The sequence below is a fragment of the Labrus bergylta genome, chromosome 8, assembly GCF_963930695.1.
Source record: "Labrus bergylta chromosome 8, fLabBer1.1, whole genome shotgun sequence".
NCBI classification, from domain to species: domain Eukaryota; kingdom Metazoa; phylum Chordata; class Actinopteri; order Labriformes; family Labridae; genus Labrus; species Labrus bergylta.
In genome coordinates this window covers 4,330,342-4,461,130 of record NC_089202.1, presented here as the reverse complement: position 1 = coordinate 4,461,130, position 130,789 = coordinate 4,330,342, and the positions used below count along the sequence as shown (strand labels likewise).

Below are 130,789 nucleotides of genomic sequence, written 5' to 3'. Positions count from 1 at the left end.
TCCTGTAATGTGAAAGAAAAGCTAGATGCAGAAAATTGACCGGTGAAAAATGAATTGGATGATTTTTGATGCCCCCTTGTGGTGAACCTCTGACACAACAGCTTGTGTGAGGAACTAGATTTCCAAAGTGTTTAGCGGCTACTAAGTTGTCTTATTTCGAATAAATGGCACAATGTGGCAGAGGCAGAAGTTGTTGTAAAATGCAGATACCTCAATATGCATTTATAATCGAAGGAAACTACCTATTTACTAATTTACCATGGCCTTAAAGTAATCGGAATATCTACACACACAAGTTAAATTTGAATCTGAAACCTGCTAATTTGTCCATGCTGCACTGTACTGAGCAACCTGTGGTCCCTTTAATACATTTGATTTAAAGTATATATTATCAGACTACCCTTAACCAAATGCTTAAAACCAGATCATTCCAATCACTTCTGTATTGAAATGCAAGGTTTAAAAAAATGAAAAGGAAGTGTCAAGAGGCCAGACACTGACATTTCATATTCTTGACCTGCATGGCTAAAATCTAAATTATATAAAACATGCTCTATTTGTATAAAAAGAGAGAAGTAGCTTTTAGCTTTTTAGATTCAGTGTGACTTCATCTCATTAGCTTTATTAGCATTGGTACTAAAATGTTGAAATAAATATATTAATTTCCTGGAAATCCAACAAAACAAATAACCAACTGATAAATTATCATCTAAAAATGAACCTACATGTTCTGAGGGTGTGAGCAGTAATACATCTCCTGTGATACGTAATTCATTTTTTTTATACTTTTGAAAATGAAAAATAAAATAAAACAATTCAATTAAAAAATGAACCACTAAACAATGACAACTTTTATTCAACTTTTTTGACTGCGGTCTGCATTCCCCAGACTGTGTGTGGTGACCTGATGAAGCAGCACGGAGGGCCAGAAGAAAGAAAGACACACACACACACACACACACACACACACACACACACACACACACACACACACACACACACACACACACACACACACACACACACACACACACACTGCAATCAGCAGGAGGAAATTCTGCCTCATCTTTATTTGATACAACAGAGATTGTACAAAGCAATGTGTTGATTCAGCTGCTCCGCTACACCCCGCTTCGCTCCATGATAGCTTTCTGACATATTCTCTTTCCCAATTTCTTTGTTTCTGAAAGTGTTACAGACATAATCGGAGACTTTGATTGGCTACATTTGGTGTTTGCATGAAAAAATAAGGAATCGAGACAGTTTGAGTTTTATTTACAGAATAATTCAATTCGTCAGCTCTTGGCTCACTTGTCATCTCTTTCTCCAAATACACAAAGTTGTTGTCATGTGGGGACCCTACACTTACAGTAAAGGATCCATTTTTTTAGTGTTCTCAGATAATTTCTTGAAAATCTTACGTAAGAATATTGTAAGAATCATTATCTTTTACCTGGAAGTTTCCATCAGGTCTGAATGAAGCTCTCTTGTGTGCTGACTGACTGAATCTCACTCATTGCTACAGACACTAACAACCTGCTGTTAGACCTTCAGTCTGACTGTTTATGGACAAACAGCACAAATACCATCATAACAGAGACTGTGTGTGTGTGTGTGTGTGTGTGTGTGTGTGTGTGTGTGTGTGTGTGTGTGTGTGTGTGTGTGTGCGTGTGTGTGTGCATCAGCTAACCTACATTGTTCAGTGTGTTCTTTAAGATGACCTTTAGTAGATAATGAATTACTTATGATGAATTCACTGATCACTATCTCATGACACTTTAGTTAAAGTATTACAATAGAAGTTAATTAGTCACAAGTTAATCATGTGACTTTAGACTTTACAACTTTTGAACCATTACAAGCGACCTACAACTAACCCCTAGTTTTTTCCACGGCGAGGGGGGTCAGTGCTGCATCGAGCATCAGTTGTTTGTTCTTAACAGACAAAGCCAGAGTCTACCTGCCACATTAAAAATAAGAAAAATAAAGTTTGCACTGGAGTGAAAACACAATTAACGATTACTCCTAACATCCACGAAGATATATGATATTATTTATAACACGTCCTGCTGAAAAATGTGCTATGTCACTACAGGAGGTATGTCTGAGTGACACAATTCACAAAGCTGCATTTTAACTAGAGAAAAAAATGTCACATTTAGCAAAAGATTATTTTGCATAATAAAAATAATATCGTTGTAATATCTTGAAAATCCCTCAGCACTGGGGGTGATGTATGGTGTGTTGTCAAGATATATAATATTTGAACAGATATATCCTTTCTCCTTCATACACTGGATGAAATACCACCCTCAGCATCCTCTCGCTATGTTCTCTGGCGCCTGTAATTGTATCAGTGACGAGCTATTGACATGGAACAAAGTGACCTTTATTTAACCTCTTATTAACAAACTGACGCAGCGACAGCGCACAGACACGGTGAGGACAAAGAGCGTGTGTGTTATTGACTCTAAACAAGAAAACGTCATCTTAAGGGACCTATTCTATTATTTCAAAGTTGTGTGGAGACGAAGATTTGCTATCCATGGAAGTAAGTCAATTCACATGAATGTGAGAAATGTGTTGGGGATAAGTGAGAGACTGTATGTTTTATCTCTTGTCTGTCTCTCTTATGTCATGACTATTTGCCACTCTATCGGCTGTCAAATTATTGTGTTATCATTTACACATACACACACATAGAACTACAGAGTCTGTGTCTCCTCTCCTGCACACAGGTTATATGAATCATATAAGTCTTCACAAAGACCCTCCGACATACATTGTAGGGAATATGAATCAGTCAGTTCCTTTTCATGATGTTAAAAAAGTGTATTTATTGTGTAAGTCCGCCTAAAACTGGACCTTTAAAATGCATGTAAGCACATTAGTCCAACTGAAATCATATTAAGTCGAATTTCCAAAATGATGCCATTGGGGCTCGATTTGCTTTTGCATACGCTTTAATCGGACTCAAACAGATATGAGCGTTCACATGTTCACATGCACATGTGTCTTCTGCCTTCGTATTTCATACTTTCACCACTTGACATACAACCAGTTTGCCTCTTGCAAACTTAGAAAGGTCAACCTGATGAAGGTCTAATGGTAGTTTAAAGGAGGCAGACCGCAACCTATCACAGCAGAGCGGACATACTTCTCTCAATAAATCAATTCTGCCTCAGAGCTTTGATAATGGATCAAGAATAGTGGTCCATTTGAATGACCTAATCGAGCTATAACAATAGCGAGACTTAACTGTGCATGTGAACATACTGATTGATGTTGAATGATGTACCACACATTTATCGTTTCGTTTCATTGCCATCTTGTTTTGGTGCCAGAATGACCATATAAGATTGGGGGTATATAACTATATAAAGATGTAGTTATTAAGTTCATGCCATAAGCTGACTAATAAGCTAGTGAGGTGCAGTGTTTCTCACGGAATGATATTTTATTCATGGTTGGTTGTTGCTGATTTAACTTTTAAATTTATTAGGCTTTTAAGAGAACTTGCTTCTTACTCCATAACTCATCTAGGAGCGGTATAGAGAGGGAAGAACACAAATCTGGTAACGTAAAACCAACAGGATCTCATTATGGCCTGCTGTCATCTCTAGTTGAGCCAGTAACATCCCTGACTCCCATGAAAGAAAAACAATACACAAGCTAATAGAGAGGTACAGTAAACCAATTAGAGCTGAATAATGAAAACTAGAATTGACTCAGTGAGTAAATTGATGTAAAGCCTTTTTGGATACCGGTAATCTTTTAATACAATTAGGAAAATGGCATATTGTCTGCATTATGCAAAACCTCAAAGCTTAAATCTTAAACCTCGATATGCTTTAAACTGCTGAGTGAAAAAAAGATGTATCCACTACCATGAATGGAAAAAAAAAGTTTTACAAACAAAAATCTGATTTTTCTACCCGGTATTAAACCTTATTACTTTATTAAAACATTGACCTCTATGGCAACTGGCTCACTTTAGGAGCCAGCCTCAAGTGGCCAATCTTGGAACTGCAGTTTTTGGTACATTGGCTTCATTTTTCAGCACCAGTTAATGCAGCTTGATGTGAATCAATCCAGGTAGTTTAATTAACCCCCTCCCTCCTGACCATGGTTCATTAACAAATAGAACTGCCTGTCAACCATGAGACCAACACAGTTCAGTCTTAAGCTCAGAGAGAGTAGCACTGTGGAGATACTTGACATGGCCTCAAAGATCAGGGAGACAAACTAAGTGTATCGTGTGTATATAAAAACGGCTTCTCCGTTCTTCACAGGCACACTCCCTCATGTTTATGGAACAACATGGTTTCCTATATAGGCTACAACATTCACATGCCCATTCTTAAGTTTATACCCCAAACAAAGAGGAGGAGCAGGAGTTTCTTATTCAGGTGAAATATAAAAATGCTCACTTTTGACCAGGCATTGTCTTGGGACATTCACACACACTCCTCAACTCGTCAAACGTCTGCTCAGGTAAGCACAGGTGAGGTGGAGAGAAGGAGGATGGCAGTCTGGGTTAAGGGTCAAGGTCATCTTTCTTTTAAATCTTTTTACAATTATCGTGTAAACTGGAGGTTTTAGTGAGGATAGAGCTGTCAACAGGAAGAGGCATGTTGAGGAATTTATAATAAAAAATGATCTTTTGAATTACTCTGGGAAATTTCTAGGAACAGGCTTTGTAAATTTGCTGATAGGCTATAAATGATGTAGTGTGTGGTAACAGTTTACATGCTCCATACATGTCCCTTTACAAATGAGCATGAAACGAATTTGAGTATGGAACAGCAAATAGTTCCTCCATTTATATCGTGAATGTGATGCTTCTTTTTTTATAATATATTACCTTTAAAAGGGCAGATTTCTTGTCCATGTGGATTTGACAAATGAAGCATTTTGCTATCTTTTAGTTTCACATTTCTTTGATATTGGGTATTTTCCATACTGGATAAGAATGTAGTTCTCTTTCTACCCGTTTGACAGACAAATGACTATGTACATTTTGACCTTGGTAAATGTCATGCTAACTGATAGCTGTGGAGATTGAGTCTGTTGTGACAGAGGACAAAGGCCACAAGGAGGAAGTGACACAAACTGCACGATAAAGAGTCTCTGTATTATCTTGGTTTTCATTTGACGTCCATGTCTTGAAAATGTGGTGCAAAGTGTGAATCTTTGCAAGAAGTTATAAAGATAGATGCTTCACCTTTGATCTTCTGAACATGCGTTAAAACAGTATATGTGTGTGTTTTATACTGTCAAGTTCCCTATGCAGCTGCTGTGCAAAACTTCAGAGACAGATGGGGACGGGTTTTTTTTTAAGGAATAGAAACTAGCATTAAGACAGAGAGAAACACAGTTAAAGACAGTGAGGGACTCAGAATTCAAACATGCTGTGAATCTCCCCTCCACAGAGGCCCAAGGGTGTCCAAGGTCACTTAGAGGTTACAATGATGACACTGAAAAGTCATTTTGCTTGTCACTTTGTTTCCTAAACTTTTGGACATTTGCTAGGAAATATAATTTATATTAAATAGAAACATAAGGAAAGTTCAGTCAGTGAAATGTATATGTATATAACTTTATGCTTTGTAAAAAAATGATTTCAGGACTGAACATTTTCTTTTGTCAATGTGTTAAGTACATTACAATTGCAGAAAAACACTAAAAAACGTTGATGTGACGATGTTAATATTTTGAAATTCATATCAAAAACATCTCATCTGAAGTAGAAATCCAGAGAAATACCCTGAGGCGATTCTGAAAAGCACATGACTCGATGTGAGTGGTGTTTGAAGGACAGTTTTCCGGTGACCTGCTGCGTTTTGCCCCAAGACAAAAATGATCAGCTGTTTACTCTCCAAACACCCAGAATGCATCCCTGCTGACGAGACATTGACCTCTCACACAACAAGGACACTCCTCCTGGGGAGAGAGAGATGTGTGTATGTTGTGTAGTGTTTTCATGTGTGTATGTGTGAGAGAAAGAAGGGAAAGCTATGGGGGGAAATCAACACTGTCTTTGTGTTGTACTCTCACACAATCATGTTCTCAACTTTCTTTCTTTATCAGTTGTTTTTTCTCTCTCTGACTCTTAGTTGTGATGAAGATGGGACAACTCAATGTTTTGGCTGTTATGGCAGGTAAATAAAGTCAATTTTAGAAACGTTTGGCCATCAGTGTGCAACAAATATACAATTTTTACCAGGAAATGAGAAAATCTGTGAATATACAACATGTAAGATTTTCCCATACAAAAGTGGATAGTTCCATAAACTCAAGTGACTTTATACAGTGTTGTAATGAACATATAAGGGAGAACATTTATAACCAGACATAAGATTTTATTTATCAACTTAATATATAATTTGTCTTGAACTGAATTTTTCAACACAGAATCTAACTGATCCGAGAATTTTTTTAACACTGGAATCCTTTTTTTTTTTTGTCTAATTAAAATCTGACAAAGCACCATTATTTTTATAAAGCGAGATACACACTTTAACAGACTACAGCTAAACAAAATTAAAATGTGTTTTTTTTTTCTTTATTGTCTTGCAGTACTCTTCTCTCTTTTCATGGAAACTGAAGCAAGTAAGGCCAAAACTCAATTTTCCCCTAATTCTGTTCTTAGAATGGTTGGTCAAGAAACTGGTTTGGGAAGAATTTACATTAATTAGCTTCTTTTGTCCAAGTAACAATGACCTCTTCTCTAGAATTAAACTGTCTTTTGCATTGCTTGGCCTGCAAACCTCTGAATACCTTTGTAGGATGAAAATGTTTTGAGATGGCCTCCTGAGTAAAGAAATACTTTGTAATAAATGTTTAAAAGCACATAAAGGTATTTCAGGAAAATAATCCAATGTGCAGTAAGGGCTACATTATATATTTTAAACTCAGTATTTTCTCGGGGTTAAAATCTTTATATCAGTAGGAAGTCCTTTATCCCTTACTTATTTGACCTCATCTTGTGTTTCCTTTGCAGATCCGTTTATTTACAGTAAGTACAGACCATTATATCTCCTAATTCTTAAAATCAAATGCAGTACATCATGTCACGTATTGTGTTTAAGCCAACATGTGTGTAACAAAATCAGCCACAGCAAATGTGATTGTTCAAAAATAGTGTAGAAAAACATATGCCTATAAACAACAGATTCAAATGTTTATGATAACTTTCATAAATAATTTTAGCATGTGTTTGAATTAAGTACTTTTTATCTGCTTGTCAAATGCATCATCTAAACATCTGCCATTATCACCTTACAGACTATGAAAGGCTACGAATCGGAGGCCTGATCTGTTCCTGCCTGTTGTTTGGTGCAGGACTCCTAGCTATCCTTTGTAAGTCCTTAAACCACTCAGATAGAACATAGATAAATCAGTGGTGGAAAAAGCTATTAGTTGTAATTGAGTCAGGGTTGAAGTAAAATGCATTAGTTGATTACAATAGTCTTGTTGTTCAGAATAATGATTTTAAAAATATCAAATAACAGTGTATTAATGTGTGTAAAACCATTTCACATTGTCTCCACAGACACGAGGTGCAACAGGAAGCAAAAGTAGGTTTTTCTCTCAAACACGTTTTAAATGTTTTGTATTTTGTCTATGTCTTAACCTTGACATGAGACTTTCTCCCCTCTTTGTTGCTCTCTTTTCCCTCTTGTCTCTTTGGCTTTTATTCCCCCACAAACCGCCTTGCTTACTCCCTCCGTGCCCTTTTCTCTCACCTTGTAGGAAAGCAGAAGATGACAACAGTGAAATCTGATATGGTGCCTGTCAAACTGGTTTCGGGCCCAGAAGAAGAGCTGACATGCAAGGGGTGGAGAGAGAGTTGGTGGTTTGGTGGGGGGTTTGGAGGAGACACACCCTTTCAGGTGATTTAACCTGAGCGGACCTGTGCAAAGAGTAACAGTTTTTTTTGTGTGTGTGAAAAGAAAAGCAGATAAAGAAAATCAAGCCCTCTTAAGTCTTCAAAATGTATTCCTGTTGGTCAGATCTGTACTGATATGCAAATGATGTTCATTTTTATTCATGTAGATGCTTATCCCTGTAAACACACAAGTACTGGTACACTATTTTACATATCCATATATTCTGCTTTGTGTAGGCATCACCATAATATTGCATAAAGCCAATGAAAGATGAGATCATTAGGAGCATGTGGTGTTAATTGCATAATGAACTGTAGTAAGATTATCCATGTGGTCAACCATTTCAATATTTACATTTCTACACCAACAATTTGTTACAAACCTTAGGTGTGCACGTGTACAATTAAAATAAATGTCACTATGTCAAAACCAAACTGCAGCCTAATATTCACGTGTTTTATCATTTCTGTGAATAATGTTAATTAAATGGTAGTAGCCTACTCGATGGCCTTTAATGACCTTCACTTGGGCCTATAACTGATAGTGGCAGGCTATTGGTAGTACTGATAGTAAACTATCAGTGTGGCTGCAGTAAATATAATTAAACATGATTAAGCCAAGGAATGCTGGCCTATAGGCCTGTTGCTGTACTAAAATAACTATAGTCCTATGTAATTGTCAGTGTCTCTGTTATTCTGCCTTTAATGTTACCAGCTCCTAACTCATGTCCATCAACTCGTCAAATTTCGACATCTTCGTTCTCGACAAGCAAACATTAATGCTCCGCTCCTCCTCCTCCCGGCTCTCACTGCTGACTCTGGATCAGCATCCGTCTCCTCTTTTCAACTCCACCTCAGCTGCCAGCATAATGGCAGAAACCGACCCTGGATCAGCATCCGTCTTACGACGCTTTAGCATTTTAAACTCGGCCCCCTTTTCAAAAACCAAGCCAACCTGTTGAGTGTCTCAGTGGATAAGTCTGGGTGTTGGCGCACAGAGCGGAGAGAAGTCGATGCCTCTGAGTCAGATATCCGCCTGCTTTTGAGAAATCTCCCGTTTCCCCCCTCTGACACACACAGCGTTTGTTTTAGGTAAGTGCTGAACAAAGCAATTCGCTCACACATGTTAGAACTTTGTCTCTTAAAGCGTTTTTTCTGTAGTTTATTTAAGGAAATTGTACAGAAAGTTCAAGTTTTGCAAATCTGCCCGTGAGCATCTTAGGGAAGTGAAGAAGGGTTTCTGCTCACGTTAAACGGACACATTCAGGCCAGCTTACACGCAGTTTCGTTACCGATGCAAAAACTGAACTTAAAATCTCTGTTAATGAAACTGATTTGCTTGTTCAGCTATATTTAAGTTTTAAAAAGGTTATTCTTTTTTTTTCCTGGAGAAAGTTGAAACTTTAAAAGCGAAAGAACAATACACCATATGTCACAATAAACTAATAATGTAATTTCTCCTGGTGATACCACCGTGCGTAATGGCTGGATAGTCCTCATTCACGCGCTCTGATCAGCATGTTCATGTCAACGTTTTTCCAGCCTTAAATCTCAAAAAGTTTCATTAGTTCTAGCCCTACCTTAAAACTAGCAAATAAGAGAGAGAGAGAAAAAAAAGTAGGCTGAATGTGGCTCTTTAACAGCATATTTAGTAGGCACAGAAGCAGAGGACATGTGGTCTATAGTGTGAGGGGCCAAACTTCAAGACCAGTGTTATCTCTCACACACACAGGAGGCTTTCAGAGAACACAGGGTGTAGTGGAATGTGTCCATTATTGTCATACACTCCTATGCTTTATTGAGCACATGTGTGGTGAGCATACCCTGTGTCTGTGTGTGTGTGTGTGTGTGTGTGTGTGTGTCTGTGTGTGTGTGTGTGTGTGTGAGTGAGTGAGAAAAGGCCAGTTGATAAGAGCAGGGGAGATAAGAGTTTGCTACCATGTGGCACAAGGACAGATTGGGACAAGGGCAGATACAGTATGATGTGGTGCACAGTGGAACTGTAAGGGACAAAGGCCTTAAAATATTGATTATTTGGGGAATTCGTATTTAAAACAACTGGTTAACCTATCAGCACTTTTTCGATAATCTGATTTAAACTTTCCAAATACTCACAAATGATCAAGGTTGGGGAGCAGTAATCTGAAAGATTTCTCTTCCAGGTGAAAGGGAAGTTAATCGTTTTTACACCGTTTGTTGAACCGACTTTTGAAACAACTGATTGTTATTAGTTTGTCCTTAAGCCATATTCAGACTGTGAGTACTTACACTACAAGTAATATCAGAATATAATCTCCTTTCCTCGTAGAGTCAATTAGCAAATGTGTATCTCATATATATACTGGAGGCCCAGGTTGAATAGGCAAGAACACACAAGTTGTAAAATATTGATTATTTTGAGCATTGGTGTTGCAACTGTTTGCAGCTCTCTACATTCTGCTTATCTTGCAATGAATATAGCAGCTGCTTCAGATAGCAGCTGCTGGAGTATGTATTAGCATCATTAGCGTTTTAAGGCAGAATGGGAGGATTACAGCTACCTAAATTAGAGGGACAGAAGTCCTTTTTAGAATTAGTTTTGAATATTACTGTAGGTTATATCATAGAGCAAAGTCATTTAGCATAAGATACATTTTCTCTTCTTTGCATACAGGAGTTACATAATGATCTTGACAATCTGCCAAACAAATAAACATTTACATTTTAACTCTTGCAACATACTTATAGTTTTAAATGTATCTTTAAGATTTAAATACTAAATACCCAAATGGGTGTTTTACCCCTACATACTGGAAGAATTGTTTCAGTTACTAATGATGTATGAATGTTATCTGTACTTTATGACAGAAAATAACAGCTCATAAAATAATCAACTGAACATTTAAGACGAAAGCACACTGAACGATACCTCACACATTAAACCACCACTGGAGAGAATAGAGAGGCAGAGAGGTTACAGGGTGAGAGACAGAGGTGGTGACAGACAGACACAGAGTTGTCTTTCCTTTGTCAGTCGAAACAGCTCGTCCTCATCTCTCCTCACATGACAACAGTTCTTAAAAAAGAAAACAAACAAGAGAGGGAAACAGTTGAGAGAGAAGGACTATAAGCGTCCTTAGGAGAGGCACACTTTCTCCTCAGCTTTCCACACATCATGAAACACAGACTTTTAGAAACCTTGAGTAGACATCGATTTTGTTCCAGACGTGACGGTGACCTTCAGTGCAGTCACTATGAAACCACAAAGGTTAGCAGAGACAAGAATGGGAAGATTTGACTTTAAGTTTAAGTCCTATTGATGTCCTTTTTAATAAGGGCAGCCAAGAACTTTATTAGTGTTTCATTTGATGTTACACTGTAACTATGAGCATTATTGAAAGGGTTAATAGTAGTTCATCTTACAGTCCCAAAGTAGCACTGGGAAGCAATGCAGAGAAACTGTTCAGTGTTTTTACCAGGCTTAATCAGAGGTGTCAAAAGTATTGACATTCATTACTCAGGTAGAAGTATAGATACTATAGGGTTTAAAAAGACTTCTGTAGAAGTTGAAGTATCAACTCAAGCTTTTTACTCAAGTGTAAAAGCACTGGTTTCAAAACTACTGAAAGTATAAAAGTAAAAGTAATGTAAGGGGGAAAAAAATGCCATTAAGGACAAAAGCTTAGGCCGCGCCACAGTGTGTAGGAATGGTATATGTTTATACCTGTCATCCAACCACAATCAAATTCACTCTATCCGGATGGCGCGATTTATCTGGATAGGTTTTTTTTTGTGTGTGTGTGTTTTTGAATGAAAACAAGCCGAAATGAAATAGGAGTAACGAGGTTATTTTTAAAATGTAAGTAGTAGAAAGTACAGATAATTGCATGAAAATGTAAGAAGTAGAAGTAAAAAGTCAGCTGAAAAATAATTACTCCAGTAAGTAAGGTAAGGTAACAAAGTATTTGTACTTAGTTACTTGACACCTCTGGGCTTAATCATCATAAAGTTTGGACCGTCTTGTTCATAGTACAGAGCTCCCTGTTAATGTTTTCTTAAGATTTAGACAGTTTAGGGACAACTAACCCTCAGTTACATTACCATCACTTTTTATTTTATTTAGAACTATGATTTAAGTGATGAGCAGCCCACCACAGAAAACAAGTGGGCCACTGGCAGCTCCATGCCTGCCTTTTGTTTTTAACAATAGGCTATATAATTAGCGAGTACTTCTTGGTAATAACTGGAGTACTCAAATTACTTTAACTCTTCTACACAGGTGATTATTCTGAATTTTTACCAGCTCATTGCTTCTTTGTTTTATACAAAACTGTTATCCCAGAGGAACAGTTTTATTATTATGTCAATATCTTGGAAGATTATTTTACGTTTATTAGACAAATGAATAGTTTTATGTTCATGAGGTGAGGTGAAATAAGGGAAATGTAGTCCATCCTTAAATCCACTGTTGATGACTGGGGAGTGAGTAGCATGCAGCCTGTTGCTAGCTGCTAGCTGCTCACTGCTAAACTTGTGGTTTCCAGGTGTGACTCATGGCTCTAGTATGCTCCACTCCCTTTTACCCTTCGTCTGTCTCTTTGTGTCCTTTCTCATTCCCTCTCTTCCCCAACCACACTCTCCCTGCCGCCTCCTCCTCTCATCCCCCCTAGGCTTGAATATCTCTTTTCTCTCCCTCCCTCTTGAACTCGTTCTTATTTCCAATCTTGATGTTTTGTTTTTACTTCCCTTTTCTTCCTCTTTTTCCGCTCCTCTTTCAGTGAGCTGCTTTCACCAATTCGTCCTTCCCCTGCTCTTTTCTGTTCTATATCTATTTATTTTTTTCCTTTTTACACATTGATGTTGTCAGCTCTTTTGCTGGACCAAGACATCATGTTCTGTAGTCATAAAAGACTAATTTCTCAGTGCATGGGTGAAGTAAGCCGGAACAAGATTGACTCAGTCTCAGCTGACCAAACCTCTGGTGTTAAAAAAACTGCAGTTCCTAGAATCTGACTCCAAAAGCCCCGGAAGTCTCAAAATCCACATTTAGACGGCAGAAATAAACATATTTACAGCCTGATACAAAAAAATGTTTTTGTTGTGAATAGTTTATGTCTATATCAACACACACTTTGTTGTGGGGGGGGGGGGGGGTTACCTGAAATGCAGGCGCACTGTTCAGTAGCTGTTTGCCACAAGGCTAAAGGCCCCGCCTCAGCTCCAGCACTTTTAATGTTACTAGACTGACCCAAAGTAAAGTTGAGACAGCATTCATTTTCAGTATGGTGACCGTTAGGCCTGGGCAATAAATAGAGTTTTTAGATATATTGATATTTTTTCAAATGAGATGTAGTCTATCAATATAGTTCATGTTGCATTAAAATGACATTATATCTTTCTTCCATAGAGCCACCAGTTCACCTAATTCATCTCCTCTCCTTGTCTGCTCCTCTTCTTCCTGCTCCCTCCTCCCTCTCTGAGCAAAACGCTAAATACTTCCTGCAATAACAAGGTCCACAACATTCAGCGTTTTGTTATACAGGAAAGGATATTTGTGTTGATGTGTTTTTTTATTTAAAGGTACAGTCAGTAGCTTTTACCTAAAAAGTAATGCGTCTTATTCATCACTTCTGGGCCTCCATACATGACTGTGTCTGCAGGACCCTGTCCTCTGTCTGTGTTTCAATGTTTTGTTTTTGTTGACTTGGGAGGTTTCTGACCCAGAAACCTCCCGAGTCAACAAAAACAAAAGCTTGGGAGCAGCGCCCAGGTTCAATGATTGGATTCAAACAGCCAAATATGACGGACGCGGAAGTAGCAGCAAGCATGTTGTGTGTTGAGTGTGTTTTTTTCCAGGACACAGGAGGCTTTCCTCCTGCTGTGTTTGTCTGTGTGACATAAAGCATGTGTTGCACACTGGAATCCAGTAGAGCTAATTTTGGAATAAAAAATGCCGCTGAGAATAGGCAGCTGTCTTTGTAGTGTTAAAAGGAACATTCAAACACACACACACACACACACACACACACACACCGGTGTCCAGCAATCAAACAGGAAGGTGGGGCCAGTGTTGGAAAAATAGAAATAGTGCCTAAGTCACACAGACATGTTGTGCACATCACATACCATAACAGTCACCATATTTAATCTCTCATTGTTGGGAATCCAGACACAGCAATATTCAGATGGCTTCTTGGTGCTTATTGGTCCCAGTCTGGTTGAGCAGTTTTCAGAAAGTATTTAACTGTGAGGTGAAGAAGAGTTGTTCAAAGGACTTGACTGTGTGTGTGTTTCTGTGTGTATTTGAATGTGTGCTGTCCCTTTATTTAACAACAAGGCAGTAAACACATATCTTACATTCAAAGCCAGCTTGTGTGTGTGTATGTGTGTATGATTGTGTGTATGTGTGTATGATGTGTGTGTGTGTGTGTGTGTGTGTGTGTGTGTGTGTGTGTGTGTGTGTGTGTGTGTGTGTGTGTATGTCTGCTTGTGTCTGTGTGTATATATCCAAGTATGGAGCCATGCTGATCTTTTGGCCTGATTCAAAACAAGTACTTCTGATATTTCTATTCCAATTTCTATTTGATGTTTGCAGCATTAATATTTAAACATCTTAAAAGTACCATCTTATACCTGATAATCTGTTTAATATATCGCTATATTATGGCAACTAGATTTACAATGGACAACTGTTTACAGCTAAATGTGAATATTTAAAGGTGTCTTTACTAGGAGGTATTCGTGACACATGGCTGTATTTAAGAGTCATGGCTCCTCTGGAAGCCTCGCAGCTTTTTGTTTCACACTACTGTTTAATAAAGAGTTAGAAGAAGAGTGGGATGGAGCAGAGATGATGACGTCGTATGAGCGTGAGACGAAGAAGAAGAAAGCCCGAGCTCTGGAGAGTTTGGCAGGGAAGGGATAAGTTGATGGAAAAGACTTCACAAAAGGAAAGGAGACGGGTTAGGGAGCAAGGACGTGCAGAAGTGTGTCAGTAAAGGGAAGCAGTGGAGGAAAGGTTTTAGAGGCTGAAGAGGATTTAAGGACTTTAACATTAGCAGTATGAAACAGTGGCTTCTAACAGACAACCGATTTGTAAAGCTTGTTTAAAAGAAGTAGAAAAAAGGACATAGGAAAGAATGAAAGAAGCAGAGGGAGTGAAGAGATATCAAGAGACAAAACGTAGGAAAACACTCCTACAGACAGGAAGAAAGAGAGATGCAGTAAGAGCTGAAAACAAAAAAGCGAGGGATAGTCGGAGACAGGCAGAGGAGCGTGACAGAGCCAGAACAGAAACAGGTCTTTATCCCAGGAGCAGGCGGAGCTGGAGAAGAGAATCCACAGGAAGTTTGAACTCAGGGAATGATTTTGACTGGGTATGAGCCTTCAGGAATGCATCAGCTATATTTGTAATTATGCTTTCTTTGGTATCAGACTGAACCAAACTTTTCCCCGCAACTAAGTCGGATTCTTTCTTGTTAGAAGAAGCAGTGTGTGGGGTTAAACTTCAGCTGAATTAGATCTGAAACAATTAGTTTGATCAATGAATTAAGGAAATGATTGAGATATTTCTCAATGAGAAGTGTTTCTCTGCGGCTCCGCGACCACCCTTTAATGTTGTTGCTTTAGCTTGGCTTGTTTGTTTCCCTACTAACTTTAGAACCAGACATCGGATGTGCATAGTCCTTAATATAGTCAAATCATCTCCATAACAATAGTGACAACTTTAAAATTTTAGACAGAAATCTAGTTGGAAACAGTTAAGTATCCAGCTGACCTGACAGCCTTTGCTGATAGTAAATTGATAAATGTGAGTTATACATGAAAGAAATGCACACATGTAGGCTGATGCACAAGTTTGGTGCTCATGATGGATAGGCCGGGTCTTTGTAACATAACAATGAGTAAGGTCTTTTTACCTGCTCTTTTGTAATGTTAACAGACAAAGAGTAAGGTATTTTACCTGCTTTTTGTAAAGTGTCTTGAGATAACACTTGTTATGAGTTGACGCTATTCAAAATAAATTGAATTGAATTGAATTGGTGTAGGGCTGAAGTAAAAAGCAAATAGTTAAACCTTCATTTTTTTCTTGTTTGAACTGACACAACTGTGAGTCAGGTTCAGCCCTTCTGGTTGGTGATAAAAATCATTATTTAACAGCAATGACAAGTTGTTCTATGACACTATTGTCAATTAATGTATCTGCAGCTATCAAGGTTTCTCACACGTTAAAGGCAAACTGATTCCGCAGTTACAGTTTACAATGACAAAATAATCTTGTGTTTTAGAAGCACATAGCTTTAGAAGTATTCTTTAACACAATACTTGACCAGCCAGCATGGTGCTGTGCTTTTGTCCTCTCAACTCTCCATAAACACAAGATTTGAATACAGCCCTCCAGGACTCTACTCCTGACCCCACCTTAAACTAACATTTGTTTTACAATATGATCTTCAGATAGGAGGAGGGAGGCACCACCTCTATTATACTCCCCTGCTGTCTGTTCCTCTCCATGTCATATTTACTCTTCTCCACTGTTCTCACTATACTCTTCCTCTCCACTCACTAATAGACTCCTCCTCTGTCCCTGTCCTTTTCTCTCCTGTTTCACTCCTCCATCTCCTCTCCTGAGGTAAACTTCCTCTAGTGGCTATTGGCCTGTTTCCCATCCTCTACATTCCCCCTGTCTCGGCACATGTTGCTGTGGAGAGGCACCAGGAGAGAAATACTTATCCTGCTCTTCTTCTTTTCTTCTTTTTTTTTTCAAGCTCTAAATACCAACAGCAGAGGAGGGGGCCACATTGTTTTACTTCCATTCTCTTTGATTTGAATCACTGCGACTCAAAGGTCACTTTTGAATGTGTGTCCTCACACAGAAAAGAAACTAACAGAAACTATATATTTGCAAGAGCTGAATTTTTAACATTCTTTATTGTCAGTCTGATCTTCAGAGCTTAAAGTTGAGGTGCAGCATTTTTTACCTTTAGTCTTTCTTTTCCAAAGGCACTTTCTGTGTTTCCTTGAGGTTGAACATGCTGTACATGGTTATTCATTTTCTCTGCACATTAGAAGACATATTTTCTGAACAGTTCATTGTTAGATCTATGGGAGCATGTTAGTTACGTCTTTTCACTTAATGCATTTTAGCTGCTGTGTTTATTTTGAGCCTATCAGTATACAAAAGATGAAAGAAGGAAATACTCCTGTATCATAGTGCTACAGCACATGATTATCTCTCTTATAGCTCCCAAAGGAGAAAGACATTGGACAAAGACACTAAGATGTTTCCAATTTCTAAAAAACATTTTCATAGAGCTAAAATATGAGCGAGCCAAACACCTTAGTTTCAGCAGGAGATCAGTTCTACTGACTCATCCTTTGGTACGTTATAATGCATGTTTGTATTTGTGTGAGTTTTTAACTCACACATGCCTCTGTGTGTGTGTGTGTGTGTGTGTGTGTGTGTGTGTGTGTGTGTGTGTGTGTGTGTGTGTGTGTGTGTGTGTGTGTGTGTGTGTGTGTGTGTGTGTGTATGCCAGTTTGAAATGTGCTCTGGTGTGTTTGCTCTTCACTATGGAGCAGTCTAAGTGGAAAAGTGCAGTAAGTGGAAAATCACTGCTGTTGTTACTCAAGGTGTGTCTCCTCCATGTGGGCGTGTCCTCTCCTCCCGCTGCTGCTGCTTTTTAACATGGCAACGAACACAGCACGCACACACAGCAGCTTTACTGGGAGTGTGTGGATATTGGGAGTTAGACAGTGAGTGGGATGTTATCTGCAGCTGACACGAGATGATAGAAATAATATGGTTATTGTAAATGTATGTGTCAGTGTTGAGAACTGTCTCTGATGATAAGAGCTTTTTGTCCTTTTTAGCCATTAGCAATGATTGGGAAATAAAAATATCTTCATTGCCTGTTTGCAGCTCAAAATGCCAACCATGTACACACCAGTGTTCAATAGAAATAAGATTAAAATCCCATTCTAGACAGGAATAACTTTTAATGGGGGAGTTCTATTTGTTCATAATCACATTGGTTTTTTGTTGATGCTGTCATACAAACTGGTGGAAAATAGTACAAAGTAACCCTGAAAGCAGAAACAGGATGGTTGCAACACTTAGGTTTGAAGATGGCAACAGTGTAATGCTCAACCCGGAGAGCTTCAGTCTGCTGTTGAGGCTCCATTAGAGCACTTTGTTCCCATCAACATCAGATCAAGTTTCAGATTGAGTGTGTATGTGTGTGTGAGAGAGAGAGAGAGAGAGAGAGAGAGAGAGAGACCACCGTGTGCCAATTAGTTCATTTTTTAACTCAGTGCTGTGCTTCCAAAAATGAATGAACTGTAAAAGTGATGTGTGTGTGTGTGTGTGTGTGTGTGTGTGTGTGTGTGTGTGTGTGTTCAGTCATTTTAGTGCCCCTCATAAAACACAGGAAGGCCAACTATTGCAGCAGCTCTCTGTTGATTCTGGAGCCAGTTACGACTATAGTAATCAGCTTTCCAACATTCACATCAAAATATGATTATTTTGCCATCGGGACTTGAGATAATGTTATTTAGTCCATGTTAATCTCCGTTCCACTAGCCTGCGAGTGCATCACAGTTTGCAGTAAAACTCAGTCAACAGTTCAAGCATGAGTGAAAAACAAAGGCACGGTTTTGTTAATACAAGTGTCAATATTTTAATCACTGATTTTTCTGTTGTAGGTAACTATTACTGTATAGATGAATAATACTGTTCATCTAATCAGTGTCTATTTATCCCCTCAGGCACAAAAAGCATCACAGGTGAAGATGGCAAAGATCCATGCGTTGGTGTTTATGACCCGTGAGTAAAACCTTTTAAAGACTTCATTTAATCACAGTTTTCAGCAAGAATTATTTCATTACATTATTCATGTATTTATATAGTTCAGTATAAGTCAACTATAAGCAACCTTATACTAAACTCTGTCCATTTTATGTCTCTCAGTTTGTGGGACCTATGTGTTCTCAGACGACACAGTTGTAGCGGTCCTTATTAAAGGCTTGGACCAAAATACCTGAAGGCATTGAAATCTGACTTATAAATGATGAAGAACTTTAAAATTAATTCTGTAAAAGTGCACAAAACAGATTTTAAGAGAGTATATTTTTCATGTGATCGCATGAATCCATTACCTCCAAATAATCAAACAGCTTTGAAATATTTGTCCCTTTAAATAAAACGAGATGCCTCCCGCCGTGTTTCACTTTTGTCATGTGTCTGTCTCTCCTGCAGTCATGTCGCTGGTGTTGGCAGAAGCACAGGACGGTGAGTACACTTACAGGCTATTCTTGACCAGATCAATACATAACATTTGAAAATAATAAGAATCACGAGTCTCTAGTAGCCTTTTGCTAAACTTATGATGACAATAAAGTGTTACATAACTTTTCAGTTGAAATGTATTGATCTGATGGTCAGGTGTGTCAATCATTTGCAAGAGAATCAAACCAGGCCATTGTGTGTGGTCATCTCACTTTGTGCTGTTGACCTTACTGTGTCACAGTTTGATTTGTTGGAGTTTCTTTCACGTCCTCATTTATCTGCTGCTGTCAACTGACCCTCGCTTTTTGTCTTCCTTCAGCCGAGGATGACCCATTTACCTTTGGTAAGTCATTGCTTTACTATTTTCACTGTCATTTATCGGTTGTTGGAACTTGAAACTGCGATCTGAAACTGACTTTACACGTCTTTTTTTTTAATGCAGTTTTTATTATTTCATTACCTTTACACAACGATAAGTTATAAAATGTTTCACATATTTTTGCCCTGCAGACTACCACAGGCTGCGTGTTGGAGGCCTGATTCTAGCTGCTGTCCTCTGCCTTATTGGCATCACCATCCTGTTCAGTAAGATGCAAATTAAACAAATACAAACCCTTATCTACACATACTGTACTGAGACATAAACACACACATTCAAAAATACGCCCTGATCATATCATAAAGAAGGCTAAATGTGTCCTTTGTCTTGTTCCAGGCGGCCACTGCAGGTGCAAGTTCAACCAGGACAAGAGGTGATGCTTCATTCAGTCAAACACGATAAACTTTTGTGGAATGGAAACTCCAAATATTTGTATTTTATTGTAGATATGTAGATGTAGATATGGTTCATTTACTAAGGTCACCAAATTCCTGAGTTGTTAAATATAACATAGCTCATAGCAAACTTTTCTCTCCTCTGACACTCATTTCTGTTCTTTGCAGGAGGAGGACAGCAAGCAATGCTCAGCAGATGCTCCCCGAATAAGGTAATGTTTGTTCACCGACACAGCCATTGCAAGAAGCGTCAGGTTTTCATTCTTAAGAACGTTGTAACTTTGGAAAAATAAGGGAATATCTACACATTTGGCATAAATATTCATTTGGAATGACACAGTTTATGCTAAGGATGCCACAATGTAATACAAAAGTGTGATAGGAAAAATTATGAATTGATTAAATTTTGTAACTCTTGGGTCCTTTTCACGTTGACATCAGTCTTGAATTATTTCTTTCATTGCTTGTTTTACCCCTCTAAAAGAAAAATGTTATCTGCGCCCTAGCTGTGAAAAATCTCATATTATTATTCCCTCATGATCTGATTGTTGTGATACAGCGAGAGGGTCTTCTGACGATCACATGCGCTGCTCAGAGACACAAAGAGAATAACATGTTCTCTCACATTATGTCCTTTTTAGTAGATGAATGCGATGACAAATCTCCTGTTTGGGCCTACTGATGCTTTTTAAATTATTTCCAATATACAAATATTTCTCTGCCCCCTGTCGACACTTCAGGTCACAGAAACTCTGTAACTCACTTTGAAATACTGATGCATGTAAGCTTTAACTTGACTGATTGGAGAGGTGGTTAATCTAGTTAAAGGAACAATGTGTAACTCTGACATAAAAGTGGTACTGCTGTCCAAATTCAAAACATGAGAGAGAGCTGTCTCCACCACGTGCCCCTCCTCCCTAGAGTCGATGTGCACGCAGGTTGCCATGTTGCAGAGACGGACGCTTCAGTGTTTAGCAGCTCTGCATCTTGAAACCTTTCTACATTCTAACCTCTCTCCATTTTTCAAAAGCATCTCCAATATAATAACATTGATGCTAGTTTGACCACATGTCTGCTCGTAGAGCTTATTAGAAAATGCCAGGGCTTTTTAGGCTGGCTAGAATCAGTTATATCTAAACCAGTTTGCTTGCCTGTTTCCATCGCTGCAACAACTGTTGGTTTGCCGTTTTCCGAGGGGCATCCAAAACGGCCATGAACTGCCTCCCTTCTCTGGTCAAGGTAAAAACAAAGTAAGATGTCTTATAGGGCTGGTTAAAAAAATCAATTCATCAATGCATTGCAATTATTATTTTCCTAATTCAATATGGATTCAGGGAAATCCTGAGATCTATTTGTTCCCTTGTAATGACACCCCTCTCCACTAGCGGGCACTGTTGGTGCTGTGAAGTCAGCTCAGGCACAATGGTGCACATTACATATACTTTTTTCCATGGTATTACAGCACTATTATGTTTATTACAGTATTGCTGTATATTCAGCTCAGGCACAAATGTGCACTTTAGATCAAACTGTACTTTAATATTTTATTATTTGTTCATTAAAGATTAATGCAATGATAAAATACATTTTTTGAGTCAGTTTGTTCCAAACCTATACAAACAATGCAAGCATAATTATTGAAAAAAATACCAGAAAGTTCTGTGATGAGTTATCTGGGTATTTCTATCATCTGTTTATATCTTTAAATTGATATCGAAGCATCCCCATGAAGTAAAAGATTTCATCAGCCAGTTGACGTCTAACCAAGATCTTAAGTTATATTTATTCTGTCCATCTGTTACTGTAAACGGCCTCACACGCACTCAGACACACACACATACTGACGCAGTATGGAATGCTCCCATCGTGTTGGACCTTGCTGTTCAACAGGTGGTGGGACTCTGGGTGTCTAGCAGGAGGAGGAGGAGGGATGGAGGAAGGGGAGTAAAAGTGGTGTGTGTTTAATGGAATGGTAAAGCCATGAAAGATGCGATCTAGAGTCTGAGACACAAACACACACACACACACACACACACACACACACACATAGCTTTGTACATGTTTATATCAGCTGATGGTGGAAAGCAAAGCTTAGACACAAAACACAAGTGGTCCATGTGGAAAAACATTGTGTGTGTGTGTGTGTGTGTTTGTTTGTGCAGTACGTCAGCAACTGAGCAGCACCCTACAGGGACATACTGCAATTTCCACCTGCATTGGCATAGACACACACACACACACACACACACACACACACACACACACACACACACACACACACACACACACACACAGAAACAAACACACATACTCTCTCTCTCTCTCTCTCTCTCTGTCTTTCCCCTGCTCATTATTATCGAGTTTGAGGCAGTGTTTTATTAACCTCATTAAAACGATCCTGCAATAATTTATAACAATTATTTTTAGCTGAAAGTAAATAATAACTGTTACTGTTAGTATCAATATTTTGTACTTTTCATAACATTTTATTTTTTATTTTTTATTTTTTTACATTGTCAGGGCATGTTAATTTAATTTACTACCAAAATATAAAATTGAAGATGTTAAAAAAAAAATCAAAAACAAATATGGGCTGAAGAAACAGTGAACATTCTTCCTGATGATTTGGTATGAATGACTGTCAGGATGAATTAAATATGAATGAAGCTTTAAATAGAAATAAAACCTCAGTTTGAATGACATCACTAACTATGTGAATTATTATTTTAATTCATTTTTCCAGAAGTAATCCAAGAGGAACGACATCAGATGAATTCAGTGGTTGTGTCCAGTGTAATATGGTCACTGGTCACATTTGAAATGTCTTAATATGGAAACTCCCCCTCATGTCTGTTTGTCTGCAGGTCGTTCCTGTGACTGATGGATGTCAATCAGAAAAGACACACTGATGTTTGACACCTGCAACCAACAGAACACACCTGGGGGCTTGAAACATCCAGCGCAAGGATTTTTATTTCATGTTAGAGAGAAGCAGAAAGTAGTTTGTGTGTTCCTGCTGTAAGGAGTGAAGCTTTCTCCCTAATAACTGAGCTACTGATCTGAAGCATGCACACATTAGTCACTTTCATTTCAATCAACTGAACTTTTTCTGGTATTTAGATATTGAAAAGGGAAGAAAGAAAATGTCCAACCTCTTTAGAATTCATCTAATAATGGAGCATAAATGTTTTTTTTACTATTAATTGATAATCATTGTGCTTGATTGAGCTGAAAGTGACTCCAATCAATGGTAACACAAACCTTTTACCAAAAACGTCCTTGAGTATCCTCATACTGTAGCTTCAATCAGTCTCACACTACTTCTAGTGTATGTTTAAAGTCAATATTGATAAGATAAGATAAGATAAGATATGCGTTTGTTGTCCCCTTGGGGAAATTTTTCTTGGACTCCATCCAGCTGCAATTTACATTAACTGTGACCAACTTAACCCACTGACCATGCTTAAATGTCAAATGTATCAAATCCACGTAGTCATGGTCCTTAACAGAGCTGTTGTTAATACTTCATGATAATCTGTTCATCTCCATGTTTAGCTTAAAGGAGGAGTGTAGTGGATTGCACTGTTCAGAGATACACAGAGACTCTGTCATGTTTCTATAAAAGAATTATTGAAAGAAAAAAACTTTGAGAGATGGCTTTTGTTTTTGTTTGTCCATGTTTGTGTGTCACTGGTCCCATATTTTAAGTTTGAAGCTTAACACATTCTCTTCAGTTTGCAACCCTGGTAGTTAAACATCAACTTGAGTCTGGGATGAGTAAACTATTTTAATGATTGATGAACTAATGGGATCGCTATTGATTATTAATTTGTACTCCTGATAGAAAGATAAGATAATAGTTGCAGCCACTTTAATGACTTCAAGAGTCTTAAGTACACCGAAACATAAGGACAAACTTCATTCAGAAAAAAAGAAAATGTAAAATATTGCTAAAGGCCTGGGATAACAGATTGGAATATAAATAATTAACTTTAGAAACCAAAAGGAATATTGCAATAAAAAATGAATTAAAGGGGACATATTATGAAAAATCCACTTTTACAGTGTTTTTGAACATATATTTGGGTAACCTGAGTGTCTATCGACCCATAAATTATGAATCCCATCCAGTCCATTGTTAGACACACACATCAGAACGGAGCTTTCTGAGAGAGCTGGTTTATACAGGTTCACAAACCTCTGTGGCTTGATTCATATTATATTCAGAGGTGTAAAGTAATGAATTACATTTACTCGCGAGAGAGAGAGAGAGAGAGAGAGATTTGATTTTTAAACAGACCTTTATTTTTCAGTCTTCTTACTGTTCAACAATAATATACATTCCTAAAATTCACAGATGACATTCACAAAATAAACAGATGTTACATCAGCACATGTCCATGAACTAACTGATCATGCTCTACAGAGCACAGCACACTGTCATGAGTCCACACTGACTGGAAAGTCTCCAGGTCCTGATTTGCTCTGTAGAAGCTGAAGTCCAAAAACAACCTGGATTTTAACATTTTTACAAACAACAGCTTCACATCAACAACATCGTCTGGCTCCTCCTCCTTCCTCCTCCTACTCACGTACACGGCCATCTTAGCCTGACCAAGGACAAAGTTTATCAGCTGACATTTGTGTTTGTGTTGTCGAGTGTATTTAAAACCACAAATAAAAACCTGCTTAGTAAAAAACTCTTTAAAACCACTAAAAACCTTCTCCAGAAGATCAGACAGAGGTTTCAGCCGACTGCACTGTAAAAAACAGTGAAACACCATCTCCCTGTGCACACAGAAAGGACACTGATCAACAACATTCACATTAAGAACAGAGATAAAAGAGTTCACAGCAATGATTCCATGCAGGATTCTCCACTGGAGGTCTGCATGTCTCTTACACAAGGGGGGTTTGTACAAAGACTCCCAGGAGGGTCTAAACTCAGGAGCTTGCCCCAAATAAGTCCTCCAGGGGGTGTCATTGCGTGCGTTCAGTGTCTTTTTATTCAAAGTCTTAACAATCAGTTTGTAAAGAGTCTTTCCTGCAGCGTCACTAAAAGAGCAGCCTGCAGCGTTGGCCAGTAGAGGACCAGAACAGTCCTTCAGGTCTGCAGACAGAGTGAACTCAGGAAACGGGTCAGTTTGGTCAGGCAGCAGAGAACCGTCCCCATAGTCCGACATCAGAGACATCTCTTGTCCTGTCAGCTGATGTCTCCAGTGATTCAGCAACCGATCAACGACTCTGGTCGACCTCACCCCCAGACGAGCAGCCAGACCAGCAGGACAGTCCAGCTGAGGTCCCGTCAGCTCCACCACCTGCTCCAGAGTGGAAATCCTGGCACTGCAGAACTTTCCGGACAGGCTCGGTCCAGCCCAGTCAGGAAGATGAAAACGACCTCCAAACAGTACAGGCTCTTTAAGCAGCCAGTACAAAGAGTGGGAGTGTCCCTGTCTCTGCCTGTTCACCAGACTCCACACATTAATAACACTTTGATAAAATCCAGTGACAGAGGAAATGTTCACTTGCTGTAAATCCATTAAAAACAGAGACGAGCTCAGCCCCAGTTCTCCAAACCGCTGTAGAAGACAGCAGGCCAGCGGTCTCCAGACCAGGTCTGCAGGCCCAGTGAGTAGTCTCTGGAGGAACTGCAGGCGGAGAGTAGCCCCCCTGCTGGCCAGGTGAACTAGTCCATGTCCTCCTTCCTCTTTAGGGAGGAAGAGCACACTCTGAGGAATCCAGTGTAACCTGTCCCAAAAGAAATCAACTAACACTCTTTGAATGTTACACAGGAGAGAGGACGGAGGGTCGATACAGGTCAGTCTGTGCCACAGGGCAGAGGAAACAAGATTATTGGCCACAAATACACAACCTTTAAAAGACATCTTTGGCAACAGCCACCTCTATTTATCAAGACGTCCTTTTACTTTTTCTAAAACACCCTCCCAGTTTTTACTGACAAATGTTTCATTCCCCAAAAACACTCCCAAATATTTAAAACCTCCTGACTTCCAAAAGAGGCCTCCAGGCAGACTGAGCCGACCCCTCAGCTTCTCTCCCACCATCAGTGCTTCACTTTTCAGCCAGTTCACTTTGGCAGAAGATATCGACCCAAACAAAATCACAGTTTCTTTTAAAACATCGATATCTCTCTGCTGGTTGACAAAAACAATGACGTCATCAGCATACACTGACAATTTAAAACTGACTTCAGAGGCAGGAAAACGAACACCAGAGAGACCTGACCTCAGTCTGTGAAGCAGGGGTTCGATGGCTAAGGAATATAACATTCCAGATAATGAGCAGCCCTGCCTCACCCCCTCTGTACACTAAAAGGAGCACTCAGGCCTCCGTTGATCTTTAGCACACTCGCAATGTCACGGTACAAAACCTGGATCTTAGCTAAGAAACATGGGTTGAACCCAAAGGCGGTTAGAGTCCACCATAGATACTGGTGTTCATCCCGATCAAAAGCCTTTTCCTGGTCTAGTGAAATCAGACCAGTGTCTACAGCCAATGAACCAGAGACTTCCAAAACATGCCGAATAAGAGTGATGTTATCACTGATGAGCCTGCCGGGCACACAGTAGGTCTGGTCTGTGTGGATGATTGACCCCATCACCTGCCTTAGTCTGGATGCCAGGACCTTAGACAGGATTTTGTAGTCTGTGCAAAGTAATGACACTGGTCTCCAGTTCTTTAGATCCTGAAGGTCGCCTTTCTTTGGCAGCAGAGTGATGACTGCTCTCCTGCAGCTCAGAGGCAGACGACCCCTCTCCAAACTGTCTCTTAAAACCTCGAGGAGATCCTTTCCCAGCACACTCCAAAACACTTTATAAAAGTCAACAGGAAGGCCATCAATGCCTGGAGCTTTTCCATTCTGCAGACTCATGACAGCAGAGTAGAGTTCAGACAGAGACAGCTGGGCCTCAAGCTCTGTGTTGTTTTCAGCGCTGACTTGAGGAAGACCAGTGTAGAAAGACTCACACACCTCTGGACGATCAACAAGCTCACTCGTGTACAGATCCTTATAAAAACCAGCTGCATGTTTTCTGATCCCAGCAGAATCTGAGATCGATTGTCCACTGTTTGATCGTACAGAGTGAAAGATCTTCTTCTGTCCACTTTTCTTCTCCAGACCAAAAAAACCTGAGATGGCGCATCCATCTGGGTGACATCCAGGAACCAAGACCTGACCAGAGCCCCCTGTGCTTTAACGCCCAGCAGGTTGGCTAAAGCCGACTTTTTAGATTTTAGGGAAGCTAAATGTCCCTGATTTCCGGTGGCATCAACTAAACCCTGTAGTTCTACCACTTCAATCTCTAGATCTCTCAAAGATCTGCTAATGTCCCTGGTGACATTGCGAGTGTACTGCTGACACAACTGTTTAATCTGACTTTTTCCAAAGTCCCACCACTGCTGAATGGTTTTAAAATCAGACTTAAGCTGTCTGTGAGTGACCCAAAAGTACTCCAGTGCAGACTTAAAAGCTTTATCGTGCAGCAGTGTGGTGTTAAAATGCCAATACACACTTTGAAGTCTGACATTCTTAATAAATACAGAACAATAAACGAGACAGTGATCAGTGAAGCCTACAGGGACAATAAGACACTCTTTAAAAACATTCATGCTGTGTTTAAAACAATAAAAGGTGGCAGCATCGACCGGTACCGCGTCTGCAGCCGCAGCCGGCCCGGGGGTCACAGCAGACGGCCCGGGGGTCACAGCAGACGGCCCGGGGGTCACAGCAGCCGCCGTGACCTCAGCAGCCGGTGCTGCCTGAGCATTTCCCCGCACATGAACATTTTTTTCCGGGCATGAGCGGATTAAATGTCCCTCTCCACCACACCCAAAGCACTTCATGGTCGCTGATGTTGCGAACACCATGTAATTAAAACCATCGACTTTGAAATTAAAAGACAAATTAAGATCATCCGAATTGTTTTTCATGACCATGAAAACTTGTCTTCTGTGACAAACAACGTGTTTGAGCAGGGGGGACTTGCATCCCAGAGACACCATCTTAACCTGGGACACTACCTGCCCATACCTGCACAGCTCTTTAACTAACATTTCATTTTTAATGAACGGGGGGGGCGTTAGAGATGGTGACTCTTTTAGCCGGGTTGATCAGGGGGAGAACAGAGGTGAAAGTGTCCTTAATGACAACACCTTGTTCGACCACATCGTTCACTTTAGCCGTGCTATCTAAAAAAATAACCATGCCTGAGGCAGACCTCACGCTGCCGTAACCCACCACCTCTCCAACCGCTAAACTAGCCTCCTCCACCGAGCAGCTGACAGCCGGCACCAACTTCACTGCATGTCGGCGTGTCAGCTTCATGCTCCATGTCTACGACGGGCATGCTGCCCAGCCGAGCTGGTAGACAAACAACAACAAACTACTAAACACAAACTATGTTAAAGAAAGGAAGAAAAATAACACACAAACATTCAAAAGTTTGAAACTCACGACGAAGCTCACGTTGCCACTCACAATCCACTCAGAGAGAGAGAGAGAGAGAGAGAGAGACAGCGAGAGAGAGAGACAGGGAGAGAGAGACAGGGAGAGACAGAGAGAGAGAGAGAGAGAGAGAGAGACAGAGATTTTGATTTTTGCGAAACACTTTATTTACAAAAATTTAGTTTTTACAGTTCAACAAAGTGCTAATGCATTAAAATCCGAGTATGTTTAAAAAAAAAATAGTTTATCTAACAAAAACTTATTTAGTTTATCTAATAAAAAAATAAAAATAAAAACCAACTCTTCATCAACAACTGAACAAACTATGTCATTAAAACACCAGCGCTGTTTAAAAGCGTCCAAGTCTCCAATGTGTTTATAAAATCTAAAAGAGTCAGAGTCTTGCCCTAATGTTTACCAGCCACACTGCCTTGGCCTCCTGCCCTTCTCTGTTCTCCACTCTGTTTTTCCTGCTGATGTAAATGGCCATTTTTGCCTCACCTGAAAGGTAGTTAAGGAGCTGCCACTTCTCTTTTTGTTCTTTTTTGTAGGCAGCTCCCATAATAAAAACCCTCTCAGTAAAAACCACATCAAAAAAACTAAAAACCAATGTTAAAAGAGAGAAGAAGCTTGTGAGCCTCTTGTACTCTATAAAAACATGGTAAACAGTCTCTCGAAAGGCAACAAAAAGGACAGGTGTTAAGAACAGCAGGATTAAGAACAGAAATAAAAGCATTGGAGGCAATAGCACCATGTAAAATCCTCCACTGGAGGTCGGCAGTCCGTTTTTTGAGGGGAGGTTTATATAAAATCCTCCACTGTGGGCCGGCTCCATTTGCTCCCAGCCTGTTTGACCACACAGTGGGGGGGCAGTTGCAAAGTCCGGCCTTGTGGATCGCCTTCACACAGTTCATATACCAGGTTTTTTTGTCAGCTTTGTTTATTGTCAGCTTTTCTGAGTGTGCTATAGCCAGCAGGGGGCCGGTGAGCTCCCCCAGGCCTGGGCTCAGGTAGACGTCAGGGAAGGGCTCTGCAGGGTCCGGTCTGGCCTTTCTTTTCCCATAGTCCATGAGGAGGCTCCTCTCTTTCCCCGAAAGCTTCTGGCGCCACAGCTCCAGGAGCCTCCCCGCCACCCGGACAGAGTGCAGGCCCAGAAGAGAGCCCAGGGCCCGGGCATCACGCAGCGCCGGCCCCACTGCATCCACCAGCTGCTGCAGGCACAGGGTCTTGGTTTTGAGCAGCGCCACCGTCAGGCCGGGGGTGACGCTGCTGCTGATGTCCAGCTTGGCCCTGTGAATCAATGGCTCTCTCAACAACCAGTACAGAGAGTCAGACTTTGGGCACCTTTTACAGTTAAAAAGGGCCCAAGACTTAAAAACACCCTGATAAAACGGAGGCAGCCCACTTCATTTTAAAAGTTTAGAATCAATTAAAAACAGAGCAGCATCCAGCCCCAGGAAATCTGCACGTCTGAGAATGCAGCTGGCCACATCTCTCCACACTAGATCAGCCGGACCTGTCAGATATTTTTGTAAGAACTGTAGTCTGAAGGTGGCTGTCCGGCTGGCCAGGTGGACGAGGCCCTGTCCCCCCTCCTCCCTGGTTAAAAACAGCACCCCTTGTGGCACCCAGTGTAGACCATCCCAAAATAAATCTACCATTTTCTTTTGTAACTGGGCTAGCAAGCCTGAAGGGGGGTCTACACAGGTTAAACGGTGCCACAGTTGGGATGCTACAAGGTTGTTTAAAACCAATACTCTACCTTTAAAAGACATTTGAGGGAGCAGCCATTTCCACTTGGAAAGTTTCCCCTCAATTTTTTCTGTGACGCTCTCCCTGTTCTTCTGGACTATCTGTTCTTTCCCGAGGAAAACCCCCAGGTACTTAAAGCCATCTTTTTTCCAGGCCAAGCTCTGGGGAAGAACTGGGAGACCGTCACAATGTTGCTATTAAAACCAGGTAAAACCAAGCCCTGTAAGTGGTAGCGTATATTGTTAAGGAGGGGTTCCAGGGAGAGTGTGTAAAGCATGCCGGACAGAGCAAAGCCCTGCCTGACGCCTCTACACACCCTGAAAGGAGCACACAGGCCGCCGTTAAACTTCAGCACACTCTCAACCCCACTGTACAACACTTTGATCTTGGCTATGAAACCAGCGCTGAACCCAAACTTCTCCATAACTTTCCAGAGGAAGTTGTGTTCAACGCGGTCAAATGCCTTTTCCAGGTCTAGAGAAATCAGACCAGTGTTACAACCCGATGAGCTGGAGACGTCCAAAACATCACGAATGAGGTGGACATTGTCCACCATGGACCTGCCGGGGCACACAGTAGGTCTGGTCCCGGTGGATGACCTGCTCCATAGCCTTCCCCAGCCTGGAGGCAAAGAGTTTGGACAGAAGCTTGTAATCCACACACAGCAAAGACACAGGGCGCCAGTTTTTAATGTCCTGCAGGTTACCTTTTTTCGGGAGCAAGGTGATTACGGCTCTCCTGCAGGACATGGGCATTGAGCCAGAGGCCAGACTTTCATTAAAAACATCTAAAAGATCTTTTGCAAAGATGTCCCAGAAGGCTTTGTAAAATTCCACACTCAGGCCGTCTATGCCGGGAGCCCGCCGCCCTTGCATGCCCTGCAGAGCGGCCGTTGAGCTGTGAGTTTGTCTCCTCAGAGACCTGAGGCAGTCCATGACAGAACTCCTCCATCAGAGCTTCCTCCTCCTCATACTCACTTGAGTAGAGTGCTGAGTAGAAACTCACAGCTCGCCTTCTTATCTGGCATGGCTCTGTCAATGTTTGCCCTGTGTCTGCTAAAAGTGAGTGGATTACCCTCCTCTGCCCACTCCTCTTCTCCAGGCCGAAGAAGAAACTAGAGGAAGCATCCATCTCCGTGATGGCTTGAAACCGGGACCTGACCAGTGCACCCTGTACTTTAACATCCAACAGGTCGGCTAAAGCTAGCTTTTTGACTTTGAGGATTTCAATATATCCTCGATTTGCTGTGGACTCGCTCAATCTTTCTAGTTCCACTATATCAGTCTCCAGGTCTTTCATAGATCTGGTGATGTCTCTGGTGACATTGAGGGTGTGCTGTTGACATAAAAGTTTAATCTCAGTCTTACCATGGTCCCACCACTGCCTAAGACTGTTAAAATCACCCTTCCTCTGTCTAAAAACATCCCAGAAATAAATAAGAACCTCTTTAAAATGTTTATCAAATGTTAAGACTGAATTAAAATGCCAATAAGCACTTTTAGGTAAAATATTTTGAATAAAAACATTACACAAGAGTAAAGAATGGTCAGTAAAACCAGCAGGAACAATACTGCACATTTTAAAAATATTAAAATGATGCTTAAAACAATAAATACGGTCTAGTCTAGCTGAGGAGATCCTACTCTCTCTGAGGTGGGACCATGTGTACTGTTGGCAGTCTGCATGCATCCTTCTCCACACGTCCACCAGGCCATGAGAATAGACCAGCTGCCTCAGAACATGTTGGGAAACTGGATGCGGCTCTGCATGGTTGCGATCTAAAGATGCATTTTCTGTACAGTTAAAATCCCCACCCAAGAATAAAAAATCCTCCGAGGCACAGCCATTTAAAACATTGTTAACTTTTTGTAAAAACAGCTTCCTCTCTGCACCGATTGTTGGAGCATACACATTGATAAAAACTGCAGTAAAAAGGTCGAACCGTGCTTTAATTAAAAGCAACCTCCCCTCGATAAAATGCTCGACCTCCAGTGAAACCGGAGTGAAAGACTTGGAGAGGAGAAAGCCAACTCCTCCACTAAGAGAAGTGTTGTGACTTAAAATGACTTCCCCCTCCCACTCTCTCCTCCAGTCTGCCTCATTGGTGCTATCACTATGTGTCTCCTGTAAATAAAAAACATCAATATGTTTCATTTTGGCCGTTTCATATATAGCTGCTTTTTTTTTTGACTCTCTGGCTCCATTTATATTCAAACTTCCCACTCTAAAATTATCCATAAGTGAGAAATTAAGAACAAAAATAAAAATCAATAAATTAATTAAAACACACATTGGAGCTCTTCCCGTCATCATTGTTCAGTTGTTTTCTAACTTTAAGCACAAGTTTTTTTAATCTAAAAACCTCCTTGTTAGTGAGGCCAGACTCCTCCTTTTGGCTCATGTGGAGTCTGGCCGAGGTATAAAACAAACTTAAAACTGGGAAATGCTCTTCAATTTTAACACCTTCAGCATTTTTGGTTTTTGCTAAAAACGACTGAATCATTTCTGCAGAGTAAAGTTTTTTCTGTTGACTGTTACTTATTTTAAATCCGGATATATCACTGCTATCAGAGACACAGTCATCACTTTCACAGATCATCAGATCCTTTTAGTATTTTCTTAAAGAGTTTAAACATTTCCCTTCATAAAACAGCTGATTACTTGAACATATAAGCCTTCATTATTAAATCCATCCATTATTATGTATATTTTGTTTTTGTCAATGGGGTAGAAAAGAAAATGTTTCTCTGAAAAGATAAATCTTTGTAAAGATTGGCCTTTAATTGAAAAAACTGAGATTAATATCCTCTTGTCCTTTTTTCACGACACACAAGAGACGCATTGTTAAAAAAAAAGTAACTTTTACTTAAAGTACATTTTAGACAAGTTACTTTTTACTTTTACTTGAGTACATTTTTAAACTGGTACTTTTACTTGTATTTAAGTAAAATGTTATCAAAGTAACAGTACTTTTACTTGAGTAGAATCTATTAGTACTCTTTACACCTCTTATTGCAGCTATATTGGCCTTTTGCAGGTCGTCAAAAACAGTTTGCCGCGAGGGACTGAACACGGTAGTGAAGCTGTGACGCGCTGTCGTTATAAATGACTTCCAGATCCAAGATACGTTTGTCATTTATTCTTCCAAAACAAAACAAGATACTACAAACGCTGTTTTCGGATCATCAAATAAACTTGCAATCGCAGTGTAGTGTGGCGGTCAACAGAAATTGTCTCTTCCCACGCTCACCCCCATATGAGTGCGGCCCATATAATCACTGCCATCACCACGAGATTTCCGGTGAACACACCCACCACCAGTAACAAGCAGACCGTAAACAATAAACAAATCAGTAAACAACCCATGACACCAAATACACAATCAACTTACATTTATGGCTCCTACACCTCTGGTTATATTTTGACCAAAGCACAGCTTTGAGTTGGCTCTTTCTGAACTGGAAACAACTAAATATGGGGAAGGGAATATTATACAAAATAAACATCTGTCTCCATGGAAGACGGCTTGTAACTTGTAACTTTCATCTTTTGCCATCAAGCGGAGACAACAGGTACTGAGATAGGAGGTGTAAGCATCAGTAAAAGTGAGCACCTGTATATACAGCAGATCATGTTGATGGGCCTGAAGTCTGAGCCTTCATATGTAACGTGTTGGTTGTTCATTTTAAAAACCTTGAAAACACAACCAAACAAGTTACTTCAAGTCTAAAGTGTCAACAAAGAACCAACTAAATTAAAATAAAACATGTGGTGTAGGTGTATGAAAAACCTGACAGCGGTTATAAAAAAAAAAGGTAGAAGATAAGATAGATAAAGTTACACAAATATATGTAATATTACAAACCACACACCCAGAAAGATACATGTATCTTTTTCTGGTATGTCATGACTCTTGTCAGCCTGCTGTAAAGGCTCTGGCTCCATCTTGTGGACACTTTCATACACCAACTTTCTCATTAAATACTCTTCAAACCATGCTGTTGGGCTGTTAACCATCTGCGTGCTTTATGTAAATAAACAATAGTAGGTGATAATAAAAGAAAATAAGAGAGCAAAGCAATAAGAGGGGGTACAAGCTAAAATGAAGCAAACCATAAAAACTACTAAAGCATTAATAGATCAGATATAGAGTGAGGTGCCTTAGTTTTTTGCTCCTCAATGACAGTTTGAGCCGATTTTAAATCAGGTTGAATGTAATCCAAGTTATAGCCTGCTAATAGAGTGACTGGAAAACATAATTATCTTCAAGGTTCTGTTTTCCTGTATTACCTCGCCCCCATTGGCCCATCCCTGGTCATTTATTGGCTGGATGTAATGAGGGAGCCTGCAGCGTCAAGCTGACCGGAAATGAGAGTTTTTCCTAATAAAAGACTAAAATAACTCACTGCGGATTGTGTGTCAAATTTTGTTAAAGCTCGATTTTAAGAACGTTACTTTTACAAGATGAAGATGGTGTGGGTGTTTTCTTTCGGTCATTTTTAAACACTATATTTTGCTGTTTCATAATAAAATGTCTGATTCTCCGGAGTTTATGCCTGCAACTTTTGACACATGACTGTTTATTGTGGACAATGCAAGCCTGTTTATGGCATGTCAAGAGAATTTTCAAAGTAAAGTGATGTTCCCAAATAACCATCGAACAAGAAAACCTTTTTATTTATTTGTTTCAAAAATGTTTATTTTAGAATCATTTTAATACAACTTAAATCATTCCTCCCTGCTGCAGTCAGACTCTTCTGCCAAGCCTAGGAGAAATATCAACAATTTATTCATTTCAATGTGCAATAACAAACTCATCCATTCTTGTGAAATGTGTTCACTGTATTTATGTTTGAATGTACAATACCAATATGCAACAGCTGCATTTCTGTAACTGTTTTGTTTTTTATTAAACTACTTTAATGTTGGTTCACTGCTTACACATTTTACTGTATATACTGAACATTTCCACTCAATAAAGGTATCGGCTATCTTATTTTATAACTAATAATAATAACAACAAAAACAACAACAACAACAACAACAATAATAATTATATTAATACATAACCTAACTATATTTTCTTCTAGTCTAGCACAGAGGGAAAACTCACTCCATATAACTATTACGACGTCCTTGATGCTTCAATACAGCGGGCTATCAACTTCATAAGGCCAAATGAAAAATCTTGACCATGTTAGACAGTGCCTTTAATTTGAAAGTTGAATCCGGAAATTGGTGATTTATGTTGTTTGTCTTGACGCTGGGCAGAATATTTCATCACTCCTCTGAAGTGGATGAAAGTTATTCACGACGTCACACCAGGAGTGCGCTCATCGGCAACACTTGAGGATTATAAAGGTGCTTTATAAAAAAAAAAAGTAAGATTTTTTTTCCTCTGGAAGTAACTTTCACGTTGCATGATGGACCCTGACAAGTCTGCGAGCGCCCCTCCAACGAACTGGACTGGTGAGAAGTCCTCCATGGGTCAGGCTGCCCCTCCGCCATACCAGGACAATCCACACCCATGGCACCCGCAGCAACCTGGCCAGGGATACCCGCCCCAGCCTCAGGTCAGAAACCCAGCTCACTGACCAGCAAGAATACAAATACAAGTTCATAATAAATAATCACTTTACAGCAGACAATACTTCTCAGCTTAGTATTTTGTTTTTGTTTGCTTTTATTATTTATTTATTTACCCTTAACGTTGTATTTCCAAATATGGTGAAAACGGCAATGACAATGCATTTTTAATGTTAATCACTTTAAAATATATTTTGTCTGTGCAGAAGAATGTAAATAGAAATAAACGAGAGGTAGCCTATCTTACATATGCAATAATATATTTATTTCAGCTTTAACAGTCCTTAATGACGACTTTGTCTTCCTGTTCGGACCGATGATATCCAAGTCACTGAATAAAAAAACACAAACACAAACACGGTGCTTTTGGAAAATATTTTTGAAATGTGTATAAGTAAGGCTTTTTTTCTTTGAGGATGAACAGTTACTGTTATGCACTTATTTAAATTTTCATTACGGGTCTTGTGGACTAAAAAATGACTATCATAAAAGCCCCAGTGAGTTTTTTTTAATGATTAGGAAATAGATGTTTTCAATCAGGAAACACACATGCAGGACAGATGAAGTTAAAACATGCATGACGTTTTAAGACAGAAACAGTATTAATAAGTATTACTTTGCTGTAATGGCTATAGTTTGTTGTGTTTCTGGTTGGTGGAAAAATCCTAACCTGACCACTGTAGACATATAAATAAGCAAGCAGAAAAAAAAAGAAGGTTTTTACTATGTGGTAAATGTTTACAGCTGGTGTCTTGGGTTACTGTTCAAACCGTATTTTAACATTAGTTTCACTTCCTCAGTTCCACTGATCCCAAATCTCAATACTTTTGTTTCATGTAAACCCTCCCCATGTGCACCTCTTTTCCACTTCTTCACAAACGTTTTATTCAGTTGGTTTCACTTTAGTTTTGAGTAAGTTGTTTTTCATGTTTTTTTGGCACGTAGGGTTATGCAGCCCCGCCCCAGCAGTATGGAGGCCCAGGATATGGACCACAGCCTTTCCCTGTGGGTCAGCCGTACCCAGGCCAGCCGGCCAGCATCATTGTCCAGCCCACGCAGTATGTGACCCCGATCCCGCTGCAGCACCCTGTCAATGACTACCTGTGCTACTCCGTCTTCACTATGATCTGCTGCTGCCTGCCGCTGGGAGTTGCTGCTCTAATCTATTCTATCTCGGTGAGTTTGATACTATTTTGATTATTCTACAGGGAGTTTGAAAAAAGTAATCTGATTGGACAAGAGGCATTCCAGAGTGCTGATGTAAAGCACAACATCATCTGTCATGTGTATCATATAATGAAGCTGGAGGTTTATGTCTGAAATGAGTAAGATGCTACCTCAGAATCACGCTGGCAACCAAAACATGAGGTGATTTCCGGCCAAACAATTCTAGGTACTGGCAGTTTCCTGAGAACTACACCTCCTGGGAACTGACTCTGAAGCAGGAATTAAAAAGGTTCCTCTTAACGGAGTTCTATAGAACTAAAACAGTTCATAGTTCCTGTTGTGTGGAATTGATAAAAATGGAGGAGGGTTCTGCGGTGCAAAAAACGCCTCATGATGTGGTCGATGGAAACACACAGAAGAGTTTACATTAAAGTAAGTAGCTGCTCTGGTGAAATGAGGAGACAAACACAGTTCTGCTACGTTGACATTGTTGTTCTGATCAATTTCCACCAAAACTTTTAATGAAGGCAATAAGAGAGGTTCCTCAATGTGTGTGTGTGTGTGTGTGTGTGTGTGTGTGTGTGTGTGTGTGTGTGTGTGTGTGTGTGTGTGTGTACAGCAATTTGACGAGAGTTAATAGAAGGGGTGGGGGAAGGGCAGTGGGATGCTTAAAAAGTAATGGTGAAGGCGTTTCCTGTTCCTGAATGTTTTTGTGTCTGAATCTGTTTATCTGCATTTTCTGTGATTTTTCAATCAGCCAGTTTAAAAAGAAGATGTGCTCTCTTGGGCTGCACAATCAATCACAAATGTACCATTATCACTATAGATTCATTCACAGCAAACACAGGACAATAATCTGATTTGATGTCATAAATAAGAAAAAATGTTTTGTCTAAACAAGCAGTGCTTTCACAACCAGTATATGTGAACATTGTACCCATTCATGTAAAATGATGGAGGCCTTAGAATAAAGTCTGTGCTTTCACACTATTTTGATGCATTTAGATGAAAAGCTAGCTATCAGCTAAAACTCACATTAATTGGTGACAATTTATGGCTTTTATATTGTAATCCTAATATAGAACAATGTCATCACACATCATATATTTTTTTTATTTGTTAATTGCAATTTGGAGTTAGAAGAATCCTCAAAAACATGCACAAAGGCAACAGTGCAAATCTTGTCCCCTGTTTTGAAATGTTTGCCCCCCTAGCACTGCTATGCTTATGAATATCCATGATAAGTTCCTCACTAATTCCCTGTTTGTTTGTTTTAAAGAAGCCCTCTGCTTGCTGTTAGGGTGAGCTGTAATGACTTTGTTTTTGCTCTGTCTCTGATTTAAAGGAGAAATGTTTCCATGTGGGTGGTGTTTAATCGTTTAATCACTGAAACACAAGCCATCTGTGTGTGTGTGTGTGTGCGTGCGTGCGTGCGTGCGTGTGTGTGTGATTAGTAGGGAGAGCTGTACGGTTGTGCACTTTATGTAGCAACCTCTACCATCAGTGTGTGGGTGAGTGGGTGAATGTGATGTAAAAGAGCTTTAAACGGTCTGAAAACCGGGAGAGTGCTGACCACAGAGCTGCAGAGATAAAATGATGAATTTGACATTTGTATAATGGAGTACCACCAACATGCCAAGGGACTACAGATGGACGTTAGATTATACAATCTGGTTTAGCAACATGTTTCTGCTCGTTAGAGTGCACTGTCACACACACACACACACACACACACACACACACACACACACACACACACATACACACACACACACACACACACACACTTGCACTGGAGCGCCAGCCACCACGCGAACCTTTTTACTTTTTACTTTTAGTGCTACAGCACACAGTTGATCCGTGATCCGTACGGACCGAGGTGGGAACACACGTGACCCGGTCAAACAGTCGGTTGGACTTTACTCCGTTCACTCTCACCGGGTCTGCAGCTAATTTAACAAAAGCAAAATCATCTCACAGCAGCCTGCTGTAGTCTGTAGTCTGCATTATTTTTTACAGAACTCTCATTTATTCTTTTCTGTTTGTTGTGTGAGTATTAAATGCGTTTGTAGGCTGTTGGTAAAGGCTATGGCTCACTATGTGGACTGGTAGATCTCGGCAGACTGGTAACTTTAAAAGTAGATCTTGGTTCAAAAAAGGTTGGGCACCCCTGCGTTAGTGCATAACTCAACATTGTTCAGTTACGTATAACACGTAAAGCTCACTTTTTCAGTTCATTCCCCGTCCACGAATCCCTCGAATTCTTCTTCTTCAGTGTCCGAATTGAACAGTTGGGCGAGTACGGCATCCAACATGCCCGGCTCCCTCTCGTCATTATCCGAGTCAGTGTCGCTGAGCGCCGTGTACAACCAGTATGGATCAACCAATTAACCAATTGATCCATATATAAGGCGCTCCGGATTATAAGGCGCACTGTCGTTTTTTGAGAAAATTAAAGGCTTTTAAGTGCGCCTTATAGTGCGGAAAATACGGTACATGATATATTATTAAGCAGTTATGGACATTTTTGAAGCAGACATGCAGCTTAAACTATGATCAGTAACTGTTCAGAGTAGGAACACATTGAAAGTTCATTAAGATCCTGTAAACAAACTTCCCCCATGTTTTTAAAATAGATTAAACTCGTCCGCACAGTTTTTGTGCATTTAAAAACATTATACAGGGAAATAAGTTTGGTTGAGCTGGTCAGCAACTTACAAATTTGTCTAAACAGTATGAAAAACATTGTGATAAAATCGTGATATGATATTCTTCCTATATCGCCCACCTCTACCTTCAAGAGTGGGAAAAAGTAGCGAATACTGAAATGATACACTGGCTATAATGCATGCAGTCAATGTGACCGCTATGGACTTTCAAGGTAGAAATACTCAAAACTCTTTTGTGTTTTGTGTTTTTGATAAAATAACAATGCTAGAATAAAATATAGACACATTTAGGAAAAGTCATGGTCCTGTAGTTACACAGGTTTTATTTTAAGTAAGTTACTACATTGCAAAATTAAAAAACAGTCAAAATGACTGCCTTGGTCTTTTTAGTATTAACAGAGCTGTTGTTAATACTTCATGATAATCTGTTCATCTCCATGTTTAGCTTAAAGGAGGAGTGTAGTGGATTGCACTGTTCAGAGATACACAGAGACTCTGTCATGTTTCTATAAAAGAATTATTGAAAGAAAAAAACTTTGAGAGATGGCTTTTGTTTTTGTTTGTCCATGTTTGTGTGTCACTGGTCCCATATTTTAAGTTTGAAGCTTAACACATTCTCTTCAGTTTGCAACCCTGGTAGTTAAACATCAACTTGAGTCTGGGATGAGTAAACTATTTTAATGATTGATGAACTAATGGGATCGCTGTTGTACTCCTGATAGAAAGATAAGATAATAGTTGCCACTTTAATGACTTAGATTAGCACGTTCTTTTCAAAGGTGTTAAATTCAGACACCGTCACAATCACTGCATTTTTTGTCAGGTTTGGTAAATCGCAATGCGTGTACTAACTTCAGTTCTTTGCATTTTCTCCTCCCAGTATTTTGCAAGCTAGGGCAGAAACGCCACATATTGCATATTCATTAAGTCATACGTACTAAATGGTCAATGCGTGTTGTTTTGCTCATATGAAAGACACAGTCCTCACTGTGCGCCATTAGTAGATCAGATAGCACTTTTTTTGCTCGTGGTAGCCTATCAAGTTTGCACACATTTTAAGACACGCAAACCTTTAGTAAATCAGGCCCAATGAGTTTAGGTTTTATTGGCCAACATACACACAAAGCACTGATTCATCTGTGATAAACCAAAATCAGTTCAGGGCTGTTATCGTTTGCTGGAAGTTGTTTAAATTTTTGCAAAAGTTAGTGAGGCTAGCACTTCCTGTTTACACTGTTACCATGGATGCCAAAACAACAGTCCCTTCATTACTGTTCATACTACAGATGGAGTCCTCATGGTATCTATCAGTCCAGAATCTGAAGATTTATGAAGCACTTTATTCATGAGGTGTTGAAAACGGATCCTAAGGAAAGGCCTCGCCAGATCAACAAAGACATTCTATCAGTCAAAAGTTTCTCAAGTTACTCCTATCTCTTAAATAAATAATTGAGAAGAGTAAGTAATAGATACATGCAGAAAATGTCAATGCAGGAATCTAGACTTTCAAGGATTCACCTCAAAAATGTATTCCTCCCAAGTTGTCTTTGGCAAAAAAGCAGATATCTCAAAACCTGTAGAGATAAACTGCACAGGGAGAAACCATGAGAGGCAGGGCTCTCTCAAGCTACTGTGTGGAGCTTGTGATTTAGTGTTGACCCTGTGCACCGTACTGTTTTTTCTTCTATATATAGAAGTGTTTTGGGGCAACAAACCTCAGCCCTTTGTTCATTAAGCATTCAAAGGAATATCCATGGAGAATCTCTGATAGTAAATTAAGCAGCTTGCAGTTCATTGTCTGACACCAGTTTATAAATCTTCTTGTGTCTTCTTCTTTGCTCTTGTAGGTCGTATTGAGGCCTCAGTTTTTACTTCCAGTCTTTCATAATTACAGGTTAAACACTCCTCACTGCTTATTGTACTTTGGTGGGACTGAACCTTTAAAAGACTTTACTGAAAGGGGCGGATTGACCTTTACTAAAGTATGTATGAAACTGAGAATTCAATGGTCCATGAATATCACTTCCTCCACAGGTGTGGTCACATGTCTGTACATGACGAAGCTGTCTGTACTTCTGCAGCTCAACACGGGGCTTTTAACCCTTAAACGGTCTTTTATTTCTTATTGAGTCAATGCTGCATAAAGAGATAAAAAGACTCATCCTGAGGGGTTAAGACCTGAACTGAGTGTTGTGTAAATGTTTACCTTAAGCTTGTTTGAGTGGAGCCTTATGGAAAAACCCAGGATGACCTCACTTGTTGGTGTATTTTCTTACTGGATACTGTGACTCCCAAATCTTTTTGGCTTTCCTTTTCGCTGAACAGAAACTCGACCTTTCCTCCCATCCTGTTTAAACTGAAATAAATGGTGTTTATGCAGAGTGCACACTGCTGATAAGCTGAATAGATGCCATTCATTTATTTTTTTTTACCCAAAGTATGATTTTGCACATTAGTTTTATCAGATTTTAAAATAGCTTCATCTGTATAAACTCAGTAAGTTAGCGAAACGTACAGAATGAATGGGAATATCTCAATTAGATTTGCCCATTCTTTGACAAGAATATAAACAAAACAAAGCTCTTTGAACAAAGTTGAGTACATATTGTAAATACTTTTCTGTCATGTACACGGCTGTATCTCGTTTTATTTTCACACATCATATCAGCTTTACTGACTGGAGTTTTAAACTTAAAGAGGTCATATTCTGCCCTTTTTGGGGTTCATATATTTAATCTATGTATCTACTTTTGTACGTTCACAATAGCTAAAGTCCGAAAGTCTGTTTTCATGTACTGCTCCTCCTTGCTCCCTCTACGCTCTGAGTCCGTCAGCTACGCTCTGCTGAGCCCACACTGTTAGACCTCACGTGGGCCAAGGTGCCAAGTCTGCTCTGATTGGTCTGCTGATCTGCTCTGTCGTTATTGGTCAGTTGCTCAGCACGCGTCTCGGAAATTTCAACATGGGCTGCAGGGCTTGCCACAACGAGCCAATGGGCTTAGATCAGTGATCTCACACTGGCAATGACGTCACACTGACCCTTTTTTTTTTCAAGGGGGGCTTGAACCGAGCGTTACATGCGGCTAATGCTACAGCTAACAGGAGGACGTAGGAGAAGCAGCGTTTCTGCGGATTTTGAATTTTAGCACATAGATGTGCCTAAACATGCACAGGACACACTAAATGGCATATAAAACCAGAAAAAAGCATAATATGGGACCTTTAAGCCTGGCACACACTATAAGATTTTAAAAATCTGAAGTGATTTTGAAAATGTGAGAGACCCCGCACATGTCGACAAATAAAAACACATTTAACAGTATTGCTCCTATAGTGTGTGGTGTGCAACGACATGACCAGCTCAGCACACCAGACACTTACAGATTCATTCACCAACAACCAGAGTCTCAACGCACACAATTCAGCTGTTAGCTGTTAGCTACCTGGTACATCCATTGTGGCGGCAATTTCAGTCAAACTCCTTCACTTGTCAGTTTGGTTTTGTAATGTTTAGAGGACATGATGTATAAACACTTGTGTTGGTGCCACAAATCAACAAGTTGGTGACTGACGCCCGTCTAACTTTAAGCTTCTTGCTTCCTGCTTCAGTTAACTTGCTTCCTGATGTTATTTTTCCGTTCCACGTGAAAATCCAGAGTACGTGCTCAGCTGTCCTCTGTGTTCTCCCCACAAATCAGTATTTCTAATCTTAAATATTTAACATGTTTAAAATGTTTGATTTCAAATCTGTTATTTGTCATGGATAAATGGAGTTTATTTAGACATGCTTCTTGGTAAACATTAGATCTTTACTGTCTTTAACAGGTCAGAGTTAACATTGTATAAACGGTGTATAAACATTATAATTTCAACAGTTAAGGATGACATTAAGCCTAAGGACATTTCCCAGAGTTACTTCATTATATAGTCTTATCGTGATTTCCAGTAAGTCTGACTTGAACTGTTGTTAACCTTGGCTTCTCTTGGCTTCTATGTCTTCAATGTCTTCTCTTTTTCTGCTTTTCCTTCTCTCTCTCTCTCTCTTTGTCTCTCTCTCTCTCTCTCTCTCTGTCTCTCTCTCTCTCTCTCTCTCTCTCTCTCTCTCTCTCTCTCTCTCTCTCTCTATGTCTCTTTCTCTCGGTCTCTCTCTAAACAGAGTGAGTCCGACCCTCACTCGAAGCGATATACACAGTGTCTGTGATTATAAACTGTCAACTCCACTTAGGTTGATAAATACTCACACATTGGATTAAGTGGTCAATGCAGAAGCCAGTTCATCGACTACCACGGCTCAAAGTGTACTCCAAATGGTTGGAATACGATGTGGTCATCTTGTTTAAATAAGGCCCGGGTAAACAAAGCCAGATGAAGATTGAGAGGTGGAAGGGGGCAGGGCAGGTATAGATTGAATATGTGGGATAAAAAAATCAACAAATATTATGGTTAATCTGAAATCAGAATATATGTTGATTTTTGATGTTTATTAGTAATGCAAAAATAATAATAATAATAATTCCAGAAACTAAAAGAGGTCTAAAAGGGTTTGAAAGTGGACCGAATAAAAAAGGAAGAGACGCACTTCCACAGTTTGTTCTGTTATCGCATGTCACAGATAAAAATAATTTGTCATTTCCAAGCACAACATACTCAGTGTTTTTCCTTTGAAAATATTTACTGGAGTGTTCTCTCTTGGTTTGTTGTTGCTCCTGTAAACAACATTTTACAATATCACATGGTCCTGAGGATCTCGCTGACTGGCACTCAATAAAATGGTTGCAGAGAGGAGGGAGAGAAAACAGAGCCCGCTTCTGTGCAGTCATTTTAGATCTCTAGGGGTCGATGGCTTCTAGAGTCTCCATTGTCCTCTTCTTTGGCTCCATAATGACGGAAGAACTGAGAGGTTATCGAGAAAAGTGACAGAGAATAAAGAATTGAAATGGGGCGGGGAGTTTGAGAGAGGAAGAGAAGCAGAACAAAGAGGGATAGTCATGTATCGGTGCTTTATTGAGACATTTTGAGAATTCATCGCTGGGAGGCTGAACAGAAGACAAAAATGCAGAGACAGGAACAAGATAGAGGAAAAGCAGACAAGGAGAGAGGGGAGTGGAGGAGAGATATGGGGCTGCTGGATTTAGTCTCTCTTGACATTTTATCTCTTGGTATTTCAACCATGAGGGAAAAGAGAGCAATGTAACTGCTCTATCACATCTTATCGAGACGATGCCTTGATGTTCATTTCTCGTTAAGATTTTTTTTTCCTTTATGGATTGACTTCAAAAAAACAATGTAGTGGGTCTAAGTGTTATTCACAGTAAGGTGCATAGCTGACCGGATTGAGGGTTGGGCCTGGTGTAGCTGTTTGTCAAGAGGGTTAAGACCTGCCTTAGCTCCAGCTCTTGGCCTGTCTTTAGGTTAGACTTTAGACTTTGTTGTCCCCGAGGGGAAATTCTTTTCCACAGCACCGTTACTGTCCAAACAGACAATTCCCACCAAAGAACATTCATACCCAAAACACACAGAGTATATCACAACAAACAGAATTAGACAACAGTCAAAAGTTTGTGGACTGAAAGTTAAGCTGAGAAAGCATTTCCAGCATGGTGATTTGGTGATTGCCATCGACGGGCTTCCAAAGCCCCCTGCAGTATCAGATGGGTGATGTCACTCAGGCTTGGTCCATTAATATTTACAGTCTATGTTACAATGTGTAATTCCTGTGAATTCCTTGGGTGTGGAACTTCTTGCTTCAAGTACAACCAGTAATTTGCTTGTGATAAACAAAACTGCTTCAGGCTGTAGCGAGCTATGAAGTTAACGTTACAACACATTGATGTAAACTGAAAAGACTTTCATTAGAATGTGGATCTTGAGATATGTTTGAATATTGCTCAAAGCATATTGTGCAATGTCCACTTTTTTTATTCCATGCAGTGGGATTTATAGTGGTCCGTTGTTGGTCTCAGTTCATGTTTCTGGTGATAAATTCTTCTCGGCCTTGATTATATCTTTCACAAAATGAGAATTATTTCCTACTGATATCAGCATGGAGAGTTGTAAAGCTGACCACTGGAACAACAAGACAAGAGAGGCTTTTGTAAGATCAGACATCAGCGCTCTGTGTCCAAGCCACTCATACTTTCTGTGACTGCACCATCAAAACAGCCCTTTGTTTCTCCAAAACATGAGCTTTCCTCTTAGCTTAGCTCTTATTGACAGTAAAGGAATACCCAGGAAACCTAAATGCTGATGCAGAAAAGAGGGTTGTTTTCGGCAGAAGAAGTCACCTACTCAATAGACTCACATTTTTTTCATGGTCAAACAAAATAAAATCTTAGTAGTTTGGGAGTCTTACAATTCAAGAAAGATTGGCCATAATCAGGTTATAAACTATGTTTCTAAGTGACACCACAAGAGGGACTACTCACGAGAGTATAAATACATCTATGTCATTTGAAAAACGACACAGTAAAAAAAAGGAACAACGGTTGCACTGTGGAGCTTTTTGAGACGTTTGTTTCAACATACTTGCAACACCAGATAAATTCCTGGTCATCACTTTCACAAATCTACAAAAAACATATTTTCCGTCATAACACTCCTTTTCTGTCTGATAAAATGAGATTAGATCAAATAAGATTAGAAAGACATTTAGAGGGCCCGACTGATATGAGATTTTTGGGTCCGATACCGATAACGATATTAGGGGGAGAAAAAATCAGATACCGATATATTGGCTGATATCTTTCTTGGATCTCCGATCTGTAGAGATAAATAAAGATATAGGTATATACATTTACTGCGCTGTTCCCTCAAATGCAGTTATCAAACACTTGTGAAAAATATATAAAATGAAAACAAGATGGTCACTCGACTGGAAAGTAACCGTGCATGTAGGTGCGTCACCGCTTGACAGGGTGATAATGCTTGTTGTAATTTATATCGCACTCTGCTGGTGAAAAATAACTGCTAGTGTAATACAATGAAACTCAAATGGAAAGCTATTTGATTGTTTAATAAATCTAGTGATATCACATCTGCAATAAAAGTAGTAATCGACTGGCCGATTAATCGATCATGCTCTAATTATTTATAGACTTTATTTATTCCCCAAAGGATGAATATACAGAGAGTCATAAAACTCTTTCTGTAAAATCTGTATTTATACTTCTTTATTCAATTCAGAGGTATTAGAGATTAATTTGTTTACATGACATGACAATTATTAATATTTTTATTCATATTAAGCTGCAATTTGTGTTTGTTTAAGAGAGAAAAGAAACAGAGATCTGAGCTGGGGGTTCAGCTTTTGCTCCCCTGTTTGCCAGCCAGTTGCTAACTTTGTGCTAACTGCTTGCTGGGTAACAACTACAGTTGTTAATCTGAGCTTCATCTCCTTAAACAGCTGCTGCCTGCTGCAAATAAGGCTGATGAGAGAAAGATCACAGGTCAGAAATCAAAAACTATGCGCTTAAAGACGGGGAAAAGCCTCATGGAGCTGAGGGAAACTAAGAATTCTGGTGATAAATCTCTGTGGGACACATTTATTTATAAGTGTGGCTTTAAGGTTGAATGAGTAATCCAAGAATCCTACGAGTATTTGAGCTACCTGGCTCTACGTATTCAATAATACATGTTTTCACACAAACTGATAAACATCAGTGTCTTTTTTCTGACCGAGTGAGGTTCCAGGTCTCAATTCAGAAAGCCACACTGTAATTCATTCCAGATGGGAAGTTTAAAGACCTACTTAGCCGACCGTAAAAAGCTGAAATCACGCATAGCTCACTTTGAGGAAGTGGGCAGCCCTGAAACATGCTGCGGCCTCACAGCTACATCTGTTTGGTATTCTTGATCCACAGTGGCCTTGTGACCTCTGGTTATCTCTAACACATACCTGCAGAACACAACGCCTGTGGACCTGAATCTCTAAAAGGCCCTTTCACACATGTGCACTCCTGAACATTTCCTGACATTGTCCTGTTGGGCTGCATGTGTGCCTAGTAAAATGTCTGAAGTGTGAGCATAGTTGGTAATAGATTAGAACAAAGTAGGCAGGGTGTTGGCGATTTGCTTTACACTCTTCACTTCTCGCCTCAGTCACCATAGTATGTTTTCCACTTTTGGGTGACATGAAACATTCCAGTCGAGTTATGCTAAAAGTGTGGGAACAAATGACAGACTGGAAAGTGGAAGTAAAACTGTGAATCACTGACCAAAAATGTCAAATGTTGAAATCCCAGACTCAACTCATACTCCGTCCTTACTTCCCTTTCATCATGGTGGGTGAAGAAAAGGCCCTGTCAGCGCTTCATATCTGTTCCATCCTCTCTTTCATCAGCTCCTTGCAGTATGAGGATGCATTACAGCAGAGTCTTTGTACATGCACCACAGTCAAGAGCTTTTTGTTTTATTTGTATAAAACTATGATATCAAACTTTTTAAAATCTTAATGCTGTTTTAGAAAACGTAGTATTCCTCCAAGTAGGCATTACGTTGTGTTTGTTTAATTTTTTTAAATATAAATGCAAAACAAAGTTTGTTGCTTTTTCTGTTACAGACCTTAATTTGTCCTAAAATATTCTGACCAGATGACACACTTCAACTTCTATACCTGGTCCAATATCTAACACTGTCAACTGTTCTATTGGACTACAGTCAAAAACACTTTCCAGTGACAAAAACTATCATTGGCCTTGTCTGTTTAAAGGAAAATCAATCTGGTGCATGTCTATTCCAAAATGGCATACATTAAAATAATTTGATTCTTATTATCTTCACTGAGCCCACTTTATTATTTCAGTACATTAGAAATAAAAATACTACATCATACATACATCAAGTACATACAGTATAACTCGTCATGTTTATTTAACATTTCTGCAATATTTACATACTTATAACTTCCCACTGTGTCAATGACAACATGTGTGTTTCAGGTTTCCAACTCTTCCTCGACCTCTTCTCTTCATAGAGCTTGAGCAAAGAAGCAGTCATTAAAGAAGCTTAGAATTTCTTTGCAAGACAAGAATATGAGACTATTGTTGTCATCATGTGACATCAAGTGTGGTGGTACTTTCTCTTGTAATGCTTTCTCTTACACCCTTGTATTTACTTATTCCTTTTAAATATCTTAGCTTCTTAAAAATCCCCTGGTTCATTGATTCTAGTGGCCTTGTATCCACCCGTCTTCTGGTTCTTTAAATGTTATGTTGTCTGTCTTTTACTTGATTCTCTAATGACTGGATGTCATTGTAAATGACAGTTTCCCCTCAGTCATTTCTGGCGTATAAAGAAAGGTTGAATGAATTAATGAATATGATAAGTAAAATATGGTCCCATTTATTACATATTACCCTTTGGTGTTGTCTTTTGTTGTTGTAGTTGTTGTCGTTCAACTTATTTATCACAAGAATCTTCCAGAGAAGGATATTTGGATCTGAAAATACCTCAAATTGAGTTTTAACTTACAAGGTAACTTTGAAAGTATTGGTTCATAGATACGTTCTCTATTAGAATAAACATTTTAGAGCACTGACTAAAGTCACATGAAGTATTAACTCGATAAACGTTTTTAGTATTTGCTCTACATGCACAGCTGTGTTGACAGTTTCTGACTGTGATTTACTTTCAGATACTTTGATGTAGAGGGAAATAAATACACACACACACACACACACACACACACACACACACACACACACACACAAAACACTGATTGATAAAGGAGAACACACTCAGCAGAACGACACAAGAGTTAGTCGTTCTGCTGTTGTTTTAACTTTCAGTGTGTGTTTTATTCTTTCCTTTATTGTAGTCTAAATAAACCTGTTGGGTTTCGTACAGTTTAAAAGGATCAGTTTTAATACTGCCAATTACAAGAATTCCTGTTCGAGTTACAGGCTATAATTATGGTTTCGTAATAGTATAGTAGGTAGGCGCGGGAATCAATGAATTGTGCAACCCCTTCAGCAGTTAAAAATTAAAAAAGCATATCTAAAATATCAAATTCAAAATATCAATACTTGGCTGCCATGAGACCATATAATCGCCACACAAAATATCGTAATACTATACTGTATCGATCTTTTACCCCATCTCTCATAGTAGGTAAAGTAATGCTATTGGAAAGGCTTTGAAGGGTTGTATATATTGGTTTAACAGTTGAATATCCAGTTTTTAATGAATGTGCACAGAGAACAAAGTTAACCAGAGTCAAATGTTTTGTATGTGCACACATACCTGGACAATAAAGCTGATTCTGAAGATCAAGGTCTCTGAGCAGAAAGAAGCTTATTACCACCATGTGACTGTCACACTTTTTTATTATTATATTGTACTATTCTGCAATCAGGGATGGAATTGCAAAGGTTTTGTTTTGGAAAGCCGTGAAACACAGAAGTAAAGCCAATTGGCTGAATTTCTATTTAATATAATTTTCCATACGAGTGACTGTTAAAAGATGGAAAGCTTCTTACTGACTGAAACAGATATGTATAAGGCTTTGAAGGGTTGTATATATTGGTTTAACAGTTGAATATCCAGTTTTTAATGAATGTGCACAGAGAACAAAGTTAACCAGAGTCAAATGTTTTGTATGTGCACACATACCTGGACAATAAAGCTGATTCTGAAGATCAAGGTCTCTGAGCAGAAAGAAGCTTATTACCACCATGTGACTGTCACACTTTTTTATTATTATATTGTACTATCCTGCAATCAGGGATGGAATTGCAAAGGTTTTGTTTTGGAAAGCCGTGAAACACAGAAGTAAAGCCAATTGGCTGAATTTCTATTTAATATAATTTTCCATACGAGTGACTGTTAAAAGATGGAAAGCTTCTTACTGACTGAAACAGATATGTATACTATCTGATTCAAATCTCCATTTGTTCCTTAAAGTGTGAGGTCACTTGAGTTGTTTTAGAAGCTTTTTACGAGTTCTCAGCATGTTTTGATCATCTTCATGTTGTGAATTTCCTTTATGTGAACAGCATGATTGTATCTTTCTTCCTGTCACGTCTTCCTGTTAGATGTTGTGGAACATGTTTTGAAATTCTGTGTGACGAATAGAGTAATGTTGCATTGCAAGTTATCGAGACAATTTTGGGACTTTCCACAACCAGCACTGCACATAGCATGGATAAACAACTGACTTGATTGTACTTGACTTTTAATTTGACTAACTGTTGACACTCACTCTGTTAACAGACCCCTAACTTTTATTTCTGTATATGTTTTTGCTCAAGACTTTTGCTCAAGAACATGTATCACCTGTACATTTCATACAGTTTTAGATGTCATTTAAACAAATTTATCCTGAGTGATGTTAAAGTGATTAAAGACAGCCCTCTTAAAAGCGTCTCTCTGTGATTAAAACTTTGACATGTTGATTTAGCTGCCCAACATTGCACAAATAATGTTTATATATTTCATGTAAAACTGTAGGTTAGAAGACATCATGAACGTTTCATTGAGTATTTCATGTTTGAGGATGTATTTCCTTTTTTTTCCATGATCTAGCTGTCAAGCATGTCTTTTTTCCCAAATCGTCAGCATGATCATTTCATTTTTCTGAGGTTACCAATACCAAAATTACAAGGTTGAATGTACTCTTCTTAAATTGTATCACTTAAAGGGGGCATATTATGATAATCCACTTGTAAAGTGTTTCTGAACATATATTTGGGTAACCTGAGTGTCTGCCAATCCACACAATGTGAAATAAATCCACCCAGTCCTTTGTTTGTGGTCTGCGTAAGTCTTACAACGCAGAGAAAAATGCTCTGTTTCAAATTTGCTCTTCTTGTGATGTCACAGTGGGATTCTGGTAAAAGCCTAGAACAAAACTTTTGAGCAGGTTGGCCATTTTTTATTCTCGCTAGCGAAGGAGTGATGTCTACTACGAAAACTCAGAGGGGGCTCATTGCATTTAAAGAGACACACACACACCAAAACGGAGCATGTAGACTTGTAGTTTAGGCTAACATTAACCCCAGGAGCATGTTAAAAACTGCTATGAAGCTTAATTCAGAAAATAGTTAGCTTAGCTTAGCATAAACACTGGAGGCAGGTTTGAAATAATTACTATGACTACCACCTATTTTATTAAACGTAAACTTTTTCCAGAGGATATATAATTTAAAAAAAATCATACTTGAGCTGCGTTTACAAGATAAAGGACTGTTGGATCCGGACATTATCCTCTCAAAGTAGTGTAGGGTTGTCACAGTTTTTTTGGTACAGGATGTGCAGCATTGTGTGCGAATGAGCCAGACAGTTACTTGTAATCATGACTAGCTGGACAGTAGCAGGCAGGGCCTTCTCACAACACCGAACAAGCACACACAACACACACATGCAGTGGAATACACACCCAGACATAATCAAATAGACACAGGGATTCAAGAGGGAGTGGGAGTGAGAGTGGCTGTTTGATTGGATTATGACTGAGGGCTGCTGGTGTCTTGTTAAAGGCACAGAACTCTTTATACCCAGACCTTTCTTAGTAGATGGACCACAGCTCTCTTGCGCCTTCAAAAGTCAATACCATGATTTGTTCTAACAGCATTAAAAACCTGCCATATCATTTCCTTTCTCAAGAAAACAATGGCCCTCACCTTCACAAACTATTCTTAGTTTAGTTTTCAAGAATATTATAACATTCACCAAAGTTTTTATCTGGGGTTTGGTAAAGAGAATAATCTACACACTCACATATGCACATCTGACTGCCAACTTGCCTGGAAAAAGCAATGTGTTGTGTTTTGTTCTTGAATTCAGCTGTTGGATGTGGTCAAGGGTTTTAAAATGTGTTTCACAGATTGATCAAACAGCTTGAAGTTAATATCAAGAAAGAAATGCATGAAAAACAAACTGATTTCTGAGCATAGCTTTGTTTTTTCAGTTTGCACGCAGTTCGCAGCTAGCTGGTAAATATAGTGTGTGTGTGTGTGTGTGTGTGTGTGTGTGTGTGTGTGTGTGTGTGTGTGTGTGTGTGTGTGTGGATAGATAAAATCAGAACTTATTCTCAATGATGCAATATTTATACTGACCTCTTGTTAAAATGTTTGTTTTTTTTTTGCATATTTTCATACTTATGTTGACGATAAAACATCTTTCTATCCTTCAGGCTCGTGAGGCCAACATTGTTGGTGACCGGATAACAGCCGAGCGGAGCAGCAGGACATCCCGTACGCTTAACCACGTGGCCCTAGGAATCGGGATCGGGGTCTTCATCCTCAGCATTGTCTACTTAGTGGTGATGACATCAATGCTTAACAAATAAATCTGTTGGAACATCTTTTTTTTATTTGTTTTTGTTGTCCCATGCCCCTATATCAGTTAATCAGACCACATGAACAACATCACCAACCATCAGGTAGAAATTTAACTTGAAAACAATTGTAACCCTAAAGTCACCTGAAGATCCTTAACGTTAGACAGGAAGTGTTTTTCGACACTGGATAACCATTCACTACAAAGAATCTGAAGTTGCTCTTTATATGTAATACGTGATCCCATCAGCGTACTTTGAGGTTGTGAGTGTCTCAGTAATGACGAGTCATTTTGATTTGTAAAATAATTTCCAACTTTGTAGCTTTAAAACCTGAGTCTGGGTTCAACACACTCAACACCACCTGCAGGGATCAAGTGTTATCCAAAGAGTTTTATGTTTTGGCAAATAGCAAATAATACAATCCAGTTTAAAATTTTCAGGGAAGTTCAGTTATTCATTTCTGCAACTGAAAGAGATTTATCAGATTGTACAATGGTAGACATTTTCCTGCCCTTTAAAATAAATGTGTAAATATGCACTAACATCCCTTTACACTCTAAAAGTATAACAAGAAAAATACAAAGTATAAAAAAGTAACAAATATACCCCCTAAGGGAGACTTAGCTGAGTTTAGTTGAAGAAGGAGAAATAGTCAGAGTGAGCCTGTTTGTCGTCAAAGTGTATCTTAATGCGAGTTGCACGCTTCAGCAATCCTCTTTTCACTGCAGCTGAATATAATCTGTCACTTTCTTTAAAGCCGCAGTCTGTTATCTATCACTGTTCCATGTAAGATCTGTGTTGACCATATCTGAAAACAACACGTTTTACTGCATATCAAATTTCTATATAAATAAACTTTATTAAGTGGTAAACAACACTTGAACTGTGTGGTCTATTTAGATAGAGGTGAGTACTTTGAGATTTTTGGAGAACTTATAGTTGTGTGTTTGTACATATTTAATTAACTATGTTGATTTTAACAAAAGGACCTGGCTTATGTGGCATTACACAAAAAAAAAAAAAAAAAAAGATATTCTTTAAAAAAAATTGTTTTTCAAAAGTTTAATGTTTTCATCTATCCAGTCACTTTTTAAGGGCCAAAGTTGCAATCAAGTGATTAAATGACATCACATTTTACTTACTTTGTAAGCTTTAATGTATAATTATAATCTTTATAAGTTTGACCTGATTGGAGTGAACATACTTTGACTCCAGTTTTACATAAAAATACAAATCTACTATGTACAGTACTTTAGATATATAACAAATAATGTACTACTGTTTAATCTTGAAAACAAGTATTCCAGTTGTTCTCTTGAGATCTTGACTTCTCTTCATATGTCAAGATAACAAAGCTTGTTTTCTCGTGATAACAGGATAATTATCTGATGGTTTAGAAAACAAAACAGGGACACGCAGAAACTCTTTTCTTACAATGGGCACAGAGGCGCCTCCCCCTCCAAACATTACTACTACTACTTACCTACTTAAACATGTTAGACATTAATCAGACAAGACAAGACAATGCGTACATTGCGCCTGGTACACACTATAGCACCTCAGCATTTATTCAAAATGGGTACTTCTTGGCTGAGGGGCGGAGACTAAACACAAGTGTTAAGTTCTTAAACTTTTGCAAAGCAGGGGACCTGGTCCTGAGGCTGCAGTGACCTTAAAGGGGACATATTATGAAAAATCCACTTTGATAGTGTTTTTGAACATATATTTGGTTAACCTAAGTGTCTACCAACCCACAAAATGTGAAATAAATCCATCCAGTCCTTTGTTTTTGATCTGCGTAAGTCTTAAAACACAGAGAAAAATGCTCCGTTTCAGATTTGCTCCACTTGTGATGTCACAGTGGGATTCTGGTAAAAAAAACAAAAAAAAAACATCCCCTTCCCCTCCCCTGATAACTCCACCCATGGACTCCACCCCCAGTCTAGAACAAAACTTTTACGCAGGTCGGCCATTTTTATTCTCACTACAGAGGAGTGATGTCTAACAGGAAAACTCAGGGGGGTCTCATTGCATTTAAACAGAGCATTCTGAGAGAGCTGGTTTATACAGGGTCACAAACCTCCTCTGGTGCTTGATTCATATTCATATTTTGACCAAAGCACAGCACAGATGTTTCATTTAGACCACAGGGGACTGTTTGAAAAGGTGGAGGAGGGGTATAATATTTCCTCTTCAACATTGGTTTGTCTCATATTTTTCAGACACTCCCATTTTCATTGGCACCTAATTGGTATTGTTCTAATCATGTTTTTTCCTCTAATGTGATTGGACAACTAATGCAGTCAGTCATGTTCATGGGTATTTTCCCAAAAACTTTATTAAAATATTGCCGTTAATATAAATACAGATACACAACTGACACTCCTGCCCTTTAGCTTACTGAGTGACCAATGGCACATCTGTAGCGTTACAGACAGTAGAGATGTTATTGAAATTATTATCATCTCTTAACATGCAATCTTTCAGCTCAAGTGATACCAGATAAATCAGTGGGCATCACAAGAGAAAAAAAAAATAAAAAATTCTTATACAGAGTAAATAAAAGGCATGGATGCATATCTGCTTAGGGCTTCCGTACAAAGAAGACTTCAAAGGTGTCGAAATGAAATGTTCGGTGGAGAGGTGAAACTTCTTTTAAAATTTTCAGCTGAAGATGAAGCTAACTCTGAATGCTAGAGAAATATATTTTTTACAATATAATACAAAACAATTCATTTAATTAGTCATCGCAAAAGAAGCGATGCAGCTTCTGCGTCAGACTCAGCAGCAGAGTTTGGAGACAGAGTGTGGAGACACATCAGCTCTACTAAATGTTTGGAGCTCCGGGCTGCCATGAGAAATGTTTGGTCCCTACCCCAAACTCCAGCCCCACCCTCACTTCTTCCTTTGACACATTCTCTTTCATCACACTCATACCCTCCTCCCCCTCCTCCTTCTTTCTCTATCTTCCTCCCTCATTCCTCATTCCTTCCTCCTCCACATGGTCATAATCTGTCCTCTGTTTCTTCTAAACTTCCTCATTCTTGGTAAGGACTTTAAAGCCTCTCTTCCCCACTCATCCGGTCTCTCTCTTTCTTTTTATTCTGCTTCTCTGACTTATTTTCTTCTTCTCCTTCTGCCTTCAACATCTACTTTTATCCTCCTCTTATTCTTATTGTTTGCTTGTAGTTTTAAGAGTCAAACCTACCTTTACAAATCCTGGAATGCATCTCACAAGAGTCCTTCAGCACAAACTCACATTATCACTCTTTTGTTTAACCTTAACCCTAACCACCTTTACAGTCTGTGTCAGTCCTTCTTCTTCATTCTCAATGCAACCACATGTTGCATTAGTCTTCAGTTGTGGAGATGACCTCTATCCCTCTCATCTCCATTATCTCTGGGTTTGGCTTTTACAGCTGGTCAGGATGTGAAAGTGACTCAGATTACTCTTGTTTGTTCACTCACAATTGATGTTCTTTCTGGAATTTCTGGAAAGGTTATGCAAGTACAGCGCCACTTACTAGTACAAGAAATACTGACATTTCTGAGTGAGATGCCAAATGAGCAACACATGTCAGCAGCCTTAGAAAACGCAAAAGAACAGTTCATTTAAAACAGATTGTGCCACCGAAATTATTGTTCAATTGTGTGCTTGTGCTGCCCCATAGCGGTCACAAAGTGGTACTGAACACAATAAAATACAAGACTTTTTGTTGTATTCTGAATTATTTTATCGAAATGATAAAAAATAAATATACATTGATCCTGAAAATATAACAGACAGAAAAGAACAACAAAAAGAACGGCCAGAAAAAGATGCTAATTGTATCCCTTCTCATCATGACATGAAGACTGCCAGTGGAACCTGAGAAAACACACACGTGCACACATTTACACAATAATACATACATTATATCTGTTTCTGAATTGACTTTTACTTTATTTGACTTTATGAAACATTTGACACCTATGACCTAAAGCAGAACGTTGTAATAGGTAAATGATTATTATTGGCTCTTAAACTGTATAACCTTCAAATATACAGGTATCCTCCCCATCTGCCCCTCAACAACAAATCAAGAGTTTTTGTTTATATGCATATTCTGCACTTTATTGAACACAAGAAAAAAAAGTACAATTTGCAAACCCTGAAGAAAATGAACTTCTGTTTTTTTTTTTTAAACAGGCAAATAAATTAAGTCACTCTTTTAAAGATTCAGCACAAGAAGCCTGGCGTGTTTTCAATACTTCAAGCGACAACACAAGGACATCCTTCTTATTTGGAGTGTGAGATATGGTCATAAGTTCCATATTACGCCATCACACACAGATTTGTTTTAATGGAAACTTCTCTCATTAATGCTCCAAGAAAAGCACTGACATCACCCCTCAGAATAATTCATAGCTTGCAGAGAAAAAGTCAAAGCACTTAATTACTATAACTGGAACTTAATATCTCTGATCAGTATTTGAAGAAATACAGTTAGACCGAACGGATAATAGATACACTCATAAAGCTGCTATATTTGGATACAATTCACATTGAAGACTTGTAAATTGCTTCATCACGTCTATGAGCTGATCATGTACGGAACATCCTAATGAGGATTTATGTGATCACTTGGACTGCACACATGAAGCATCACAAGACGCCAAAAACCATTACTGAAGGCAATAGTGAGTGAGAAAAGACTACATCATACATACATCAAGTACATACAGTATAACTAGTTATGTTTATTTAACATTTCTGCAATATTTACATACTTATAACTTCCCACTGTGTCAATGACAACATGTGTGTTTCAGGTTTCCAACTCTTCCTCGACCTCTTCTCTTCATAGAGCTTGAGCAAAGAAGCAGTCATTAAAGAAGCTTAGAATGCTTTGCAAGACAAGAATATGAGACTATTGTTGTCATCATGTGACATCAAGTGTGGTGGTACACGTCAACCGCTCTAGTTTATTGTCCTTTTGCTCCAAGCTGACAGTTTCTCACTTGTCTTGTATGCATTATGATATATATAAAAAAATCAAGAACCGTGTTGAAATGCATCTGCTACAGTTTGAAAAAAAGGCAAAGCACACATGAAAGAGAGGAACAGATGGGTAAAGACAAGACAGTTTTGTATTTCACTATTCTAAATGGATACAGACGTGCAGCCATAAGCATAATTTGTCCCAAAATGTAATCTCTAAAACAGGAAGAGAGGCTCCATAAATAGTGAAAAAAATATGAAACTGGATGTGCGAGGAGAGGGGGGGGGAAGGAGGAAAGGTGGAGCAGAGGAGATCTTCTTAATAGGACCGGATGGCAGGAGGGACGTGGGCACAGTCCTGCTCGTCAAGGGAGTGGTCGATGACAGGGCGGTACTCCAGGGTCACCTGTGTTTAGACAAACATCATGTATTGTATTACTGACTCTAATAGCAGAACTCTAGGATTGAGCCTTAAGCACACAGAAAACACACTGCAGGAGAATGTACCTTTCCAGTCTTGGGGTCAACATAGGACATGGTGTGCTTCCTCCAGTGCTCATCGTAGGGCTTGGCCTCCTGACCCTGCAGGGGCTTTGAGTAGTCGTACTCATCCACACGATCCTGGAATATATTCAAGAAAAAAAGAGTCAGAGGAGAAACTGGCTGTGAGACAAAGTGCATGTTTGGTTGCTTTTTTAAGCAATTATATAAAGACACAAATAGAGAGAGATAGAGCGAGGATAAGAACATTTGAGAGCAAATGGCAGTAAAAGTTAATCTTGGGTAGGCAGAGAATAACGGAAAGAAATGTGAGGAGCAAAGGATACAACTACTGCAACAATAACCAACCACATTCATGTCAACAACTAAAGTAACTGACCTTGAAGTCCTCTCTGGCGTGGGCTCCTCTGCTCTCCTTCCTCTGCTCAGCAGAGTGGATGGTCTGGACGGCATTCAGCATCAGATTCTGCAGCTCCAGCGTTTCCACCAGGTCTGTGTTCCACACAATGCCTGCAGATGGAAAGCAGTACCGACACATTGCAAGTCACAGTTCAATACTATGGATCTGCAGAAAGCAGAGTGATCTGTCACGGGACATCAAACAGACATATAAAGTGGTATATAGTACCTCTGTCAAAGGTCTTAAGCTCTTCCATGGTCTGGTAAATAGCGTCCATCTTGTCACATCCCTCCTTCAGAACGGAGCCGGTACGGAACACAGCAGCATGAGCCTGCATGGTCTGTGAGACATAAATCAAGTTTGTTTATGGCGTGCCTTAGTAAACAAAGCACTTGATCTAAAAGATCAGGTACAGGCTATAAGTGCACAGTGTCACATATAATGAGACATTTGTATATTTTTGGATTATTTACAACACGTTTCCTCAAGTGTTTGTCTGCATGCAGGTGTGACCTTACCTTCTGCATGTTGAGCCTGATCTCAGAGGTTCTCATGCTTCCGTTAGCAAACCTCAGCTTGTCCAGGTTGGCCACAGACTCCTCTCCTGCACTGGGCTTCAGAGGGGACAGAGTCTCTCCTGAGGAGAAAACACAACACCAGAATCATCAGTGAATCAGCAGGTAAAGCTTACAAGAATACTGTAACATTTAACAACCTTTTAATCCCGCCCTAACAAGAGGCGCTACATATCTTTAATTAGCACGACTCAGTATTTTCTTGACATCAGAACGGGCAATTGAAAAATGACAGGACATATAATATCTAAATAGCATGAAAAACTATTATTGATACTTATTTTTTTGCGTAATAAACGCTCCAGAGTAAAATAAATTCAATCAGAGCTTAAACTGTGTTGTGGCTAAGCTCACCAGGTTTGTTCTCCTCTGCGATGGTCAGGGCGCAGGCTCTGCCGAACACCACCAGGTCGAGCAGAGAGTTAGCACCCAGCCTGTTAGCACCGTGAACACTAGCACACGCTGCCTCACCACAGGCGTAGAGTCCAGGAACCACCTTGTCCTCTCCTTTGGTATGAGTGATCACCTGGTGGAGAAAATGTGTTGACACTTTAGGGGGGATATTCTTGACAGAGAATGACCTGCAACAGGCTGTGGATAAATATGACCTCACCTGTCCCTTGTAGTTTGTGGGTACTCCCCCCATGTTGTAATGGACAGTGGGCAGGACGGGGATGGGCTCTTTAGTGACGTCCACTCCAGCAAAGATCATGGCTGTCTCAGAGATACCAGGCAGTCTTGCTGCGAGCTGCTGGGGAGGCAGGTGGTGGAGCTGCAGGTACACGTGGTCCTTCTCTGGACCTACACCTCTGAGGGAATAAAGACAAAAACAGTTAGCTGCTGTTTCTTAATTTTCTTCCAGAGACAGTGTGTGTTTAAGTGTGTTTCATCACAAATATGTTTTCTTTACCTGCCCTCTCTGATCTCAATGGTCATGGAGCGGGACACCACGTCTCTGGAGGCCAGATCTTTGGCGTTTGGTGCGTAGCGCTCCATGAAACGTTCTCCCTCGCTGTTAATGAGGATACCTCCCTCACCACGGCAACCCTCTGTGATCAGACACCCGGCTCCATAGATACCTGTTAAAGAAAAAAGAGGTATGGGTTTAAAGGGACTTCATGCAAACACTATTCATTTTGACGTCAAACAGATGAGTTGCAGTTATCCAGTTCTAATCTTGAAGGTCTTTGCACACTGAGCCCATCTTTTTCCGAAATTGGCGCACGTTTAAAAAGAAATACGATCTTGTCGTGTCAATCATGTTTGAACACTGACTATGAAACTTTCGTCCCTCATGATTTTATTCAGCACAGGTTCCATTTTCTGCAGGTTTTTTTATTTACGTCTGTGCCTTCACTACCTCAAACATATTGCCCGCTTCTGTTCAGGATCAGTTTTTTGGCGGAAGTTGATGGTCTTCATATCAAACTGGAACACTGACATCCTAAAATTCACCTGGAATCAGGATAATTCTGCAGCTCCTCTATTAACAGGTGAAACTCTCCTTGCTCTTTTCTTGTATTCAGGAGAGGGTAGACACCGAGTTTTGTTTTTCTTTTTTTTTTAATGAGTGAAAAGCACACAAAATCATCTTCACTGCATAATGATTTTATGTTGATTTGACTGGGAACTTTTGCAGTAATAGAAAAATAAACGCATCAGACATGGTGTGCAAGGTTTACCTGCGTAACTTGGAAAAAAAATGCATCTGAAATAAACAGTGTGCAAAGACCTTAGTCCTTGGATTTTAGCCACACTTAAATGACTCAGTCTTTCATGGGCCACATTACTCCTCTGGGTTACTATGGTAACTTATCATTGAGATCTTGTCTCTTCTATAAAAAGGGTTTTGTAAGCCATTAGATCCAAATGTTGATAACTGGATAATAGGAATAAATGTATATTTCAATAATAAACTGTATGAAAAACAAAGTTATCTTCAAGATGAATGAACTTCAAAGTATTCCTGATGTGATCGATTTGAACCACTCTACCATCAATAAAGTCGAATGATATGGTCAACATAAAATCCACTCGGCTCTACGGTTAGGGCACCACGTAGTATCAATAGAAACTCCAGGCGAGTGTTTTATAAACTGAACTGTGATAAGGGGGTTTAGTTTTATACTCAAATTAAACTCTTGAATTTCCCCACTGAGGATCAATAAAGGATTATCTCAAATGTATGTACTGTTCATATTCATTCTATTTATTAGTCAGAAAAAGAAACAGTCTATGATTAAGATTATAATTAAGTTCCATTCATACAGAGCTTGCTGCGCTCACTGCAGGACATAAACACACATTCATAGAAGAAAGTGGAGAAAAAAGGATTTCTTTTCTTTTCTCTGTTTTTGGGATTATCTAGGTATACAGTGATTAATTTAAATTGATCTCTGAACCTTTTCAAAATGAATATTCAGCTATTATTTGCTGTTTTATGATGCGTTTATATTGATATTATGGGATCCCTTGAATACAGTATGTTAATGTTGGTTTTCTAGTGAGGATTGCTCTTTTGACTTATATCTGATGTGTTTTTTTATGTCCTAGAGGCCAGAAAAAAATGTTGCAGGCCTTCACCTGTGCACACCTTTGGTGACTCTCTTTGTCAGTGTGTCACTACACCCTAGACCTATGAATTAAAGGACTTTTATATTTTTCAAACCATCCTGTGTTTCTGGAACTGGATAATTTACTGTATACAATGTTTTTCTCCACTCCACTTTTATGAAGTATACCCTTTCATGTGCACCGGTGGTTTGAGGGATACCAGAAGCGCTCCTGTTGTCTCTCTTTAACACAATCAGAAGACTTAATGCTCTCATTGCCCACTGGTCAATGTTAAGAACTGTCACAATCATCTGGATAATGATGAAGGTATATAGAACTATTTTAGGCGCTTTAACAGAAGAGTAAACCTCATCATGGAACTTCATTTGTTTTTCAAGATTGTCTGCATTCAGGTAAACAGATCTTTTCAGAACACATATATCACTCTAGCTCAGCCTTTGGTGACCTCCCACAGCTCACATGATGCAGCTACTTCAAGTATAACTGTGGAGTCAGGTGTCAAATGTCTAGCAGGACCAAAACTAAGGACGACCACTTTATGCAACCGAGGTCTATTATTGGAGCATATTTTAAGAATTGGTCCTTTAAACTCTTGCACGAGTACAGTGTTTAAAAAAACACACAGAGCAGATCTAGAGAGTTAAGGGACTAACCAAACAGGAATACATAATAATTCATACCATTAGTCAATAAGTCATAATTGGTGCTCACATTGCTCAATAATTCTTAATTTTCCAGAAAGTATATGAACTTGATGAGAACATGGAACAACATTGACCACCAGATAAAAGAACAAAGACTATTTATACCATGTCTTATCGCGCCTTTTAAGACCAATAACAAAGTGGACTTTGAGTTGACAGTGATAGAAAATATATACCAGTACTATTTGATATTAAGTCTCAATGTCAACAAGTGTTTCAATAATGCATGAAGCTGCTGCAGAGAACTCAACCGCCTGTCTTTCTAAACAAGGTTCTCACATTTATTTTCTTACTCAGGTTTAATAAGTTTGTTTCTTTTCCTCACCAGTGGGATGGAACTGTACAAACTCCAAATCCTGGCAGGGCAGGCCAGCTCTGGTCACCATTGCATTTCCATCTCCTGTACTGGTGTGGGCAGATGTGCAGCTGAAATAGGTTCTTCCATAACCCCTGGAAGGAAAGTTTCAAGTAGTTAATTATCTTGGTTTCTCATGCAGACTTTATGAATTGTCCGTTAATCTTTCCAAATGTTACACTGTAGTTGTAAACTACTTTGGTTGTTCATGAAATTAAGTAAGTGTTGATTTCCTCTGAATTTGCAGGCAGTGAGCATGTAGCATACCCGGTTGCGATGACAGTGTTCTTGGCTCGGAAACGGTGAATAGATCCGTCCTCCATACAGAGAGCAATCACTCCTTTACATTCTCCATCCTCCATCAGCAAGTCCAGGGCAAAGTACTCCACAAAGTAACTGGTGTCATAACGTAGTGACTAAATCAACAGAAGAGGAGAGGGACACGTGTAACACTGTGTTGAATCTCTGGTTTCTCAGTTTGTCCATGGACTGATACAGAGAAGGAAGGAAAGTGTGTTCACTTACCCTTCCATAAAGTGTATGCAGCAGTGAGTGTCCAGTCCTGTCTGCTACACAACAGCAGCGATGAGCCTGGCCCCCTTTCCCATACTTGAGACTCTGCCCTCCAAAGGCCCTCTGGTAGATCTTGCCATCTTCAGTGCGGCTGAATGGCATGCCAAAATTCTCCAACTGGGAAAGAGGTACAGAAACATTAGGCTGAGGATTACAGTTGTCTCATACATTTAAGTACCGGTAATAAACCATAAGCTCTTTAAATGGTGTCACTATCTGTACAATGGAAAAGTTAGAATTTCAGCTTTTTTTGGTTCTTGGGATTTTTTTATTTAGCTTCAAGCAATAATACTGCAATTTATTCATGTGCAAAAGCACTTTAATTTTAATTCAACAAAATCCAAAATGTTGGACGAGTATATGAGTATGTGATAATTGCTTTTGAGCTAAAAATAACTAAAATAATGATTCTAATCGATCCATTATCTATACAGCTTTTTCCCCCATTCAGGATAGGAGGGCTGGAGCCAATCCCCCCGGACTGGTCGCCAGTCAATCATAGGTCATCATTCTAACCTTCAGAAATATTTCAGATTTGAAGCTTAAGCTCAATAGATAAATTGTGTAGCTTTTCCCCTATCTTTAGGTTGTATACTGTATTTGAGATGTGCTGAGGGTGCACCAGCGCTCAAAATCTTGTTTTTTTTACTCCTGTGACGCACATCATTTGGATTAATTGGGCTGGATCTTGTGTGGAATGAAGAAATGAATACATGACTGATGTGTTCTGAAGCTTTAATTATCACTGGTGTTTCAGGAAGCTCTTTATTCAGATAGACTTTTTTGCAGCTAAACAATGAAATGACCTCAACTTTGGGGAATTAACAGGATATTATAACCAAAACATGGGGGTGTGCATTAAAGATATGGTCACAATTATAGAAACAGTCCCACCCTGCTTTAAGCTATAACTACATACAAGTAACCACTTAATGTAATGAACATTTGTCTCTACCAAAATTACCGTATGCCTAAAACAAATTAAATACCAGTCAAGGCAAACACCAATAATAATCAATAACCACAGTAACGGTCACCTCTACAACGGCTGCAGGAGCCTGCTCAGTCATGTAGTGGATAGCATCCTGGTCTCCAAGCCAATCAGATCCCTTCACTGTGTCGTAGAAATGCCACCTCCAGTCATCACCTTCCATGTTACCCAGAGCTGCATTGATCCCACCCTGTTACCCAGGTTAATATAAACAAAAGTATCATTAGAAAAAGCATTAATGTACAGTAAATTCAGTGCAAACAAAACTATGGACTTGTGTTAAAAAATGCCACTATGGGTTTAGAAAAATAACTTGAGGCTGGTAAAATGCAGTTGAGAAAAAAAGCCTCACTTCACAAGTTAATATGTTGTTATACCTGTGCAGCAACAGTGTGAGATCTGGTGGGGAAGAGCTTGGTGATGCAAGCAGTGTTGAATCCAGCCTCTGACAGGCCAAATGCTGCCCTAAGTCCGGCTCCTCCTGCTCCAACCACCACTGCATCAAACTCATGATCCACCACAGGGTACTGAGTTGAAATCTGAACAAAGCAAAAGAGTTTCCTGTAAAACTTACAATTACGTGTTTTAGGCAATTGTTAACATGAAATGTGAACGTTTGCTGATACTGTTCTGTATCCTATGGCGTACGCATTCCAGTAAAAAACAGACAAAATGCTGATCTACACATGAGAGCAGATAAAACTTCACTTACATTATCTGATACACTGGCACTTTTCTTCTTGCCATAGATGGAGAAATGAAAGTTCCTAGAGCCCTGGACAGCAGCTGCAGGGACCTGGCAAAAAGAGAAAACATTATATGATTGGAGAAATAAAACTAATTCAGCACCTTCCTCAAATCAGTAATATTGACTACAAAGAAGGCTGCTTACCTACAGTAAACACACTTTGTTTGTAGGCATACAATGCTTCGTTTAGTTATACATTAATAGCAGCTTATCTGTTGATTGATTTAAATTACAATTTAATAACACATCACAACAACGTAAAATTTAAATAACCGAGGTGCAAATATTAGAATTCACTCTGTGCTTTGTTATTCCTTTGATTAAATATGATGATATTATAACAGTCTCCACAAATGTCAGCTCTTCACCTCACAGACTAAATGGACAGCTGACCACCTCACAGTGCAATACAAGTGTGCAATATTAACCTTAAAAAACAAAAAACAGTGCAATAACCTCAGGTGCAATAAGAGATAATAAGTGCAATAAGAAAACATATTTATATTTTCATTTCATTGTACAGTGTTCCCCTTGTTATTTGTTGTATTATATCTTTACTTTAATACAGTGTATAACTTCTGTACAGTTTATTTTAAATAATTTTTAAATCTTATAATGATATTCTATTTTATATATAATTTTAACTTTTTATTTGTAGAAGCTGACTCAATTCCAATGTACCTGTACTGTCCTGTACCTGTGCAGATGGCAATAAACATCTATTCTATTCTCTGTAGCCTTGCACAGCTAACATGTAGCATGTTGACTGTTTTCCACAAGGACAACAGAGGAAACTGACATTAACAAGCCGAAAACCCCAACTGTGATCACATTTTTCTAAAAACATGACTCTATATTTAAAAAAACGACACAAACAGGGGTGGTATAGCTATATATTACATGGAGAAGTCACCAAATAGCTCGTCTTCATGGAGTCACATTGAAACACCCTGAGCTACATAACACAGCTTACGCAAGTCAGAGTCTACCGGTTACGAAAGCTGGACAAATCAGCAACTCACGTTAATCACACTCACAACAAAAGAGAACATGCAGACAATATGTATAATATACATAAAATGCAACTACGACAACTCACTGGTGTTGTTTTAGACAGGACCCTCTTGGAGAGGAGACGGGACGCAGCACGAACACTCGCCATGTTGTCAGTTTGAGGGACAGATTCTGGAAGACGGCAGAGGATCACGTTTACCAGCGCACCGGACCAAACCAACTCGCAAAAATGGGGGCGCCTTTTAAATAACACATTATAGTATTATTAAAAAAATATTTACTAGAGTGTTTTGTATGGTAAATTCTGCTTTGATAAAACAGTAATTCCACAAATAAATCACCAATGATTACATTTTTTTTGTCTTTTTGAGTATTTTATATAAGACTATTTCTATCAACTACCCTTCGTCGGCATTGGATTGACTGCTAGAGCGTAATAAATTGTGTAAGCTGGGTGTGCAGGAACAAATGTATAAGTGACCTAGACTTTTCATTCAAGGTGAGACACAGCACCATATATTTAACAAATATACAACGGCTTGTAGTCGGACCAATGCAGCTATTCTTTCCCGTTTCATGTTTGTATAAAATACTGTAGCGAGCATACGCCATAAAGCAAAGATGTTAGCTAGCATGTTAGCTCATAGCTAACAGTGTTTGTGGTTAGCTTGACTGTCAAACTTCCCAAGCCATGTCTGACTGGTGTTTTGCCTGATACAGTGACTTGATAAATGCTTTCCAATTGCACACAGAAATTAATAATAATAACACTTTATCATTGGGTAATGTACAACATATGTGCACACACTTTCAAAAACGTGTTTTAAGTATCCTAGTTTATTAATGATCAGCTGTTCAGCCATTTGTTATTGTTGCAAAGTACATTGGGTCCTAGGACAGCCATTGTGTTATGAGACAACACAGGCTTTGACTTATCTACTTCTATCTATAGCCCCTATAGCTGTCTGTAATGTTTAGACTTTTGTTTGCTGCAGTGAGTGTTTACAGATTTGTTTTGATTCATGTGTTTTACAGCAGCCTCTATGAACAACTTGAATGACCCCCCCAGATGGAATATCCAACCAGACCCCAGGGGAAGGGGGGCGGGGGGCGGGGATGGGAACCAATGGAACTACGCCCTTCTGGTCCCCATGCTCGGACTGGCCGCATTTCGTAAGTTACACAAGGAGACGTGAGAGTGTTTGTAGATGAGGTAACAGAGTACACCTGCACGGGGTTTTTAACTTGTATAATATAGACAAGGACATCTTGCAAGCTGTAAATGTTGAGTTTTTAAAAATGCACATGTTTACTGATGCAGTCATATTTCATTTGACATTTTTTTCTGATTTGCAAATGTATACATAATCCTTTTTCCAGGACTTTCTCAATTTGCAAGAATGCAAAACAAGATTGGAAGAAAATTATTTTATATCATACCCTAAAACAAACCAAGACTTTGATTCTATTTCATGTGCTGTATGTCCAATAATATTAAATACTTCTTTAATTTTCAAAGCATTTACCCTGCAAAGAAAATAAAAAATAGTGTTTTAAGTAATAGTGATGGGAAAAGCAGTTCTTTTCAGTGTACTGAATCAGTAGAATCAGTTCAGTGATTCGTTCAAAAGATTCATTCACCGAATCGTTCAGTACTTCTCTGCAGCTCTGTCTGTGAATCAGAATTTAATAAGCTGAAACACAGCCGAACGTTTAGTTCTGCTCGCGATCGTACTGAGAACAGCCGGTGGTGAATAATAAGCCAAAAGGGCTGAGAATTTAGTTGGATAAAGCTACAGTTTGCAAACTGAAAGATGCTAAAACAATCACATTTATTTTCCCCGACCGTTCTGTTCAGTACGTTCAGTACACAAATCACTCACTGACTGACTGAGAGGAAGAGAGTGACTTGGAGGCGGAGCTCCCGTTCAGTGATTCATGTCGGAGCTCAGCCTCTGAGTCTCTCTCTTCCTCTCGTTCGTTCAATGAACGAAACACTGACTGAACTTGAACGAGCGAGACTGTCAGTCACCAGCCTCAGTCACACACACACACACACTGTCCTGACTGAAACACGATCGTTAGTAGATGTTAAAACAGTCAGCTGAGTGAAATTGAGTTGGATATAAAAGCTGTTTGTAAACTGACGGCAGCTATAAAAAGCACATACATTTTCGCAACACCTAAATGTTAAATAATATATTTGCTACTTCCTCAATTTTGGAGACATGAGAGGGAGAAGTAGGGGCGGGCTTTAGTGACACAGAGCTCCCGACCAACTCCGTCCTGTTGGTTCAGTCAGTACGTATCACTGACATGAGAGGAGAGGGAGGGCGGGCTTTGAGTGACTCTTACGGGCTAGAGAGAGATACGAGACGGGAGAGAGGAGAGAGCAACTGAAGTTGAGAAATGAACAACTCTTTTCAGTAAGTGATTCAGTTCAGTTCGTTCACCCAGATGATTCGTTCGTTTTGAACGAATCGTTCACGAACTACACATCACTATTAAGTAAATCAAAGTGAAGATTATAAATGTAATTCATCCCGTATCTTGCCTCCCACTCTGATCTCAGGCTGGATCTGGACAAAGGAATCTCAGAGGGAGATCCAAAAGGTGAAAGCTCAGTATGATAAGGATGTGTCTACAATAAAAACCAAGATGGAGGATCAGTACCGTGAGACGCTGACAGAAAGGCGCAGGGCAGCAGCTGTGCTAGAGTTGGAGCTGGAGAAGGAGAGACAGAGGGTGAAAGGTTACAAGCAGGCACTTGTCTCACAGAGCCAGAACCTGATGGAGGAACGGAAACAGTTACAGAAGGTAACATTTCCCCTCTCCTCTACTGTTATTGTGCACTACTCCAGTTGTTGTTTATCATACCTCAAAACACTGTCTTCTCCCTTACAAGGACCGTGAGGCTTTAGAAGAAGAGAAACAAAAGACTGTAAAGTCTGGAGCTGCAGGGGCTTTGCTGCACCAAGCCCTGGAGCGAGAGAACAACTGGTACCACCGAGCCTCAGCCACTCTGAAAGAACTGGAGGCTCAGCTTTTGGAGCGCCAGAACGCCTACTGTTCCCTGATACAACCTCGAGATCAACGGCTGGAGATGGAGAAAAACATGCTGCTAAAGGCCATCAAAGACCCCCTCAGTTCAGAACTGGATCTAGAGTCTGATCTGAAGGACATTTTTAAGCGAGATAAGCACTGTGCGGACCTTTTAAACATGGACAAGAGGAAGAATGGAAGCCTGATGTGGGTTTACCTCAAATACTGGCAGCTGCAGGTCACTGTCAAGAAACACAAGAGAGCTGAAGAAGCTTTATTAGGAGGGAACATACAGTCTCATGCAAAGTAACTAAAAAGACAAATACAAGCTTTAGTTTTTCATTTGACTTTTAAGAATGTGGGTTGGGAATGGAAATGCATGTATTATTCACTCTTCAGTATCTTTACTCGACAGGGATGTTATTAAGACACGAAACAGGGAATCAGGGAACAGCCCAGCATCTGAAAGTCCCTCCCTATATCACATAGTTTTGAAAAGTAGGGATATTTCAAGCACACTGAAATATATACTTCCATGAACTCAGGATCCCCTCTACCAATAAGACCCGTTTACTGTCAATGAGCTGTTTGAAACGTATGAATGAATGCATTAGGATCATCCAGATGATATCCAAGTGAGGTTCCAACTTGAACTAAACTACATAGAGATCCAATTTTTTCCCATAAAGCCCCTTGGAAATGTTGTTGGAAAATGTGTGTCAATTTAACTCCCACCCCCTTAGTGAATTGAATTACAGAAAGCTGCATATGTTGTATGCCTACACCTTGGGTATGAATTTAGGTGCTTCAATAACGGATCTGATTGTGATGCGATAACACCCACTCATCATCTTGAGGAAACAAAATCCTTCTCATCATAAACGCTACTATGAGAGAAAACAGCCAGGAATTGTAAACACTTTTTTCAGGAATATATTAAGGGAAAAGTCATTGAAGTCTGTCCGTTGAGTATTCTGACCATGTTTATTATGATCAGTTGTTGAGTATCATGATGTCTGTGGGGCATTATCTGTTTTTACCAGCACATTTGTCCATTACTTTCCCTCATCTACAATATCTGTCTCTACTCTCTCTGTACAATTTATGAGTCTAAGGATTCTGTTCATGATCTCCGGTTTTACATTTTAAGTCTTTGTTCAAGTGTGTTAGGGCTGTTAAACTACCAGGGAAACACGACTCTGTGGGTGCATGTGAGGGGACTATAAGTGCTGAAATTGTACCACAATTAACAACACAAAATGGCCAGACAGTATCAGTCCATCTTCATTTGTATAGTGCCAATTCATAACAACTGTTATCTGCAGACACTTTACAAAGCAGAGCAGTGTAGACTGTACTATTTGTTGTTGTTTGTACCTACAGGGACTCACATTAACCCACGGTGAGCACAGCACTTAGCAACATGCAGCAAAAAAACAAACGTCTCTACCCTTTTACTTCCTGCTTCACTCCTGCAATAAAAAGGATCAACTAAAGCTGTAGCATCTGCATAAGGTAACCAGGCTGTTAGGTTTTTGATTTGATCATAACTTGGTCAATAAATGCTGAAATAGAATACTGACATGTGCTGACACTAACCACTTGGTAAAATCCTCTCAATAAATATTTCGTGAAAGACTTGATTTCCAGGCTGTGTTTTTACTCTTCTTTGAATCTCTTCTGTTTTAACCAACAAGTTAATTCATTGATAATCCTTCAGTGATGTTGTTTTCCACATGTAGGAGCAGCCACTGAATTTATGATCTTGAATTGTGTACACAAATATACCAGCTATGTGGAAGCTTTTACTGTAACATAGGAATACTCAGAAACAATTGATGCTATTCATTATAGTAGTACGATAAACTACAGTGGATGGATGTAAGTCATTAAAAAGAGGAAGCTAGGAAAAGTTTCTGGACAGTTTCGTGAAGCCTCAAAAATCAATGATCAATGAACTTGATTTTTCTAGAATTTTAAGAGTTTGTAACAGAATGTGTTCATGCAGTTTTCCTTTTTAAAAAAAAAATAAGTTATACCTTTTAAAAATACAGCATAGTTTCAACTTTAATGAGATAGTGATTTGGTAAAAGGTTTAAGAGAAAAAAGAAACTTAAGTCAATAACCCAAGAGATTATTTTCTTCATATCAGTGTTTTGTTTATTTGAAAGTGAAAAGATGAAGTCACTGAGTAGAGTAGAGTAGTTTGTAATACATAAAAACAATATGCATTATGTAAATCAACTGGAAACAATTTTTCCCATAAAGCAATGTTGAAGATGGCTTGTACAACCAGCATGTAAATCAAACCAACAAAGGCTTTGTCATATTTTCAGCTCATATCCCCTCTCCTCGCTTCACACCCTCCTCTGTGCACGCTCAGAAGTTTCCCTCGGTGAGGACATCAGGCTCGAGGCTCTGAAGTTCACCCTCCGTGACTTGCTGGGATCTGGGCTTGTGGCAGCCTCTTCCTGTTTATCCTCCTTCCCCAGTATGAAGGCATGTTGTTCTGAGCTGCCTGAGGTGCTTGATCCTCTGCTGGTGTTGAAGAGGGGGAGCTGGTGCTTTGTCACGGCTCCGCTGTCGCTGCCCAGCCTCAGAGTCTGGCTCGGACTCCTCTGCACCATGAAGTGGACCACCTGTTGCTGCTTGTAGCTCTCTCTGTGAATGCTGTTGCTCTCTGACAGTTTCAGCCTGGAACACATTACACACTGGATAAATTACCTTTAATCCCCTCTAAGTCGTAGAGTGGTGCTGGGATCCTTATATCTGTTTCAGAAGTATTTTAAAATGGCCATCAACTTGAGGATAGAGTCTTAACTTCTGCCTCACTTCTCTCAGTACACAAGAAAAAATACCTGCAATGACATCACTGATCAGTATAAGGTCATGTAGTGCAACTTGTCCCAAACAAGTTTATACCTTGCTGTATGTGAATCGCTGAGGTTTCTCCCACTAATATTACAGCATGTCAATGTCATGTTTTTACAGTAAATATATAACAAGAACATGCTGCTTTGTTCTTTTCTTGCTATACTGCTGCTTTTTTCTGCACCTACCTGTGTACTATGGCATACATATTAAAATATTTTACTGTGTTTCACTAACATAATGCAAGAAGTAAGTAGTCCACATGTCGTGGGGAATGATAAAACTTTTTTAAAAATTTTTTTCTTAAAGAACAATTTCAATGGGGTGCTGGTGGCGCAGTGGTTAGTGTGTGCACCCCATGTATGGAGGCTGTAGTCTTCCAAGCAGGTGGCCCAGGTTCAAATCCTGCCTGTGGCTCCTTTCCCACATGTCATTCCTGATTTCCAACTCTACTGTCCTATCTCTACATTAAAGCCCAAAAATAAATCTTTAGAAAGAAGAATTTCAAGTGAGGATCAACCTACTTGTATTGTGGTCTTGTTTCAAGGACCAGGCTGAGCCAGCATGCTTCATAGCTCTCCTTCTTCCACTGGTTGTCCTCTTGAAGATCACAATAAGAGTTGACCAGGTAGCAGCCTCCTCTGCTCACACAGTTCATGGTGTAAGTGTGTAAAGAATGATAATTTCAATCCAAACCCAAAATCCTTAAAAAAGAAAAAACCTTATAAAACTGAAGGGAAACGGACACAAAGAATCATCAAATCCTGTGTACCAAGTAGTCTGAGAGGTGAGTCTTAAATTGTGAGTCTTAAATAGCCAGCCTTGTTTCTATTTTTACTCCTCTGCATCCCTTTGCTGTGAATGTTGTGAATGTCATCACTCCAGGCATCCTGAAGGTTGGTTTCATTTGAAAATGAGCTTGCATTTTTTTTTTTCCATGACATGAGATATGGACCCAGATGAAAGTGAAATCTGACCCCTCACTTATTTCATTTATTCAACCTACATGTGTTATACTGGAGTCTCTCAAGATACAAAGTGAAGCCACCAGTTATTTGAGTCACATTTGCAACATTGAGTGTTTCACATGACACTCTGAGTAGGATTTGATTGTGAGCATGTCTGTATACGCACCCACACTATAGCTGCCTGTGTGTTGGTCGTTATTAAATGACGAATCTGTCTGAATGACGTTGATATGGAGTTCACCAAAGATAAAAAATCATCCCCACTCCTCAGATGTCTCTCACTTAGACTGTGTGTCATGGGAGGGAAACAGCTGAACGAAATTCATATCACTTCATAATCCAACTCATTCATCCCAAACTGCAATAGTATCATGTTAAGAATGAAAAGATGATGTTTGTGACTGATTTTTTTTTTTTTAGAAAAGAGGAAGAAATAAATCCCACATCTGCTCAGACATTGAGGGTCAAACTGGTTCAGAGGGTGTGTGTGATGATGTGACTGAGGCAGTGGAAGATATGCTGGACTCAATGCCAGCAGAACCAGTCTAATCCAGAAACACAAGAGCCAGTAAACATGACCCCAGTTTGATGATAAGTCCTGATTAATAGACATTGCTTTGAAAACATTTGTAAAAATGTGTCCTCTCTTTTGAGTGTTGAAGCAGAAATGTGTCAGACATCATGAGAAGACAATTTTACAGGACAGTCATTAACAAAGGATTTAAATCATGAAAATGACTGGATGATCAGTTACAGGGTTTACATTCACTCCCATGTGTTTTATTCATATCTGACTATAGTGTGTTAAGTAATTATCTAACAGACAGTCTGTTTTTTTTTTTTGACTCAGTTGTCATGCATTTCAGGTATCAGACCAAAACGGGTTAAATTAGAGGTTGATAAAAGTTGAGTCATCGATAACAGGAGGGGAGGAGGATGCTAACACCTGTTACCTTCCCTATAATGCAGATGTACAGTACATCAAAAACTTTTTTTTTTTTACCCTATCATGGAAGAGCAGGGGTTGCCCTTCAACCAAAAAATCCTTCAGAGTTGAATAAAATAAATATGAATTTAACAAACACATTCATTGTGTTAACAAAGCATAGACACATAAGAGCATACTGTCAAATAATACATTTATTGTCAAACACTTAAATCACAGTAAATATAACTTGGCTACATTTGAGAAAAGGACAAAAATTAATCTATGATGTCTGACAACTACAACTTCAGTGACTTTTGTTGTGTGAGCCATAAATCTTTATGATGATAAATCACATTGTGTACACAGAGAGAAGTGAAGAAATGTGTCACACATAGTGTTACATGTTAGCATCAGTAGCTGAACCATGCAGGCCTCTTCCTAGACCTCTCTACAATCCTCTTGTCTTTGTCCTGCTGGCTTGGCGTCTCGCCCTCATACAGGACGACAGTCTCCACACTGGGGGCCCCATGCGGGCTACCTTCCATCGCTTTCATCTGCTGACGAATCAGAGCGGTCTCCCTGCACACCTTCGCATAACAGAAGCCGCACATGATGTGCTTCTGCTTCATGTGGCCACATTCTGGACACGGCTCGATGTTAGTCTGAGAGAGGAGACAGAGACTGTGAGTCGGACAATGGAACAGAAACACTGTCTCTATACCTCTTACGACACATCATCTTTCACTGGTGGTGAATAATCTTTACAACTTGTATAAGAGCAGAAACCTGACTTAAGAGCTGTGTCTGCTGAATATTTAAAATGTAAACTTTTGATTTCCAAAATGCCACTGAGCTTAAATGTCCTACGGTGAGTTACAGATGGTGTCTGCGACCCTTTACAAATCCTTTATATTCAGTCAACACAGATAGGTAACATCTCTTATGGCATTGTTGTGGGAATAATGAGCCTTCTTCTCCGCTGGTCGTCTTAATCACTGTACCTTGACTTTTAGGAGCTTTTCTTCAGCTCTCCTCCTGGTGCGGTTGATTTCTATAGTGCGTCTCTTCTTGGGTGCTGCCATCCACAGGATGCTGTCCAAAAGACCAGGGGGCTGCTCCTGACTCTCCTCCAGGTCCTCCTCCCTGTCGGGCTGAGGAAGGAGGCTGGGGCCAGTCACTGCCAGCGCTGGAGCTGCAAACAGGGACAAAAAGTTACCAATGTGTAGAAGCTTAGACAGCTAAGACAGCCAACGAGCAGGGACTTCAGAAAAAGGTCAAACAACAAAGATACACCGTATTATAGCCCACTATCCTTGTATGTTTATGTCAGGGACAGAGCTTGTCACAAAGATTAGCGTCCCTGAGCTCCAGTCATTAAACTCACCCAGCTGTCTGTCCAGTAGCACCACCTGCAGCAGTCTGCTTTCAATATGTAGTAAAGAGGACCTGAGACTGTGGACTAAAGCCGATAAATTCATCATTTTTACTATCAGCACGCTGACTCTCTTTCCAACATGCCAAACAGCTCACGGTCACACAGTAACAGTACGTCACTAAAAAGCGACAGTAGTTTTTTTCTTCTTCTGTTTCATTTCATCCAGGAATGACAGCTTTTGGCGTGTTACTACCACCTACCGGTCAACTCTTCAAACTGCACTTCAACATTCACAGAGTCATTCAAAAAGGATGGTGCAGCGGCCTCGAGGATAATTCTTAAAACCAACCTAAGTTTTTACCTCTATGCATTCTCGTACTTTTTCACGATAGTTAAAAAAACCCAGTTATTATCTAATAATTTCAAGTGCTTTTGAATTAGTTTAAAAAAAGTAAACTGTGACATTAGTTAGGAACAAATTCATTTCATTAAATGCATCGTTTGAATGTCAAAGCATTGCAATACATGTGTTTTTTTTTTTTAAAGTAATAATAAATGTATAATTTCACTGTAATTGAGCCTAAGTCTCATTGGGAGTTGGGAGTGCAGGGACAGAGTTTGCGAAAAATAGAATGGGAGACGTCAGATGAAGCAGATAAAGCCAGTCAGTGGATCTGGATGAGGAAGAGGGGTGTAACTCTAAGATGCTGGAGTAAAGCCTTCCCAAGGTGGGACTAATTGGATCAAACACCTGTGATGAGAGGTTCCAACTTGACATCCCTAGTGATGTCCTGAGTCCTGACCCTTGCTGCCCATCATTCTACATGTTTGAGTTGTGGGGGCCAGAAGGGGCCATGGGGTTGGGTACAGGTAGTTTTTGCGTTGTCACCACCTTGAAGTCGCATTGACACAGCCTTGGTCTGTTAAAGGTGGAAATATATCTTAGCGCTTATTCTTTCATTAGAGCACAAGTAGGAGTACCTTGTGTTTATTTCAAATAATTTACCTGAATTGTACTAAAAATATATCAATACAATTATTGGTATATATATATATATATATATATATATATATATATATTAATTAAAGCTTCCTTATTTCCTAAAGGATTTTCATAATATAAATATTTTTCATATTATAAAAGACAGAAATACAGGAGAAGAGGTTGGGCTGGTATATTATACATTTTTATATGCAGCATCAAAGTAAGTACTGTTTGCTAATCCGCCTCTGATGATAACACCTTATAATAAACAAATAACGAATAATATATAGAATAATATAAAATATATAATAATAATATATAATATAATATATATATATTAATATTATTATTATTAATAATAATAATAATAATAATAAATAAAGTAAATCTTAATCTTAAATAACACACAAGGTACAAGTGTTTAAGTTGTCTTGTCTGGTGGCGGTCACATGGTGGCAGTATACAGGCTTAACTGTGTTTGTGTGGCTGCACTCAACACAGAGTAGAAGAACAAGAACAAGATGGCGGAACGAGGCTACAGTTTCTCACTCACCACATTTAGGTAAACTTTGTTTAATTTGTCATAAAACTTGATACGGGCGTCTTGATTTGTGCCAGGAAGATGTTGTGTTTATAATTCATCTTGAAAGATGTTATGCAAATCTTTCACAGTTCATAGGATACCCGGATGTAAGGAGTCGAGTAGCTGATGCATTGTCATTGTCGTCTCAGTTAATCAGCTAGCTTAAACCGTTAGCATGTCGATTTGTGGTTTTAAATGAAAGAGATAATTTATTCATTCATGTTAACGACAATAAACAAATCAACCGGATTGTTTTTAAGTGTGAGCTAATACATGAATAGACCGAAACGGGTCCGTGTATCTGCTAACTGTCTACATACATGCTAGGCTAGCTACATTAGCTCCGATGAGTCGGTTGTTTTAACTTTTGCTTTCAGTTTCTCCTTCATGAGTTAAACAAAACCCGCACTGCCAAAACAACAAGCGCAGAGTATTCTAGTTATTTATCTTGGTGTGTTTCCTCCTGCAGCCCCTCGGGTAAACTGGTCCAGATTGAGTACGCGTTGGCAGCTGTAGCAGCAGGAGCTCCGTCAGTCGGCATCAAAGGTACAAAGTGTGACACAAAGTGTGACACCTGCTTCTCACATCACTGTGTTGTTCTTCAGAAAGAAGCCTAATGCACTTCAAACATGACATGAGTATAAATCATATTCATTTGAAATAATCTCTATGTTATCAGAGTATATAATAGTTTGTCTAGGAGCATTAAAAACTTAAATAACATTCATCAATGGAGGATTAATTAACAACTTTAATGATCTTGGTTGATTTTTCTGCTCCTTCAGAGTAGGGCTGGGCGATATGGACCAAATCTCATATCTTGATATTGTTTAGCTGAATGGCGATACTCAATATATATCAATATGTATTTTATTAACAGTGAAAACACATGTAAAAATAAACTACCTGTTTGTGAATTTAAAAAGTAATATTATAAAATACAAATGTTCCTTAAATACAGTAAAAGAGAGAGAGAGGAGGAGCAGGGTTAAGAGGGACAGACAGTCAGTCATCATCAGTGAGATGAGAAAAAGGTGACCTGGCACCTCTATAACATTATTTTAATGCAACATAAACTATATCCATCTTAAAGATATTGTCTTACCTTATATCTTGTTTGAAAATATATCGATATATCTAAACTTGATATATTGCCCAGCCTTACTTCAGAGTAGTTTCTTCTAAATAGATTAAAACAAGAAAACATGTGTGACGAATGTAAAGTATTACAACTCTTCAGTTTCTCACATTTTTATGCAGTACTATGTATCCATAATATTGAAGAATTTATTGTACATGCTAAAAAAAGCTGCAAAACCTAACAGGAAATGGTGCAGCAACCTGAGCAGTCGCCATATTATGTAGAAGCTGATTATTTGATACCGACTTTCAAATAATCCTGAGGTCTGAATTTTGAAGGCTAATTGTGATATTGTCTTTTCAGCTTCCAATGGCGTTGTCCTGGCAACAGAGAAGAAACAGAAGTCGATTCTGTATGATGAGCAGAGTGTCCATAAAGTGGAGCCCATCACCAAACATATAGGCATGGTCTACAGCGGCATGGGGCCTGACTACAGGTGGGGATTCTTTTTTTCCATCTCTGAGAAAAGAAAGCCTGGATCTCTGTTAACTTCAGTCAAAATAATGCATCTTTCTGTGTGCTATCCAAAGACTTCAAATACATTCAAGAAAGAATAATGTGAAAGAAACTGTGCTTTGATTGGTCATAAATACCTTTAGCAGCAATATTTCTAACTTCATCCAATCTATTATAAATGTTTGTGTAATATTTTGTACAATATAGAGCATATTTATGTGTTATGTGCGCAAGGTTTTAATAGAACATCCATCAGGACTTTGATTTCTCTGAATCTGAGAAATCCAGCAGACACAACCAGAGTTTGTAAACCGATTGAACCTAAAAGAAAATGAGATGTGTTATCCTTACAGGGTTTTGGTCCGACGAGCCCGTAAATTGGCACAGCAGTATTCTCTGGTTTACCAGGAGCCAATCCCCACAGGCCAGCTCGTCCAAAGAGTGGCATCTGTCATGCAGGAGTACACACAGTCTGGGTGAGTAACACACACACACACACACACACACACACACACACACACACACACACACACACACACACACACACACACACACACACACACACACACACACACACACACACTGTATATACATAAAAACACTCAAATACAGTTTCAAGCACCTTACCCTTTTTTTTAATTGTCCTGGTTTATTTGTTTATCTTTTCTTCAGTGGAGTACGTCCGTTCGGCGTTTCATTGCTGATTGCTGGATGGGATGAGGATCGCCCCTACCTGTTCCAGTCAGACCCCTCAGTAAGTTGTTTGCCGACGTAAGAATTTGTTGGTTGGGAAAAACAAAACATTTTCAATTATTGTTCTCTTTTAAGCTCAAGGTTTATTAATTTTTTTATTTTCATAAATCTTTTAAAGCAGTTGTATCCCACCTTGCTAATAAAGTATTACTGCTTGTTTATTGTCTTACACAAACTATTAATAACAGTGATTTAACATTTCTGAGTAATTAGGGTAGTTACCTTCTGTTCACCACTTACCTTTTAAAGTAGACCATTTTGGTCAGCTCATTAAATTTCCCAGTCCCTGTTCATCTGCTGTGTTTTTAAATTTTAGCCTGATTAGGACTTTTGATCGGAGGAATTTTTCTTGCTTCATCTTTATTCTTCTGTTTCTGATTGGCAGGGTGCATATTTTGCATGGAAAGCCACAGCAATGGGGAAGAACTACGTGAACGGAAAAACATTCCTTGAAAAAAGGTACAATTGTTCATTTCTACGGGCTGCCTTAGAGATCATCTGTGAATTGTATCCCCCCCACTATTCTGTATCAAATATCACATATCAGTCATGCTCTAATGAACACATTAATAGCATATGGTTGATGCGTTTAGTATGTTGTGTTGACACCGCTCTTTCAGTTCAATAATGGAGTTACTCAACAATAGTTCTGAATGAGCACTTTGTTTTTGTTCTCCAGGTATAACAATGACCTGGAACTGGAAGATGCTATCCACACAGCTATCTTGACCTTGAAGGTACGCTGTTCCTTATTAAAATATTTAAGATGTTCAAATCTTATCTCACTGATACTATGTTTCTTCTTTAAAAAAAATTTATTCACACTCATCACACATTCATGTTTCAGGAGAGTTTTGAAGGTCAGATGACAGAGGAAAACATCGAGGTGGGGATCTGTAATGAGGCCGGCTTCAAAAGACTTACCCCAGCGGAGGTGAAAGACTACCTGGCAGCGATTGCTTGAACACACCCTCCCTGATGACGGAGCTTTCCGGCCACATTCAAGAAGACATAACTGCACAGTAGCCAACTGTCTCATGCCACATTTTTGTTAACCATAGTCATTTAGTTTGGTAAACAGTGTTTGCCTTAAAACATGAGATGATACCTGCAATAAATTCCCTTTATTCAAGATAACTGACATAATCTGACAGAGTGAGAAGGCCTTTTTTTGAGATATTGAAAAATACCTTTTCACTCACCTTTTCAAGTGACAGACTTGCGTGAGGAACCTGTACATCTACCACTCACATCTACATTGTTTGAACCCCATCAGTTGATATATGATTGATAAGAGGTTATCACAGAATAATTTGAGTTTGTTGTCAAATATGTTTCTCACTACTGTGAAATGTGGCAGTTGGCTAATGTGCATATGAAAATGAATGTGGGCTCTGATGAGTAAAATCTCAAGTCTTTCATTGAATCCTTCTATGCTCAATTCATTGTGGTGGGGGGGGAGCTTCTGGTCTTAATAGAGAGAAAGAAAAATTACAATGAGGAAAAGGCAGTTTGTTACTTGGGACCAAAAAGAGCTCTGGTCTCTGGTTGAATTTATTCATCCTGAACTTTTCCCCTTCTAATCTCCTGACCGCACTTCAAAAGAAACACACTAGTATGGATGTAAGAAGAAATTGAGCTGGTAGAGAGGAATCAATGAAAAAAAAAAAGAGATTTTACTGTCGGCTTCTTTTTGCTTGTACAGCAGTTTTTCACAATGTACTCTGATTTTTTTCAGGCTAGAATCAGTTCTAGAGTTTGTATTTTCTCCTCTGGTATCTGTCACTCATTCAAATAAAAGATGGCGAGTTGATGTCGAGTCTGTGGATTTGAATTTGTATGCGATACGGTTTAGTAAGAGCAATATTATATACAAAAATATAAGTATTTAATTGGCGAATGTACCCGTCAAGACGTGGTTGGTGTACAGGATGAGCTGTAGCATGTACGCCCCTTTGAGCTGAGCGCGCTCTAACATTAACCGGAACACCTTTTCAAATGTTTTTGGTATTCCTCCGCCTGCGTTACGTTTTAGTTACGTTTTAATTAGTAAAATAACCACTATTGTAACTATATGCACCGTTACCACTGAATGTTGCCCTATACCTGATGTAATCAAAAATCAAATCGATTTGACTGGTTGACGTAATTTATCATATTTGCAAAGATCTATTTTTCCTTGCGGTAGCTCAATAGCGTCTTACCTCACAACCTCCTGATGACGTTTATGGCGCCAGAAATCAAGGGGTTTAGTGTGGAGCTTGTGTGAGTGTCAGCTGGTGCCGATTCCCCGTTATCTGTGCTATGTTAGCGGTACCGTGAACGTTTAACATTTGATGCCGAATAGTGACGGGTACTCCGTCGTTCGTTAAAAGGTATAAGGCCGGGTTGGAGTCAAGATGGTGATACTACGCAGCAGCAGCGGCGGCGGTGGTGGTGGTGTCGGAGCCGGCTCAGCTGCAACAACTCCAAAGAGGAGGTCGATGGAGTTGGATACTAGCGCCGAGTTTCTGTCGCTTCTTCCCGCGTCGCAAAGAAAGTCCGCCCGCCTGACGCGGTCCTCCCAGCAGGCCCTAGATGACAGCTTCAGCAGCCCTGAACACACCACGGCGAATAATGTAAGCATACACACCCAAGAGCGCTTTTAGATAGCTACATCTTCAATTTGTGTAAAAACTATAAATGGACATAACTTTGATGCGCTAGCCTCACTAGCACGCTAAGCTAAGCTAACTAGCTAGCTGTCTTGTCAGCATGACAAATTAACATTACTGACTTTCTTATGAATGAGAACACACAGTCTCTACTGATATTTTCCTGAATCAGACAGATTGAATAAAAAATAAAATAAATAATAATTATTAAATAAATAATAATTAAAAAAAAAATATATTAAATAAATAAAATAAAAACAGACTGTTTGAATCAATCATTTTGCAATGAATGTTTACATCAAAATGACTTAATAAACAAATTATATTAATGTTTAGTACGCTGTGTTAAAGCATGCTACAGGAGCAACATGTAATAAAGTATCTCTCATGGAGTTATATTTGTACAGGTTGTTCAATGGATGATCAGCTCATATTTGCATGTACTAATTCATTGATTTACTTGAACTCTTAAGTTCTTAATATATATTTTTTTACCTACTCTGTAAATCACATTAAAAAGTGTGCTTTAGTGTTAACATCTACATTTAGGAGGGTTGTTAACTTATGGTGAACACACACTAGTTGAATATATTCTGAGAGTAAGCAGGTTTTTTCTTACTTCTAGGACCTCAGTAACACAGGTTCAGCTGCACGGTGTCAACATGTAAATGAAAAAAATGACATATAAATAAACTACCGGTACCCATTTGTGAAATTAAAAGTTATAACATTAAGTAACATTGCTTCTAAAATGAAGTGAAATTAATAAAAAGGTCCCTTTCCTGCATAACATAATACAAACAGCTGTGTATTTTGTTGTACAGATAGTTTTGCTTAGAGGGAGAGACAGCAGCCCCTTTCAGACTGCTTTTTCCACAAGAATTCAGCTCAGCGGTCATCAAGTCTTTTTACATTCATATTGATTCCGCCACGGCGTAATATTGGTGTCCCAGTCTGTGAATTCACATTGACCAGCCGAATGGGTGCTACACTTGCACACAGATCCCTGCACTGCCCAGCTGGCTCTGCTGATCCCATCTTCCCTCTGTTACTACCTCCAAAGATGGTACAGAGGGGGGATCTCTTCGTCCCCCAAATAATCCTTTGCAACATTCAGATTGAAGGAGACGCATCACAGGGCTGTAAATATTGAGGCTTGAAATGGCAGTCTAAATAGGGTTAGTAAGACTAAGTCAATATATATACATAGGCCCAGCCCTATATGAACCTATGACATTTTTACAAAGAAAGTTGTGTCGTTAAGTCTTTCTTTGTTTATCTTGCACACTGTACATTAACTTAAGACTCAAGCTTTGTAGAAATCAATAAATATTCTCAATCTGTGCCCATGATTAAATACTTATACCAGATTAATTTCCAACTCAAACTAGCAATCCTTCAAATGTGTGAACTATAAAATCTTAATTTGACTCTACCAGGGACATGCTGATATGAAGCAGGATGAGAGAAGTGGTCTCCAGCACTCTCTGAGGACCAGAGGACAGAGAGTTAAACTAGAGGTCTCTTTTGCTGAAATGGAACCACAGACCAGCTCACCTGTGAATGAAGACAAGATTGGAGGATCGTGCACCAGGTAATGCAAGCCCTCCCACTTTAATGTTATTGGCCCTTTTTACCAGCTGGTCTCTAAGGCCTGTTTTTGTTGGATCCCTCAGTTACTTTGATTTAAATTGTTTGGCATTGAGTTAGTCTGTCCTCCTTTTCTTACTGCTACCATCTAAAAGCCCTGCATGTACATGATGTGCGCTTAAGCACCATCTTTCTACAAAATCAGTTTTTCTGGAAGTTAAGAGAGATGAGATGTGTTTATGGATTGTCTTACCCTTCAACCTTTCCAGCAAAATGTTCATAATCAACCTTAGCAAGTCACCCTCTTGTGTTTCTTACCTTCTGTGGCAAAATTTGATGAAAAAAGAACCTCTGGCAAAAGAATATCATTAATTGTTTATGTTTTTTGTCTGCTGTTTGGAACCTATATATTTTACTGTGATGTCATTTTTATCAAGAAATGATACATTGGGGATAAATTATTTTTGAGTGGAAATAACTACACATTTTTTACATTCAAATAATGATTATTGATAAAATGAATATTGTGAGAAGAATCTAATGTTTTTTTGTCATTCCTCCTATAAGAAAATCTTCCAGGCTGCAGAGAGATGGAAAAGCATCCATTGGCCAACAGCAAGCAGGTAAAGCTCACTACAGTAAATGTTTTTCTTTGAGATGATCTCTGAAGCTTTTTTTTTTTTCAGCAGCATTTGGTTTGAAGAAGGGCATATACAACTATTAAGCTTCAAACTAACTTTTTCAACTGATGCTCCAGATGTTCCAGATGAAGTGGAGGGGTCCTCCACCCCTAAGAGGAGTCGCTTTAACCTACAAAGCCCTGAAGAGGAGGAGGATGAAGAGGAGAATCGCTCTGTGCGACGAAGTTCCCAAATCCCAAGAAACGGACTGAATTCCCGGAACCAGTCAGTGCTCTATGACAGACTCATCACCAAGTGCGTTCAACAATATTTACTCCACTTTCTCTTTTATTCTCACTTGAGGCTTCAGGTCAAATGAAGCTAGTCCATAACCCCACCTAGTTTCTCACCAACAGACTAGCATACATCATGGGTATTGATTTGATTTGAAGCAAATGAGTTATAATATTTTGGACAAAGTTTGATGAAAACCTTCCTCCTCTGATTGTCCCTCAGCACTGCTGAAGCTGTTCTTCAGAAGATGGACGACATGCAGAAGATGAGACGCAGACTGAGGAGCAGAGATAGAGACACTCAAGAAGAGGTGATGACACACAAGAATGTTGTGTTGTATAATCCTATTGTTAGCTTTAAGACAGAGAATTTATCAGCAACCTGTTTTGTCCGAGCAGCTCGGCATGTACACCAGGGGCAGGATGCTGAGGTCTCTGAGGACGAACGTTGAGAGTAAAGACACAGAGGAGGAGAACCAAGGTGAGCTGGATTAGGTGTATCATAACATCAGGCAAATAGCCTTATGGGGAATACCTACAGGGCATACTGGTTTGGGCCAGGAGGTTCAGAAAATGAATACATACTTCTATACACCTGAGGGCTTTAATACTAACGCCAGAAGAAACGCCTTGCATACACCATAAAGGTTTCTTCATGTTAGATTGTTTTGCTGTCACAGCAGAGATTCAGCAGAGCAGACTTAAAAAATGATTCTAGTTAATAAAAAGTCCAGAAACTAAAACTGGGCGTTCACACAAATGGTGTTTGTTTCTTCTTTTCTTCCCTATAACAGGAGGGGATGAGGACGAGGGGGATCACGAAGAAGAGGAGGAGGAAGAGGGAGAAGATGAAGAGGAGGAGGAAGATGATGAAGACGGCGAGGATGAGGAAGAAGAAAATCAGAGACGCTATGACTTCAGACAGCGAAAGACTGTGGTTCGCTACCAGGCTCCACAGGATGGTACTGCTGCAATTAAACTTAATAGTGTGGTTTTAAACGAAGATAATACAGCCTTTGAAACACTGAGACTTGACACTTTGAGTTTTTGGTCATGTGCCTATTTTATTAAGTACTGTACTGTTTATTTATCTAATAAATTAGAGTTTGATAAGACTTCTTCTTTTTTCTTCTTTTTTCTTTTTTAGAACCTAGAGAGCCCAGAAAACGTAGCATGTACTTCAAGGATCACTCGTCTCCGACCAGGCGTAGGTTTAGGTTCAGCTCCACAGCCCCCAGGAGCCCCTACAACAGAAGAAGAACCAATAGGTGAGTTTTAAATTTCAGCTAATCTGCCTTTCCTCTGAAACAAAACATCTGCTATGGAGTCATTTGTTCTTCAGAAACCCTTGACAGTCTGATTCATACATTTGACGATCCTTTTAAAAATGCCTTTGAAGTCAGCAACAGTGGTCTTAGACCTGGATCACCCACTCAATGGTTCCTAAATTTGTAATTTTTTCCCCCTGATTCTCTTCTAACCAACCTAAGGAGTAGTTCTGAGAGGTAAGACACTCACTGCTTGTCCTTGTCTGTGTTATTGTTAGTTTGTAGTCTGTTTTGGAATGCTGACACTGTAGTTGTTGATAGTTCAGCACACTTGGGAGACACTGTGGTTGAAGTGTTTACAGTGAACCAGACCTCACTGGGATCAAGTCAAGGAAAGGCACTTACCGTAAGATCCGGTGTATAAGATGCACTTTTAATACCTATTTTTTCGTTTTAAAAGTTGGCTGCGTCTTATACACCGGTGCGACCAATACACCAGTATAAAATACTGAAACACGTGCCGTCATTACAGCGGGTGCAGCAGCCCCTATCACTGTGACCTGAAGTGATTAAAAACCCATCCCCGTTTCCCGTGTATTGAAAGCTGAGTGCACGCTGTGCTGGGAAAGACAGCGACACAGACCAGGCTGGCTGCGCGACTTATTTCACATCTTTTCTCCCTCACGAGGTCATAATCATGCATTTACAGAAACAGTGGTATAATGTTCCGGAAATAAACCTTGTGGAGTTCACTTTTGATTGAAAGACTCCTATAATAAAGTTAAAGAGTGACCAGCTGAGTCGGGCAGCGCGACTTGCAAGCTAGGAATCTGTGCCTCTGCCAACTTTCCCAGCAGCAGCAGGCTGAGAGCTCAACTACCGTACTGTAGCTAGTAGGAGCGCAAACTCCCGAAAGTGAAAACAGATGGAACTAAAAGAGCGACACAGCTGCACAGAAACTGCATGTTGTAGACATCACTGAACACAATATAAATCCTCACGCAGGAAAACGGTTTAAAGTTTGTTTTTTTTCTCCCAAAGAGACCTTAAAAACAGGGTGCGTCTTATACACCGGTGCGACTTATACACTGGATTTTACGTTAATTAGTAATTAAAAAACAACAGGAGTAGACTCAGACAACAGATGGGTGTGAGACTCAGTCGTTTTCATTTTATTTATATCGCACCAATTCAGTTTTAACAGGGCTAGACCATGCTCTGTGTCATGTTATTTACAGAGACCTACCAGTAGTCCATCATGAGCACAGCACTTAGCAAGCAACAGTGGTGAGGAAAAGCTTCCTTTTATCAAGCAGAAACGTCCAGCAGAACGGGACTCGTGTTGAACAATCGGAGCAAAAACAACAAGAATAGTTCAAACCAACTTGTGTCTACGTTGTCAATACTAATGAAAAAACGACGTGTGCTATTAGCAGGAACAGCAAAGTAATGATAATAGACATGGACTGCCTCAATCCAGGTATTCACGTTTCAAAGAAATGACAATTAAAGGAAACCAATCATAACTTAATGCTAATAACACATTGGGCCTCATGTCCACATAGTTTTTCTCTGAGCCAATGAGGAGAGAGCATTTGCAGCAGCAGGCCCTGTTGATGTCACCGGCTCTCTTTTCAAATAATAATAAAATAATAAAATGTTGCCTCATATGTTTCTCTCCTATGTATTGTGCCCTTTACTCACATCCTCCTTACCCGGTGTCCAGACAAAGTAGAAGGGAAAGCATCCTCCGTTTGATGCTCATAGTGAAGGGGGAAAACATTTCTTAATTATAAAACATTCGGTAAATAAGTATTTCCCAAGAGAGCAAAGGCCAAACAAAAAGAAAAGGCCTCATAATTAAATAAGTATAGATACATAATTCTATCAAACCAAAAGCTTAAAAAAAATCGAATAAAAAGTTTAAATAACCGCTTTGGGTCTGTGAGAGGGAACCTGTGTTTCTCACCTGGTGTGTCATTCATGCATGGTGGCAGTGTCATTTTAAGGTGTTGGATGAGTCCTGTTTGATACAATACAGAATCAAACACTAGTTTACACAGGATAACTGCTGTGTCACCAACATGAATTTACATAAAACATTAATACCTATAAACTACTGACTGGTAATAATGTTCCGTTTGTTTCTTTGTCCTGATATTGGTCAAGAGTTGTTTGTAAATACAAAGTACCTTCACTCGCTAGCATTGAGGGATGAATAATAACGAATACAAAAAATGTAGCTTACAGGAATCACAACCTAAATAGTGCTTTGATTGTTTGCAGGAGGAGACATGCCATCCACAGCAGCGACTCCACCTCCTCATCTTCAGACGAAGAGCAATTCCAGAGACGGAGAAGTAAAAACAGGAGCAGGCCGGTCAACAGGTGAGAGCAGCAGCTGTCATTCAGTACAGGTTACAGGTAAAAGATGATGACAGCAGTGCTTTTGAGCACGAGGGAAACACAAAGGGTTTTTACTGATGTGCCTCTATTGATGTAAAGGTGGATGAACCAATGACTTAAAGGCTTTATGTGATTTTTTTTTTTTGATCCAGTAGATGTCGCCCTTGAGCACCAGCATGAAACCAAAACAACTTGGTCTGCATTGTTGTGTTAGCATGCCAATGCTAGCGATCTTTGTTATGCTCGTATCTTCACACTGCATGTAAATTTACCTGAAATGAGCGTGATCTAGAAACACAGTTAACCAGTGAGTACAGTATGTTATTTTTCTTTTCTCTAGTCCCTCAATTAAACAACTTTTATACGTGAGGGGAGGAGTCAGTCGCAGTCCCGGTGATGTAAACAAACTGAAGATAGGACTCTGAAAACATCACAGACAGTGGGACTAGAGTGTTACACCCATTGTAGACAGTCATGACTCACAGTTATTATGATATACTTGATTTCTATTATATTGAAGTGTGAAAAATCACACAGAAAGCCTTTAAACAACCCTTAGTGTAATGGTCTCCTGTTACAATGACAACTTTCAGTGAACACTATGGAATAGTATTTATATTTTTATGAAGTATGTCTTTATTATTATAAAAATCCCTCCTGGAAATAACGCCTTGAATCTTAAAAGTGTCTAAATGTTTTTTCCTCCAGATGTCTGCCTATGAACCTTGTGAAAGAAGACCTGCTGGGGATCCACAAGGACCGCATGAAAATCGGAGCGAGCCTCGCTGATGTGGACCCCATGCAAATAGACAAGACGGTAACTTGACTGGCCTGAATATTTCATCCAGAGTACAAGACAGTATAAAGGCACTACAGAGAGTTTAAAAAAAGTTACGAGATTTACTGAATGATATTGAATTATAGTGAAAGAGGAGAAATCTAGAAGAGTTTGTGTTTCACTGACACATTAATGACATTTGTAATAATGTGAAAAAACAATCCAAACACGACTCTACTTGTCATCCAGGTGCGTTTTGAAAGCATCGGAGGTTTGAGCAGGCACATCTCAGCGCTGAAGGAAATGGTGGTCTTCCCTCTGCTCTACCCGGAAGTCTTTGAGAGATTCAAGATACAACCTCCAAGGTAAACAATGTGTTTGCAAGGATTTAAGTTCTCCATCGCATAGGCTGAATTCTGTCAATTTCCTATTTATAATTATATTTATGGTCAGTGATGATCAGACATGAGAAGAAATATAGCAAAGAACGGTAGAGTAGTGTTTTTTTACATGGCCAGACAAACAGAATCCTCTCTTTTAAATTTGAGGTAAAAACTTGCTAACTGTTTCCATGTCTTGGTTTTCTTCTTGCAGCCTCAGGCTTTGTGACATTTATGTGACATTTACACAGACCAATAATACCCACTTTTGGCCGTTGTCATGTTTCCTCTTGTCTTTAGGGGTTGTCTATTTTACGGTCCTCCAGGCACAGGAAAAACCCTTGTAGCCAGAGCGCTGGCCAATGAGTGCAGTCAGGACGAAAGAAAGGTGTCTTTCTTTATGAGGAAAGGAGCGGACTGCCTTAGCAAGTGGGTGGGAGAATCAGAGAGACAGCTACGACTGCTTTTTGATCAGGTAAACCAAACTAAGCTCCTTACCCAAACTATTCATTTGCGATTTACATTAAACTGAGTAAAAGTCTGTTCATTAAAATCTCATCAGTGCTATAGGTAATGAAGCGTGTAACTGATACTCTTGAACTGATCCTAGGCTTACCAGATGCGTCCGTCCATCATATTCTTTGATGAGATTGATGGTTTGGCTCCAGTCAGATCCAGTCGTCAGGACCAGATCCACAGGTGAGCAGCCCTCCTGCTCTTACTTTCTATAGTATGTGTGTGATGATTATACTGAAGTTAGAGAGTACAAAGTGGAAGTAGTTTTCATTCTGCATATAGCCTTCACCCTCCTGACCACTGGTTTTCAAAGATCACTGGCCCGACCATTGTAACCGCTGGCCCAGGAACGTTGAAAAATTAAAGTCACCAATTTACTCTTGAACCATTCAGATGCTAGAGTAAATTACAACTTTTATTTAATTAATTGAGCTCTAATTATACAAATATTGTGTATTTTTCTTATATTTATGTGTTCATGTTTATTCACCATGCTGGTAACTTAAGAGTCTACTTAATCTGATATTTATGAGGCTGTGACAGATCTGGAATTGTTATGATCATCTTTCTTTCCTTTCTTCTGTGAGAAACTCTTCATCCTTAGATCTTTACTTTGAACGTGCAATCAGCTCGACATTATAACTGGCCCGCTGGCCCGGACGAATGATTGACAGAGTCCGGGCCAGCGGGCCAGGTATAATGTCGAGCCCTGCATTATTACGATTTCATGAAAATACTTTTTTATTTTCCGATGGTAAATTAACTTGAGCTTGTTTAGCGCATTTTACAGCACAGGTCCCACCACAATAACACACTGATTGCAGTATCAGCTAATCCATTCATACACACTCACACTCCACAGTTTGGGGTTCAGGGCCTTCCCAAGGACACTTGAAAAAATAAGTTTAAAACCACATCTTTCTGTTTATGTAGCTCCATTGTGTCAACACTGCTGGCTCTCATGGATGGATTAGATGGAAGAGGAGAGGTTGTTGTGATCGGAGCTACAAACAGACTGGACTCCATTGACCCAGCTCTGAGGAGACCTGGACGCTTCGACAGAGAGTTCCTATTCGGCCTGCCGGACAGAGAGGTGAGGAACTGGAGATGCCCGTTCAAGCCAATCAAAGATAATACAGCAGACCGATTGGCATGATGATTGCCATCCAATCGGATGGCAGTCACATAATCTTATTGGGCTTGAAATGTAAGGTTTTCATCTTCGACCAACACCAAAAACTCTGTGATCTTATGTTGTATGTCAGGCAAGGAAGGACATTCTGAAGATCCATACGAGACAGTGGACTCCACCACCTTCTGACATTTTTCTGGAAGAGTTGGCAGATAAATGTGTTGGTATGTATGTAAAATACATTAACAGTTTGTAAATGATACACCTTTCTGAACTCAGGCTTCCTTTAAAGCATGGATAACTATAGCATTTGGTTTGACTCATTTACAGGTCGTGATAAGCATTGAAAAAAGGGCATGGAAAAAGCATTTGTTTTTCAGACTCTAATAGCAATAGCAATTGTAAGTGAAGCACAGAAGCAGGGATTTTATTCATATGATCACAGTGTGATCACAACAACGTGTCTTTCTCTCCTCATGCCAGGTTATTGTGGAGCAGACATAAAGGCAGTGTGTTCAGAGGCTGCTCTGTGTGCACTGCGACGCCGCTATCCACAGATCTATTCCTCATCACAGAAACTTGTGCTCGATGTCAACTCAATCGCTATCACTAACAAAGACTTCATGTGTGCCATGTCCAAGATGGTGCCTGCTGCTCAGAGGTATGACCAAATAAAACTGAAGTATATTTTTATTTAGTGCCATCCCTTGATTTGGACTGTACCATTTGTTCAAGTTGCCTGGTTCTTATGTACCTATTGTGCTGATGGTGATCCTCAGGGCAGTAGTGTCACCAGCCAAAGCCCTGATACCGGCCATTCGTCCTCTGCTGAGCGCTGCCCTGCAGAACATCCTGACCACAGTCAGCAGAGTGTTTCCACATGCTGAGCAGGGCTTGAAGAGGAGGAGGGAACAAGGTACAGTCTCTTTATCTTTGTTGGTCTGTTGTGCATTCAGACATGGCCTCTGTTTTCATGATCATGTATTTTTTTCATTTATTTTTATGCATAATACTCTATTTTCCCAAAGTGTGTGGAGTATTCATTTTCCTTATTGGAGCACGAGTCAGCTATCAGGAGTAACAGCTGTAATGTGTCTGCTTGTTTGTTTGTCTCCAGATGTGGGCTGTGGTGTGTCTGAGGATGATCTGATGTTCAGTGAGGATGAGGAGTCAGGGGTCCTCCCTGGTGGACAGACCTCTCTCTCCCAACTCAAAACACCTGCTGCCAATGGACTCCTAAACTTCAGCAGGTTGGTGAGACAGTCACAAAAGAGTTTTTCAAACTATTTATTCTTTGATATTGTTTTTTAATATATTTTTTTAAATCCAATCTAAATCATAGTTCTATATATGGGTAACACTCACCTGGGTAGTTTACACTTTGGAGTTATTAAACTTGTCTCCCTAAATCTTAGCTGTGAGCCATTCTGTGTCCCAGTGACACAGTGACTTTTTTTGTATTTCTTTCAGGCAGATTACTGAGCCCTGAAAAATTCAATGGAAATAGATCTGAATGTTTCCGTCACTTTATGGAATCACTTTAACTTTCCATGCATCTCTGTATGTCTCCTTGTGTAGGAGTGTCCTGAGCCATCCAACCTCCTATCGACCCAGACTGCTGTTGCAGGGCAGACCGGGCTCAGGTCAGAGCGCACACCTAGCTCCTGCTCTCCTTCACGCTCTGGAGAAATTCACTGTGTATACACTGGACATGGCCGTGCTGTTTGGAGCTAGTGCTACTGCACCAGAAGAGACTTGTGCTCAGGTAAATAAGACACTGATTCTAAAAATAATACACAGGTATGTTATTATTCATGCACATATTTAACTACATTTCAGTTCAGGACATTATTGCACAGAAATGAGGTGGACTCCTGGAAGTCACTCTTGCAGCCTTGTCAAATTCAGTGTGTCCTCTTTGGTGGACCTCACTGGCCAAAATGGCTGCCACAGAAACTGTAGTTCATGGGCCCCACCTCCTTACATTGTGGGGAGTGGGGATAAATATGTACTACAGACAAAAACTTGAACGGGCCATGACCATGGCAGAGATATAGAGTTTTAACTTTACATTTACACAGGATGAAAAATCATACACATCTGGATTTTTGATGTATTCTGTAATTCAAAAATTGTTATTGTATTCATTAGTTGCTTTAAAAAGACTTAAATCATTCATCATCAATGTGTGAGGTCAAACTAGTTATCTCTTTAACTTTAGTCAAACAAAACTAAAACATTTCCTTAGGTTAATTTGTTCATTAGTTTTTATTGAGCCTTCTTCATGTCGTGTGAACATGCAGCTGTTCTCTATGCTTCTCTGTAGATTTGCTCCAACTTTTAGATATACTGTATATATGTGTGTACAGTAAATTGATGTGTGTTTCATGTATGTATCGTGTGTTTTTGCAGATTTTTGTTGAAGCCAAGAGGACGTCCCCCAGTATCCTGTACATCCCTCACATTGGACAGTGGTGGGAAACTGTGGGTCCGGCTTTAAAAGCCACCTTCCTCAGCCTGCTCAGCTCAATCCCTGCCTTTGCACCAATACTGCTTCTGGCTACATGTAGCCTGCAATATGAACAACTCAGTGTGGAGGTACGGAAAGAAGAGAGGTGTTGCATTAGAGCATTGAACACAGCTCCCTCTGACAGTCAAGAAAGTTTTTATCAAGTTTTCTCTAATTTTTCTCAACTCAGGTGCAGGAGTTGTTTCGAGTGGAGTATGGAGAGGTTTTCCATGTCCAGGTCCCAACCAATAGAGAAAGAAGAAACTTCTTTGAGGATTTGATCCTCAATCAGGCTGCCAAGGCCCCCTCCTCTAAAAAGAAAGCTGGTGAGAAATAGAAGAATGCTTCAGTAAAATACAGATCCAGGCTAGCTTTGTGGGATCTGTAGTTGAATTAAGCTGTTGTGCTCTTTAAGCTGACAGTAAGCATGGCAGTGTAAAGGGTTTGTACTTGATGTAAACTTTTTCATTAATGATATGAGGGGATTTTAGAGATCCTGAGGTTAAATTTGCTTACATCTGATTTCTATGTTTATATCAACTCCTTCCTCAACTGTGTGCATCTATTAACCCTCCAATTCACTTCAGTGCTCAGAGCCCTGGAGGTGCTTCCTGTTGCCCCAGCGCCTCCCCGACGTCAGCTGACAGAAGAGGAGACCCAGAGACTGGAGGAGCAGGAGGAAGATACCCTCAGGGAGCTCCGTCTCTTTCTACGTGATGTCACCAACCGCCTGTCACTGGATAAACGTTTCAAGGCTTTTACGAAGCCTGTGGATTTAGAAGAGGTAGCTGTTACACCAACTTCAGTTACGTCATTTACTGTCTTAATAAAGCAGTGAGAATAATGTCTGAAGTTAAAGTGGTGATCAGATTGATCACTTTAACACATAGTTGTACTCAAAGCCGCCTCTTATTCATGTGTTTCAGGTGCCAGATTACGCAGAGGTGATCAAGAAGCCAATGGACCTGTCGACAGTCCTCTCCAATGTTGACCTCCATAAGTTTGCGACAGTCAAAGAGTTCCTTCAGGATGTGGACCTTATCTGGCAGAATGCCCTCGAGTACAACCCAGACAGAGACCCCTCAGGTTAGCACAAAGAAAATTCACAGTCTTAATACCTATCAGTACTTATTAGTAGAATTAGACAGATTTCTAATTTAAATTTCTGTTTTACTTATCTGTGGCTCTGTGCTTCTCCTCCAGACCGTCAGATCCGCCACAGAGCATGTGCGTTGAAGGACACGGTGCATGCTATCATTAGAGATGAACTGGATGAAGATTTTGAGAAGATTTGTGAGGAGATCAAAGTGTCGCGGAGCACAAGAGGTGGATGTTGTGTATTTGTGCATATAGTTATAAGATTGTTTTGATAACACTGACACCCTGTGTAGACCAAACTGTAATATATTAACCAGGGTAGAACAGAATGTGATGTTACCACCAGTAAATAATTTTCCTCTTTGCTGACTGACCAGCTTTGTCATTCAGGTCACATCACATTATACTGAAGTAATAAAAGCTTGTGTATATTGGCTACTCCATTTTAATATATAACAAGACTGCACTATTAAATTAAAACTTCAGTTTCACAGTTTGAAATTTGTTACGGTGGAATTAAACAGTTTCATGTTGTAGAATTATCTTTTCTTCTCTTTTTTTTAAACAACAACATTTGCTTTCTCTTTTGGCCACCACAGATTGCGCTACGGTCCGATTTGCTCCGTCCTTTTACCACGTCCTGCCCAAACTGCCCAAACCTCCTGCTGATGAAATGACCCCACAAAGAGAGCAGGCCAGACCCACAGCTGCTGTTACTCCAACTACAAGTGCCTCCATTCCTGCAGTTCTTAAAAACTCAGGTGAAGACTACAAGATTAGACAGAAATGTAATGTTTTTAATAAAATAATATGAAATATATACTCACTCCTTTTTTGTCACATTAGTGCAAAAGAAGAAAAGGCGGAGGAGTCGCTGGTCCTCAGGCGTCTACGCTAAGAAGAAGTCTTCGTCCTCTCCTCACACATCCAGAGAGGATGCACACTTGGGGTCTGATGACGAAGAGGAAGATGGGGATGATGAGGAGGAGGTTGAGACAGGAGAAGGAGTAGAGGTTAAAGAGAGGGATCAGGAGGATCAGATGGTGGTTGATGTAGAGCCTGGGTCTGCACCAGCTCAGGAGGGAAGCGAGGAGATGAGTCAAGCTGCTGAAGATGAGGTGTCTGTGTGTGAAACAGAGAAATCAAAAAATGAAGACAAGATGCAGGATGAACGAGAAAAGGAGGAGGAAACTGTTACAGATCAACAAAGACAGTCAGAGGAAAACACATTGTTGAAAGAGGCAGAAAATGATAAAAGTGAAACCACTTCAGTGAACACTAATAAGGATAGCCACACTGAGGCAGAAGGAGATACCCAGGATCAATCCATCACAGAGAAGAGGGAGCAAACTAGTAGCCAAAAGCTGACCAAAGCTGAGACTGACAAGTGTAAAACTGTAATGGAGACAGATAATGGGAGCAACCATGAATTCACTTCAGTGGAGGCAGAGGAGAGCAGCCCAATGGAGATGGAAGCAACAGAAACTCCTGCAGCTATCAGAGGAGAGGAGGACACAGGAGCAGGTTGGATATTTAAACTTTCATAAAGACTTGCACTTAACATTAAAGTGGAAAAAACACTCATTTAAATCACTTAAACCTGAGCACAAGAAAGTTAAAGGACTGTTCATCAGATCGTGAGATGTAGCCAATGTGTCAACGTGAATAAATCAGCAGATTGTCATCATTTATAGCAGTTTTAACACTTGGTGTGTGTGTTTTTTTGTGTCAGAGCGGTGTGTAAGGCGCATTACTCGCGCCCTAAAAAACACAGTGTTGCAGCAGCAGATGATAGACGTGGACAAAGCTCTGCAGATCCTGGACCAAGAAACTCCTCTTCTGGTGGTGGATAGAGACAAATTAAAGGTGTGTATGATATCATGGTTGTCCGTCTTATTTTCTGTATTATTTTAATGTCTTGTCCTTACTTTCTGCGGTAACATAACATTTTTATTTTCTCATCCTGCACTCAGACTTTTTCCCCACAGGAGAGTAAGAAGTTAGACAAGTAATAATGTAATCTGCTCATCGTTCCACTCTTTTCTGCCCGACTCTCAGGAGCTGTTGGAGAAAGTTGTGTCAAAGACTGAAGGCTACGAGGTCTACAAGCTGGAGAAACTTTATGCTCTACTCTGCCAGAGCATCTACAGACACAGGCGAGACTACAACAAAACTGCACTAACACAGGTTGGTATTGGTTTGAACTGGTACAAACTGGTAACATTTAGTAGATGGTTTGTTCGTCTGGACTGCTTCCATGTATCTAATCTATTGTCCTCTACTGGTCTTCTCATCTGAATTAGGAGCTGGAACAAGAGATTGAAGACTTCTGTTGACCCTTCTAGAGGAAAATGTGACCATTTTTAAATGACACTCATCACCCTCTTTGTAAATATACAAACACTGGTTCTATTTTCATAGATATCTACAGGCACTTCTATTTGAGTATTAGCTAACAAACTTCATATTACCTCTTCTGTCTATATTTAATTAAATGTTTTTCTCTAAATATCACCAGGTGTCTTTTTTTGTACTTAAGATTAAGACTACAACTGTTAGTAGTAGAAAATGAGTTATGTCAAAGCATAAAGTGATATTTTCCAGAGCGTATGAATCCCTGATTCAATGGACCTCTACAGTGTGCATGACATTTGTATTAGAAATTATCAGGATTTCTCTTAACTCCTGTTTGTGTGCTGCAACAAGTTTTTCCCCATATGTGTGTGTATGTATGTAAACATGTGTTGTGCTTGACTTTGAAAGACATGTCATGTGTGACATGTGCCTAGTTGATAGTTTGAAGCCTTGACTGGTTGAGAAAACATTGGTGTGGTGAAAAAAGAATGAAGATGCATCCCTGGCCTAGAGCCCATAATTTATGATTTTGTGAAAATACTAATTTTGTACCTACATTAGCTGTGTAAAAAGTAAAATAAAATAAGGAAATGGAAGTGGCATCCCTTCAGGTATCTTGTTTTGTCCAGTGACAGCAATGTTTTTAACAACCTAACAAATGTTGGAGGATTACAAAGTTAATTTTTGAGAATTTAGGCATCAAAAATTTTCTCAGATCTAGGGACTTAAAGTCAGTAAATGGGTTTATCCTGTACTTCTTGGCCTTTTTCAAATCTGCCTATACAGCCCAGATATTTAATAGAAGCCATACACTGATCCCTTGTCTAGAATAGAATAGATGTTTATTGGCATTTTCACAGGTACAGGACAGTACAGGTACATTGGAATTCTTGTGTGTTTCTCCCTGAGTCAGCTTCTACAAATAAAAAGTTAAAATTATATATAAAATAGAATATCATTATAAGAAAAAAAGAGTAGAAAAGTAAAAATAAATAAGTTGTAGTAACAGCTAAGTGATTTAAAATAAACTGTACAGAAGTTATACACTGTATTAAAGTAAAGATATAATACAACAAATAACAAGGGGAACACTGTACAATGAAATGAAAATATAAATATGTTTTCTTATTGCACTTATCTCTTATTACACCTACATCATTTCATTAGTCTTATTCTCATTAGTACCTTACTATTGACATTTACACCTTGCCATGGCAAATTATTTCTGGTATTTGTTGATCTCACGTGGAAGTGTTAGTCAAACAATTGTAGCCTGATGACACAAATAACTCAAACTGAATTTAATATCCACCTACATTCACAGCTAGCTGCACATTTGGCTCAGGTATTAAAATATATATATATATATATATATATATATATATATATAAAAAGCATTGCAGCTGATAACATGAAAGTAGTCAAAGTGAGTGTCCACACAGCAAAGGCAGGAGGAGGTGCACTGACGGAAAACTTTGCAAAGTGTGTGTTGTCCTCAAATAGCTTCTCCTGCTGCCTCGGGAGGTCATGTAAGGACATTAGGAAGCCCATTTAGTTTACAGCACAAATTATAGTCAAGTTGGAAACTTCATTATTTTTTTCTGGACAGAGAAGAGCTGCACCTTTGTTCATACAGAGTATAATGTATTGGTATAAAATATTTTTGCTATTTTACGAATTTTTATAGCACCGACAGTCGCTGATGAATGACGTCACGACGTATCACAGCGATACAATGTCGCCGTTTGATCATCAAAGAATCTGCCGTTAAAAAATATCAGAGAATTAGGTCAGCAACTTATCAGAACCAGCGGCCACGTTATGAATGTTACAGCCATGTTTTTTGTTTTTAAACTTTTACAAACACTCGGCCTAGGAATAAAATAACCTGCTTACAACGAGGACAAGAGATGTCCGGTGATTCCAGCATCTGCAGACCGGGGCCGTAAGACCGTCAGACCGGGTCCGTCTGTCTGCCTGTCTACCTCCTCCTCCTCCTTCTCCTCCTCCTCCTCCTCCGGCTTCAGGAGACCCACAAGCCCCCCAAACAACGTTACCTCTACTGTAGTCCCGTCCCGGCTGGGGCTGAATGATTAGCCGGGGTACAGACTCCACAAAGCTGAATCTGGAGGCTTCATCTGCAGGAAATCACTTCTCGTCTCGGCTGCACATTTCAATAGTTGCAGTAAGTTTACCGCCATGCATGATCAATAATAAGAACTGCTAACACCGGCTAGTTGGGCCACCTCATAAACATGCTAAATGCTAGTTACCCTTTGTTTTCGTTTATGTCTTAAACCTTAACTTAAATTATATTAAATAAGCTGTCTAATTAACATTTAGATGCTAACTGTTAATGCAAATGATCTCATGATGGCAGTCTAGCAGCACAGCATGCTGTGGGCAACTGGCGGCCCCAATCAACCCTCAAGGTGGACCTCAGGTCAATTTTTATATATCTGTTAATTGGAAACATGAAGAAAACATGACAAAATCTGCCATGAAACCCAGAAATATGTCCATAATAATATTTGATCACTGGTATATGTTGAGTTAAATTTGAGACATAATTGATTGGAATCGTTTTTGTATCCTACAATTTGGCCCTTTGGCAGTGAGAATTAAATTAATGTGGCCCTTGTTGTGACCAAAGTTGCCCATCCCTGCTCTACACAGATAACCTTATAGTTAACTATCAACCTTCCAGGGACTGCACAAGAAAATTAGCCGGCATTGCTAAAGCTTGCACATTCACATGATGGACCAAAGTGCTGCTGTTTATTTACAGTATGGGGTTGCCCCCTCTTTAGTTCAACAAAAGCAGTTGATCCGTACCAGCAGTCACCTGGGTCACAGTTGGCTCCCAGCGTTTGTAGTGATGTCTTATATGTGGACATTACAATCGAGCATTTGTTACATCTATATCGAAGTGAATAAACGAGGCAGTAAATCAAACCATGCCCTGCCCTGGGGGATCAAAATAAACACACACAGACTCAAATGAGAATTGTTGTAACCAGGCAAAGTGGCACAAGTGTAGTTAAGACAATCTTAATAGTATCAAAGTGTTGCCTAAATGATTCTGGTGGAATAATATGAGACTTGTACATAAAGTCTATGTGCGTAACTTTTTTTTACACCTCCAATGTATTGTGGATTAAATGAAATAAGAAACGAGTGAATGAAGGGCTGCATAACAACTTAGTGCTCTAGTTTTATTGTTTTTTGTTGTCTTAGGAAATATAATTATTGTCTGAAATTACAAGTTCAAGCAGAGCTGCATCTAATAGCAAAATAACTGAAAATGACTGAACACTAAATATATGGTGCATCTCCAACTAGTTGAATCAGACATACAGGACTCCTTTTTTTAAATTCAAGTTTTAATAATAGTATATTATTGGTAATGTGTTGCTTGGTTATCAAAGGAACACAGATATTTTCCAAAGTTATTGACTTATTGTGTGTATCATTTAAACACACTTCACTGCAGTTGAAATAACTTTTATATGTATAATTGCTTAACCTGTGTTTTTAACTGTTTGGGTAATAATTGCCAGTCCCTTTTCAAATGTCTTTTTTTTTTATAAATGGCCTACAACACATTTATTTCCCATAATGCTGAATGAACTGCGACATTATATTTCCTCTCACTGAGCATTTCATGCACTGCTCACTTGTTGTGTGTATGGCTACATTATCAACAGGCTTACACACATTATTCTATTAAATATGATGCATTGAGTGGAAACTACTAGACGCTATTTTCTGAGTTCATATTTGTATTTTGTGCTATTGTATTTTAGAAATTAAAGCAGATACAATTGAATCAGTATTTTTTTTTTTACTTAATCATAGATATGAGAATGGCTGCAAGTAACAGTGACTTTGACTACTGACTCCGTTTGTTATTTTGATAAGTAGTTTGTTACTTAGTTTAAAGCTATTTTCTAGTCTAGTTAAAGAGGCCTATCATAAAGCACCAAAGCTTAAAAGTACTTCCTTTGTCTTAGTAACAAATTATGAAGGTATTTAGTTTCTACTGAAACAAAGCAGAAGAAGAAAAACCTGTCCTCAGAGGTGTTAAGCTACTTTTGTTTTATAACCATAATGGAGCCACATAAGGCCAATCATTGAGAAAAGAATCTTATAACATCCTAAAAACTTCAACACTTTGCTCTCTAGTGGCACATCCCTAACCTGACATTTCTTATGTGTCATCCACCAGAAACGCAATAAGGACTCTAGCCTGACAGCACAACCTCCCAAGACATGTGAGCCTTGATCCTGCTAAGTTCATCTTTACCGAAAGCCGAAGTAGATAGAGTAGAGTTTGACTATGTCAAGCCGCAGAAAATCAACCACACCCTGCATGGTTCTGCCCTCCAATGTGGTGGAGCAGGAAGAGGGAGAGGAGAAAACAGAGAGGACAGAAGATGAAAAGAAAGAGCATGAGGAGGGCAACGTGAAGGAGGGACCAGATGAGGGGCCTACTGCAGAGGAGCTGGATAAGGCAGTAGTGGTCGTGCCTACACCTCCAGCTACAGGTAAGACTTGTACTGACACCTTCTATTCAGTATTTTCAGTCATGCCAAGTGTGCTCTGGTTGCTGCACAATGACAACAAAAACTAGCTTTGGCTGTGTGAACACAAACTACAACCACAAACAGCTCCACACACCTTTTTGTCTTTACCGTAGCATGCTAAGCATAGCTTGCTTGATTGCCAATACAGCTTGGCTTCTGTGCCTCATTGATTGACTGTGAGAAACAGACGGTCATTGCTGAATCAGCTGCTAATTTAGCAAAAACACTGCTATAGCTGTCACCCCTTTTGATGACTGATGAAAAAAAACAACACAAGACTTGCGGTAGACAAATGTTTTTTTCTGACATATCCGCCGCCAGCACCGAGGGGCCACGCGGCCTCGGGTGCGGGGATCTCAAACCGGTAATGATCCTTCCGCTGGTTCACCTTCACATTGAGATAGATAGATACTTGATTGATTCAGAGGGAAATTTAAAGCATCCAGTAGCAGCTTACAAAGACCCACTACATGATTCATTGCTTACATCTAACAAGTCACTCAACCCCCCCCCCCCCCCCCCCCCCAAAGATTTAAAGAAACCCCTACACAGGTCAGAATGAAACATGTGCAATTACAAATTAGTCTTATTCCAAGAAAATGTACATAACCTGTGCAGGAATAACCTATGTATAATTGCAATTTAAAAACATAAAATTTGACCTACAGCTTCACAGCAGCAGTTATGTTGCAAGGTACAGCAGTGTCTAAGAGGAGGAAATGCACTTTTAAATGAGTCTGGGTATACTTGAAATGTTGTTTATATATTATTCTAGTGTCCAGCTGGAAGCTGTCTATTTAACACAGCTGTGCAGCTGAAAAATGAAAAATGCTTTAGTCTAAGAGCCACTGTGTGCTTTCCCTCTGCCATAACAGTGAGGGGTTGTTCAATCGTATGGCCAGATGGCACAGGAGACCCTGAAATATACACACCCATATACTAAAATAAATCTGAAATAGGGACTACATGAAAATGATATATCAACCTTAAGAATGTTTTTTTAAATCATAGATGAGCCCAGTGTCTCTGCTGAAGACATCAGCCCCTCACTGAAGCACAGCACTACAAGCCCTCCTGAGGACCCAAGCAGCGACCAGCCCGCCCAGGAACCACAGAGCGATACACCCGAGGAGGGGGGCTCTGACCCTGCTGCCGTTGCTGCCATCTCTCTCAGCAAGACTCCAATCATGAGGATGAAGACCAAATCTGAACCCAAGAGGATCGCCGTGTCACTGAAGTCAGCAGATGAGGGCGTGGAGGGCTTTGGAGGGGGCGGAGAGGGAGAGGTGGGAGGAGAGCAGGAGCCCATCGAAGCTCCTCTTGGGCCGATGACGCCTGTTGAGATGCTACTGCATGACTCCATGAAGCTTGGGGGAGCAGGCCTGCTGGTCAGCCCACCCTCAGAGCAGCATAGGAAATCCTCTGCTTTAAACCCCACAGTGCTTCCTGCAGGCCTTGCACAGGTAGACAGTCTTAACATCTATCTATTGAGGCGTTATAAGTTAAGACATAATAACACTCCATCTAACCCTGTGACATATTAATGCATCTTTTTAAGACTTAACACCAGCCTCAAAAGCTTGACAGGGCTGCTGGGTATCAGAGTTTAACCTTGGCCTTGATGCAGCATTGTCTGTTGAGACCTTTCTTATCTCCTCCCTCCCTTTTTTTAGGTTCTTTCTGCTTTCCACACCCAGCAGAGTGCAGCTCAGCCACAGCTACTGATTCCCCTCAGCAGCATCCCCTCCTACAGTGCAGCTATGGACACCAACCCCCTACTGGGCAACACATACAAGAGGTTCCCTTACCCATCTATGGCTGAGATCAGCGGCCTGGCAGCACAGACACAGTTCACGGAGGAGCAGATCAAGGTAGAAGAAAGGTTTTTCACTTTGGGGGTGAATTAGGGGTACTTAAATGTTTTCCTTGCTGTTTGTCATGAAATGCTCCAAATGTTTTTGATCCACTCCCAGGTTTGGTTCTCCGCACAGCGGCTGAAGCATGGTGTGAGTTGGACTCCAGAGGAGGTTGAGGAGGCCAGGAGGAAACAGTTTAATGGAACAGTGCACACGGTGCCTCAGACCATCACAGTTATACCTGCTCATCAGCTGTCAGCTGCAAATGGCCTGCAGTCCATCCTTCAGACTTGCCAGATAGTGGGCCAGCCCGGCCTGGTGTTTACACAGGTGGGTAAGAAAGCAAAAGATGCTGTAAGACTCAGCTCTGACATTTCCTTCGTCTTGCACCCTGTCAGTGTAGGACTTTGATATGCTTTTGTTTAGTTTAAATTGAAATCAAAAATCCTTTGATCTTCTGCCCTCCTCAGTTGAAATTGACAGGAATTTGCTTTTATTTACTTATTTCATCTTTATTAAGCCAGGAAAAAACTTGAGATTGAAAATCTATTTTTTCAAGAGTTTCCTGGCCAAGACTGGCAGCGGCAAAATGAACAGCGTCTCTGACAAACAACAAGATTTAAGTGACTATTATTCAATTGTAATTGCAACTGATTTTAATTTCAATTAAACAATTTGATTAGCTGTGCTTTTACAGGACACAACCTCGTCTCACCTGCCTGCTAAAATATTTAACCAACTAAAATAGGGAGTATGACATGAGGGAGATACTGCTGTCTGATGACTTCACTAATCAAACATGGCTTCAAGATGAGAAGTCCCAAACCATTGTGTGTTTCTATCCTCAATAAGACTCTTTGTTTGATCTCTGTGTAGGTCGGCCCGGGAGGGAACCTCCCAGTGACCAGTCCCATCACTCTGACAGTGGCAGGTCTGCCTAGCCAGTCTCAGAGCTCCAGCAGAGGTTCCTGCCAGCCCACCCTGACAAACAGCGAGCTGAAACGGGCCACCACAGTGCAGCCCCCCTCTCTTTCTCCACAGGTGGGGATAGCAGTCGTGTGCTTTGTGCTTTCATTGCTGACAACTAGCAAGCTTTTTTATTATTTGGCCACATGGTGTTTCTGTCAGTTTATATATATATATATAATGTATGTCACATGCTTTTTGGCTTTTACCAAGAAGGTATTTGGTATCTGTGGCTGATGAGAAGTACTGAAGAAACCCTAGATTATTGTGTAACTCTCCTGCTTCTGTTTCTCAGGAGAACTCAGCCCTCAGCGTTGACACATTCAGTTTGCGACCAAAGAAGTCCAAAGAGCAGCTGGCCGAGCTGAAAGCCAGCTACCTGAAAAACCACTTTGTCACTGATGCAGAAATTGCCCGGCTGATGAAGGTCACCAACCTGACTAAGGGAGAGATCAAGAAGTGGTTCAGTGACACCAGGTACAACCAGCGCAACTCCAAAAATAGCCACGTCATCGTCTTCCACGACGGAGGGGGCAGAGGGGGTGGCACCTGTAGCAGCAGTGCTTCCACCACCATCATCATCGACTCCAGCGACGAGACTCCCACGTCTCCCCATCCTCCTCGGACTCCTCCTGTCAAGGAGAAGGAGTCGCGGCCAAAAACATGGAATCCGTTTCCGGATTTTACCCTGCAGAAGTTTAAGGAGAAGACTCCGGAGCAGCTGGTGGTGCTGGAGGAAAGTTTTGAGAAGGGTAGCACTCCTGCTGATGAAGAACTGAGCCGTCTGAGGACAGAGACTAAACTGACACGCAGGGAGATTGATGCCTGGTTCACTGAGAGACGGAAAATGCCGTCCGTCAGTATTTCCTCACCAGATTCTTCAGAGGGAGGAAAGATGGAGACAGATGGAGCAAAAGCAGGGGAGGAAGCCAGCTCTTCTCCTCCTTCTGCATCGTCATCTCGCAAAGGGAGTCAAACTCCTCCAGGCGGTCGCAGTAAGCAGCTGCCCACCACCAGCAGCCACAAAGACATGAAAGATAAGACTAAAAAGACCCCAGAGCAGCTCCACATTCTGAAAAGTGCCTTTGTGAGGAGTCAGTGGCCCACATCTGAGGAGTACGACCAGCTGGTGGAGGAGAGCGGCCTCCCTCGCTCCTACATTGTCAGCTGGTTCGGGGACTCTAGGTACTCGTGGAAGAACAGTAACTTGAAATGGTTTTTCCAGTACCAAAGCGGAAACGTCGAAGGGCCAAATGGCGGTGGAAGCAATAAAATGGGAGGCAGAAAAAGACGTGGACGAAATCGTGGTTGGGGGCGTTCCCGGACTAGAAGGCAGCCGAGGAGGTCGGCCTCCTACAGCGCGGATGTTGACAGATCTCCACCTGCCAAAAAATCCAAGAGTGGAAGGGAGATCCTGAAGGAATACTACCTGAAGTATCACTTTCTCAATGAGCAAGACTTGGACGACCTCGTCACCAAGACCAACATGAGCTATGAACAGGTAATGCCCTTTCTTCTTTGTGATGATAGGAATTGAGAACGCTTCAGAATCCTACAACAGTCGTTCTTAATGGCAAAAAGGAGTTTTCAAAAACATTACAACTTAAGATGCTCTCACAAACATGAAGCTCCACTATACTATAAGAGTTACCATGCAGGATTCTCCTCAAACTACGTGTTTCCTCTCGGTCATTTTCATTTGAAAGACTTAAAAGCACGATTGCCCCTCCCCTCCCCATTCCCTCGCTGGCCTGCACTCACACAGCTCTAGGACTAACCTGGCCTGAGCACAGTTATCGTTTTACAACACATGCATGTCTTTACGTAATTATGAAGCGTGCTTTGTTTACCAGACAAGCTGACTCGAAAATTGAAAATAAAAGGGACAGGCCGCGTCCGCACATTGAGAAGACATCAAGAACAACACAGGGAACATGACAGCTACTTTACTGACTTTGTGGCTTATTTTGACTCATTTTAGTCAGATACAGCCATATCACTCTGGGATTTCTCCATAATAAAGGCTGTCCATGTTGTGTACCCGGGCTTGTGCTCGTGCATGAACTGTACCATGCTGAAGCACACCCCCTCCAAGCGTGCCAAGGAAGTGTACCGTGCTTGATCCCACGGATCAGAGCACTCACACGTTTCAAATGAACTGGCCTTTAGGGGTGAAGTCTGCTTGGGCATGGTGCGGAATGCGCCCTTAGCTTTTATCATGACCACTCTCTGTTGAGTTTTATTTGAACCAAAATGATTGTTGAAAAATAAGAATCAGAGCATCACACATTTCTTTAGTGTTTGTAGTGTTTTCTGTTTTCTTTCTTTCATCACGCTCTCCTTCTTTCCACCTTTTCTTCTTCATATCTAGTAGATAATATGCTACTGACTAGCCTGATGCTATCTTGCTTCTTTTAGTTCGTAGTGTTTTCTAAGTCAAAGTGCTGCAAGTCAAATACAGTTATTTTCTTCATGACACACATACTGTATTTATGAAAATGTTTTTGACTTATTGGCTTAAGTTCCAGATCCAGTTTTACTCTGCTGTTTTCTCTATCTGACTTCAACCCAGTGACATGGATTCAAATAGAACACTATAGACTGTACTCTTTCTTTGCATAAACCTCAATCATACTTGTAGTTAGTGTTGTGAATATCAAGCAAAGCTTATCAGAATCAGAATCGGGTTTTATTGCCAAGAACATTTACACATACAAGGACTTGGTAAACAATTAACAAGGAAATAAAGCAGAACTAGCAACAACTTAAATAATACAGTATAAGAAGATATTACAATATATAAAATAGAATTAAAAAATGTAAAATAAAAGACACAAAATGTACAAAAGGTGCAATGTAGGAGCTGTGCAGTGGACTGAGAAAAAAAAATCTTACAGTGTATGTAGCTACTCACAGATTGCATGTAAAGAAAATAAAAGTAATGTTCAGTGGGCGTTAATGTAACGCATAAAGAACAGTTCAGCATTCACATTACTTGATATTTTACTGACTGTGGGGGTGATGAGAGTCTGGGTTATGTGGGAGGAGGGGGGATGGGGGGACATTTTCATCAGGCTGACAGCAGAGGGGAAGAAACTGTTCTTGTGGCGAGAGGTTTTGGTCTTGATGGACCACAGCCTCTTACCAGAGTGGAGTTATTCTCAACACCCACAAAAGTCCATTTGATATCTTAGCAATACTCCAACCACCAATGAAATGTTTCAGCAATCACACTATTTATAAGTAAAAAGAATGGTTGATTTAATCATTTATTTATTTTTTACTGATTACTGTAAAAGATCCACATCATCATGCATACTGATGATCACTTTCATTCTCTATTACAATTCTTTTGGCAGAAATATCACTAATGACATAACCGTGCTGTCCACTATGTCCTTTTTTAACCGTTCCTCTGTCCATCACAAGGTGAGGGAGTGGTTCGCCGAGGTCCAGCGTCGCTTGGAAACGGGGGCAGATCCTTTCGATGAGGCGACTGCAGGCGGGGCCGGGGGAGGAGAGGGAGAGGAGGTGCGGGGAGAGGCCACCACGTCCACCAAGGAGCAGACCGGCACTGGGTTGGGAGACGAGGAGGACGATGAAGGCGATGAAGAGGAGGAGGGCGATGATACCGACGACAGCGAGGTTTGGGAGCCGTCGCGCAGCGTGAGGAAGTCCTTGTCAGTTTCTGAGGATTGATGATTGTGAGGCGCACAGGGAAACGCTACAGAATGTCATCAGAGAAATTGGGATATGATCAATGCTGGAAGACAGTTAGCTAAGCCAAGTCTTTTTGCCACTGATTTGCATGTTTACAAATGAGCAACATTCATTCACTGTTTTTTCAAACTATTTCTGATCCATGTCGACATGAGACTAACTGATGGATTATTAGCTTTAGCCCATTTTACTGTAAGTGATCTGTAATAGTTTTGACAGAAATCATCCATGTAGAAGAAGTTTGAGGCAAACCCTGCTAATCTTACTTGGCACACCAACTTTGAGAAAACTAAAAAAGAAGTTGTTAAGTGCAATCTTCAAGCTGAGCTGAGGATTAAAATCCCAAAAAGACATGTCCGCACATGCTTCTTTAGAAGCAACTGATCAATTCTGGCTGTTGGTGTAAAAGAGAGATGTTTAGAGGAGGAGTTTTAATCTTGCCCTTGTGAAATTTGCACTCCTTGCTGGCTTAAGTTAAGCCATTGTTGGAGATGTTTTAACATGTTTATGCTGCATTGCGTGAGAAATAGTGTTTGTTATACTGCTGTGAGCACAGGCCTAACTTCAAACCTTAAATCTCCAGTGTTATGAATGTTTCCCCCCCTCGCTCGCCCTTTTAAAGGACTTGTATTGTTTACAAAGTTGCTCTAAAATGTTTCACAACTGGATGAACCCCTGAGAAATGTCACTAATGAAACTAGCCCTCATCTATTTGTGGGGCTGGTCGAAAGTAAAGATAATCACAAGAAGGACCTGATACAAATCAGCAGGTTGTTTGGGGCTGAAATGGGTAATTGAAAAATAATGACGCTGAAAGTCTGGCTTTAATCGGTCAGAGATAAACGCCTAGAACGATGCGAGGCGGGCACCTTAATGCTGACTGAACGCCAGTGCCATGAATTTTTAAACGAACACAGGATGTCCACGCAAGTCTTCCCTTTACAGTGGCTTGTTGTTTCATTAGTATTATTTGTTATTCAAGAAAGGCCACAGTTTGTGTTTAATATGCACTGTTTTAATGTTTTTAAACTTATTTCTCACCTTTTGATGAAACCCATCATGCGCTGTAGTGACCTTTTATAGCCACTATGAGGCTGTTGTCCCAAAGTTGAATGTGTTGTCTCCAGCTTGAGGCAGAGGCGCCGTATATGAAATCCTTAATGACCAAGTCAGACATGTTGGTCCACTACAGTAAGAATAGAAACAGACACACATTGAATGGATGGACTGAATTGGAGGATGGAGATGCAGATTAACATAGTTTTTCCCCCAAACTAGCTGCAGCCCCAGTGAAACCTTTGAGGAAGTCAATCCACAGTTCATCATCTTTACAATACTTGCAGTCTCCACCAAATCATCGACACCTTGCCTTTAGGTTTGGGCTCACCTGCTTCGTCAAAAGCGATGCCTGAGAATCATTTTGGGTCTTGACCCGCTCCTTAAAGAAAGACTGTTAGACAGAATTTCCAGAGAAAAACATGAAGCACCTAAACTAAACTTTTTTTTTTTTAAAGTTGCACTTTGTCCATTTGTTATCACAGTGGACTAAATCCTGATTAGGCACCTTAATCTCTTATACCATGAAATGGCTCTGAGAGACCAAATCTGTTTTGTATGAATACAAACTAAACCAGTATTTTGCCTTTTTTGTCCTCCATGGAGGAGGAATCAGTGTATCTATCCACCTTCTAATCTAATGTGTTGTGTCATAGTGGAATGTTTGTAAGGCTCATCGAAACGAAAGAACATTAACGCAACACTTTCCTTTGCAAAATTGCACAATTTGAGCCCCATTTTTGATATTCTCTCCTTTGAAATGCACATGTGTTCTACTTGTTGTGTTTTGTATTGTTGCTTTAAATCATGGAGATGATCTCCATTGCTCCTTCTCCTTTCCCTTACGCCCCCTGTTTGACTCTTTACCCTTCTCCTGCAGTCCATGTTTGTAAAATGAATGCCTAGATTCTTGACGTGCACTTCTCGAGACATGTTTCTGTAAAAGTTATGAGTATGCTGTTGAGACAGACAGGGCTGTAGAGACATCTTCAAAACACTGAAACTGAGATAATTGAATGAATTCCCTTTCTCTCTCTGAAGGAATTGTTGTGATGTCTAAAGAAACTGAACTGCTTTCCCTTTGTGGCGGGAAATCAACCAAATAACATTTTACTGCCGAACAAACTGACCTGATATCAAACTGGAAACTCTTCATTACAGCTCAACACAAACAGGGGAGAGATACCCTGAAGAAGCTTTGCAGACAAACCTTTGTGCCTACACGGCTCTTGTGCTTGTTTTGAACAGAATCTCACCAACTCTGGACAGAAGAGGACGAGAGCTTGTCTTTGGAAATCACACACTGTGGAGAGTTTCTTATGGAAGACTGAGTTGCGTTGCATGATCAAGCTCTGCTTTGTGCTGACGTTTAAAGATGCCTAATTACTCTGAAGTTCACAGCTTCTGTTGTAAGACCTTAAACTGATACCGAGGTGTTGCCACCAGTTTTGTTGTATTTTTCACCAGGCACTTGTCACACTACATGTTGGCACCTTTTGCTGTCCAAAAGCAATTTAATGAGTCTTTGAAAGCAAACATTGTGTGCTAGGGTTAGTGTAAGCTAACTGCGCTAGCTAGCAAGTGAAGGGGAACTGAAACAGTTTGTTGTTACTGTACGTGACAAGTGCTTGGGCAAGAGAAAAAAACAAATTCAAAATGTAAAGGTAAACCTTTATCTGATATTGCATGCAATAACCAAGACGAACAACTTCTCATTTTGTACATACCGTGTGTTGTGTTTGGTTTACTTGGCAGAGAATAAGCCTACTCTGTGATTGAGTCTTTGTGTAGCTATGATACCAGTTTCTTTCCACTGCAGCATGGACCTGTTTTTTTTTTCATTGATGGTTTCCAGGAAACATTTGAATAAGCCTTGTCGCTTTTAGCTAACGCAGGCTAACGTCTAGCTTTTGTTTCTGCAGAACTTTTTAGTCACTGCAGTTTTTAACATTTTATGGCGGCCATTTTCTGCTCTTTTTTAAACCTTTACATCCTGGTACTTGTTGTGCTCATTCCTGCACATGCTACAAACCGGCTGTCAGTAATGAGTTTGTTTTAGCCCCCCCCCCCCAAGTATCCAGCCCACAGTCTTTTCCAGTGTTCTCTTTCTTCACTGTAGTCCGTCTGTTTTTCAATGGTTTTCTATGTTTCTATTCTATCTATGAAAACTGTGTCATTACAAGTCTTTCCAGACATCAATGGATTGTTTGTCATCAGGACAGACTCATTCAATATGTACAATAGAGTAGTGTTTTTGAAATAGAACCAGTTTTAGAGTTCAGCTAGTGTTGCCTGAGTGGCTTTTTGGTACTTTGCTAAAAAAAAAATATAAATATGAAATCAGAACTCATTGAAAAAGACGCTAAGACGACTGTCTTTGTAGCACTTGGGAATCTTTTTTCATTATTTTGTTTGCCAATAACGTGTTCAATTGTTTTTTTTAAACAATACATGAAATCTAACAAATGTAGAAACACAGCCACCCAATTCATTTTTACTCTTCAAGTTTGAAGCTTTTTACACTCCATCTATGAAGACACAGTTAAGTAATGTCTTCTGTGGCTATCTGACATTTTAACGTCAACCTTGTGATCAAAGTTGGATATTTGGATTTGTAAAAATATAGGCACTTAAAAGGGACCAAATGTGTTCCTTTGTAGAAAATGATGATTCTGTGTTTTTGGAGCTTGACTCGTTTTTTTCTAATCAATTGCTGAACATTTTAATTGTAAATCCCGAGTCTACCATCATAATGATTTTCTATCCATTACACTTGTAAAGCCTCGTCATGTAATGGTTTATCACGAGACCCTCATAAAGGTGATTGAAGGTGTAGACATATGAATGGAATGTGACAATATAACCTGTAATATTACAAAAAAAGATTCAAAGTAATATTTCAAATATGAATCACGCATTGATTACTTTTCCCAACCTGCTGAGGTGCTGCGTCCTCTCCTCGAGTTGTGATTTTATATCCCTCACCATGTATCCCAGTTAACCTTGTGCAGTAGAGCTAAGAGCTAACCGTGTGATCTAAATAGTTAACCTGCTGTCCTGTCGTGCACATTTGTCATATCTGTATCCTGCGCTTTACTTCTGCTATAGTCCTCACTTGTTCTCTGTAGGTAAGAATATTCCATAAAGCAAAATCATAGATTCAAGTGTTTCACAATGCAACAGAAGCGAGTGTTGTCTATACCGTGTTATACTGTACTTGTAAATGGATTCAAGGTGCAATCTTCACCCTCTAGTATTCCTGCTCTTATTTTCATCTTTTGACTCTTTTTTTTTTTTTTTTTTTTTGGAGACATTGCTCTTGTTTTAAATGTCCAATTAACAGTTTTCTCTATGTTCACGCTTCAGTGCGTCTCATATTACCAGACCTGTGCTACCAAACGATGGCAGTGATTTCACCTTCTGTATTCAATGAAGGTTCTGTAGACACAGATACTGAGAATACAATGATAAAACTGTTTACTTAACAGGAGACAAACCATATTTAAAATGCTACTTGAAATCAACTGTGTCTCAGTTCTGACCTGCAACAACTCACTGATCCTCACCATCATGATAATGATAAGGTGGAGAAAACATTACGCTTCACCTGACACCATTTATAAACTCAAACGTCTGAAAGAAGTATTCATCTGTGTCTACAGATCTGACGTTACCATCTACACTTAAGTTATTTCTTCCTCCTGTCTGTACATGTGAGCTGTGTTACAAACTGAGAGTGTCTGTCATAAATTCTGATTAAACACGTATGTATGTATGTTTGTGTTTGCCTGCTTTAGAAAGCTTTCTGTTCCCTCATCAGCTCGTAGCTTCTTGCTGTGAGACACTTTGTGCAATGTTGATTTTAAATCCCAGCTTCTGTTGCTTTGGCTCCATTTAGAAAGGGTTATATTTTATACTTGTTTTGAGGACTAAACCCAATAAATTTTGATCAACATTTGGCGTCTTTTGCTTTAAATATTGAGAAATGAAACCGTGTGGACTAAATACAGTTGCAGTGTGGAAAGTAATGAATGGAGTCCTGTTATTATTTGTGTCCTACTTTTCATCACTATATGCTCCTATTGACATTGAACGCGTCTTTACATTAGCTACTCGTCAAACACCTACTGCCAGAGATGAATTTATCTACGCTGTTATCACCATTAACACTTTAAATTCAACTAAGAGTGGTGCAGTCAGTTGTTGGAAAGACATGGGTTAGAATTGCTTTCTTTTCATGTATGTGTTCAAATGACACTTTCAGCTAAAAAAAAAAAAAATCAAACATTACTTGACTGCAGCAGCGAAATAGATTTTCAACATAAATAAATATATTTTATTTGTACAACACTTTCTGTTAAAGCAAGGAAAGGCAAATCATTTTGTATTAACATCAGAGAGCTTGTCAGTCATTGTGTGACCAAAGATTTAAAAAATGGTCAGAGAAACAGACTGAAAAGAAGTCCGTTTGGTGTGTGGTTCACAGGGAACTCAGGGGGATGACTCCCACCAGAAACACCTATGGACCTGGATTCCATCCTCTACCCACCATAGACTGTAACAGACTAAGACCAGGGACAGAGCCAAATGGCCAGAAAGCCGACACCACCTTTGTGTTTGTTGTTTTTATTCATTGAAATTCTGCTGTGGAAATGACATGTCAGAAGTAAATCAATAACTGTTTTTTGAAGCCTTATAGCTTAAATAGCTCTGATGGATAGATATGTTTTTTTATTTATCATAAACTGGGACTTTACTTGCATGCTTGCATTTGCACCATTATTTATGTAATTCTGATTTAATGGCATATCCTACATTTTTCCCCACATTTGAATATATGAACGTCGCGCTTGTATCCATGTATGTATGTGTGCCTTTCTTAACAAACAAACTTGCATTTTACACAATTTATTTTTGGGATATCAGAATTGAGTAAACAAAAAAAATGGAAATACATTTAAGATGTATAAATTATCATCTCTACTCTGATAGATGCTGCAAACGTCACTTGCCCATTTTTATTTGTCCAAACTCTGGAGTCCATAACTAAATAATTACAAGTTTATTTCTGTACATCATTAAATAGGTGGTAATAGGCTCATTGCTGGTGTTGCCTCGTTCAGCCCGATTTCCTTGTTTAAATCCTTATAGAATATGTTTTATGTGTGAATTTGGACTTAAATATTGTCTGTATATGAAGATATCATTAATGTAATATGTACGTTAGGCTAAGGCTTTTTATTATTTTCAAATAAAACTTGTGCACAGCAAAGATTTGAAAGACTGTGTAAAGGTACAAAAGTAGGATATCAATAAACACGTTTAATAAATCATTAATTTGGCTTTGCTTTGTAAAACAGCATGCAGACCTGCTTCATGGCCTGTAGACCATAACACGCTGCTTTTTATCCTATTGATGCACAAACTAATCAGCACTAAATACATAATAATAACTTTATTTATATAGCACCTTTTAAAAACACAGGTTTACAAAGTGCTTTGACAAACAACAAAAACAAGAACAAAGCAAACTAAACCAAACACAGAAGAACATAAACAACAGCAAGAACATAACAAATGCAAAATACTAAAAATAATTAAATACAATTCAACAGAAAAGAACCCAAAGTGCACGATACCCAAAAGATATATATAACCCGACCATCACAAGAACCATTATAAGAACCCAGGAAACACAAAAACCCAACAACACGAGCTGAGACCAAGAGGACCAAAGATTTAAAAAGATGTAAGAAACTAAAAGAGCTAAAAGCAAATAAAAAGATAACAGCAATAAGAAGGTAAGAGCAGGAAAAGAAATAGAAACAAGTGGAACATATGGGCCTCTAATTGAGACCTGCCTTTATATGTCAAAACCATAGACTGTAAATATTAAAACCCTAAGTTTTACGGTATTTCGTCTATGGTCGGAACCTTTCTCTCCGGAACCTTTAAGCACTCGCCCGTGTTTTCATCGTACGCCATACACCAAAGGACTGTGTAACCACGAGGGTGTAAACCGTAAACAAACATTTCTCTGGCCGCAAGAAGCTTTGTTTCCGGATTTACTGGTTGATTAATAGTATTTTGTTAGGCTTCGGATGGAGATTTTTGGGAGCACTTTAGATGACTCGTTGTTTCTGGAGGCCAGGGACCGAGTGTCTGAGCCTCTGTCTTCATACAACGCCAAAGTCTGTGAGCCTGAGGTCAGAGTCTCTCATTAATCTGAAAACCAGAGGGCTACATGATCAAACACATCTGTTAAAATATGTGTGGATAAGAAAGAATGTCCTCAGGGCTTTATTACTGATGAAACGTATCAAGCTAAAGACACTGCTAGGTTATTTATCCACCTTCTTCCGCCTGCTGTCCGAGTTGGTGGTTTGAAGCAGCGTTTACTGTTCGAAAAATAAAGAAGATAAAAGGCTCGGAAAATGCAATTATCGTATCCGAAGCCTAGGGGACCAGATTAAATATTATGAAATATAGTTTTTTTTTTGTTTTTTTTAAAGTAGAAGCAGTTAGTTTCAGCAACATAGTTACTCCGTGATAGTTAAGCGCAGTATATACTTTACATTTTGTTTTTATGGGGTACATAATGTATCCAAAACACCGAAGTTGGAGAAACGACTTCCCGAGCACATGGGAGCTCCGAGCATCCGTGAAGCACGTGAATTTGTCATAACAAGAAAACCGAAACAATGGAATTATTTTTAGCATTAAAGTCCCTGTAAACCCCAAAAAAAATATACATGTTTTTTTTGTTTTTTATACAAAAGAAGAATGTATTATTAACCACCAGGCCAAATTTCAGCAACGAAAAAGACTTATAAGTTTATAAAATTAAGCTTCAAAATCATGAGAAATGTAGCTGTTCTCACTCCTCTGGGATGCTGTGGGCGTGTCCACGGAATGCGCCGAAGCCACGCCCACTCGAGGAGAGACTTCCCTTCTCAACTGTCAAAAATGATTTAGACGATTAAAGCAATGATTTACTAATTTAACAATAATATATGTACAATGTTACCAAAATAAGATGACATAAACACAGTTAAGAAAGAAAAGCATTACATAAACTTTATCAGCTAAAAATGCTACTGGGAGCAGTGAGTACAGACAGTGATGAGGATGTTTTATAAGGTCATCTTTTCTCCTCTTGTGTCTCTGCAGTGGTTTTGTAAGAGTGCTGCTCTAGACACAGACGACCCTCTGGAGACGCAGAAAGTCTTTAAGTTTAGAGGAGACTTGGCTGTGAGACAGGGGAACTATCAGGTAAATAGACAATCATATTTAATGAAGTTGTTGTTTTAAACAGCAGGCTGTATTTGTATATGCTCAAACTCTTGAAAAGGAATTAGTTTACTTGTATTTACAATTATGGTAATACTGTAAATATTGTAGTGTGACTTGCTCATCTTTTTTCCTATCTTCTGTTCATACCATCTCTAATTGTCTGGCATGTGCTCTGTACATATGTGTGGTGGGTGTAGAAAGCCTTGGATGCGTACAGCATTTGCCTAGAGTGGGTCGCTGACAACAATATGACGATCAGAAGAGACGTCTTGGAGGGAATGGCCCGATGCTACACCATACTGGGACAGAGGGACAGAGCACTCGAATTGGCTGACTTACTGGTAAGTTTGATTCTGTCCAGAACAGTGTACCAATGATTAACTGTAGGTGGAACCATCTACTGTCTCTGTGAAGTCCTTGAACATTTTAATTTAATGTAGAGAATAAAGTCCAAAGGCTGCTAAATTCGTACAGAGAAGTACATGTTTCTTTGGAAAGCATTTATTTTATAATTTACTTCAGCTTTATGATCTAATGTTCAAGATGAATGTGTTCATGTTGTCATGTATTGGTCGGCTCCAGTATCGAAAGTGCCCTGCCTAACAAGTCTGCCAACTAATCTTAATAATATGCAAAGATAAAAATGTGTTGTAGGTGACATTATTCACGAATGTAGCTCATTACTGCTGATGAAAACATGTATGTGAGTTCACCATTAGCACATGAATGTACCGCCCCTGATTATTTTAAAGCTGGAAATAGTAACATAACCAAAGCTTAATTTACTCAAAAATATCTGTGGTAGATAAACTATTTAAGGTGAAAGATATATTTCTACATCATTAAGAAATCAGTCTAGTAGTAAAGTGTACCCGGTCTTTCTGCAGAGCAAAGAAGCCTCCAACACGTGTCACCTGATCAGCCTCCTGCTGCTCAAGGTCAGTATTATCAAATACACATACTGATACAAAACACCTCATCCCTTTTTATTTTTTCAAAATGCATTACAATTTAACTGAAATCTGAACTTTTACTAAAGGTCAGCATTTACCAGCATTTTGGATTTTTGAGATCAAAGATGTCGTCTCTACAGCAGCTGTGCAGCGTGCTGCCCTTTAACCCCTGGCACTGGAACAACCTGGGACAGACATTTCTGCAGCTGCTGGAGAGGAACACAATTACAGGTACAATGCTCCTCATGCTGGGTGTCATTTTTCACCCTATGCACTTTTTTTTGCTATTCTTTTGAACAGTTTGATGTGAAGTGTATCATTTTGCCTTAAGGTCTCAGGTGAACTGTGTTTATCTTTATTAGGATCATGTTGCCTTAAGGAATGTGAACCAGCAGATCAGGAGCAGAATCACACAGATTCTGAGGAACAACAGGAAGAAGCAGCCGAGTTCAACAAGGACGAAGTCTGGCTGAAAGCCTGCACGTGTTTCATCAGGACGAGGTACAGCAGCATAGTGATTTTTATCACATGCACAAACTATCAGCCATACTTCTCAAGTATGTGAAAAAAATTGTTTAAAAACATTGTTAAATATTTCAAAGTTGGAAGTTCACTACGCTGGTAAGGATGTTATATAAACCTAAGTAAGAGCAGCGGCATTTAGGCTTAAAATCTTCAAGGAAGTAATCCTCGACTTTTCTAAACACAAGAACCAATCAAATTCATCCCAACGTTATGTCTTGCCTTCTTTCTTGTGATTGGTTCTATCCCGTTTCAATTTAAATATGTCACAACACAGCACTTACATAATCTATAAATTCCATTTCATGGGGGACTTAAAATCACTTGAAATAAAACATCCACTTGAAATATTTGTTGACATGTTTAAAATAAATTATATAGTATTTTTTATATATATATATATATATATATAGTAATTATAGTCCCTGAATGTCAATTTTTTTCTCTGTCAGACTGCTATTGAGGATTCTTCGGCAGCAGCAGTCCTCGTTTGTGCTGCAGCGCAGTGAAGGCACTTTACAGACAACAGATGAGACGTTACAACGGCTCAATCCTAAAGAAACAACACTGCAAGCTCTCACTGAGGTGAGGGTCAAAGGCCTGGTTCTATGTATACATGCCTGAATATCATGAAGTGTCATGGATGGACACACTGTGAGCTGCTCTGTTTGATCTCCTAGGTGATGTCTGAGGACCTGATCCCGGAGAAGATGAGGGAGGACTACCAGGACGGTGAGAGCCTGCTCAGTGTGTGTCTGCAGAGCTTCAGTGAGCGCTGGTGGAACAAGATCTTACTGACCGGAGTGCTCGAGAATGACGGCTGTGAACATCATACACAGACCAGCGCTGAGTCCTGACACTCCAGTCATGTCGGGTTCAAAGACAAGTTGGCAGAGATGGCAAAAAAAGACTGAATGCCAGGTCTGACTCATGAACAGGATGATCCACTCAGCCTTATTGACTTGATAAATCCCCTGACATGTGGATATGAACATGTCACAAATACATTGTATGAATGGTAACTTTTCATGTGGATCATTTAATAAAAACCTTTCAAAATAAAATATGGATGACACTCTTGAATTGACAGAATTGTTAATGTTCACGCAGGGAGACATGTAGAGTGAATGTATTTAATCCTTCATTACCCGTTAATGTTTAATCCACTTCCAGTGGTGTACTCATGGAGGGGGACAGAGGGGGTGATTGCCCCCCTGGTACTGTTGTGAAAAGAAACAGGGAAGGTGCCCCTGTAGTAAATAGAAAATGATTGTGTCCTAAACAATACCCACCGGTATAAAGTCATAGAGTGCCCTCTGGTGCCTCTACATTGTTTCATTTTTGATGAAGTGCCATCTCTGGTATTATTGAAATAAAATGCCCTTTTAAACGAGTTCCATCTTCAGTTTGGATTCATAGTCCACACTTAACCCTACTTTAAAGGCTTTCTATGTGATTTTTCACACTTTAATATAATAGAAATCAAGTATATCCTCTGAAAATAACTCTGTGAGTCATGACTGTCTACAATGGGTGTAACACCCAAGTCCCACTGTCTGTGATGTTTTCAGAGTTTTCAGAGTCCTATCTTCACTTTGTTTACGTCGCTCGGACGGCCAGCTGACTCCTCCCCTCGTGTATAAAAGTTGTTTAATTGAGGGACTAGAGAAAAGAAGAATAACATACTGTACTCACTGCTTAACTGTGTTTCTAGATCACGCTCATTTCAGGTAAATTTACATGCAGTGGTTGTTAAGATGTCCCACCGCAGAGACATCTTAACAAGCAGGGTATAACATCCAAACGGACCAAAATATTGCCTCAGAAATGATGTCTTAACTTCATGTGACTAATCATCAGTGACAACCAATTTTCATAATCTATTGTTTGTTAAGGTGCCTGCAGGCTGAAAATAATCTCTGGTAACTGCCATCAGTCAACAAACAACCATGAAATTATATAAGGATAAGGTTATAACCAAAACCTACACCCTTAATCCACAACTTAAAATAACAATGAGGTGAGGTTGCTTTGTAAAGTGATCATCAGAAGTAACTGATCCCACTCATACGTAATACAATATATAGTGATATATGGATTGTGTAAACAGTATTATTAATCACTCAGGATTTACAACACACAATCATCAATGTTTTGGTGGAATGCAATAGTGACACTTTTTTCCTTATAACTCTTTACTGCTACTGTGTGTTCTCATTGTTCATGACCTGTTTCTGGAGCTATTATCAATAAAGCTTTGTGAACCATCAGCTGGAGAGTTAGATCATGATGAAACTGTGCTACACCACGCTCAACGACAGGAAGAACATCATTTGGTTTTAAAGACTATTCCTGAATCCTGATTTATGATGACTTCTCTGAACTGTTTCATTGCGTTTGGTTTATTGATCTTTGTGTACACTGCAGATTAGAAAAGATCTGTTCAGGTTTCTTTAAAGTGATTCAGATGACTTGTTATACCTGATTATTTAAAAGACACTCTTGGAGGCAACATTTCATTTAAGAATAACAGGTTTAGTCACTAGAGGTTTTGTAACACTTTCAACTGATTAAAAAAAAGAAAAGAAAATCACATTAACCATATAACCTAATAGTAAAATAAAATCTCCAAATACCGGTATCTCTTTAGATGTCTGAGTTTTTTATTGAATGAAAAAGCAAACCAGTGAAGTTGTGAAGGAGTTTGAATTAGGCTTTGTCTTGTCTGGTTGACATCCAATCACAGGGGATTTCATAGGAATGTTGAGTCTTTAAAATAAATGAAGAGAACAACAGATTGAGGGATTAATCCTCTGATTTTTGTTAACATATGGACTGTTTGGATATGTATTTTTATGTTGTGTTACCACACCTCTGGCTGCTCGCCAGCTCTTCCTGCAGGTCCGATGTGGTGTGTGTTTTCGTCTTTGTTGTCAAGGAAACCGTGAATGTACTGCGTTTTCTGTCCTCTTCAACATCCTATTTCCTGGTTTTGACTCACAGGGAACAGAAGCAGCTCAGGTGATGAAAAAAAACAGACAAATAATGGTCAGAATTTTGTTTCTGTTTACATAGATAACCAGGTTTAACCAGCTGGAGAAAGATAATTGGGTTTATAACCAGATAGATTTTTTGTTGCCTGTCTGTCTTCATGCACGAGGTATCAACAGCCCTGCCAGATGCAAAGGGCTACCTGAGGCATCGCTGGTCCTGCCAGACGCAAAGACCAGTCCCCAGGATCAAAGAAATGTTGCATCCACCATGCCGGTTCAAGAGGTTTTTCAATAAAAGTTCAGGTGCAGGACGCTACCTGAAATGTTACAGCCATGACAGACGCAAAGGCTACCTGAGGCATCACTGGTCCTGCCAGACGCAAAGACCAGCCCCCAGGATCAAAGAAATGTTGCATCCATCATGCCGGTTCAAGAGGTTTTTCAATAAAAGTTCAGGTGCAAGACGCTACCTGGGATGTTACAGCCCTGCCAGACGCAAAGGCTACATGAGCAAGAGGCAAAGGCCCATCCTCAGCATTTAAAAAGGGTCTCTGTGCCTGCAAATATGAATAAATAAAAGGTCCAGGTGCAAGACGCTACCTGGGGTGTAACCAACCCTGCCAGATGCAGGGGCTAACTTAGGAATCCCTGAACCTAGCAACGATGAAGGCCATTTGTTGCTGCATCCATCCTACCTTATGTGCTTTGATGATTCAAGGAGGAGGATTGTCAGCCTTTCCCTTGTAGTCAGTCAGAGTCACTCTTCAAACCACCTCCCCCTCTTTGGAACAGCCATTTCCTCCTCATCGTCACTCTCTTCCCTGGGTTTTCTTCTAGAGTAACTGGGGCCAGAAGATGAGTGGACATCCTATTCCTCTTCTGTGGAGCTATCGTCATAGTCTTCATCTTCGTACTCAGAGCAACTGTCGCTGTCAGATTCGTCTCCTACAGGCCATAAGTGCCGGTGAGCGGTATGCAAGAGATCAATGCAACAACGAAGCTCCATGCGAAGTGTGGAGTCAGCGGATGCAGGTTCAGCGTGAGGGTCTACAGAAGGGAAGGCAGGCGCAGAAGAACTGCTGGCAGATCCTTCTTCAGGCCACACAAGCCGCTCCAAAGCACGCAGCAGATCAAGGGCCTCATCCATCACTGTGTGAGATTCCCTGGGTCTTCTTCTATTCTATTCTATCTAGTCTATTCTTAAAAATACAGACTGTGTCTGCCTCCCAGACACTGGCTGAAAGGCGGTTCCAGAGGAGAGGAGCCCTATAACTGAAGGCTTTACCCCCCGTAGTACACTTAGAGACTGTAGGTCCCACCAGCAGGCCTGCACTCCGGGACACAACACTCTCGAGGGACAGTACGGCACTAGTAGCTCTTTAAGATAAGATGGTGCCTGGCCATTTAGAGCTTTGTAGGTGAGAAGAAGGATCTTGAATTCTATTCTAGACTGTATAGGGAGCCAGTGCAGAGAAGCCAAGACAGGAGTAATGTGGTCCCTTTTCCTAGTTCTGGTCAGTACACGAGCTGCAGTGTTCTGGACCAGTTGAAGAGTCTTTAGAAACTTGCCAGAGCACCCTGACAAAAGAGAGTTACAATAATCCAATCTGGAGGTAACAAATGCATTAACTAGTTTTTCTGCATCATTTTGCGACAGGATATTCCTGATCTTGGATATATTACGAAGGTGAAAATAGGCTGTTCTTGAAACTTGCCTGATGTGAGAGCTAAAAGACATATCTTGATCAAATAGAACTCCTAGATTCCTAACAGTGGTGCTAGATGCCAGGCTGATGTCACTAAGGACAGTCAAATCACTAGAAAAAGTCTCTCTGAGGTTCTTAGGGCCTAGCACAATAACTTCTGTCTTGTCTGAGTTAAGTAGCAAAACATTTCTGGTCATCCAGGTCCTAACGTCCTTAAGGCACGTTTCTAGCTGACATAACTGACTGGTGCCATCGGGCTTCATTGATACATAAAGCTGGGTATCATCTGCATAACAATGAAACTGTATGGAGTGTTTCCTCATAATATTTCCCAGAGGAAGCATATATAAGTAAAGAGAATTGGTCCAAGCACTGAACCTTGTGGGACTCCATGGCAAACTTTAGTGTGCATAGAGGACTCATCATTAACATGTACAAACTGAGATCAGTCTGATAAGTAGGATTCAAACCAACTTAAAGCAGTCCCTGTACAACAGGATCCGATGGTCAATGGTGTCAAAAGCAGCACTAGGATCTAACAAGACGAGCACAGAGAGAAGTCTGCTGTCTGAAGCTAGAAGTAGATCGTTTGTAACTTTAACTAGTGCAGTCTCAGTGCTATGGTGGACTCTAAATCCTGACTGAAACTCCTCAAATAAACTGTTGTCATGGAGAAAGTCACACAGCTGATTAGCTACCACCTTCTCCAGGATCTTCGAGATAAAAGGAAGGTTGGATATAGGCCTATAGTTAGCCAGAGTTCCTGATCCAGAGTAGGCTTTTTAAGTAGAGGTTCGATTACCGCTACTTTAAATGCCTGTGGTACATAGCCTGCCAGTAAAGACGAATTGATCATAACTAATATAGAGTTGCTAACTAAGGGAAAGACTTCCTTAAACAGCTTGATTGGGATTGGGTCCAAAAGACAGGTTGACGGTTTCGACGCAGAAAAAATGGAATATAGCTCTGAAAGGTCGATTGGAGAAAAACAGTCGAGACTAATATCTGGTCCTGGAACTGTCTCTGCCGTATCAGACGTATCCGCACCAGGTAAGGGCAGGAGGTTACCAATTTTGTCTCTGATGTCTATAATTTTGTTGTTGAAAAAGCTCAGGAAATCATTACGCTTGTTTTAGAGTACGGGTTTCTGAGTTGAACCATGGAGCCACTATCCGCCGCTTGACAACCCTCCGTTCCAGGGGAGCAATCGAATCAAGAGTAACTCGCAGCAAATCCACTGCACTATCAACAAACTGATCTAGCTGAGAGGGACTAAAGCTATCATAAGAGTTTCCAACTGGGTTGAAACACGGTAATGAATCAAAAGCAGCTGAAATAGCTTCCTTAAATCTAGCTACAGCACTATCAGACAAACTTCTAGAGAGCACACCTCTTCCAAACAGAGGTAATTCTGGCAGGACAAAGTCGAATGTAATAAGAAAATGGTCTGATAGAAGAGGATTTTCTAGGAAAACTGTAAGGTTATGGATTTCAATGCCATAAGCTAAAACAAGATCCAGGGTGTGGTTGAAACGATGAGTAGGTTCGTTTACCACCTGGGTAAACATCAGCAAGAGGAGCAAGTGGAAGAACTTGAGGATAAGGACCAGGCTCCCTCTCAGCATCCAGTCCAGCCATGTCATCCCTGTCTTCCATCTGGTCATCGGGTGGGACGGAGACCTCCAGAGGACTTTCAACAGGCACAGGCCGAAAGAAGCCAGCTGAGGAGAAAATAAAAAAATGACAAGTCACATTCTGCACGTCCATGAAACAGGATGTTTACAGGCCAATTTAATGTTATTTCTCCATCACTGTGAAATGTTAATGTGTACATGACCGATTCCTTTCAATGGAGATGCAGATCATAAATATTTTTTTTTCATTTATCAGTTCATTAGTATATGTTGAACACAAATATCTCTCATCTAGATGAAATGAGGCTCTGCAGAGTCTCATTTCATCTAGATGAAAGCTCTACGCACACTGTTGGTAGGCTACCTTTGATAAATAATAGGCAGGTAAAAACAGTACTTCTCTTTAAAAATCACAATAAAATACGTGCAAAACACCTGTCTTTTTAATATGGTTACTCTAGGCCTACCAGTTCGTTTGTTCTAAATCCAGCAGTGTGGCGGGAATAGTAACAGTAATTTCTCGGATGCAGGACGCGCACATTGACTGCTCAACACATCTTCTCATCTCAGTTTTTTAAAATATAAAATAACACCTAGACAAACAACTGGATTTATCTAAAAATTCAAATAATTTGGCCATGAGTTATTAAGAAAATAATGCAGAGAAGGCTCCTATTCTAGGCGTGACGATCCATAGTTAACAGTGCGTGTTCTAATGTTCTCTGTTGAGGGTTCCATCGTTTCCATGGTGACCCAGAAAAATACATTTTGGGCTTTTTTTTGGCATTATTCAAAATATAGTACAGTTGCCATCTTTTCTCTACATTTTTGCAACAAATTTGGTAAATTAGATGCCTCATAAACAAAAATAACTTTGTTTTCAAATCACTTCACGACTTGTAACATATTCCACGCATCTCCCGGGAAATGTAAAGTAACCTTTCCATTGATTTATATTTGTAGATCGAAAAGAACATCAAGCATCAACAAATTGCCATTTTTCCTCACAGGCAAAAAATAAATAAAAGGTCTATCGACTTATCTGTTCATAAAACATATAAACCAACGTCGTCATGTATTTTTTTAAAATCTTTAACGGAACATTTTTTAGAGTTAAAGAAAGATGAATTCATTTGACATATAACTAAAAAGTAAAAGTTGTCTTACTTGAAACGTTTCTGATCCACTGTGTGACTCTGCTCAGCAGGGCCTCGTTTGGGGGTTCAGGCGCAGGCATTTTTCCAGCAGGTAGTTCACCTGTAGTTTTTTAATTAGCTGTTTTTGTTTTCTTCTGCTGTACGATATTGAGCTTTGCAGGTAAAAGTTCAAGTTCAAGATTTCCAAGATTCCAAGATTTCCAAAAAAATTCACTATCCAGCAGAGAGCTTTTGTAATCACGTCAACTTGGGTCAAGTCCGAGAGCAAATGATAACTTCTGAAGTGTCTGATGCTCTAAAGTGACCTCGGTTAAACGTCACAGCGTTGCCATGACTACAGCTGTCCTGCGTGCGTGCGTGCTCCTGAGCATAAACTAGCTAACTCTAAATATTTGTACCTGAGTTTCAGGTACACTTTAATTGATAAAATATAATAAAGTGTCATCTCAGGTGCCTTTTACAATTCATAAAATGGGATAGAGTAACCTTTGGGTGCCCTTAAAGTGTTACAATAAAATTGTCATTAAGTCCCAACCAGGTGAATATAAATTGGATTAAAAGGTGATTTAATGCCCTCTCAGGTACCCTTATTAAACAATCAAAAGTGCATGGTGCAATGGTTATTTGATTTTGTAAAATGACACTTCATTCTCACATTCACATAAGTGTTTTATTGTGAAATCTCTGATGTAACAGGAAATATATCTATTTTATTAAGATGTATTTTTGGGCTTTTTATGCCTTTATTTTAGAGACAGATCAGTGGATAGAGTCAGAAACCAGAGAGAACGAGAGAGGGGAGACATGCGGAGCTACAGGTTGGGTTCATATTATTCATAATATTTACAGTCTATGGTTCTCACCAAACCTCTGAATGTGGGGCTCGTGCACTAACCACAAGGCTATCTGCACCTCTACCAGGACATAACACAGGGATCATTACAGGCTAATCCAGACTAATACATTGATATTAAAAGTATAAAAATGAGGTGTAAAATCTCTTGTGCACACAACCGATCACTCAGGCAGACAGGTAAGAATTGATAGGCTACAGTCAGAGTTTCCAAAGTAATTTAAAATATCTGGGGTGTACATACAGAAAAGGCATGTATTTTCAGTATATCAATTGAAAATAAACTTATTTTACTTCCTGGAAACACTTTTTTTTTCAGGAAAAGATCAACATCAATCTTTAAAAAAAATAAAATCATATTAAATTGTACTGCATTTTCAAGTTTTAAAAGATTTAGTATGCATAAATCCTTGGTTAACATTTGGTTTTTAGAAAAGAATACATAGTTTCACTCCACACAAAAAACACAAAAGGTGAATGTTCTAAAATGAATGCATACATTATAATTTTGGAGGAAAAAAGACAAAAGTTTAATATTTCCCAATCTGTCCAAACTACATTGGACATATATCTCATGTATTGATAACCGCACAGTGTGTCATCATTGACCTGTATAGTTGTGAGGGTAATCTGTTCCGTTGATCCTCAGTCTGCATTTCTTTCAGGTATAGCTCATGTTTCGGTTACGACCTGCTCCTGTGAACCCTACTGAGCGTCTTTCAACCATGCTCTTGCTCCTTGCTAATCCTGGATTCATGCTGTTGTGAGACGGCCTCCAGCCCATCTGTGCGTCTCTGTTCTGTCCCGACCTGTAGCTGCTGTTAAAGGAGTGTTGGCGAGAGAGGGGCATCCAGTTGGATCCAGGACTAAGCGGTGATGTTGCAGGAGGAGAGCGGATTTCTGGTACAAAGTCCACATTTGGTTTAAAGTTTAGTGTGCCGTTCCATTGTCGTCTTTGTGTGTTCAGACCACCAAAAAGTCCTCCTGAAGGTTTAGTAAACCTGTCTCTATTCTGCTGAAAGAAAATACCTTCAGCACCCACATTATGTTGCTGCATGTTTGAAGCTGTCGCCAATATTGATTGATACCGTGTAGTCCTGTGCAGGACATGTCCAAATGCAGTTGAATCAGTGTGCAGTGGGTTTGATTCCTGAACACTCACAGTACTTTTAGCTGAAGTGGTGGAGGTGGGGCTGTTTGGCTGGGACTGAGCATTTGTACATTCAGTCTGTATCTTGTTTAGATTTTTCTCTGAAGGTTCCACATTTGGTAGTGTATCACGAAGGGTGCTAACAGCTTCTTCCTTGTGCTTTTGCATCCCCTCAGCTGCACTCTGTGATGTTTGCACCGGAGGTTTTGGGTCCAGTTGTGGAGGTATTTCATGCAATAGTGTACCAGTGTCACCTTTGTGTAAAGGCTGGGTGTGTCGTTTGCTGCACTCTAATTTGGGACTTTGGATTTCAGATAAAACCAACACTTTTGGTTTTGCATCTGTGTTTTGAGCATCCTCATTCAAGGCCTTGTTGCACATTGTTTTGACATTACTCACTTTGGACTTGCTGACAGCAGCATTTCCATCCTTCACTGACAGTAAAGAGGTGTGAGGAGGGAGAGCACAGGGCAGGGAGTTATCACCGACAAAGCCAGGTACAGGTTTGGAGCTGGAGTACAGTCTGTGAAATTCCTGATCAAAGCGTTCAACCATGCTGCCTTTCACAAGAACAACCATAGTACGATGAACGTGCCAAGACAGCCAGGAGAAACTGATGGGACAAGACAAACAAACACACACACGCACACAGAATGAATAGAGCTGAAAACAAAACAATGAGGACACATGACATAAACATGCAGACATGAGAACACAATCATTCCCCAAAAAGGATTTGCATTTTAGATTTGAGCAGATGTGCAAATTTTCAGTTATTCTGCTTGTATGTGTGTGTGTGTACCTGTATGAGCCAGTCAGCACTTGAGTTGAGTCAGATATTATAAAACTCTCAGCAATCTGCCCAGTCAGCTTCCGGCCTGTTTTGGCACAGTATGTCTGTCCATCAACGCTGCGTACTAATAGTTTCTGCGCACACACACACACACACACACACGCACACACACACACACGCACGCACGCACGCACGCACGCACGCACGCACGCACGCACGCACACACACACGCACGCACGCACACACACACACACACACACACACACACACACACACAACCAAAACAACAATTACTTAATGTTTTTCTGATTACTTTTTAATGTGAAATCAGATAGAAAAGCAGATTTATTTGAATGTTGGCAAAGCATTTAATGCATTCTAAGTTTGCAAAATAGCAGGTGAATGCAGCAGCACATAGACAAGACTTTCAAATGTTTTTATATTATTTATTTGTGCAATTTAATGAGGCAACGCCTGCATTTTAGTGCACTGATTTTCACACGACATGCGTCATTATCCACAATCACCTGACAATAAACGCTCTAATAAAGCAGCAAGATTTCTGGTCTCTTGCACTCTCACTGCCCACTCTGACCTGCACCCAGTATTGCTCTCTTGGTCAGCCACAACCCAAGCACACACCTGAAGGCTCTGATCTGGGGTTTAAGATATCATCTGATCACTGAAGATTTCTACGCATTAAATAAAGCTGCAAGGAGTGATTAGGATGGAACCTAGACCAGCCCAACACAAAAGGGTCGTTGTACAGTGATTGAACTTAGGATAGGGAGTTATGGGTCCTTTAACAACATACTATAATCAAACATCAGCTATTAAAGATAATAAATCTAAAGCTTTGAATAAGCTTCTTCTTTTTTATGTCAGGGAAATTGTGCATTTAAATTAGCTTACATACAAACCTTGATGCAGACTGATTATTTCACTAAACCAGGTTTAGGTAAACACAAGGGGAAAAACTCACAGGGAAGTTTTTGCTCTCCAATTTGAGCTCCTGCCACATGCTGACAAACAGGTCGAGGTTGAGATGATCCAACAGCAGGTGTACAGACACGTTCCTTTTCCTGCTTGCCTCCAGGAGATCACACAGCAGCTCCACGTCAGTGAAGCTGTCAATCACTATAGCCAGGACCTACACACACACACACACACACACACATCAGCATATATATTATCTTCCTGGCACACATGATCCACTGCCAAGTTTTTGTCATAACTATTCACATGTGCAGAAGTTCATGTCAAGTTCCTGATTGGATGAAAAGCACATACTGTACATGTGCAGATGCATGAAGACACACATGCACCTACCGTTTCAGCTTTTCTGATGAACTCTCTGACAGAATCTTTCATTGCACAAGATCTGCCTTCGGACTGGAGATAAATCCTGTACACATCCTGGCCACGATTAGTCACAGTCACATCTAAAAAGTAGAATAGCATATTCAGAGGAGGGAGCAAATGAGAATAAAGAAGTTTAAGTGTATTTCTCCAAAAGAACAAAGCACATTAAACTAAACAGACTGCACACACTGAATACACTGACATGGTTAAACGTAGAGCATCAGAGAAGTTTTTCTAACTCGTGTTTTACCTTTAATGCTGTTTGGGTCCTCAACAGGGTTTCTGTCTGTGGACATTGAACGATAATGTTTGGAAGAGTGGCTACTTGGAGACAAGGTATCTGGGTCTTTGTCAGCATCATCTGACGCATCAGGTTCAACTATGTAAAGCACAAAACACTGTATCAGCTTACAGATAAATACAAAGACATCAAACCAGTGTTCCTTTTTTTTTTGCATGCATACATCTGATAGCTATTGTATTCAAACACAACAGAATATATAGACCTGTAAAAGAGAGATTGATGAATAACAATGTAAAAAATGTTTTTTAACCTGATCTGCCATCCCTCCCATTTTCCAGGATGTAACTTTTCTCCACCACTGATAAGAAGTCCACCTCTCCCTCTGCACTTAAAACCTCATGGTATCCTTCTAAACCGTGACTGAGCAGGGAGTCTGCTGCCAGACGAGCAGCCTCGTTGTGGCTGAGGTCCAGTGTTGGTGCGCTGTCTTTGAGTTCATTGTAATGGGCGGATGGGATACGAAGGTCCTGCACCCGTTGCTTCACCTTCCCCAGAGGCTTTGACCTCCTGTACCACAGCGCTGAGACATTGCTGGAATCCATGAGGGATGAATGCAAGTCTTGCAGGGTTGTTAGCTTGGATGAGATGTGTCTCTCTGACACTTCTAAAAGACAAACTAGTTGTAGCATGCAGAGAGAAAGAGAGAAAACAAGAACACAAGACCCACCCCTTTTTTGTGGCAGGATGGTTTAACAAGCAGTAAGTGATGACAGATGATTACTGAGAGCAAAAGTCACGTCATTATACAGATATGTAACCCTCGATGAGCTAATGCACTGTTCAAAAACAACAGAATAGACTTTTTAATCACACAAACGTCGATGCCTTGTGCACAGCACTGTCAGTCCTTATATCTTGCCGCAGGTGATAGCAGGAAACTTTGTCTTGACCACAAATGAGATTTGCTGTCAAACTGGAAAGTA

At 39.8% G+C, this 130,789-nt stretch overlaps 12 protein-coding genes and 1 non-coding gene across 15 annotated transcripts; 9 read left to right on the top strand and 4 right to left on the bottom strand.

Moving 5' to 3' along the window:
• Nucleotides 1-4,407: 4,407 nt before the first annotated feature.
• fxyd11 (FXYD domain containing ion transport regulator 11) lies at nt 4,408-8,326 on the top strand. The gene is made up of 7 exons (XM_065957800.1): nt 4,408-4,504; nt 6,117-6,161; nt 6,580-6,612; nt 7,004-7,018; nt 7,288-7,362; nt 7,556-7,580; nt 7,756-8,326. Exons 1-7 carry the CDS (start codon nt 4,423-4,425, stop codon nt 7,784-7,786), a joined length of 306 nt encoding a protein of 101 aa, XP_065813872.1. The 5' UTR covers nt 4,408-4,422; the 3' UTR covers nt 7,787-8,326.
• Nucleotides 8,327-8,825: 499 nt separating this feature from the next.
• fxyd3 (FXYD domain containing ion transport regulator 3) lies at nt 8,826-23,427 on the top strand. 2 transcript variants are annotated; one of them, XM_020635102.3, is made up of 8 exons: nt 8,826-8,983; nt 18,638-18,695; nt 19,128-19,160; nt 19,477-19,500; nt 19,668-19,742; nt 19,873-19,909; nt 20,100-20,143; nt 22,796-23,427. In XM_020635102.3, exons 2-7 carry the CDS (start codon nt 18,662-18,664, stop codon nt 20,140-20,142), a joined length of 246 nt encoding a protein of 81 aa, XP_020490758.1. In that variant the 5' UTR covers nt 8,826-8,983; nt 18,638-18,661; the 3' UTR covers nt 20,143; nt 22,796-23,427. The 2 variants fall into 2 exon arrangements, with proteins under 2 accessions (XP_020490758.1, XP_065813871.1); XM_065957799.1 differs by lacking the exon at nt 8,826-8,983 and adding an exon at nt 14,995-15,246.
• A 12,005-nt stretch (nt 23,428-35,432) lies between these two features.
• LOC109984043 (proline rich transmembrane protein 1B) lies at nt 35,433-53,722 on the top strand. The gene is made up of 3 exons (XM_020634047.3): nt 35,433-35,720; nt 36,679-36,909; nt 52,699-53,722. Exons 1-3 carry the CDS (start codon nt 35,568-35,570, stop codon nt 52,852-52,854), a joined length of 540 nt encoding a protein of 179 aa, XP_020489703.1. The 5' UTR covers nt 35,433-35,567; the 3' UTR covers nt 52,855-53,722.
• A 3,843-nt stretch (nt 53,723-57,565) lies between these two features.
• sdha (succinate dehydrogenase complex, subunit A, flavoprotein (Fp)) lies at nt 57,566-66,487 on the bottom strand. The gene is made up of 15 exons (XM_020634294.3): nt 66,347-66,487; nt 65,212-65,295; nt 64,877-65,038; nt 64,546-64,689; nt 63,461-63,625; nt 63,203-63,351; nt 62,906-63,030; nt 60,213-60,381; nt 59,916-60,111; nt 59,657-59,828; nt 59,246-59,364; nt 58,956-59,067; nt 58,707-58,837; nt 58,334-58,447; nt 57,566-58,232 (listed from the first exon to the last, which is right to left on the bottom strand). The coding sequence occupies exons 1-15, from the start codon at nt 66,407-66,409 to the stop codon at nt 58,146-58,148; spliced, it is 1,992 nt and encodes a 663-aa protein (XP_020489950.1). The 5' UTR covers nt 66,410-66,487; the 3' UTR covers nt 57,566-58,145.
• Nucleotides 66,488-66,629: 142 nt separating this feature from the next.
• ccdc127a (coiled-coil domain containing 127a) lies at nt 66,630-70,946 on the top strand. Its single transcript, XM_020633268.3, has 4 exons — nt 66,630-66,760; nt 67,297-67,434; nt 68,834-69,078; nt 69,167-70,946. Exons 2-4 carry the CDS (start codon nt 67,305-67,307, stop codon nt 69,611-69,613), a joined length of 822 nt encoding a protein of 273 aa, XP_020488924.1. The 5' UTR covers nt 66,630-66,760; nt 67,297-67,304; the 3' UTR covers nt 69,614-70,946.
• Nucleotides 70,947-71,426: 480 nt separating this feature from the next.
• Nucleotides 71,427-72,971, bottom strand: zmp:0000000930 (uncharacterized). Its single transcript, XM_065958293.1, has 2 exons — nt 72,699-72,971; nt 71,427-71,997 (listed from the first exon to the last, which is right to left on the bottom strand). The coding sequence occupies exons 1-2, from the start codon at nt 72,830-72,832 to the stop codon at nt 71,661-71,663; spliced, it is 471 nt and encodes a 156-aa protein (XP_065814365.1). The 5' UTR covers nt 72,833-72,971; the 3' UTR covers nt 71,427-71,660.
• A 1,293-nt stretch (nt 72,972-74,264) lies between these two features.
• mrpl32 (mitochondrial ribosomal protein L32) lies at nt 74,265-75,624 on the bottom strand. The gene is made up of 3 exons (XM_020634833.3): nt 75,455-75,624; nt 75,072-75,262; nt 74,265-74,732 (listed from the first exon to the last, which is right to left on the bottom strand). Exons 1-3 carry the CDS (start codon nt 75,549-75,551, stop codon nt 74,481-74,483), a joined length of 540 nt encoding a protein of 179 aa, XP_020490489.1. The 5' UTR covers nt 75,552-75,624; the 3' UTR covers nt 74,265-74,480.
• Nucleotides 75,625-76,872: 1,248 nt separating this feature from the next.
• On the top strand, nt 76,873-81,176 carry psma2a (proteasome 20S subunit alpha 2a). Its single transcript, XM_020635178.3, has 8 exons — nt 76,873-76,992; nt 77,483-77,559; nt 78,458-78,590; nt 78,964-79,086; nt 79,283-79,364; nt 79,749-79,822; nt 80,043-80,100; nt 80,211-81,176. The coding sequence occupies exons 1-8, from the start codon at nt 76,952-76,954 to the stop codon at nt 80,325-80,327; spliced, it is 705 nt and encodes a 234-aa protein (XP_020490834.1). The 5' UTR covers nt 76,873-76,951; the 3' UTR covers nt 80,328-81,176.
• Nucleotides 81,177-81,589: 413 nt separating this feature from the next.
• On the top strand, nt 81,590-97,564 carry LOC109984840 (ATPase family AAA domain containing 2). Of its 2 annotated transcripts, XM_020634989.3 has the most exons (30): nt 81,590-81,981; nt 83,457-83,611; nt 84,175-84,230; nt 84,365-84,542; nt 84,744-84,831; nt 84,920-85,001; nt 85,315-85,482; nt 85,668-85,788; nt 86,011-86,025; nt 88,075-88,176; nt 88,903-89,011; nt 89,222-89,337; nt 89,653-89,827; nt 89,963-90,051; nt 90,802-90,961; nt 91,134-91,224; nt 91,484-91,661; nt 91,780-91,916; nt 92,118-92,250; nt 92,579-92,765; nt 93,413-93,598; nt 93,700-93,835; nt 94,097-94,293; nt 94,436-94,595; nt 94,713-94,835; nt 95,207-95,368; nt 95,454-96,131; nt 96,340-96,473; nt 96,666-96,794; nt 96,911-97,564. In XM_020634989.3, exons 1-30 carry the CDS (start codon nt 81,763-81,765, stop codon nt 96,941-96,943), a joined length of 4,497 nt encoding a protein of 1,498 aa, XP_020490645.2. In that variant the 5' UTR covers nt 81,590-81,762; the 3' UTR covers nt 96,944-97,564. The 2 variants fall into 2 exon arrangements, with proteins under 2 accessions (XP_020490645.2, XP_020490662.2); XM_020635006.3 differs by lacking the exon at nt 86,011-86,025.
• On the top strand, nt 92,889-93,023 carry LOC114920358 (small nucleolar RNA SNORA5). The gene has a single exon (XR_003808684.1). It is a non-coding gene; the product is annotated as a small nucleolar RNA SNORA5 (small nucleolar RNA).
• A 925-nt stretch (nt 97,565-98,489) lies between the features above and the next one.
• Nucleotides 98,490-113,174, top strand: LOC109984059 (zinc fingers and homeoboxes protein 1). Its single transcript, XM_020634073.3, has 8 exons — nt 98,490-99,147; nt 101,191-101,509; nt 102,560-103,011; nt 103,222-103,419; nt 103,522-103,734; nt 104,281-104,445; nt 104,666-105,871; nt 107,800-113,174. Exons 2-8 carry the CDS (start codon nt 101,302-101,304, stop codon nt 108,067-108,069), a joined length of 2,712 nt encoding a protein of 903 aa, XP_020489729.2. The 5' UTR covers nt 98,490-99,147; nt 101,191-101,301; the 3' UTR covers nt 108,070-113,174.
• Nucleotides 113,175-115,121: 1,947 nt separating this feature from the next.
• On the top strand, nt 115,122-119,307 carry zgc:101716 (uncharacterized protein LOC492784 homolog). The gene is made up of 8 exons (XM_020634796.3): nt 115,122-115,352; nt 116,317-116,418; nt 116,637-116,780; nt 117,327-117,377; nt 117,479-117,623; nt 117,755-117,893; nt 118,367-118,499; nt 118,595-119,307. Exons 1-8 carry the CDS (start codon nt 115,248-115,250, stop codon nt 118,769-118,771), a joined length of 996 nt encoding a protein of 331 aa, XP_020490452.2. The 5' UTR covers nt 115,122-115,247; the 3' UTR covers nt 118,772-119,307.
• A 7,151-nt stretch (nt 119,308-126,458) lies between these two features.
• LOC136179877 (protein FAM83A-like) lies at nt 126,459-130,479 on the bottom strand. Its single transcript, XM_065958159.1, has 6 exons — nt 130,117-130,479; nt 129,813-129,941; nt 129,530-129,642; nt 129,183-129,350; nt 128,210-128,334; nt 126,459-128,020 (listed from the first exon to the last, which is right to left on the bottom strand). The coding sequence occupies exons 1-6, from the start codon at nt 130,406-130,408 to the stop codon at nt 126,919-126,921; spliced, it is 1,929 nt and encodes a 642-aa protein (XP_065814231.1). The 5' UTR covers nt 130,409-130,479; the 3' UTR covers nt 126,459-126,918.
• Nucleotides 130,480-130,789: the final 310 nt, after the last annotated feature.

Coding starts and splice junctions, on each gene's coding strand:
- ccdc127a (XM_020633268.3), top strand. CDS start 67,305: ATGAACAACTTGAATGACCCCCCCAGATGGAATATCCAACCAGACCCC. Junction 67,435..68,833: donor GCTCGGACTGGCCGCATTTC/GTAAGTTACACA, acceptor CTCTGATCTCAG/GCTGGATCTGGACAAAGGAA. Junction 69,079..69,166: donor AACGGAAACAGTTACAGAAG/GTAACATTTCCC, acceptor CTCCCTTACAAG/GACCGTGAGGCTTTAGAAGA.
- sdha (XM_020634294.3), bottom strand. CDS start 66,409: ATGGCGAGTGTTCGTGCTGCGTCCCGTCTCCTCTCCAAGAGGGTCCTG. Junction 63,031..63,202: donor AACACTGTCATCGCAACCGG/GTATGCTACATG, acceptor CTTTCCTTCCAG/GGGTTATGGAAGAACCTATT. Junction 60,382..62,905: donor TGTACAGTTCCATCCCACTG/GTGAGGAAAAGA, acceptor TTTCTTTAACAG/GTATCTATGGAGCCGGGTGT.
- LOC109984059 (XM_020634073.3), top strand. CDS start 101,302: ATGTCAAGCCGCAGAAAATCAACCACACCCTGCATGGTTCTGCCCTCC. Junction 103,420..103,521: donor TCACGGAGGAGCAGATCAAG/GTAGAAGAAAGG, acceptor ATCCACTCCCAG/GTTTGGTTCTCCGCACAGCG. Junction 105,872..107,799: donor CCAACATGAGCTATGAACAG/GTAATGCCCTTT, acceptor GTCCATCACAAG/GTGAGGGAGTGGTTCGCCGA.
- zgc:101716 (XM_020634796.3), top strand. CDS start 115,248: ATGGAGATTTTTGGGAGCACTTTAGATGACTCGTTGTTTCTGGAGGCC. Junction 117,378..117,478: donor TCAGCCTCCTGCTGCTCAAG/GTCAGTATTATC, acceptor CTTTTACTAAAG/GTCAGCATTTACCAGCATTT. Junction 117,624..117,754: donor GGAGAGGAACACAATTACAG/GTACAATGCTCC, acceptor TATCTTTATTAG/GATCATGTTGCCTTAAGGAA.
- psma2a (XM_020635178.3), top strand. CDS start 76,952: ATGGCGGAACGAGGCTACAGTTTCTCACTCACCACATTTAG. Junction 79,823..80,042: donor AAAACATTCCTTGAAAAAAG/GTACAATTGTTC, acceptor TTTGTTCTCCAG/GTATAACAATGACCTGGAAC. Junction 80,101..80,210: donor CAGCTATCTTGACCTTGAAG/GTACGCTGTTCC, acceptor TTCATGTTTCAG/GAGAGTTTTGAAGGTCAGAT.
- mrpl32 (XM_020634833.3), bottom strand. CDS start 75,551: ATGATGAATTTATCGGCTTTAGTCCACAGTCTCAGGTCCTCTTTACTA. Junction 75,263..75,454: donor GCTACTGGACAGACAGCTGG/GTGAGTTTAATG, acceptor CCCTGTTTGCAG/CTCCAGCGCTGGCAGTGACT. Junction 74,733..75,071: donor AAAAGCTCCTAAAAGTCAAG/GTACAGTGATTA, acceptor CTCCTCTCTCAG/ACTAACATCGAGCCGTGTCC.
- fxyd3 (XM_065957799.1), top strand. CDS start 15,010: ATGAAAGAAGCAGAGGGAGTGAAGAGATATCAAGAGACAAAACGTAGG. Junction 19,501..19,667: donor GGATGACCCATTTACCTTTG/GTAAGTCATTGC, acceptor TTTGCCCTGCAG/ACTACCACAGGCTGCGTGTT. Junction 19,910..20,099: donor AAGTTCAACCAGGACAAGAG/GTGATGCTTCAT, acceptor TGTTCTTTGCAG/GAGGAGGACAGCAAGCAATG.
- LOC109984043 (XM_020634047.3), top strand. CDS start 35,568: ATGATGGACCCTGACAAGTCTGCGAGCGCCCCTCCAACGAACTGGACT. Junction 35,721..36,678: donor GATACCCGCCCCAGCCTCAG/GTCAGAAACCCA, acceptor TTTGGCACGTAG/GGTTATGCAGCCCCGCCCCA. Junction 36,910..52,698: donor CTCTAATCTATTCTATCTCG/GTGAGTTTGATA, acceptor TCTATCCTTCAG/GCTCGTGAGGCCAACATTGT.
- zmp:0000000930 (XM_065958293.1), bottom strand. CDS start 72,832: ATGAACTGTGTGAGCAGAGGAGGCTGCTACCTGGTCAACTCTTATTGT. Junction 71,998..72,698: donor GAAACAAGACCACAATACAA/GTAGGTTGATCC, acceptor AATGTGTTCCAG/GCTGAAACTGTCAGAGAGCA.
- LOC109984840 (XM_020634989.3), top strand. CDS start 81,763: ATGGTGATACTACGCAGCAGCAGCGGCGGCGGTGGTGGTGGTGTCGGA. Junction 94,294..94,435: donor AGCCTGTGGATTTAGAAGAG/GTAGCTGTTACA, acceptor CATGTGTTTCAG/GTGCCAGATTACGCAGAGGT. Junction 94,596..94,712: donor CCCAGACAGAGACCCCTCAG/GTTAGCACAAAG, acceptor CTTCTCCTCCAG/ACCGTCAGATCCGCCACAGA.
- fxyd11 (XM_065957800.1), top strand. CDS start 4,423: ATGCTCACTTTTGACCAGGCATTGTCTTGGGACATTCACACACACTCC. Junction 4,505..6,116: donor GTCTGCTCAGGTAAGCACAG/GTGAGGTGGAGA, acceptor TCTGACTCTTAG/TTGTGATGAAGATGGGACAA. Junction 6,162..6,579: donor TGTTTTGGCTGTTATGGCAG/GTAAATAAAGTC, acceptor ATTGTCTTGCAG/TACTCTTCTCTCTTTTCATG.
- LOC136179877 (XM_065958159.1), bottom strand. CDS start 130,408: ATGGATTCCAGCAATGTCTCAGCGCTGTGGTACAGGAGGTCAAAGCCT. Junction 129,942..130,116: donor TGGGAGGGATGGCAGATCAG/GTTAAAAAACAT, acceptor TGCTTTACATAG/TTGAACCTGATGCGTCAGAT. Junction 128,335..129,182: donor TGGAGAGCAAAAACTTCCCT/GTGAGTTTTTCC, acceptor GTGTGTGCGCAG/AAACTATTAGTACGCAGCGT.